This window comes from Leucopleurus acutus (genome assembly GCF_964270905.1).
Source record: "Leucopleurus acutus genome assembly, chromosome: X".
In the NCBI taxonomy this organism is placed as follows: domain Eukaryota; kingdom Metazoa; phylum Chordata; class Mammalia; order Artiodactyla; family Delphinidae; genus Leucopleurus; species Leucopleurus acutus.
The window spans coordinates 99611032-99755210 of NC_139148.1; the positions used below are offsets into that span (position 1 = coordinate 99611032).

The window sequence follows — 144179 nt, forward strand, 5'->3', positions numbered from 1 at the left end:
ACTAAGGTATTTGTCATTTCTTACCTTTATTACCCAAGTTTTCACTAGAGAGATTGATTATGTCAATGCCGTTTTTTAAGATCCAACTGAAAAATAATAACTAATTAGCTCAAATATTTAAAGTAATAAATTACTAATAATTTAATTTTTAAACCTTTTAGTCATAAGAAGCTTTAATTCTTTAAAAGCTTCAATTTGACCCTTGGGGAATGTAAAGAACACATCTGTATCCTAAAGCCAAAACTTAATCATATGGCTTCATGCCGATTGATCAAAAAAGTAGAGTTGTTCCTAAACCAACCCTTACTATACCATTTGGCACAATGGTTTTTACCTTTTATATATACCTTTGAAATACCCAGGCCAACATTTTTAGTAAGTTGCATCCATATTAAGAGGTAACAAGTGCAAATAATCACATATTTAACACATGATACTTGCTTGACTACTACAAAAGTAATTATAATTATACTAAGGTTTTTCTACAGCAAACTGAGTTATTCATCACAGTAATGGTTTTGAAAAATTCCTGCACTACTACCAACGCAAATTTATCCATCTCTAAATTAAACAAGGACTTTATGTAACAGTATACTTATGAAAAGATTTATAGAATGGTTTGTGTTTATTTCAACATCATGTTGAGGATCAATTAAGATTTACAGGTTCCACAAATGGACATATTTTCTAATAAAAACCTATTCCTCAATTGCTGCTCTCTGAATCTGAATGTAACCAAAGGCAGCACACTGATGTAATAACGTTCCTGAAAGTCAAGATATAAATCCAAACTTTGGCAGTTTTATCAAAATGTCCTTGACAATTAATTACTCTGCTAATTTGCAAAAACCCTACTGCTTTGTGTAACATTTTCAATACAGAAATAAAATACTCTTCAAATAATACATTTTAAAAGATGATTAAGTTTTGCAAAATTAAATAGCATAAATTAAGCATATTAACATTGTTTTTCTGACAACATGAAATAACCAATTTACGAAAACTGCAATGGACTAAATAAAAAACACAAATGTCACAATGTGAGGCACATTTATCCTCACATATTACTGAACTTACAAAATCTACTAAAATATTTTAAAATTCCATTGATTCCATTAATACATAAAAAGAAATTGCAAAAATTCTTAAGACTATATAAGAGTCATCAATTACACAGGCACTTCACATGTAAACAATCTACAGTACAACTGAAAATATTTTGGCACCAACCTATAATACTAAAAGAATTTAATATAAAGCCAGAGTTCTATAATTTCTACTCACTTTTTTCTAGAAAACTAAGACCAAAGATTGAAGAAATTATGTATAAACTAGAATTACAAGCATATTAAATAACTCAAATATAGAATTGTTTTAAATTGGTAAAAAATGATTACCTTATCCACATGTTCACCAGTATGCTATGATAAAAAAAATTAAACCTAATGTGATTATTGAATTGAAACCACATTTTAAATTTAGTATTAATCTGATTATTGAAAAATAATCAAGGTTATCAGCTGACTTAGTAAAAAGAGAATTTGAATTTATCAAAAACTCTTAAATTGATCCAGTTTTCCCCCAAAAGAAGTTTGGGCAATGCAAAATTGAATTTTAATGTTTTAACATAATATTTATTAAACCTAAGGCTTGATGTAATAAAATTATTTTTGATTAGACATCCTTATTCATAAATTTGAGATATTTGAAATCACTTCAAATGAAACTAGACACTTATGATTTTTAAATGTTATAATCAAGCCGTAGAAAGCTGAGATGCCTTGGTTGTAGGTAATTCAAGAAGAGCCTGAACTGTGACACCAACTTTCACAAGACCTCTTTCTTCCAAAATATGATGAGGCAAACAGAGTCTTTCCTGAAAAAAAAAAAACAAATGATATCTGAACATTTGCTTTTTAATAGTGTAGCAAAACCTGAAAAAGTCAGAACTGGGTTTTTAAAACATGCTTTTTATGAAACTTCAAGTTAAAAGTACACAATTCTAATTAGATTAAAATCTAATTTTAAAATGTCTGTTTCAATACATTTTTATGGTATGGAATTCTATTTTACAGGTTGTGTTTTGACCTGAAGTTGATCTGATACACACAATAAGCAAATATTTTAAAGTGAGACAGTGGTGCTAAATGTTCCCTAAGCTTTCATGCTACAGCAGAAAGAGCACTACATTTCCAGCCAAGGGATCTAAGGGCCATATGAAGTACTAAAGGTACTAAAATTCCCTGACACTCTGTTTTTTCAACCTGAAAATGGAACTGTGTGAGGAACAAACAGAGCAGTCTATATACGGAACCACTTTGTAAACTGTTCAGTCCTATACAAAACTAGCCACTCTGGTTCTTTCTATCAGTTCTGAGGTTCCATGGTCTGTGATGTATACAGCACTTCAGTACTTTTTTTTGTCTTAAGGTTACTTCCCTCCAGCTTCTAGTGATGTGTTGCTTCTTAGTTCCAATAGTCTAGAATTTAATAAATAACAACTGCCTTCTCTTCTAAGTCATCACGTGTGTCACTTGATATTCACAACTCTATGAGAAAGAGGGTTCAGAGACAACTTTGCATTAGGTTTCATTAGCCTTCACTGATCCTCTTCTAACAATCTTAATGTTTCCAACGGTTCTGTCTTCACCCTCTTCTCTTTTCAAACTATATCCTCTCCTTGGTATTCTCAAAGCCTCATCAAAACTACAAGGGTTTTAACTGAAGGTCTGCATGCATGTGCACAACAAATAAATTTGGTAGCATTTTTGAAGAAACAATGCATTCTACTGCTTCAGGTGGGACACTCGCTCATCTCAGGAAAATAAGAATGGATACATTGGGTGGCAAACAGACCATCTACAGGTCCCATCTGGTCCATAATTTGTTTTAGTTAGCTACCACAGTGTTTTAAAAATCTAGAAACATTACTTTTTTTTTTTGCAGTACATGGGCCTCTCACTGTTGTGGCCTCTCCCGTTGCGGAGCACAGGCTCCAGACGCGCAGGCTCAGCGGCCATGGCTCACGGGCCTAGCCACTCCGCGGCATGTGGGATCTTCCCGGACCAGGGCACGAACCCGTGTCCCCTGCATCGGCAGGCGGACTCTCAACCACTGCGTCACCAGGGAAGCCCACTTTTTTTTTTTTTAATTCAGTGTTTCTAGGAACATTGGAAGCCTTGGCAAGACAGGGCCCTTATTCCCAAATAGTAACAACTATATTTTCCATCCTGATAACTTTCAAATCTTTATTTCCTGCCAAGATCTCTCTATTGAGCTCCAGATACAAATGTCAACTTGATACAGCCAAATGGATATCCAACAGACAAATCAAAATCAATATGTCCACAACAGAACTACTTCTTACTAAATTAACTTCTCCTCTGTATTCTATACCTCAGTGAGTAATACACTATTCAATCTCTCTCAACATAAACCTGGGAATCATAGTAGTCTCTTTCCTCCTTACTCCCGTAAGTCAATCACCAAATACTACTGATAATATCTCATTTATCAAGAGTTCTCATAAACTATCTTCTCACTCCATTTTCACTGCAACATTTGTTGCCCTCCTAATATTTTGCTTATTTATTCAAAAAATCACTAAAATATATATTAGAAAAGAAAAACAGGTGTCACATCAATGACCTCAACTCTCATCTTAGAAACTAGAAAAAGAAAAGCAAAGTAAACCAATGGTAAGCATAAAGAAGGAAATAATGAAGACGAGAGAGGAAAACAATAAAATTAAAAAACAGAAAATAATAGCAAGAAAAAAAATCAATGAAATCAAACATTAGTTCATTGAGAAAAATTTTTTCAAATTCATAAATCCCTAGCTAGATTAATCACAAAAAAGAGAGAAAATACAAGAACTACCAATATCAGGAATAAAAGAAGTGACACCACAAGAGAGTCTACAAATACTAAAATGATAATAAGGGGGACATTATAAACAACATTATAACAATAAGTTTGACAAACTACATGAAATGGACAAATTCTTTGAAAGATACAGTATACCAAAGCTCATACAAGAACAAACAGAAAAATAGAATAGCCCTATATCTAATAAAGAAATTGAATTGTAGTTAAATACTTTCCCACAAAGAAAACCCCTTGCCTAGATGGCTTCAAGGTTCAATAATGAATTTGACTAAATAAAGAAATAATAGCAATTCTACCCAAAATCTTCAAGAAAAGTGAACAGCAGGGAATACTTCCTAACATGTTCCATGAGGTCAGCATTACTGGACACCAAAACCAGGCAAAACCATTAAAAGAAAGAAAACAGAAGACTAATAACCCCACTAACATAGATGCAAAAGGGCTAAACAAAATTTTAGCAAATTGAATCCAACAATATAAAAATAACAACAACAAAATCCATCATGACCAAGTAGGGTTTATCCCAGCAGTCCAGGTTTGAGTTAATATCTGAAAATCAACCAATGTAATTCACAATGCTGTGAAAGAAAAAATATGTTAACTCAGCAGATGTAGAAAAAGCACTTGACACAACAACATCCATTTGTGGTAAGAACTCTCAGAAAACTAGAATCATATTTCTCATAAGGAACCTGTATCTGGAATATATACAGAAGTTAATAATAAAAAGGAGACTAATTCAATTAACAAATGAGCACAGGATTTGAAAAGACATTTCTCCAAAGAATATATACAAATAGTCAATAGGCACACAAAAAGATGCCCAACATCATTAATCATTAAGGAAATGCTAATCAAAACCACAATGGGGCTTCCCTGGTAGTCCAGCGGTTAATACTCCGTGCTCCCAATGCAGCGGGCCCGGGTTCGATCCCCGGTCAGGGAACTAGATCCTGCATGCTGCAACTAAGACCTGGTGCAGCCAAATAAATAAATAAATATTTTAAAAAAAAACCCATAATGAGACCACTTCAGACCCACTAGTATGACTAGAATCAAAAAGGTAGACAAGGGCTTCCCTGGTGGCGCAGTGGTTGCGAGTCCGCCTGCCAATGCAGGGGACACGGGTTCGTGCCCCGGTCCGGGAAAATCCCACATGCCACGGAGCGGCTGGGGCCGTGAGCCATGGCCGCTGAACCTGCGCGTCCAGAGCCTGTGCTCCGCAACGGGAGAGACCACAACAGTGAGAGGCCCGTGTACCGCAAAAAAAAAAAAAAAAGGTAGACAATAATAATTGTTGGTGAGGATTCAGAGAAATTAGAACCCTCATACATTGCTGGTGGTAATGTAAATCAGAAAATAACTTAGAAGTTCCTCAGAAAGGTAAACATAGAGCTACCATATAATCCAGCATAGAGCAACCATATAAACTACCATATAACGTAGTTAACTAAGAGAATTAAAACATTTTCAAACAAAAACGTGTTCATGAATGTGCATAGCAGCATTATTCATAATAAACAATGAGTGGAAACAGCCCTAATATCCATCAACTGATGAATGGTAAACAAACTGTGGTATATACATAGAGCCCTAAAAAATGAGGTAGAGCCATATTTCAGAGATAGAGACTCCAGTTCTAGATCACCAAAATAAAGCAAATATTACAATAAAGTAAGTCACATGAACTTCTGTTTCCTAGTGAATACAAAAGTTATGTTTACATTATACTGCAATCTATTAGTGTGCAATAACACTGTCTTAAAACAAACCTTAATTATAAAATACTTTCTTGCTAAAAAATTCTAATCATCATCTGACAATGCAGGGTTGCCACAAACCTTCAATTCGTAAAAAATGCAGTATCTGTGAAGCACAGTAAAGTGAAGTGCAATAAAACTGGGTATGTCTGTACTGCTTTATGCTACAACATGGATGAACCTTGAGAGTATTATGCTAAATGAAAGAAGCCAGACACAAAAGACCCCATAACATATGATGTCATTAATATGTGATGTCCAGAATAGGAAAATTCATAGAGATAGAACAGGAGAGGGACTGTTAACACGTAAGAGGTTTCTTTCTGGGGTGATAAAAATATTCTACACTTAGGGAATGTGAATTGGCATAGCCACTATGGAGAACAGTATGGAGGTTCCTTAAAAAACTACAAATAGAAATACCATATGACCCAGTAATCCTACTACTAGGCATATACCCTGAGAAAGCCATAATTCAAAAAGAGTCATGTACCAAAATGTTCATTGCAGCTCTGTTTACAATAGCCAGGAGATGGAAGCAACCTAAGTGTCCATCATCGTATGAATGGATAAAGAAGATGTGGCACATATATACAATGGAATATCACTCAGCCATAAAAAGAAACGAAATTGAGTTATTTGTAGTGAGGTGGATGGACCTAGAGTCTGTCATACAGAGTGAAGTAAGTCAGAAAGAGAAAGACAAATACCGTATGCTAACACATATATATGGAATCTAAGAAAAAAAAATGTCATGAAGAACCTAGGGGTAAGGCAGGAATAAAGACACAGACCTACTAGAGAATGGACTTGAGGATATGGGGAGGGGGAAGGGTAAGCTGTGACAAAGTGAGAGAGTGGCATGGACATATATACACTACCAAATGTAAAATAGATAGCTAGTGGGAAGCAGCCGCATGACACAGGGAGATCAGCTCGGTGCTTTGTGACCACCTAGAGGGGTGGGATAGGGAGGGTGGGAGGCAGACGCAAGAGGCAAGATATGTGGGAACATATGTATACGTATAACTGATTCGTTTTGTTATAAAGCAGAAACTAACACACCATTGTAAAGCAATTATACTCCAATAAAGATGTTAAACAAAAAAATGAGCTTGTGAAAAAACTAGAACTCAGGCCCACCAGACCTACTGAATCACAATCTGCACTTTTACAATCTCCCCAGTGTACCTGTGTACCCATGAATAGTTGAAAGGTACATTTCTACCTCCACATGTCTTTTCTGTCTGAGAAATAAACACATTTTATCCAGTTTCATATAAATAAAACACTCAAAAATGCAAAAAACAAAAAAATATGCTACACTTAGACTGCTGCCCAACTCTGTGAATATACTAAAAATCATTGAATTATACACTTTAAATGGGTGAATTTTATGGTATGTTAATTATATCTCAATAATAATGTTTAAAAAAAATGTGTGTAACCAATCCCAGGCCTAAAAAAAGATAACTTCAATCCATACTTTTCAACACATATAAAAATTAACCGGACCTGCCCAGAAGGGGAGAGGTGGCACATCCAGACAGGGGCCTCAGGAGTGTGGAGTTCTGGAGTTTCGTACCATGTTGATGACAGGCTCTTAGTGCCCCAGCCACGCCTCAGGTCTGTGCCTCTGAGGTGGGAGAGCCAAGTTCAGGACACTGGTCTACAAGAGACCTCCCAGCTCCACGTAATATCAAACGGCGAAAATCTCCCAGAGGTCTCCATCTCAACACCAAGACCCAGCTTCACTCAACGACCAGCAAGCTACAGTGCTGGACGCCCTATGCCAAACAACTAGCAAGACAGGAACACAACCCCACTCATTAGCAGAGAGGCTTCCTAAAATCATAATAAGGCCACAGACACCCCAAAACACACCACCAGACATGGACCTGCCCACCAGAAAGACAAGATCCAGCCTCATCCACCAGAACAGAGGCACTAGTCCTGTCCACCAGGAAGCCTACACAACCCACTGAACCAACCTTAGCCACTGGGGACAGACACCAAAAAAAACGGGAACTATGAACCTGCAGCCTGCAAAAAGGAGACCCCAAACACAGTAAGATAAGCAAAACGAGAAGACAGAAAAACACACAGCAGATGAAGGAGCAAGATAAAAACCCACCAGACCAAACAAATGAAGAGGAAATAGGCAGTCTACCTGAAAAAGAATTCAGAATAATGATAGTAGAGATGGTCCAAAATCTTGGAAATAGAATGGAGAAAATACAAGAAACGTTTAACAAGGACCTAGAAGAACTAAAGAGCAAACAAACAGTGATGAAAAACACAATAAATGAAATTAAAAATTCTCTAGAAGGGATCAATAGCAGAATAACTGAGGCAGAAGAACAGATAAGTGACCTGAAAAATAAAATAGTGGAAATAACTACTACAGAGCAAAATAAAGAAAAAAGAATGAAAGGAATTGAGGACAGTCTCAGAGACCTCTGGGACAACACTATAGGCACCAACATTCGAATTACAGGCGTCCCAGAAGAAGAGGAGAAAAACAAAGGGACTGAGAAAATCTTTGAAGAGATTATAGTAGAAAACTTCCTTAATATGGGAAAGGAAATAGTTAATCAAGTCGAGGAAGCACAGAGAGTCCCATTCAGGATAAATCCAAGGAGAAACACACCAAGACACATATTAATCAAACTATCAAAAATTAAATACAAAGAAAAAATATTAAAAGCAGCAACAGAAAAGCAACAAATAACACACAAGGGAATCCCCATAACGTTAACAGCTGATCTTTCAGCAGAAACTCTGCAAGCCAGAAGGGCGTGGCAGGACATATTTGAAGTGATGAAGGAGGAAAATCTAGAACCAAGATTACTCTACACAGCAAGGATCTCATTCAGATTTGATGGAGAAATTAAAACCTTTACAGACAAGCAAAAGCTAAGAGAATTCAGCACCACCAAACCAGCTTTACAACAAATGCTAGAGGAACTTCTCTAGGCAGGAAACACAAGAGAAAGAAAAGACCTACAATAACAAACCCGAAACAATTAAGAAAATGGTAATAGGACATACATATCAATAATTACCTTAAATGTCAATGGACTAAATGCTCCCACCAAAAGACATAGACTGGCTGAATGGATACAAAAACAAGACCCGTATATATGTTGTCTACAAGAGACCCACTTCAGACCTAGGGACACATACAGACGGACAGTGAGGGTATGGAAAAGATATTCCATGCAAATGGAAATCAGAAGAAAGCTGGAGTAGCAATTCTCATATCAGACAAAATAGACTTTAAAACAAAGACTATTACAAGAGACAAAGAAGGACACTACATAATGATCAAGGGATCGATCCAAGAAGAAGATATAACAATTGTAAATATTTATGCACCCAACATAGGAGCACCTCAATACATAAGGCAAATGCTAACAGACATAAAAGGGGAAATCGATAGTAACACAATCATAGTGGGGGACTTTAACACCCCACTTTCACCAATGGACAGATCATCCAAAATGAAAATAAATAAGGAAACACAAGCTTTATTTGGTACATTAAACAAGATGCACTTAATTGATATTTATAGGACATTCCATCCAAAAACAACAAAATACACACTCTTTTCAAGTGCTCACAGAACATTCTCCAGGACAGATCATATCTTGGGTCACATATCAAGCCTTGGTAAATTTAAGAAAATTGAAATCGTGTCAAGTATCTTTTCTGACCACAACGCTATGAGACTAGATATCAATTACAGGAAAAAATCTGTAAAAAATACAAACACTTGGAGGCTAAACAATACACTACTTAATAACCAAGAGATCACTGAAGAAATCAAAGAGGAACTCAAAAAACACCTAGAAACAAATGACAATGGAAACACAACCACACAACACCTATGGGATGCAGCAAAAGCAGTTGTAAGAGGGAAGTTTAGGGTAATACAATCCTACCTTAAGAAACAAGAAATATCTCAAATAAACAACCTAACCTTACACCTAAAGCAATTAGAGAAAGAAGAACAAAAAACCCCAAAGTTAGCAGAAGGAAAGAAATAAAAATCAGATCAGAAATAAATGAAAAAGAAATGAAGGAAACAATACCAAAGATCAATAAAACTAAAAGCTGGTTCTTTGAGAAGACAAACAAAATTGATAAACCATTAGCCAGACTCATCAAGAAAAAAAGGGAGAAGACTCAAATCAATAGAATTAGAAATGAAAAAGGGGACGTAAAAACTGACACTGCAGAAATACAAAGGATCATGAGAGATTACTATAAGCAACTATATGCCAATAAAATGGACAACCTGGAAAAAATGGACAAATTCTTAGAAATGCACAACCTGCCAAGACTGAACCAGGAAGAAATAGAAAATATGAACAGACCAATCACAAGCACTGAAATTGAAACTGTGATTAAAAATCTTCCAACAGGGCTTCCCTGGTGGCGCAGTGGTTGAGAGTCTGCCTGCCAATGCAGGCGACACGGGTTCGTGCCCCGGTCCAGGAAGATCCCACGTGCCATGGAGTGGCTAGGCCCGTGAGCCATGGCCGCTGAGCCTGCGCGTCCGGAGCCTGTGCTCCGCAATGGGAGAGGCCACAACAGTGAGAGGCCCGCGTACCGCAAAAAAAAAAAAAAAAATCTTCCAACAAACAAAAGCCCAGGACCAGATGGCTTCACAGGCGAATTCTATCAAACATTTAGAGAAGAGCTAACACCTATCCTTCTCAAACTCTTCCAAAATATAGCAGAGGGAGGAACACTCCCAAACTCATTCTATGAGGCCACCATCACCCTGATACCAAAACCAGACAAAGATGTCACAAAGGAAGAAAACTACAGGCCAATATCACTGATGAACATAGATGCAAAAATCCTCCACAAAATACTAGCAAACTGAATGCAACAGCACATTAAAAGGATCATACGCCATGATCAAGTGGGGTTTATCCTAGGAATGCGAGGATTCTTCAATATATGCAAATCAATCAATGTGATACACCATATTAACAAATTGAAGGAGAAAAACTATATGATCATCTCAATAGATGGAGAGAAAGCTTTCGACAAAATTCAACACCGATTTATGATAAAAACCCTGCAGAAAGTAGGCATAGAGGGAACTTTCCTCAACATAATAAAGGCCATATATGACAAACCCACAGCCAACATCACCCTCAATGGTGAAAAACTGAAACTATTTCTACAATTACTTTAAAAGCAGCTTAAAATCATTCATTAGATAGCTGTTACAGTTGAAGCTGTGACTCAGTAGAAGGTACCAAGGGAAGGTATTCATTTTCATGTTCAGAAAGCATTACTCATTCCTACTGTGAAGAAGAATCCAGTTTGCATGCAATAAATTAATAATTAAATGATCATTTTGTTAGAAAAATAATTACCTGTGAGACACCCAGCTTTTTACAAGCATCAAGAAAATTTTCTACATTTCTTCGACATTTTGCCATGCTAAGTTTAGGCTGTAAAGTAAGAAAAAAAGGTATATTTTCAGGTATATTTATACGAAATTAATAAAAACTGAAAATTAAATTTATTGAAGTATATTATTTAAAGATTGTTTCAAGAAGCTCTATCTTCCTTTAGAGAACTAACAAATTGCAGACAAAACTTACCACTGCTGGTGATGGCACATGAATACTAGCTACAGAGCGTGGCCTTATGTGATTGGCTAAATGGCAAAGAACAACCCCATCCATCAGTGCAGCTCCAATGTCATCAGGCAAAATTACTTTTAACCTGGATTCGAGATTCTACAAAAGAAACGGGTATAAATCACAGATATCCTATCTAAACATATATGTTATATATTTATACAACTAATCATTATGTAATCTAAAATTTTAAAGAGTACTGAAAATAAAATATACCTTGTTAATTTTCCACATTAAACTCATTTCTATAAAGGAGACCTGAAAGGTCAATATGACTTACATTGCGAAGTTGTCGTATTTGCTCTCGTTCTTCCCGTAGATGTTCCATCTTTCTTCTCATTGTAAAACCTGGATCTGCTGCCCCATATTCCTGACGAGATGAGCGGCTAAAAGCTATAAAACAGAAATTTCCTAGCTTATTACAAAGCTAACAGGAAGGATCAACCATCGGTGGGGAAAGAGACATGATAAAAAGAACCAGAACAAAATGACATAAAACACTATTATTATTAACAAATTCTAAATATTTTTTACAGAATATAACTGAAATCTGCTTATTTGCATAATTGAAAGTAACAGGGAAGACAAGTGTAACAATTTCTACCACCTATACATGTTCTTACTTAAACATATATTATTAGAAACTTATGATCCAGGTTAAGAATTATTACTGAACACAAATCAGCCTTTATTATCTTTAAAGAAAAAGGAAATTATTCTTGAAGGTCAATACAGTTATTCACGAATAAAAACTATAATTCAATACCTTGCCAAGTAACATGGATCCATTTTCTTTTGGGCTTGCCAAATGCGAAAAGATCCCTTTTTAAAACCACAATATAATGGAGTGCTATAATTTCAAACAGTGTTTGGTCTGCTGGCAGAGTGGTCATTCTAATAGCAGTCACAGTAGAGTAGAAATAAGACTGCAGTATATCTAAGGCAAAAAGCTGAGGTTTCAGGAGCTTGAAAGTAAAGAGGAAGAAAGAAATGGGGAATGGGAATTGGAAAGACAAATAAGGTTAAGAGAAAATTACTTTTAGGAGAGGGGAAAGAATCTATGTGTACTTAAAACTATGGAATCAATCCCATTTAAGCTGAGAAACTCGTTTCATATATAGCCAATAAATTTTATTTGCAGAATATATATTTACCTGATCTAGGCTTCAAGCCAAAGGGACCATGTGAAAAAGCATCAGTTCTATCATAATCCTAAAAACAAAAAACAAATAAAACCTCTTTTCTTTCAAAATAATCAAGGTAGTTATTCATATCCATTCCAATTTTGAGAAGTATTTTTTTCCATGATTAGTGTAGTAGAGAAAGGTAAACTGCATTTCAATTCAAATTGATATATTTCACTTTTAAAAGGTCTATAAATATTTGCTAATTGACTTCTCCCTCATAGTATAAGGAAAATGAAAATTATTGAAGCATATAAAATAGATATTTTTTGAATGAAGAACCAGATTAAAGTCTCCCCCAAAATGAAAAAAAGCTTCAATGAAAAGATAAGTGAAATTAGTAAAACTTACTCAGTACCTACTATGGACTTGACCCTTAGTGGATAATCTGAGGCAAATATACACATTCATACTAATAGGGGCTGCAGAGTGATAGATAATAAAGTATTATTTCTTCTATCTGAATGCACATTGTTTCAAAGTGCTTTCACACAGTAGTGTGCTTTGGAAAGAACTGTGGTATATTTTAAAAATCTGAACTTAGAGTCAGAAAGTTTAGGCTAAGCCTTGAGCAAAACATTTAATTTCTCTGTAACTGTTCCTTCATCTTTAAAATGGGATGTTGTAAAGATTAAGTGAGATAACTAAAAGAAAACACTTTGTAAATTATAAGATGGAAAGATAATGTAATTTTAGCAGCATCTTATTTAATCTGTACAACAACTGAAGTAGCCAGAGTTTGGGCTTCAGTCACTTCTCTACCATTTATCGACTGGAGTCTTTAGGAAAAGTTATCAGTCTCTGCAGCTGTAAAATAATGAGGATACTACCCAGCTCATGGGACTGCTCTTAGGTTTAAATGTATAGGCAAGCACTTTGTTAATAGTAAAGCACTATACTAATTGTTTTTATCATTTTCCTTTCACAGATGAAACTAAAACAATCAGAATTCTGTTGACTCTCTTAATTTTCTGATTAACATATGATAAGCAATTCAAGTTGAAAGTCAGTTGAGCTACTAAAATACATGCTCACCACCCTATCCCTCTACAAGCCTCAGTTTGTCTTGATTACTTTGGTTAAAGTGTTATGAATTTCCAGACAAAATTTTCACTTATCCAAATGTAAGGAAAAATGTATTATAAAAGCAATAATTTATTTGAGAAAACTGGCACTGATACTCTCCCCATGAGTACAGATCATAAAATCATAAAGTACCTAGTTAAATAAGGCAGCACTTACATTTGTTATAACTGAAAGTAAAAAAAGGATTTACAAAAGCATGTGACAAAGACTAATTTTAGGATATCCTAATTTAAATTATTTTCTAAAAGAATGCAAACCATTTTCCTGCCATATAAATAATTTAGAAACATATTTATAAAATTAATGTCCACGTCCATTTAACAGTTTTATAATGCAACTCACCCAAAACAATAGACAAAGAATCCTGGCTTTTTAAAAAATTAACATCACCTATATAAGATGAAATACTGGCTAATTAACCAAAGTTATATGGTGAATTTGGATCATCCAAACGTTTAGACAAAGTTCTGAATTCACCAAATGAACACATAATCATCTATTTACTAATGCCAATACACTTTTAGAATACTAAAGTAATCTGAAGTAGAAGAGATACTGTTTAGAATTTTTTAAATTTATCTCTTATTGTGAAGCAATAGGTTTAACTAAATTAGAAGAGTTAATCATTCAAACCACCAAAGTATTTGATTGAGATCTCAGAAACTCTAACTTTCATCTACCCCTTCTCCCCATGCTCCTCCTTAGGTCTAAGATACTAGGAAAGGTGTACCCTCCTGTCGATAGGAACAACCCACTACAGGGATGTTTCTCGTGGAAAAAGGAAGTTTTTCTTGCATTGCTTTCAGACCTAACTGGTTATGAGAAAAACCAAAGGCCATTGCACAATGCTGAAGTACTTTTTTCAAATTTAAAATCTGAAAGCTGTTCTTATCATTGATTTCAAAATATGGATGAATTATAAAACCTAAAAAAATGTATAAAGTGAATTATTTTCTGTGATCTATAGGCATTTTTCAATAACTAATTTAAGTGATATTGATTACGAATATTTGTTCAAAAATATAGTGTTCTTAGAATTTTTTATAGGCTAGGTTTGTATAAATTAATCTACTATGGATTTTTAAATATGGGTGAATAAATTACACTTAAAAAAAGAAAGATGAGGTTAGAGAGAAGAGACAAAGAAACCTATGTAAACACATTTAAAAACAGAACTTGTACCTCAGATGATACTGGAGATTGTGGTGACATATTAGCATTATCACTGTCTTGCTAAAATATAAAAACAAGAAGATGAAAGATGAAATTAAAATATGAATGATGATTTAGACATATAAAAGGAAAACTGAAAATTTTTTGATTAACTACTAAAGGAAGAATCTGGAAAATGCCATCTACCACCTTGCCAAAGTGTGGTCTGTGGACCAGTAGCATCAGCATCCTCTGGGAGCTTGTTAGAAATGCAGAATCTCAGGCCCCACCCAAGACCTACTGAATCAGAATCTGTATTTCAGGTGATTCATAAGCCCTTTAAACTTTTAGAAGTAGTATCTACTTACATCAAATATTTTCTTATAAATATATTTCCTTTAAATATCACAAATGAAAAACCTTTCTATATTTCTTAGAAAATAGCCATGTGTTAAGATTAATTCCTGATGGGAAATGGCAACAATATGTTACAATCTGAGACAGGTACATGGAAGCATGCAAAAATTCCATCACGCCAAATAATAACATTTACCTGGAAAATTATGTGTATCTAACATAGGCTTAGAAATAATGACAAAGAATTAATTGAATTGCATAAAATACTACTAAATGGTCCATGTTTTTTCAATGATTACTACTAAACAAATACAAAATTCTTAACATTTAATCTTGAATATGCATACCACAGACAACATGTATTCATCATCAACAAATGATTACTATCTACTATATGTCAGACACTGGTGCTAGACACTGGGAACACTGAAATTTGGTAAAATGTCATCCACTCAAGGATCTCTCAGTCTAGGGGGAAAACAGATTCATTTACATGGGTAGTACAACCTTCTCAGTATAAGGATAGAGCTATGCATGATATATTATGAGGCACAGATAAGGGGCACTTGGGGAAACAGTGGGGGTGGTGGATAAAATCAAGTTTCCTGAGAAACTAAAAAACTGAGTAGATGTTTAACAATATTCCAAGATGAGAGGACAACAAGGACAAAGGCACAGAAGTAATAACAGCCAGGACATGGAAGCAACCTAAATGTCCATTGACAGATGAATGGATAAAGAAGATGTGGCACATATATACAATGGAATATTATTCAGCCATAAAAAGAAATGAAATTGAGTTATCTGTACTGAGGTGGATGGACCTAGAGTCTGTCATACAGAGTGAAGTAAGTCAGAAAGAGAAAGACAAATACCATATGCTAACACATATATATGGAATATAAGAAAAAAAATGTCATGAGGAACACTCTTGCACTGTTGGTGGGAATGTATATTGATACAGCCACTGTGGAGAACAGTATGGAGGTTCCTTAAAAAACTACACATAGAACTACCATATGACCCAGCAATCCCACTACTGGGCATATACCCTGAGAAAACCATAATTCAAAAATCATATGTACCCCAATGTTCATTGCAGCACTATTTACAATAGCCCAGAGATGGAAACAACCTAAGTGTCCATCATCAGATGAATGGATAAAGAAGATGTGACACACATATACAATGGAATATTACTCAGCCATAAAAAGAAACGAAATTGAGATATTTGTAGTGAGGTGGATGGACCTAGAATCTGTCATACAGAGTGAAGTAAGTCAGAAAGAGAAAAACAAATGCCGTATGTTAACACATATATATGGAATAAAAAAAAATGTTTCTTTAGAACCTAGAGGCAGGACAGGAATAAAGATGCAGACGTAGAGAATGGACTTGAGGACATAGGGAAGGGGAAGGGGAGGCTGGGATGAAGTGAGAGAGTAGCACTGACATATATACACTACCAAATGTAAAATGGATAGTTAGTGAGAAGCTGCTGTATAGCACAGGGAGATCAGCTTGGTGCTTTGTGCCCACCTAGAGGGGTGGGATAGGGAGGGTGGGAGGGAGGCCCAAGAGGGAGGGGATATGGGGATATATGTATATGTATAGCTGATTCACTTTGTTGTACAGCAGAAATTAACACAACATTGTAAAGCAATTATACTCCAATAAAAATGTTTTAAAAAAAGCAATAAATGTAAGGATGAGTGCAGAAAACCTTGTAATTCCACATTTTTGGACAGTATGGTGAAAGGAAGGCAAATTGTGAGTTGAGGCTGATGTGGTAAGCAGGAGCTTAATGAAGAAGGACCTTGAATTTACCTTCTAAGTGATGAGGAGACAGTGAAGGTTTCTAAGCAAGGGAATGGCCTGATCATATTTGTGTTCTTTGAAACAGTCATTTGCAGCAGAGAGGTGAATGGACTGGAGAGAGGGAGAAGATCAAGGATGCTATTGCAGTAATACAGGCAAGAAATGAGGAGGGCCTGTGCCAGAGCAGAAATGCAGGTGGGGAATGTATTCAGAATATTTCTGTATCAAAAAAAAAAGGTTTTGGTAACTGATTAGATATTGAAGCAGGCAGGATCAAAGTGGATATAATATATAAAGGGACAGGGAAAATATCCAAGCTGAACTTCTAGCTCAGGTACAACAAACGTTTTTTTGGTGATTCCATTTCCTAAAATTAAAGGAGTTTTCAGAAACCCTGCCAAGTATCCAACATCAAATGAATTACCAATCCTTCCAAACAAAAATACACAAAGCTTAAGTATTCATGGTGATGAGACTGTATCATTTCAAAAATGCCAGGCTGCTGTACAGCTTAAAATGATGAGGTAGAAAGATTTATAGTAATGCACAAATGGTTGAAATCTGATTTTAAGTGTTGAAATAGTATACAGAGCTGTGAAAAGAGATTAACAAATTCCAAAGGAAAAATCTCAATTGACCACCAGGTTGATTTAAGAAGATAAAATATAGGAAAATGTAAAAATTTTAAATTAATTAGTTTCAAGATGAATGTTAATAAAATTCTAAAGCTGAACTACAAAGGACAGATGGAAATTACAGGATTAAATTAATAATTGTCTAACAATGCTCAGTTTTTATTATTGGAAAAAACTTGTGCATTAAATCAATAACAAACTGAAAGATGAATTATATTTTACTCTGATTGAGCCAACTACATGTGAAAGTAAATATTTTAAACAATTGCTAATATTACCCTGTTTTCTCACCTCATCGTTTTCATTGCCACTTGAACTCTTCCTTGATGATTTATACTGAAAAATATTTAAATCACATTATTTTATTTTTCCTTGAACAAATAAATTCTCTAACTAGTAAATTATATATGAGGTTTATTCACATTTTGGTACTTTTATTAAATTATCTAAATTATATATAAAATGTAAATTATATGTAAAGATAAATAAACTGTTTAATTACATAACCAGTTTAAACAGTCCTACTACTTACTAATAGCTAACACAAAACAGTACTTTCTATGTGCAAGGCATTGTTCTAAGTACATACATCAAGTAACATTTCCTTCCTAAACCAATCCATTTCCCATTCATTCAGGTTTGCTATCTGAGTGCTGTCTTAAATCCTCCTTTTTCTTAATCCACTATTTACAAAACATCAAGAAGTCAATTCTTTCTGTAATCTCTCTCAGACTTACTTCTTCTGAATTCTCTCAAATATTATTCTATTCTAGGCCCCACTATCTCACGCCTAGCCTGTAATCTCACCAGTAAAAATGTCATCCATTTTTAAGAAACCTACTGATGTTAGGTTAAAAAAATACTATATTAAGTGTATATATTGACTATACAATAACAGTAACAGTGATAATAACACTTATACCAGTGCTTACTATACACCGCGCACTGATTGAAGTGTGTTACATGTATGAACCCATTTAATATTCTTAACCCTGAGGTAAATAGTATTGGGTTGGCCAAAAGGTTCATTCAGTTTTTTCTGTAAGATGGCTCTAGCAGCACTTAGTTGTCTTTAACTTCATTCAAAACAGTTTTGTTAGATTGTATGTGACAGCTGTCATATCAGCTTGCATTTTAAAAAAGACTTATCAAAATTGGTAAATTTTTGTATAGCCATTTTAATATTAAAGATGGAACAGGGCTTCCCTGGTGGCACAGTGGTTGGGAGTCCACCTGCCGATGCAGGGGACACGGGTTCGTGCCCTGGTCCGAGAAGATCCCACATGCCGCGGAGCGGCTGGGCCCGTGAGCCATGGCCGCTGAGCCTGTGCGTCCGGATCCTGTGCTCCGCAACGGGAGAGGCTACAACAGTGAGAGGCCCGTATACCGCAAAAAAAAAAAAAAAAAAAAAAAAAAAAGATGGAACAAAAGAGCAACATTTTCAGCATATTATGCTTTGTTATTTCAAGAAAGGTAAAAACGCAACCAAAATGCATAAAAAGGTTTGTGCAGTGTATGGACAAGGTGCTGTGACTGATCGAACGTGTCAAAAGTGGTTTGCGAAGTTTTGTGCTGGAGATTTCTTGCTGGACTATGCTCCACAGTCGGGTAGGCCAATTGGAGTTGATAGCGATCAAATTGAGACATTAACCGAGAACACTCAACGTTATACCACGCAGGAGATAGCTGACATACTCAAAATATCCAAATCAAGTGTTGAAAATCATTTGCACCAACTTGGTTATGTTAATCGCTTTGATGTTTGGGTTCCACGTAAGTTAAGTGAAAAAAACCTTCTTGACCGTATTTCTGCAGGCGATTCTCTACTTAAACGTAACGAAAACGTTTTGTTTTTAAAACAAATTGTGACAGGAGATAAAAAGTGGTTACTGTATAATAATGTGGAATGGAAGAGATCGTGGGGCAAGCAAAATGAAACACCACCAACCATGCCAAAGGCTGGTCTTCAACCAAAGAAGGTGATGTTGTGTATATGGTGGGACTGGAAGGGAGTCCTCTATTATGAGCTCCTTCCGGAAAACCAAACGATTAATTCCAACAAGTACTGCTCCCACTTAGACCAACTGAAAGCAGCACTCAATGAAAAGCGTCCAGAATTAGTCAACAGAAAACGCATAATCTTCCATCAGGATAACGCAAGACCCCATGTTTCTTTGATAACCAGGCGAAAACTGTTACAGCTTGGCTGGGAAGTTCTGATTCATCTGCCATATTCAGACATTGCACCTTTGGGTTTCCATTTATTTAGGTCTTTACAAAATTCTCTTAACGAAAAAAATTTCAAATCCCTGGAAAACTGTAAAAGGCACCTGGAACAGTTCTTTGCTCAAAAAGACAAAAAGTTTTGGGACGATGGAATTATGAAGTTGCCTGAAAAATTGGAAAAAGTAGTGGAACAAAAGAGTGAATATGTTGTTCAATAAAGTTCTTGGTGAAAATGAAAACTGTGTCTTTTTTTTAAAATTAAAAACCAAAGGCACTTTTCGGCCAACCCAGTATTATCTCCATTTTATACTAAGGCACAGAGGTAATATGCTTAATATCACAAATTCTAGAATGTAAAACAGTGCTTGTTTTTAGGAGCAGGAATCAAGGAAATACAGTTATGACAACCACTAAAGTTCTTCTGATTCCTCCTCGCCAGTAATTATCCTGCAAATCAGTGGCAGATTGACCTTTTCAAAATACTACGTGCAACTCATGACTCTTCTGTTGAAAAAACCTAACTTTCAGATTATGTCCAAATTTCTCTGCCTGGCATTCAAGGTTCTAGTTAATAGCCCCCTTTACTTACGCAGCATTATCTTCCATAACTCTTGGAAAAATAGATAACCTACCTGATAGCTCAACCACAAACTGGAGGATGAGCAGCATTAGGGATGACAAATACAAGACCTAAATTCCTCCACTGTCTCTCCTATGACTTATGACAACTATCACTAATCTACCAAAGTGCTCTTTACAGCTGATTCCAGACATAGCCTCAATATACTTTCAATCCAATGTTCCAGATAGCCACTGAATAGAGTTGACATGTGTGAATAAACCTATTTGCCATCCTTAGGCACAATGTCACTGATGACACTTGTTCTTGTTCTACTTCAACAAAAAAGTGACATTTAGACAGTTGGACACCAGGACCCCAAGATGGCATCAGGCATACTAGTGAAGGCGAAGGAACTCATGGATGTCAAAACAGAGGAGCTGCCCAAGCTTGATACTGATGCAGGATTTCACCCCTAAAGGCACTGCTGGAGAGCTTCAAAGAGGTTACTATGAGTATTACAAGTATTTCACTGGACTTTCCATGCTTATGTGCTTTTCAACTACTGCCTTTCTTACAAGGAACTCAAACATGAGCAGTTATGCAAGTACCACTGAAAAGGAGGACGCAGTCTGCATTCCTGACCATGACCTTCTTTGCCCAGCAGCCCTGATCTTTGCTGAGTCCTTTCATATCCTAATTGAGAATTAACATCTGAAAAAAGATGACTGGTAGGGACTTCCCTGGTGGTACAGTGGTTAAGAATTCGCCTGCCAGTGCAGGGGACACGGGTTCGAGCCCTGGTCCGGGAAGATCCCACATGCCACGGAGCAACTAAGCCCGTGTGCCACAACCACTGAGCCTACACTCTAGAGCCCACGAGCCACAACTACTGAGCCCATGTGCCACAACTACTGAAGCCCAGGCACCAATAGCTCATGTTCTGCAATGAGAAGCCACCTCAGTGAGTAGCCCCCACTCGCCACAACTAGAGAAAGCCCGTGCATAGCAACGAAGACCCAACACAGCCAAAAATAAATAAATAAAATAAATAAATTTATTTAAAAAAAAGATGACTGGTAGAAAAACAAAAGAATGACATTTTAGTGAATAATAAGCTAATATTTATTAGTGTATACTCTGTGGCAAGTGCTGTTCTAAGCACTTTATATTATTAAATAATTCAGTAGTTATAATAATCCTATGAAGGAAGATACTATTAGAGTCATCTGAAGATAAAAAAAAATAATAATAAGCTCAGCAAGATTAGATAATTTGCCAAAGTCACTCAGTTAGTAGATATCTAAGTAAGGACTGGAACCAAAGTGGTTTGATTTCTGAGGTCAAAGCTCTTAACTACTATGCTATACTCTCATCCCTAAATCTTAAATGATTAGTAGGGATTTTTCAGGAATAAAAGAATGGGCATGCTCAGAAGAAGGAAAGCACAAAGGAATAAAAAAGCTCAGCCTATGTAAAAAAGAGTAGCTAGTAACGAGTGAATTGTGGCAGGTAATAAAACTTAAAGAAGTCGGTAAGGATGGCCGTGAAGTTTTTTAAAAGTCCAAATTTTATGTAAGTTATAATGGGGAGCCCATAAAGAATTTTAAGCCAGGGATTTCTCTAAGGACTGTGAAACTAGAGAAAGGGGGACCATTAAGAAGTTATTACAAATGCCCAGACAAGAAAGAATGAGGGTTCCAACAAAAGCAAGGGCAGTAGATATGGAGATGAGGTAATGAATTGGAGAAAGATGCATAATTAGCATCCTGATGACCAATAAGGTAAGAAGAAAGAAAGAAAGCAAAATCAAGGAGGACTGAGGTATAGAGCTTAGAGAACTGGGTGGGTAATACTACTACTAACTAAAATAAAGAACAGAGAGGAGGAGCAAGTTCCATGGTGGTGCGGCAGGAGGGGGAGACATATTGATTTGAAATACATGGCATTCAGACAATTAGAAACACAGGTACAGAGAACAGGAAAAAAAAGTTATGAGATGTAACTTTAGACCCAGGAGAATACGAGACATCTGGAATCATAAAAGCTTCAGAGAGAGTAACAAAAGATGAGACCCCTAAAAACAAGCAGAAGAAAAATCAGAAGAAAAGTTAGCCAGGAGCATCAAAAAGAAAAAAGAAGAATCAAGGAAGGAAAATGAGGCAGAAACCAAGCAAGGAGTTTTGAGAAGAAAGATGTGGTCATCACTGTCAAATGCTACACTAGATTTTGCCATTAGTAGGTACATGTTAGGCTCTAGTGAGGGGCTAGTTCCATGGAGAAATGGAGGTAAAAGACAGACTGCAGTGGGTTAAGGAGTGATCAGAAACTGCAGATCTAGAAATGGCAAGTTTGGCCCTAGAAGAAAACAAAGAGATAAGGCAACAGCTGAAAGGGGAATCAGGGATAATGGTAGAGGTCTGAGCACATTTATAAGATGGAAGGTAAAGAGAAAGGACATAGACGAGTGAACGGATAATTGATAAAGGAAAGGAACAGAGGATGATACAGTCGAGAACTTAGATAATGAGACTTGTATTATTATTACTCAACTGCTATTCTAATTTAAAATGTCCATTATACATGAAAACTTAGGAAGATACTTAGTTTTGCATTACTGCACATATTTAAAGGTCCTAAAATCCAAATCAGAATATATACATAGATTTTTAAATATTCTATAAGTCCAACTTCTTAACTAATTCAACTCAGCTGTCAGTTAACATTAGTTGGAATAACTGAAGTTTTATTATATCTAAATTCAAATACTACAATAAAGGCCTGTTCAGAAACACAAAGATCAGTTCATCTCTGAAGCTTATATTAATTTCACAGAAGGAACAGTACTTGTGCACAAACTCTGACTCAGAACAAATCAGGTTATTTCAGAAGCCCAGTTGGCTTCCCTATTCCGGTATAAAATTAACCATGGTCAGAGAAAATATACAAAAATATTTTCCTTGGGGTTAGCCATTAAGTTAAAATATTGTACTATATGAAATCAGATATGTATTTTAAGAGTCATTATAATGTTTTATCACAAAAGTAGTGAGATACATTTGATGACAAATATATATGGCATTTAAATAAATCAAATAAGCCTTAAAACTAATTTGGTATAGTTATTCTGATTTTTTTTAACTTTATTTAGAAATGAATCATCAAATGCATTTAGAAATTTGTGTTGTCATTCTTACAAAAAATTAAAGCTACTAATTTACACTGAACATTGTCGAAAAAAGGTTAGATTTTCATACTTTGTTGTATATCTTATTCAAATGATATTAATAAATTTCTGTAAAAGATTTTTGTAAGGAACGGCACCAAAAACAGAGGAGAGCTTAAACAAGCTTTATTTGGGAACGCTCCCGGGCGAGGTTCACTGGTCCGAGAGAAAGGGGCCAGAGAAGTCGCGCCCAGGTGTGGGCACGAACAAAATTTATAGGGGCGGACGCAGGGGAGGTGCTTGCTGTGTGAAGCAGCCCTTTTGTGGTAATCTCTCGGGTGTTGTGGCAATGTCAGGTATCGGTTGCATCAGCCTCAGAGCCGTTGGTTCCGCCCCTCGGGGAGCGGGAAGACCGGGGCCGAGTGGTGTGGCAATGTCAGGTGTCGGTTGCATCAGCCACTTTGGCGGGGATTCCGTCTGGCTCCCTGGGCCCTTCCCCGGACCTGCTGGCCTTACAATTTTTAATAAAGTAATGTATTTTCTGGAATACTTTCACTCTGAGAAATGCAGTGATTTTACTTCAGCAACAATGACATTAAATTTTGTTTACTAGAATAGTAATCTACACAAGAGCGGCTGGGAGTCTAAAAGAGTTAATATAACTCTCCTACAATGATTTACTTATATAATCTGACCTAAATTATCTTCTTACTCACATACTCTGGCCAATTATGTTGAAACTTTTTAAAATTTAGTTTCAGGGGCTTACCTGAAAAACATACCTCCCAAAATCAGTCCTAGCAACTATGAAACTGGAGAGCTAGATTTCACACACACACACACACACACACACTTTCAATAAATCTTCTAAATAACAGCATCATGAATAATTTACCATGGGACACAAACAAAGAAATCCTGTGGTTCAGTCATTTATATATGTTAGGATAAAGTTGCACAAAAGGTCTGTATGTTTCATAACAAAGCAAAGCTAAAGGAGCCGTCACTGAGTGAGCTTAGTGATAATCTGATATATATCTCTAGAGTAGTATACTTCAACTATAAATCCAAATTAAGTTCAATACTATTATCTTATGAATAAGTCTTTTTATTCTTGAGATAAGTGATTAAGAGAAATTTTCTTTTTGAAAGAAAGACACTTCATAGATAATATTTTAATCATGAAAATACTGGCAAATCTGAATAAACATTTTGACTTCACTTAGAGAGTAGTATCTCAGTTTTATAATTGTTTTTTAACACCTTTGGAAAAAACTGTTGACTTTATTTTTTTACAGTGTCCTAACACTGACATCTTCTGACTATTGAGGAGAACTACATGTCTCCTTAAAATATTTCCCAGTTACTGAAGCTTATCTTTGCACCTACTTTATTAACTATAGTAGAAATTAACATTTGTTGAATGATGATTATGGACTCTTCAAATATTATCTCCTTTGATCTCTTAGCAACTTAAAAAATAGCAATATTGTGGAAGGTATACTTAAGCCATAAAAAATAAAATATTTATCAACAAATGATACTATTAAATCAAATAACTATTTTTTAAAGGTTCACTGAGGCTTCTATTAAGACTTTACTGAGAAGTTTACTTGAGTTACAATAAAATATTTAAAAGACAATAAAACTGTATTTATCTGAAAGTGTGTTCATTTGATATTAGGCTATCCACAGCAGATCAACAGGCAGCATAGCATAGGTTCTCGGTTCAAGTCTTGACTCAGCTGCTTATTAGCTAAGTGGCTTGGAGCATTTTACTTAGCCTCTTTGTGCCTTAATTTCCCCATCTATAAAATAGGAATGACAATAAATGCACTTACTTCTTACTAAGTGCCATGCAAGTATTTTGAAAAACAGTCAGAATTTGTATGCTTTTACTATACTAATAGATCAAATAAATATCAAATCTCTTTTATTAGTTAGAAATACTAAAATTTCTACCACATCATCAGTTATTCATCAAGTTTTATCTGTTAACGAATTTTCTTTAGTGAGTTCGTTCAAGTGCCATAAACTAAAAGAGGGGACTTACAAATTAATAAATGCCAGAATGCAAATATAACTGAAGATTTGTAAAGGGTACTGACCAGGATTCTGCTAAGAATGTCTTTCCTTTTTTCCCTATGTCTTTTATTTCTTCATTATCTCTCATATTGACCAGGTAACATAAGGCTCATTAAAAGGATTCAGTAATTATTTGTTGAAGGAGTAAACTTATCACAGACTAAGACATATAACATTTTTGCTTTGGTCATATGATACTACTTCCAAATGTATGTTACACTCCTGTAATAAGGAAACTGATCAATGTGCATAGAGACCCACTTTTACCAAACTGAGAAAAGCATGAAATATAATCCTATTTATTAGTGATATAAACTTCAAATTACCTATAATTTAACCTAGAACTATGTATTTAGATATGTATTTATTATTAGATAAAAATTAGGTTTTGGGAAATAGAAAAGGTCCACAAAAACAATAAAATTTGCAATGCATAGAGCAGGAGCTTGGTTGCACTGAGTCAGAAATTCCAATAACAAATTCTAACTAGTATTGAAGATTACTCCAGTTCTAATGACTGGCCACTACAAATACAGCAGACCTTAATCACAAATTAGACAATATTATAATATTTACAAAAGTGTACACAATGAAATTTCATTAAAACCCTTCTAACTAGAAATTTGAGATAATTCAGATGGTCTGAGCTTTTAATTTATCTAAGATAAAATGCCATCCTAAGAAATATATTAAGGTAATAAGAAAAGAAAATGGGGGAAAATGCTTTCAGGCATTTTTAGAATCATGTAAATAGCATTTATTTACATAGAAACAGTTAAATGCTAATTGTAAAAATGTGTCAACTCTTTACTGAAACAGATCCAATGAAAGACCTTTTTTAGGCAATTCTTTTAAAATACTATTATATATTGCTACAACTAGCAGTGTAGCAAACATTCATGTTTCTTGTAAAGTATCTGGCAAATCACAATTCACACTGATCTACTCTTAATTATTTTGAATTACTGAAATTTTATGGAAATAACTGGCTCATATATGTATACCACATACATGTAGGAAATCAAGATAAAATAACACATCTACTATACCTAACTAGAGAGTTATATTCTGTCATATTAATGTAAAACAAAATGGATAAAGTCAAAACTAATAATTACAGAGTAAATTTTAAAACTTAATAAAGTACCTTGAAATATTCTTTTCTAATCTGTTTGCTCCGCCTCCTTTCTTCACTCTGCCAGATTATAGGCTGAGATTCTGGCCACTGTTGTTCATCTATTTGATCCTTTTGACTTTCTAAGGACTGTAATAAAATAATTTCTTTTAACTAAATAAATGAGAACAAAATATTAGATATAACAGTAATTTAATTTCTTCTTACCTGCCATGTGAGGGGTGATAATGGTGAATTAACTTCATCTGCTGAGACACTAAAAAATTAAAGATGCCTTAATATGTATATCTTAAGACACAGTCAAAACACAGGATATTTATTATATTAAAATAATTACCAAAAACTAAAAAAAAATAATACTTTCTTTAGATGATCTGTATGAAACTTCAAGTGGCCTAATATACATATAACTGGGGTTCCAGAATAAAATAACTCAGGTGACAGAAAAGATATTTAAAGATAAATAAAGACCACAAATTTTCAAATTTCATGAAAACAATAAACCCACAAACTTGAGAAGCTCAATGAACTCCAAGCAAAAGAAATATGAGGAAAACTATAACAATATACATCATAATCAAATTAAAAGCAAATGATAAAGAGAAAATGTTAAAAGCAGCCAGAGAAAAAAGACACAATAGGTCCAGTGAAACGAATACTGACAACAGAGTTCTCACAGGAAACAACGCAATCCAGAAGACAGTAGAAAAACCTCTTTAAGGTACCAAAAGAAAACAAAAGTATCAACCTAGAATTTTATACTAGCAAAGATATCTTTCAAATATGAAGGTGAAATAAAGACTTTTTAATTTTGGCTGTGCTGCACAGCTTGTGGGATCTGAGTTCTCTGACCAGGGATTGAACCCAGGGCCACAGCAGTGAAAGCGCCAAGTCCTAACCACTGGATCACCAGGGAACCCCAAAGACTTTTTTAAACATTACAGAAACTGAAAGGATTCAACATCAGACCAGCAGTAAAAGTAATGTTAAAATATCTCTTTCAGGTAGAAGGAAAATGATATACATGGAAATACAGAGCTATACAAAGGAACAAAGGGCACTGGAGATGGTAACTAAAGGGGTAAAGATAAAAGACATTATTCGGATTATTTAAATCTCTTTAAAGAAACAATTGACTATTTAGAGCCAGAATAATAACAATGTAATATGTAACACAGAAGTAAAATGTATGGCAACAATACCACAAAGGCCAGGAGGGAAGAAACAGAAGTATACTCTTGTAAGGTTCTTATAGGACATATAAAATGACATAATAGCACTTGAAGGTAGACTGTGATAAGCTAAATATTATACTTTAAACCCTAAAACAATCACTAACATAACAACAAGTTGTAGCTAAATAAGCCCACAAAGGAGATAAATAGGAATTTTAAAATTCAATTCTAAAGACAGGAGAAAAAGAGGAAAGATGGCTACAAAGAATGGATAAGATAAAAATTAAACACACAATAATACAGCAGATTCAAATCCATGAATACCAATAGTTTCAATTAAATATTAACAATCTTAACACCACAATTAAAAGTCAGATTGTCAGATTTGATAGAAAAGGAAGATACTACCATATGCTAACAAGAAACCCACTTTCTCCATAAAGACACAAATAGGTTAAAAATAAAAGGAAGAAGAAAGATATATCATGTTGACACTAATCAAAAGAAAGCTGAGGGGCTTCCCTGGTGGCGCAGTGGTTGAGAGTCCACCTGCCGATGCAGGGGACATGGGTTCGTGCCCCGGTCTGGGAAGATCCCACATGCCGTGGAGCGGCTGGGCCCGTGAGCCATGGTTGCTGAGCCTGCGCGTCCGGAGCCTGTGCTCCACAACAGGAGAGGCCACAGCAGTGAGAGGCCCGCGTACCACAAAAAAAAAAAAAAAAAAAAAAAAAAAGAAAGCTGAGGTGACTATATAATATCAAAAAAGTACACTTCAGAGCAAAGAATATAACCAAGAATATTTAAAAAGTCATTTTATAATGACAAAGGTGTAAATTCACCAAAAGGACATTACAATCCTAAACATTTATGCATCTAATAACAGCTTCAGAATATATGAAGGAAAAATGAAAGAACTTTAAAGAGAAAGACAAATCCACAATTAGTGTTGGAGATTTCAAATAGTCTTCTCTTAATAACTGATAAAACCAACATTGTAGTGCGCCCAGGTGGTGCTGGGGTGGTAAAGACAAGAAATGAACAAATAAAGAAGTATATATTGAGAATGTCAGATGGTAAAAAAGTATATATTTACAATGTCAGACGGAATTAAGTTCTGTGGAGAAAAATAAAGCAGGGTGTGGGAAAAGGGACAAAGGAGTGGAGGAGACATGCTCTTTTATATAAGTTGTTCAGGTAATCCCTTGCTGATGAAGTGAAATCTGAGCAGAAATGTGAAGACAGGGGAATAAGCCATATGGTTATCTGCGAGGAAATCATTCCAGGCAGAGGCAAAAGCTTTGAAGGGGTGGGAAATGCTTGGAGTATTGGGAGTCAGCAAGGAGGCCAGTATAACTAGAGAAGAGCTAAACAGCAGGAAGAGCGTAGGAAGAGGAATACAGTAGGGAGCCAAATGATGTAGAGGTTCACAAGTCCTTAAAGGACTCTAGTTTTTACTCTGAATGAAATGGGAGGTCATTAGAGAATTCTGAAGAATGACATGATCTGATTTACATTTTTAAAATACCAATCTGATATATTTTTTTGAAAACAGACTAAAGGAAAGCAAGGGCAGAAAGGAGACCTGTTACCAGGCTGTTATAACTGAAGTAAGAGATTGCTAGGGCTAGGGTGGTAGGCATGGAGGTGGTAAGACATGATTAGATTCTGGGCATATTTTGAAGGCAGAGTCAACAAGATTTGCTAAAGGATTAGTTATGGGGTGTGAAAGAAAATTACAAGTTAAGGATGACTCTGAGGTTTTTGAGCTGAGCAACTAGAAAGATGGAGTTGACATTTTCTGAAATGGGGAAAAAGGCAGGAAGAGCAAGTTTAGAGGTACAAAGAGAAAGATTAAGAGTTATTTTGGAAAGTTAAGTTTCATATGCCTATTATACATCCAAGTGGAGGTGCTGAGTAGGTAACAGGTAATACAACTCTGCAGTGTGTACGTGTATGTACATACATACACACATGTACATGCAAATGTTCATGCACATATATAGAAAATTGGTTTAAAGGGGAAAAATACCAAAATATTAAGACTTCTCATCTCTGGGGAGTAGGATAAAAGATGATATTTATTTTTTCTTTGTGATAAAATTTTCCTATTGTTTTTAACAATAAAGCTACATTATTCTTATAATCAGGAAAAAAATAAAAGATTTTTCATTTTTTTTAAAGAAGAAATTGGTGATTGTTCTGAAAATGAGAAAAGTGGAAGTAATAATTCTGTAAAAAAAAAAAAAAAAGGCCAGGATTGAATATCACAGTTTTGAAGTTTGGGTAGCTGGGGCTTTCTCAAGAGAATGTTATAAACCTGGTGAGAAAGCTTAAGACAGAAATGAAAGGAACTGAGAAAGAAGGTAATAACAGAAAGTTCAAGGACAACAAAATATGTAAGATAAAGAATCAGTATTCAAAAAGGGAGAGAGTGGGTTAAATCCAGTTAAATGAAATTTGACAGAGATGAATGTTTCTAGACTTGGGTATGAAAAGTTATCTTATGCCTGAACTGAATTCTAAAGGCCTAAGTGAAAAATGGAAGAAGAAAGGGTAATCCCAGCAGAGATACCAGGATATAGAACACAGAGATGTGAAACTATTTTGTAATAAAGAAAGGAGTACTACTATTCCTAGCCAGAAAAGGTGCCAGTGGAACAGTACATTGGATGAGGCTCTCAAGCTAGGCAGAAATTCACTTCAATCTTGTGGGTTAAGCCAAACGTTTTAAGCTTTATCCTAAAAGTTAGAAAGAACTATTAGAAGATAATAAATGGGAGTCACACCTATAAAATGGGGATGACAATAGCAACAATAACTCATAGAGTCATTTTTTTTCATAGAGTTATTATGAGGATTAATTACATCATACATCTAAAGCACTAAAAACGGTATACATATTAACAAGCATTCAACAAATGTTAATTCTCTCTGTGTGTTCTTCTGTACCTACGCCCTAGCCTTGGACTTTTTTACTTCCAGAGGAATGACTCAGGAGTTGAGTCTGATGCAAATTTTCAAACCACCAAAAAGAATAAATAGAAACTTTTGATGTCTTCTAGTTCTCTGGAATTCATATAAGTGGATTAGACTACATATTCATATAGAAGAATTTAATAAAACCCGATTGAAAGGAAATAAAAATGACCCAAAACCGATGGGATACAACAAAAGCAGTTCTAAGAGGGTAGTTTAGAGCAATACAATCCTACCTCAAGAAATGAGAAAAATCTCAAATAAACAACCTAACCTTACACCAAAAGCAACTATAGAAAGAACAAACAAAATCCAAAGTTAGTAGAAGGAGAGAAATCATAAACATCAGAGGAGAAAAAAATGAAACAGAAATGAAGAAAATAATAGCAAAGATCAATAAAACTAAAAGCTGGTTCTTTGAGATGGTTCTTCTTTAAACAAAATTGATAAATCTTTAGCCAGATTCATTAAGAAAAAAAGGGAGAGGACTCAAATCAGTAAAAGTGGAAATGAAAACGGAGAAGTTACAACTGACACCACAGAAATACAAATGATCGTAAGAGAGTACTACAAGCAACTATATGCCAACAAAATGGACAACCTGAAGGAAATGGAAAAATTCTTAGAAAAGTACAACCTTCCAAGACTGAACCAAGAAGAAATAGAAAATAGAAAATATGAACAGACCAATCACAAGTAATGAAATTGAAACTGTGGTTAAAAATCTTCCAACAAACAAAAGTCCAGGACCATGGTTTCACAGGTGAATTCTATCAAACATCTAGAGAACAGTGAACACCTATCCTTCTCAAACTCTTCCAAAAAACTGCAGAGGGTGGAACACTCCCAAACTCATTCTACAAGGCTACCATCACCCTGATACCAAAACCAGACAAATATATCACACAAAAAAGAAAACTACAGGCCAATATCACTGATGAACACAGGCGCAAAAATCCTCCACAAAACACCTGCAAACAGAATCCAACAACACATTAAAAGGATCATACACCATGATCAAGTGGGATTTATTCCAGGGATGGAAGGATTCTTCAATATATGAAAATCAATCAATGTGATACACCATATTAAAAAATTAAAGAATAAAACCATATGATCATCTCAATAGATGCAGAAAAAGCTTTTGACAAAATTCAACACCCATTTAAGATAAAAACTCTCCAGAAAGTGGGCATAGAGGGAACCTACCTCAACATAATAAAGGCCATATATGACAAACCCACAGCAAACATTATTCTCAATGGTGAAAAACTGAAAGCATTTCCTCTAAGATCAGGAACAAGGCAAGGATATCAACTCTTCCCACTATTATTCAACATAGTTTTGGAAGTCCTAGCCACGGCAATCAGAGAAAAAGAAATAAAAGGAATCCAAATTGGAAAAGAAGAAGTAAAACTGTCACTGCAGATGACATAATACCATACATAGAAAATCCTAAAGATGCCACAAGAAAACTAGAGTTAATCAATGAATTTGGTAAAGTTGCAGGATACAAAATTAATAAACAGAAATCTCTTGCATTCCTATACACTAACAACAAAGGACAGAAAGAGAAATTAAGGAAACAATCCCATTTACCACTGCAACAAAAAGAATAAAATACCTAGGAATAAACCTACATAAGGAGACAAAAGATGTATATGCAGAAAACTATAAGACTGAAAGAAATCAAAGATGACACAAACAGGTGGAGAGATATACCATGTTCTTGGATTGGAAGAATCAACATTGTGAAAATGACTATACTGCCCAAATCAATCTACAGATTCAATGTAATCCGTATCAAATTACCAATGGCATTTTTCACAGGACTGGAACAAAAAATTTTACAATTTGTATTGGAGCCACAAAAGACCCCGAACAGCCAAAGCAATATGGAGAAAGAAAAATGGAGCTGCAGGAATCAGGCTCCTGGACTTCAGACTATCCTACAAAGCTACAGTAATTAAGATAGTATGGTACTGGCACAAAAATGGAAATACAGATCAATGGAACAGGATAGAAAGCCCACAGATAAACCCATGCACATAAGGTCACCTTATTTTTGATAAAGGAGGCAAGAATATACAATGGAGAAAAGACAGTCTCTTCAATAAGTGGTGCTGGGAAAACTGGACAGGTACATGTAAAAGAATGAATTTAGAACACTCTCTAACACCATACACAAAAATAAATTCAAAATGGATTAAAGTCCTAAATGTAAGGCCAGACACTATAAAACTCTTAGAGGAAAACCTAGGCAGAACACTCTATGACATAAATCACAGCACAGCAAGATCCTTTTTGACCCACCTCCTAGACAAATGGAAATAAGAACAAAAATAAACAAATGGGACCTAATGAAACTTAAAATCTTTTGCACAGCAAAGGAAACCATAAACAAGACGAAAAGACAACCCTCAGAATGGGAGAAAATATTAGCAAATGAAGCAACTGACAAAGGATTAATCTCCAAAATATACAAGCAGCTCATGCAGCTCAATATCAAAAAAACAAACAACCCAATCCCAAAATGGGCAGAAGACCTAAATAGACATTTCTCCAAGGAAGATATACAGATTGTCAACCAACACATGAAAGGATGCTCAACATCACTAATCATTAGAGAAATGCAAATCAAAACTACAATGAGGTATCACCTCATACCAGTCAGAATGGCCATGATCAAAAAATCTACAGTAAATGCTGGAGAGGGTGTGGAAAAAAGGGAATCCTCTTGCACTGTTGGTGGGAATGTGAATTGTTACAGCCAGCCACTATGGTGAACAGTATGGATGTTCTTTAAAAGACTAAAAACAGAACTACCATATGATCCAGCAATCCCACTCCTGGGCATACCCAGAGAAAACCATAATTCAAAAAGACACATGCACCCCAATGTTCATTGAAACACTATTTACAATAGCCACGTCATGGATGCAACTTAAATGCCCATCGACAGATGAACGAATAATGATGTCGTACATATACACAATGGAATATTACTCAGCCATAAAAAGGAATAAAATTGGGTCATTTGTAGAGACATGGATGGACCTAGAGAGTGTCATACAGAGTGAAGCTAGAAAGAGAAAAGCAAAGACAGTATAGCAACGCATATATGTGGAGTCTAGAAATATGGTATAGATGATCTTATTTGCAAAGCAGAAATAGAGACACAGACGTAGAGAACAAATGTATGGATACCCAGGGGGAAAGGGGTGGGGTGGGAGGAATTGGGAGACTGGGATTGACAAATATACATTATTGATACTATGTATAAAATAGACAACTGATGGGAACATACTGTATAGCACAGGGAACTCTACCTAATGCACTGAGGTAACCTAAATGGAAGGGAAGTCCAAAAGGGAGGGGATATCTGTATGTGTATGGCTGATTCATTTTGTTGTGCCTTGGAGGCTAAAACAACAGTGTAAAGCAACTATACTCCAATAAAAATTAATTAAAAAAAAGAAAAAAGTGAACAATACATAGAGAATAAACGCAATCAATGATGAAGAAACACATTATTCTTGACAGTAACAGTAATACGATATATGTTTGCTAAATGGATAAATGAATCTGTCATCAAGACAAAATGCAGGTATGAGTACAAAAAGATCAAATCAGCATTTTTGGATTTGTTTAAATCAAAAGTCAATTAAACCTGTGCTGTATAACACATTTCTTTAAAAAAAAAGCACATTTCTTCTCTAAATTATCTAGTTATATTAAATTGATATCAATTATTCAATTAAAGCCCACATATAGGAACATTACTGTTAAAGGATCAACTTTCATTATAAAATATTAACTAAAGTACTAAGATATTTTTATACCTCTTTTCACATTCCACAGTTTGTTTTGGCTTGTTTCTTGTGACAGAAGTTGAATGATTAAGAATCCTAGAAGTAAATCAACACATTAATTCCATAGTATATTAAAGAGAATAGTGTATATACATGATATAAAAGATGTCCATAAATAACTGCATCTGGTCCATGAAGATCTTTGCTAGAAAACAATATTTAAATGTTATTTAGATCAGATGCTCATAAGCGCACTGGCTATTATGAAGGAATGAAGTTCACCAACTCTTCCATGCATCTTCTCTTATAAACCCTTTCTCAAGCCTTGGATATCTTCAAGCCATGCTATTTCCCTGTGCATATCTAACTTTTGGCTGAGACAGAAGATAAAGAGATGCAGATTGTTTAGGTACCATCACAACTGATTTAGTTTTCCCAGGATAGCAAATGACAGGATCATGCTGATGTAATATCATTTTGCCTAATGCCCATAAAACTTAATTCAAAATGCAAAGCCAGTGCTAAAGTTCAATTCTTTAAGAAAAACTCCACAAGTTTATTAAACTTTTAATAACCAAATGAAACAGTATTCGAAGAAAACCAAAAAAAAAAAAGAAAAATAAAGAATGATAAACCACTGTATGAGAGAACTATTTGTCCATAATTTTATGTAATTCTAAGTGTTAATCTCAAAGTCAAAAGTAATGAATTATTAACTATCTTTCTTTAATATAAGTAACATATTTAAGAGTTCTTAATATTTATCCATTTACTACAGATATAAATGTTATCTTAATTTTCAATTTTAAGTTTAGTTTTATAAGGAGTAGAATATCTGCCTTTTATTCAAAATAATATCATCAGATGTCAACTATCAAAAGAATACACAGGAGAAAAGAAATTCCAAATTAAAGCTACATATTAACTATTAAAACACATAATGAAATAAATATAAGTGGGTAATTCCAGAAAGATGGTTAACATAAAGAAATCAATTTCCATTACCCCAGTTTCCTCACTAGCTTATATCTAGTAGAGCCTCACCAGGAAGAAGTCCCAGTGAGGGGCAAAGGTCAACTATCACAAGCAAAGCAGTGTAGCTTTGCACCAAACAATTTCGAGATTACTGACACCTTTGTGTGGGCAGGCACTAAAATTGTACTGAATCCCCAAATACAGAAGAATTTAGATAATAAATTATCTAAGACTATGAGGAAAAATTACATCATTAAAGAGTGATTTTTAAAAAAGGAAGTAAATCCTAAGAGTTCTCTTCACAAGGAAAAAATTTTTTTCTATTTCTTTAGTTCTGTATCTATATGAGATGATGGATGTTCACTAAACTGCTTGTGATAATCACTTCATGATGTATGTAAGTCAAATCATCATACCAAACACCTTGGACTTATACAATGCTGTATGTCAACTGTATCTCAATAAAACTGAAAGAGAAAAAAATCTTAATTTAAAAAGGAGATATAGCAGTGTGAAATATCCGGGGGGGCAATGTCAGAATTATTCCCTGGGAAGGAGAGGTCAAACTACAGTGCCCTTCACTGCAGTAAATTCTGAATTCTCCCCATACCATACTCACTAGTGTTGTGATTATTTATGTGTATAAGTCATATTGGAGCAGAAAGAAAATAAGTTGAGATCTACTTACCTATAAAATATATTTTATGTACTTGAAAATTCTCCTATGAAAAATTTTGTGTATAATTGATATTTAATATTTTACTCTGTGATACTCAAAGTTAAAATAAGTGTCTGTTTTATCTAAATACCTCTTCTAGATTATTAAGACACTTCCCCAATCCAGGTACCAGTACTGAGTTTTAAGTAAAAGACTACATAATTCTATATAATTCAGCTGCATCAACCTGGCCCCTTAATACTTAAGGCGTCCACAAACTCTAGATACCTTGATGCACGTCCTGCTGCTCTGGTCCTCTGGAAGAGTTTTTCACTGAATGATGCTCTATAACATAAAGGTCTCCGTCTGTATTCACATTTCACGTACATCAACCAAACCAAAAGATGGAAGAAGTAAGATGTTTTGGGAGAGGATAGGGAAGTCATTAGTAAAGCAAGCAGAAAAGAAAGAATGGATAGATTTTAAGGGTTGAGAGAACTACCTGATTAGTTATAACAAGCTAGAGATTAACATGATGCTCCTCAAATTAGAGTTCACGTGATCAGAAAAAAAAATCACATGAAAAGGTAATGTACATAATTTCTATAATTCTAAACCAAAATAATAAACTGCTCAAAATCTGATTTTGCTTTCCATGATCCTTAATTAATTATACTTCAATATAGCTTTTCATAATTACTTTTTTAAATTTAGCTATATCACATAGCACTCAGAAGCACGTTTGTACAGTAAGTAAAAATTCTCAGGACACACCTAAAAGCAAATAAAATAATTATTAAAAGTAAAGACGTAATAGAAAATACTATAGAATAAGTTAGAAGGAATGAACATGCAATGGGAACCAGTCAACTGAAGCTATTCATTGCTTGCATGTATTATAATCCTTTCTTTAGGATGATAATCAAACAAATTTTAAGAAGCCAGTTAAACATCTACTTAATCAGCCATGTAATAAGAAAATCAGTATAAGAAGAGCAGTAGCCACTTCTCTAATGCTAACATACATAAGTAGAGTTGGTGGAAATTTGAAGAATTGGCTAAGTAATTTACAGAGCAACATTATTTTAAAATAATGATTTTTTAAGACAATAGTTTTTTATTTAGCTTCCCAAATTATAGTGAAGATAAAATTATGATTTGTGGAGATAAAATTATGATTTGTGGAACAGCTATTTTAATATAGACAAAGTCATTGATTCAGGGGGACTTCAATACACTCAAATACCAGTAGAAATAATCCAATAGTTTGACAAAGGGGATAAAGATTAGCTTTTAAAAATTTAACAATAAACTGTCAATACAAAGTAGTTTAATCTATGCATCTCAGACAAAGAAGGGGCAGTCTTCTAAATAACTAGGCTTCAGACTTTGAACATTTATGAGTTATCTACTTGATGGTTTATTTGGTGATCCTTTTCCCCACCCTTTTTGATTATTAATTCTGTGTGATATCTTCTTGTTACTTTCCTAGGACAGTTTCATCCACCGAGTACTAGTATAAACCTTCTTTAAGAATCACAGATATTTTAAAAAACAGTGCAAACTAAACAAGTGGCAAAGCTGCTCTAAGAAAATCATCACTAAACTCAACATAAGCAATTTTTAAATTGCCTCTAATTTTGGAGTACACGCATGGCTTCTTTTAGCTGAGAGTTAACACTGCATTTACCTTTGACTAGTAGCTTGCTAAAGAGCAGTTAAATAGTAAGCATACAGTCAAAGTAGGAGTCTTAAGTGGTACTTCCTGATATACAAAGATAATCTTACCCCAGATAAACTATTTTAAATCAAGACTAACAATGAACAAACAAAAACATTACAATGATTATGTTAAAACTTAAAAAGAAATTTTACAACTCCTGGTTGACTTGCAATTTTAAATAGCATTTCAGATTCTTCATTAATAAAGTTGGAATCTAAAACAATACAGTGTGAAAGGGAAAAACTACAACCAGAGAAGGTGTACAAACTCACATCCTCTAAGGCATATATTCTTATACAAGATTACTTTTGACTTTTTGGACTCACTCAAATTTTAGTATTGTAACAGTAAACAAAAAATTTTAATTATCTACATCTAAGACATATAAGCAATAGCAACATATTTTAGAAGGAAGGATGAGATCATTTAATGGAGAAAACACTAGATTCAGCATAAAAAAATTCTGGGATCTAATTTAAATTGTCTACAGATTACAAATTTTAAAAGTAAAATGTACTCCTTACTTTATGAACAGATATTATAAAATTTTAATGCCTTCAAAAATTAGACATAGTTATAACATTAATGTCACTGCATATTAATATTTAATCCAAAAAGCTCTTATATTTGTATGCACTAACATCTGAAAAGGAGGATGAAGTAGAGAAACAGTTCAGAGAGAGAGGAATTCATTTTGTATAAATCTCAAAAAATAACAGAAATTATGTAGAGAGAACAAATTAACTAAATTAATGGTTCCTATTAGCTTTAAATTTGTTGATCTCATTTTCAAGCAATTATTTAACCAGTAACAGTATTACTGAGTACCTACTATGTACAGTGCTAGGCGCTGTTTTGTTCTGATTACAAAACTATCACAAAAACAAGACCTATGAAACATCATTTGATGTTGTATCTAGGCTAGAAAGAATAATTTGTCAGAGGGATAGATGAAAAACTAATACAACAATAGGAGAAAATTTAAAATATAGAAATGTTATATGTGGCAATGTTAAAATCTAAAATTATGCACTCAAATGCTATTCTTAACACAATGAGAGAAATGGATATTGTTGTGGGTTCTTATAAAATCAGTATTCTCTGTCCATAATGATAAATGCAATTTTTTCACCTGCCAGGTAGAGGAGGTAGAAACTCAACTATTTTTTAAGCTACACAGAGCAGGTGGTGGCTTGCTTCATCAAACCTCTTAAACCAATGGGGAGATCAATACTTTAATTATACTGAAGGGGGAAAACACACACAACCTCATAAGTAGCCAATTTTTAAAAAGCCCAGTTAAAAATGAATCATAGGAAAAGATTAGAAGATAAGATTCACAGAAAAGGGTGACAGAAAGTTATGGCAGAAGAAAAATGTTAATTGAGAGTGAGGATACATTAGATATAGATATAGAAGGGATAAAGATGAGTGATATTTTCTAGTATGGCTTTCAATTCTATAAATGCAGTAGCAGTGCAAAAAAAAGATACTGAGTGATTATTTTTTAAAAATAGTGGCCCCTAAAACCACACATCTGTCATTGAATAAGTTTTAATAGTAATTATTTTTCAAAGCATCTTTGAAATGCCAGTATACTTTTTTAAGCTTCCCAAAACATGGTCATGTGATCCATAAACATTTATTGCTTTGAATAAGTAAAATGCTTAGTAGTTATCCATGTTAAGTGCACCAAAATTATTCTTTTAATTTTCTCAAAACAAAAAAATCTCAGATCTGCTTTATTATTTCAAAACTATAAATTCAGTACTCTCAGTACATGAAGATGGCAATAAAGCTGACCCTCAGCAGCACATAGAACTTTTTCTGTATTAAAAATGGACCTGCACTGATTTTACACTCATTAACACAATGTCCTCCTCATTGCCAATAACACGCATTTGGAGAAAGCCCAGCCAGAGGGAGAAATGCTCCTTGACCAAGAAACAGACTAAAGTGAACCTGTGACTCTCAAATCGTCACACTGATTTAATCAACGATTATATAATTCAGTTCAATTTTAAGGAGTTTACACATATCCCAAGTAACTCAAAATCTGATAAAAAGCACACTATATACTTGTGACACGTACTTGGAAAAAAATACTCATAACATATTTAATGCTACTGTGAGCTAAGGTGAATATCAACAATTATTATTATTTAGCACCAGGAATAAAAAAGAGATATCAAAGCAATAATTAAATATAATGACTAGATGAGTATAAAGTATTCTGTTAATTGTATATGTAACTTTCTATTTCTCTCCTAAGAATTTCCTATTGTCTTTTAGTAGTTAGTCCCTTGAAATATATCTTAAGATGGTCCTATTATTTACTGTTTATTTGATAATCTTTAAATACTCAGATTTAATGATTATAAAAGTTGCCCACTTAAATATCATTATTGAAAAAGATACCTGTTCTTCTGCTCTTGCTGCAATAACTGAGCAGCTATTTTCCTCAAATCCGTTACTTCTTTCAAACCATCATCTTCTTCCTCGGCAAGTAATTGCTCTTTCCCAAGTCTGAAAGGTGACACAAACATGGTTATCCAAAAAGTAAGGCAGATGATATTTTATGCCAGCTTCCAAATGTAGAAACCATTTTTTATTTTTAATAGCATGTGAAAGCTAAAGCCCTATAACGTCCTTGTATTTAAAATGTTAAAATAAGAAATAAAGAATATTTAAGGAATATAAAAACATATCTATCCTCTCAATAGGCAACGTGGCATACTGGTTATATTAATATAATTAATGGCTAAAAGGTAAACTGCACCACCATTTTGTAATTTCTGAAATGTGTAATGGCCATAGTAATTTAACAATGCATATTCTCCATCTTGAGTGTAATAAGGACCACAGAGCTCTATTTGGCCTATCTTTAGAGATAGAAAATGTTATGAAAATCTCTCATTTTATCAAGCCACTCTACTCTTATCAGTTTATTCATTTTGATTTTCAAAATCTCTATGTAAGATGTTTAAGTAGTAGAAATGCAAAATAGATTGACAGACTGGCAATTTGCCAAAAAACACTCATTAAAATATATAGTTTTATCATTCAAACAGAACAAAGAAATTTTAAAATTGTCCTCCAAAGTCTAGTAATTTTACCCCAAAGGTATTTCATTTAAAAAATGGTACCAAGCCTAAGACTCTGTATCTTTACCATATCTTGCATGCCACTGGAGACTCAAGTATAGGCAACTGTCCTCATGAGATAAGGTGAGAAAGTAAGAGATGAATGAAATATAGAGTACAAGACAAAGCACTGTATCTCCCTATGGGGTACCAGAGATGATTAATTAATGACTGTTAAAAAGTTACCAATGAGGTCATTTGGGGGAAGCACAATGCAGAGAAAAGAGAAAAACTTGGGGATCAGAGAGAGAGAGCTAGGTTCACACCCGAGGTTCTAGTGGACACTAGCTAAGTAGTTCTAGACAAGAAACTTCAGTCTCCGAGCTTCACCTTCCTCATCTGTAAAAATGTGGACAATATCGACCCCACAGGATTTAGTGAAGATTAAGAAACATGGCAAAGCACATAGCACAGATCCTGGTATATGGTAGGTATTCAACAAATGCTCCTTCCTTCCTGCAGCTAAAAAGTAACTTGAAGGAGTGACTGAAAAATGTGGTAGGTCATATTCCATCATTTCATAAGATAAATGATACAGAAAAGATCCAAAGTACAATTATTTTAATAAAATAGAGAAGTAAATACCCTTAAAATTACCATAACCAGTCTGATGAAACAGAAAGTGTATTAGACCAAGAGTCAGAACACCTGAGTTCCAGACATTTGAAACTCCAAGCCTCAGTATCCTTATTGGTTAAATTATGCCAATACCATCTGTTTTAAAGAGTTGTTAGATAGCTCAAATGAGGCAATGTATGGGAAGGTACAGTATTCTTCAGTAATAATAATGGGTGATATTATAACACTTATAGGGGAAAACAGAGTATATACTACACTCAACTTATATGTTCAGTATAATTCTCAGTTTAATTGAGGAATGCAGACAGATGAAATATTCACAAATTAACTATCTGAACTTAACAGGTAAATGAACAAAAAAAATATTCGTTCAAGTAGAAATAGCTAAAGAATATTTCAAGTATTAGTAAGTAACATTTCAATTTGAGAATTAGTGTGTGCTTACGTTTTTTCATCTCCCAATTCTTCATTTTTCTGAGATTTTTCAGGGCCTTTTTCTTTTCCCTTATATAAAAGAAAGTTATCATTTTAAAATGTATTGTTCACTTTTGTGAGATTAAAGAGAACATGTTATTAATACTTGTTCAAAGTTTTCTTTACCTTAAGGAAAGTGACAAATGATCCAATAGGTGCATCTCCCTGTTCAGGAACTGCTACATCATCTGTGTTGGGGTCAGTAAAATCATACACCTCCTGGTCTAAGTATAGATTAACATTTATTAGAAAATATGAATAGTAAACAGTATTCTCTGACACTGCAGTGCTTAGAAAAAAGTACATTTTCCCAATAAAAGAGTTGGCCAAAGATACTATAATTTTTTAAAGGCCATTTTAAATAAAATATTCATTTTTAATAAGAGCTATGTACATGATATAAAAATAGCAGACACCATATGAATTACCTTTCTGAGAATCAGGTTTACTTCCTACTGAGTGACTGTCATTTCTTGATGTCTGCTCTCTATTTGATTCTGAGACTTGAGAATGAAGGCTGATTGTGTCGTCATCTGATGGCTGAACAGAATAAGCAAAAAGTAAAAATGAGGCGTTTTAAACATATGATAAGGATTAAGTTGCTTTAATATCACATCTTAAGTATAGAACATCTGATTTAAATCTCCAGTTTTCAAACCAAAAATTAATGAGGTTTACTGTTCTGCTTTTTAAAACGTGCATGTCTTTTTTTCATTTGAAGTCATAAAATGCATGATGATCATATTTTTAAGCAAAAGAAATCAAGTGTGTGCAAGTGTCTATTTCAAAGCTCTAATAAAATTTTAAAATAAAACAGTTCAGCAATAGAGAAGACTCACTTCCGTTGTAGACAATCGTTTCTCTCCGTTATCACTTCCAATTCCAGAGTCAGGGCCATGATTTTTATTTGGATAAAAATCTTCCATACTATGGAAATACAAATTCTAAGGGCAGTTAGGGTTTTCTTCTTAAATAGATAATACATAATTGACCTAAAATTTCCCTAGATAATACAGTCTTACACATTTTTGATATGTAGGATCCTTAAAGACATGAGGAGAAAAATATCAGATCATACAAAACACTTTATTCATGTCCCTCATGTAATATTTTTCTTTCATGTGCTCTGTTGTAAAAACTTAACAATAGCTTATTATTTCTCCTGAGAGATTCAGAAAAGCAGACAGCCCTGCTAGAAAATCATCTTGATAAAGACCTATTTTTATCAGTTTGACAAATTTCACCACAGAATGCTGAAATGTTTTTCAACTTTAATTCATACTTTTTTCTTCATTATCTTTAAAAATATATTTTAGATTTGTAAATAAGGCCCATTTAGTAATTAAGAAAAGAGAAAAAAGGCAAAAGAAAGTCTGTGACTCATTGAATAAGCAATCGTTTTGGTGTGAGGATAGAGCTGTCCTTGCAAATTTCTGAATTACAGTATGCCACCCAGGTTGCAAAATATTTTTCACTTTAATTTGCAAATTTACTATACACTCTACACTGACCACTGATTATGTGCCAAGAATTGGGCTAGGTGCTTTAAAGGTAATACCTTATACATTCCTTGTGAAAACTCTAGCAGGTTAGTGGTGCTTTTTCATTTTATGGAAGAGGAAAGTGAGGCCAGGAGGGGTTGAAAAAATTGCCCAATGACACGCAACTTGCAAATAGCAGTCTAAATTTGTTCCCAAGATTATCTAACACTAAAGTCCCTAATCTTAATCACTATGCTATACTCCCTCCCCAAATACTGATTTATACTTTTCAAAAGTATATCAATAAACTTAGGGAAGCAATTACCAAGTGTCAAGGCACTATGCTGAACACCTGAGATGAGATGAATTTTAAAATGTTTGGCTTCAAAGGGCTCTCAGCCCAGAGGGGAAGGGAGTATGTTTATATGTTTTGAAGAATATGACAAAGGTAAATATAAAGTGCTGTGAGAAAAGAGAGATTAATTAATTCTCCTTGGTAAGGTTAGGAAAGGCCTCATCCAAGAAAGTGGCATTTGAGATGAATCTTGAAGGATGAAAAGAGGCAACAATTGCTAGCATTTGTTGAGTGTCTACATTGTGTTAGATACTATGCCAGGTACACATCATATTTTATTTATAATCCTTACATTATACAATTTACGCATTATTTCTTTTTACAAATGAAGATAATACAGCTTATAAAAGTTAACTTCCCAAGGGGAAAAATTATGACATTTACTGAATATTATTCATTGAACTAGTTGCCAAGCACACATTTAATTCTCACAGCAAGCTTATGAAGTGTGTATTGCTAACATTTTAAATAAACAGGCTCAGAGAGATTAAATAATTTACACAGCCCACAGAGGAATTAAGAGAGAGGTTAAACCATGATTAGAACTGAAATCCATCTGACTCCACTGCACAATAATACATCCATGTACTATACTAAAATACATTGGTGTATTCGCAATAGACGATAATGATAATAATAAGCTATTTGTTGAGGAATTATTATGGATAAGACATTGTGTTAAGTACTCTATATACATTATTTCATTTAATCCTGACAGCATCCATATGGTTATTTCCCTTTTCATATATAATAAAGCTGAGAACCAGAGATATCATGACACAAGGACATACAGTTATTAAGGGTCGGAGAAGAGCTTCACAGGCATATTATGTCTGACTCCAAAAGCTGATGATAAGTATAGCTACTGTAATGCCTATGTAAAATAAAGAGTTTACAAAATAGTCAAGGCACAGAAAGTAGTAAGAACCATATAGCCAAGAACATGAGTGTGAAACTCAAAGTACGAGAACTTTCTAAGTAATTCAGTACCAGCTGTGAGTGAGAGATAAGCACACTCAAAAGCCAACTCATAAATAAACTCTATTGACCTGCACTGTCCAATACAGTAGCCACCAGTCATATATGGCTATTGAGCATCTGAAATGTGACTAGTCCAAATTGAGACATGCTATAAATGTAAAATACATACTAGATTTCAAAGATTCAAAAGGAAGAAAAAGAATGTGAAATAACTTACTAATTTTTTACATTTAATTATAAGTTGAAATGACATGATATATTGGGTTAAGTAACATACATTATTAAAATTAATTTCACCTGCTTATTACTTTTAAGTGGGCTACAAGAAAATTTAAAATTACTTACGTGGCTCACATTGCCTTTCTATTGGACGGCACTGCTAGAGAACATCTCCAAAATATATCTCAATTCTGTCCACTCCTTTTAATCTCTACTGCAATAACCCTATTCAAAACCCCTTGATCTCTTGGCAGTACCACAACAACCTAACTAGTCCCTGTACTTCTACTCTTGTATACTTCCAATGTATTCTCTCTGTAAGAGCCAAAATAGTTTTTTTTTTAACATAATTCAGATCATGTTATTCTCCTGTTTATAACTGTCCAATGACTTCCCACTGTACTTTAAATAAAATTCAAACTCCTTACCACAGCCTCCAAAGCCCCCACATGACTTCAGCCCTGACTACCTCTCCAAAATCAACTTGTACCACAATGCTGGCCTCCTTTCAGCTTTTTAACACAGCAAGTTTCTTCCTAACTTAACGCCTTTGCACATGGCATTATTTCTGCCTGAAATGCTCTTCCCCTCACTCTTGCCACAGCTAGCTGGCTTTTCTCCTTCCACGTCTTGACTTAAAACCTCACCTTCTCAGAGACATTCCCTGACCACACTCCTGAAACCTGTTCCTTTCTTTCAAAGCAGTCACCACAATTTGAAATTATATGTGTGTGTGTGTTCTTGCTTTATTTACTGACTGACATCCTCCACTAGAATGTGAGCTTCATGAGAGCCAAGGCCAATGTGTATATAATTAAATAAAACATACCCTGAACCTGCCGGTAGGCATTCAACTGATATTATTTATTTATTTATTTATTTATTTATTTTTGTGGTACGCGGGTTTCTCACTGTTGTGGCCTCTCCCATTGCAGAGCACAGGCTCCGGACACGCAGGCTCAGCGGCCATGGCTCACGGGCCCAGCCGCTCCACGGCATGTGGGATCTTCCCGGACCGGGGCACGAACCCGTGTCCCCTGCATCGGCAGGCGGACTCTCAACCACTGCACCACCAGGGAAGCCCCAACTGATATTTTTAAAATAAATAAATGACTAATACAATGAATGCTGTTACTAAAGTAATTTTTAAATAAATATAAAGCATACTAATAGAGATTAGTATATGAATTAATTCTAATTTTTATAGAATTGTTTGGTCTACTATCTTTTATAATATTAAACAAAATAATCTTTGGGAACTAAATTTAATGTTCTGATATTTAATTCTACTGAGGCAACAAAAATATTCAAGAAAAAGTCCTATTTGTGAATTCAAGAACTTGCACTGTTAACAACAGTATACTCTCATCCAACTCCAAATTATTTTCCATGCTACTAGACAGAATTATGTTTTCATAAAATTGTTCAGACCAATCTACATCTCGAAAGGATGAATTAAAAACAAAATATCAAATCTAACATTTCAAAATCTCATGAGTAGAAAAACACCAATATCATAGAGAACATCAATGGTAACTCAACTTTGATCCAGACATAAAGAATATGAAGGTGAAAGGTATCCCGAAATGTCTTGCTCTTCCGCTAACCTCAGTTCAAAGTCAAATTCTACTTGTTATTTGAAACGTACAACAGAGTGATCACAGGAGTAAATTAACAGTTGTCAAGTGCTGAGAAATTAGTGTTTCTGTACTATAATGTCAAATCTTTACATTTTACTACTAAAAGCTTTAATAATAAATTTTTGAGAAAATTCCAAATGTATTCTAGTATACCAAAAGTTCATTCTATGATGGTGATATTTCACTTCAGCCAATTATTTAACACTGGGCCAATCAGTCTAAGTATATTCAGTATACTTGAGATTAATAAGTATCTTTTATATAGAAAGACACAATCATCATGAAATGAGACTGTCAGAATATTACATTACCTGTCTGTGAGAGGTTGGGAGGGCATTCTTTTACTCAATGATGGAAGATCCAGAGAATCTGGTTTCTTATCCATTCTGCAACATGCTTGGATATTTAAGTATTTAAATATGTGTACTTTACCTTTTAAACATATCTGTCAGTAAATAATAAAGATTTAATTATATAGGTCCAAATATAAATGTCATCTACCAATTTATTGATAAATTTTAATAATCTCAAATTATTCGGAGACATAACAATCATGAGAGATACTTTGCATATTTAAATAATTTGTACTTCTGACACTAGGTGAAAAAAATCTGACAACACTGATACCAGCTAAAATTCTATTGCGGTCTCTGTTCTTATTAGAAAAAATAAGTTAATTTTTCTGTATTTCACTGGGTTTTTTGTTAAAAGCACAATGTACAAACCACTAAACAATATAAAATTTATAATTCATGAAAGTTGCCTTTATTCGAAAAAAATGAAAAGAAATATATTCATTGTAGTGGTGAGAACAGAAAATAATAATTCATGTAATTCTTTAAAGTAATCTCATCAGAATCACTAAGTCATTTGGGCTAAACACTGGAAGAAAGCTAATCAAAAGAATGTAAATATAGGAAAAATGAATTTGTTGAAAGGTGTGACGGTAGGCCAGTTAGAATAAAATAAAGCTTTAAATGGTCAATTCAACTAAGACAATATCCTGAAAAGTTATTTTCATTGGTGATAAAGAAAAGGAATAATGAAGGGAAAAATACTATGTGAAAGAAAATATTCTATATAAAAAAGATAGACAATGCACAGTAGGGAAACAATAAGTCAGCTTTACAAAGGTTAACTACAGTCACCATAAGTGTTATCGAATAAATATTTCTCAAAAATTAGAATAAAAAATGTTTTGTTTTATGGGCACACATAACCTAGCAACACACAAAACAATGAACAAAGAAAACAGTAAGAAAAGTACATTAAAATGTAATTATCATTCCACGTAGAAAGGATAAACCTAATAGATACCAGATCTGACCTGACCACTGAAAAACTTCATTTAAGAGGAAAATTTAAAACATCTGAGCTATTAGAATATAAATACATTACCAATTAAAATGTATCCTATTATCTGTCCAAACTATTTTTAAAAATTATCTATTTCCAAATTAAATGATGGCAAATTACTTTCTTTTGTAAATTTAATTTATATCATAATAATTCATGTACATAGTTTTAAAAATCAAAGTGAATTACAAAACTGATAACAAAAACTTAATCCCCCATTCCACCCCTTTCAATCTCTAAGACCCAGTCCCCACATTCAACTCTTTCAGTTGGTTTCTGCTTTTTACCTTCATATTTATAAATAACATGGGTCTAATGCTATTTTTTTATTTTTCAATTATATATTTTATTTATTGAGGTCTTACTAAGGAAGATGAGGACTTAGATTCCTTATGTTACCACTACCACTGAGGCATGAGATAGATGGGCTCCTGGCTGAGCAGCTGGAACCTGTCCCCTGTGGACAGATACTCCAAGATAAAGATAATGGCAGGAGCAAGGAGGAGCTGAGTCCTGCTTGGATGAAAGATAAAGAGACCGTGTATTTCTCATTCTTGAGGTCAAGGAGACCTCCCCAACTACACATACGCAGAAAGGTTCCTCAGAGGTTAGAGAAGGGAGGGGGTGCCAGACCATAATATGTTTGGTTAACTTCCCAGAAATCCTTGCACTGGAATCCATCTGGCTGAAAGAGGCATGCGCACACAGGAGAGGACCCTGAGTTAAACCAAATATGGACTCAGAGCCAGGCAAAGCGAGATGATTGGCCAGAGGAAACCCGGAAGAACTGCCCTATATAAGTGATTTGAATCACCTCTCTGGTGCGCTCCTGCTCATTAAGGAGGACGCCCACACCCTTTCTCTCCAGGTGTGTATCTCAGCTTTGCTTCTGTCTTAACAGTTTCTCTGTGTGCTCTCCCACTTGTGCTGTGTCTCTAAACTTTGTACCTGTTTTTACAGTTTTTGCCTCCTTGAAACATTCTTGCTTTCAAACGTGGCAAGAGCCAGGGAAACTTTGTTTCTAGCCTCTAGCCCCTGGTGGTCTAGTGGCTAGGATTCCTGGTTTTCACCCAGTCTACCCAGGTTCAATTCCTGGGCAGGGAATTAAGATCTTGCTTCAAGCCATCACTCACTGCTGTCTCCACAAGATCACCACCACTATCACATATCATCAAACCACCTTCCTCCCATCCCCAATCCCTACCAACTCATATAAACATACTTCCTCCCTCTTCAGAAGCATAACATAGTGGTTAGAGCATGGATTCTGGAGTCAGACTACCTTGGTCTGAAACCAGGCTCCACCATATGCTAGCCGTGTGACCTTGGACAAATCACTAAACATCTATGCCTCTGTTTCCTCCTATATAAAATGAGGTATAATGACAGTACCTGTTTTATAGGGTTGCTATAAGAAATGAATTAATGCATGTAAAGCATTTTCAACAGTGCCTGGAGCATGGTAAGTGCCATATAAATCTCTGCTATTATTATAACTATGTCACAATTTTTCATTAAATCAAAATCCAGTATGTACAATATTATGACCAAGAAAATATTCACAGATGAGCTACATAGGTTAGTTAGATTACACTTCCTTTCTCCTGTAAGTTTTTTTTCCCTAAAATGACTACTTGTCCCATTTTTTTCCTCTGCATAATTTTCTGTATGCCTATTACTAATTCATTCCTGACTCTGACAGAACTGTAAAACATCGCTCCATATTGACAAACACATCAAGTCAGGTATCAATTTCTTTCTTCTTTTTCTATTTTCTTTTTGGAGACAACCCCCCTATTCCAAACTGACTTGTTGCTCTCTAGGTCTATGCATACCTGTTTATCTTGGACATGAATTCTTTCTTAATTTACTCCCTCATTTTGATATAGTATATCCTCTGCTAGCTTCCTAGTAAAGGGTGCAGGAGAGCTAAAATTTCTGAGATCTTTCATGTTTGAAACTTTTTTCTATCTTACATTTAACTGATAGTTTGACTTTATAAAGTTGGAGATATTTCCTCAGTCTTTGAAGGCATCATTCTAACATCTTCTAGCTTCCCATGCTGCTGCTGAGAAGTCATTCTGATTATCACCGCTATGAATGTGACCCATTTTGTTTCAATGGAAGCCTTTCAGTGTTTTTGGTCTTTCATGTTAGAAATTATTTCTGCAATATCTAGTGATCCACTGCTGTCTGTTCATTTTCAAAGTGAAACAATAAGAAGCCAAATGGAAGCTCTATGTATGAGGGAGAAGTTTATCAACGGTGAGCCTCACTGTCTAGATTTCAGACAGTGACTGCACACTTCTTCAGGGGCCTGCCAACGATCAGTATATCTATAGGTCTTTTCTCCTAGTTCAGTCAGTTTACCAAGAGAGAAATCCACCAACTCTGCCTGAGATATATAAGAGAGGCTGCAAGTATTCTGGGAGCCAAGCAAGAGACATCTACTGGAGAGTCCCAGCATTCAATATGTAAGCATTCACTGTTTCCAGTATGGGGTCTCACCCCTACCCATAGCTGTACCTGGAGCCCCTGACTCTGGTTGAGTCTCTCTATAGCTGTGCTGTCCAATACAGTAGTCACTAGCCACATGTGGCTATTTAAATTTAAATTTAATCTAAATAAAACTAAACATGTAATTCTTCAGTCACACTATGTACTTTCAAGTGCTCATTAGCCACTTGTGGCTACCACACTGCAGGTTTAGGACATTTCCATCATCACAGAAAGTTCTAATAGACAGTGCTGCTCTAAAGAGTAAACTCCAGGCTTATATTGAGGCAAGGAACTATACTCATTTGGCTGCTGAGCTGAGGAGGAGAATCTGAGAGAATCCACCTACTCCTCAGAGTAAACCCTAGGCTTCTGCTAAGGCAAGGGAGGGGAAGTCATGTAGCTGTGGAGCTAAGGACAAGAATCAGAGTGTCAACCTAGACCTGTAGTATCAAATATGTTAACCACTAGTCATGTAAACCTATTTAAATTTCAATTAATCAAAATGAAATTAAATTGAAAATTTGGTTCCTTAGTCGCACTAGCCATATTTCAAGTACTCAATAGCAGGTGGCTATGGTATTAGACATCACATGTTATAGAACACTCCAATCATTCAGAAAGTTTACTGGATATCAAAGCCTTAGATATTCTACAGCCCTTCATGTTTTCAGTCTTTCATACCTATATTTGTAGTTACATGATTCCTTCAATAATCACAAAAGAAACAGTCAAGCCATTCCCAGGTTTAACACAGTAAAATCAACTTGCTTCTTGTTGCCTTCTCCCACAGCAGACACAGTTTCAGCTTTCCCCATCCTGCTAGGGCAGCTACTACCAGGACCCCAGCCAGCCTAAAAAGGCACCTCCTTTGCAATGAGTGGAATGCACCTTTGTAGGAAGAAAAAGGCAACCTGTCTTCTGGATGTATACAAACCCAGTGCCAGGGCATGTAGCTTAGAAATAGAGTGCAGGCTGGCATTTCACTACCATGTGCCTCCTCAGCCAGATACTCTTGTGCCGTGTAAGTAGAGATCCTAGTTACCACTATTTCACTTATTTTCCATTTTCCAACATTTGTTGGAAAATCAAATTGTTGCCATCTCTCCCCTGCTGTCCTCTTCTGTCTCATTCTTTGTCCTCGTGGGTTTACAGCTTAGTGGATTCCTAAGCTATCATTTTAGTGGATTCCACGTGGATTTAATTCTCAAACTAAAAGTATGAATTAAAACTTTTCCACTTGTATATTTTTCTTTCTGTTATGATTCCACCTATCAGTGCTAAAAATGTATTCCAATCAATCACACAACAAATCTCAAGTAGATATATACCTGAGTAGGACAGAGGTAGAGACTCCATAGTCTATCCTTTTAAAATAACATAGACAACCAGAATTATCAGTTCACAAGCAGAAAGTTGATATCTGGGTGATCCAAATCCTAATCTCTAGAAAGTACGCTAAACCTCCTGCCAAAGTGAAAAAGTCACTTCTCAGAAAAACTCTTTGAGACAATACCTCAAAAACAAATTGACTCTTAATTCTGATGCTTTTTGATTTACCAGTAACAGATATAATTCTTAATAAAAATAGAAGAAACAAGTATCATTTTTTAAAATTACAAACCTGTGCTGGTGGTACTTGCAATGGATTGTTATCCAAAATTATTACTTGTAAATGATGCAGCTTCCTGTAACAAACTGGAATTTCGGTCACTTTATTACAAGAGAAATCCAGCTTGACTAAGGGAAGATCTCCTAATTCTGTTCAGGAATAAAAAATAATTAAATTAAATTCTACATAGGTACTCTCTTATTCACGTGAGTAAGAACAGTGAGCATCTTACCATCTGGCAATACATGAAGATTATTTCTTCTTATATTTAGCTCTCTAAGTGATTGTAATTTTCCCATTTGTTGGGGAAGAACCTGAATCTCATTGCAGCTAATATCCTAAGGAAAACAAGAAAATAAAATTATAACAAACTAACAGAGAAATAGAGATGTATTTCAACTTTTAAATTAAAGCACATGGCTAATAGCTAGTAAAAGTCACCTCTAATGTCATTTCTCTAAACATTGATTACCAGGCAGATTTCCATTTATATTACATCGAGAAATCAACTCAGCACAGTTAACATACATTTTTCTGTGCAAAAATGTAAGGTTACAACTTAGTACTACATAAGTCAGCCTTTTGAAAATCTCAACTAAAGACCACTCTTACCAACTAAAAACAGAAGGATGATCCAGGTGCTCTTCATTCATAGGTAAAAAGGAAAGACAACTATCAATCATTGTGATAATTTGTCAATTATAGTAGTTGTTTTGAGATACTTGGTTGGGCAGAAGCTGAGAAAGTCAAGGATTTACAGATGTGAGCTGAAGAACCAAAGACCATGGTCAGAATCGATTTAACTAAACCTATTTCTCAAAGGGATACAAAACATGAGGGATTACAAGCTCAAAATTTTGTGGCTCACGTCATAACCAAAAGGCATTCTAGGAGATCTAATCAGAAATGTCTCAAGGTTAGGTTAAAATGCAAACCCCAATTTAAAGGTAAACAATACCACCTTTCCATAATATGAGGATAAAGGCACAGCTTAAATTATTTACCTGTGGTCCCTCTCCCTCCCCTTTCTTACTATCACATCAAAAAAAAAGGGAAGAAAAATCTGCAACAAGATCTCAGGCAGCAGTCATTCCAGACACACTGCAAATGAAATTCATGTTGTACTGCAACTGCCCCCAATTTCTAACTTTCTGGAACTGACATTAGCTTGGAGGGAGAGGAGTGGCACATACATATATTGTTTTATCAAAAGTAAAAAAGGCAGGAGGGTAAATTCAAAAGAAGATAAAGAATATTAAATAATATCTAATCATCTAACCCACAGATGATTTAAAAATGTATCCTACATAATTCTTTCCAACTGTATCTAAGGCATCTTCATTCAACAACAAATATTTATCAAATACAAACTATTTGTTAGGCACTGTTGTAGGTGCTGGGGACACATCAATGAATAAAACAAACAAAACTTCCTGCCTTCGCAGCTCCTTATGGAACTTGCATTCTAACAAGGGGAGTAGATTATACAATATGCTAGAAGGTGATAAGTGCTACGGAAGAAAAAAACAGAGCAGGGTAAAGGAAAATGGCAGTACTAGTAATAGTGGGGAGGGATATTAGCAATTTAGACTGTTTCATAAAGAAGCTGATATTTGAGCAATATTATCAGAGGTGAGAGTATGAGCCATGCCAATACATAAGAAAGGAATATTCCAGACAGAAGGAACAATAAATGTAAAGGCTCTTAGGCAAAGCATGTGTGACATGTACTAAGAACAGCAAGGAATCCCATGTAGCTAGAGGGAAGTGGGCAAGGGGAAGGCTAGGATGGAGGGAGGGGTAAGACTTCGGCTTTTACTCAGAGACATGGGCAGGTACCAGAAACTTTTAAACAGAGGTATGACATGATCTCACTTATGTTTTGACAGGATCACCTTAGCTGTTGTGTTGAAGATAGGCTATTGTCCAAATGATGGATAATAAAATTTTGGGAAAATGCCCATTAAAGCAAATACTATGGCTTCCTCCCGAAGGTGCCTAATACTGAAGATTTCCATACAAAAAAATCCATAAGAATTTGATAGGTAGCTGCCACTTCCCAGAAGAAATAAACCCAGGCACAGGATACTGACCCACTTACCAATGGGTACTCTACAAAATACTCTGCTGGGGATTGAAGGCCTGAGAGTATTTCCCAGATCTAATGACAGAACTTCACTATAGCTGGCTACCACACTCTTATGGAATAGTGTCCTGGGAAAACATTCTAATGACAGGTAATACCCACAAATTCACTGTGTGATTTAAAACTGTCAATTAGCCAGCCTAATGCAACCTACCCACCATTACTAATTTTGAGAGTTTAAAGCACAATAATTTTATAGTGCCTACTAAAATAATGGTTAATATTTTTTCACATTCTATTTAAATAAAAATACTACACTAAATCTAAAAATCCTAAATATTTTTTTTTGAAATTTCATTTATCCAAAAACTATCTCATGTAATACAATTTAGAACATAGGGCCAAAAACTGAATGAAAAAGAAATTACAGAGCCACAGAATCTTAAAGTAGAATATACATATAAAATCTTTAAAAACGTTAACAGTGTGCAGGGCAAAGAAAGTAATGGGTCCCTTGTAATATGAATTTGTTAGACCACAAGTTAGATCACATCTTCTGTTCATTTGTGAGTGTAACATTAAAAGAGATCTTAATAAAAGGGAGCATTATCAGTATAGACATAGCTAAAGATAAAAAGTAATAAAGAATAGAAATATAGAAAATATGAAAAGGAATAAAATAAAGATGTTTAAGCTACAGAAAAACAGGTCTTAGGGTTTGGTAAAATGGAGAGCAGACATACAACAGATTACAAATATCCAAAGGGAAGAAAAGTTGTCATTATCTATATACTTCTTCACATGGTAGTCCCAGGACCAATGGATAAAAGTGATAGGGGCATGTAACTTAATTCAAAATAAGAAAGATAACAAAGTTCTGCAAAAGAGAATTAGGGCTGCCTCAGATACATACACGCGAAGATTTGTCCACCATTGAAAATATACAACTAGATGTGTCAGGGATTCCTGTGTTAGGAAGTGGTTATATCTGATCACTTATAAGATCTCTTACAATATTAAAATTCTGTGGTTCTACAACGTAACAAGACTAAGTTCAAGGAAGTTTCTTTGCATTACAATTGCACATGTAGGTATTCTCTAATGAATAAAAAAAAGACATTCCTGAAATTTCTCTTCCTTACATTCTATTTGCACATTAATTTCCCATTATAAAACTGTATGTAAATTCCTCAAGAAAACTTTTGGCCCTCCACACATTAAAAAGTCATATTTATGAACACTTTTTAAAAGAATCTATGTATTGGGAAAGCATTACTCAAGATAAAACAGAAAATAAAAATAAACAGCATGGTATATTTTATGAGGTAGAAGTAACAGAAAAATGTGAAAACAGCTCAGTGCTTTGAAGATTTGATTATGTTTCTCTCAGAGTTCAATGTCCTTTAATACCTATAATGGTACGTTCAAAGTAATTACTTTAAATTATTCCTATATTTCTATAATCAATTATATCAATTTCTATAATCAATTATATAAATGTCCTCTTTCCATTTATCTTGGTTCCATTTATCTTGGTGTCATAAAATCACACAAGGATATAGGAGAGGAAGGTCATTTTATTAATTCTACTGTTTGTAGGCACTGTACTCTCCTCTCTCTGACGCTTTCATAGAAGCCCTGTAAAACCTTAAAAAAAAAAACCACCTTATCTCTTCCTGGTCTAAGACCTTTACTGTCCACAAGATGGATAGACAAATGCTTATTTGTTTGAAAGCATTTAAGACTTGTAATCAAGCCTTCTAACCTCCCTAGGACTGAGGAACAACCAGGCTTTTATTGTAGCTGTGAGCTAAAATCAGACATAAGCAATGGTATCTCAAAATTTCACTAAAGTGAACTTAGGCATATATCAAGTTATTTTTTTTGATTACAGTGAAATTCCATAAAGGAATTAATCTTCAGAAATATAAAGGTATGTATTATGCATATTATATACAATCGATGCAACTATTTTACTCACCAATTCCATTAAATCTTTTAACTTCCCGATTTCTTCTGGAATGGATACCAGTTTATTATTACTGAGGACCAAAACTTTAAGGGGAAGATCAAATAGGTATTTTGGCAATGTTGATAAAAGATTTCGACTGAAAAGAATAAGAAAGTCTCATTATGAGAAATATGTCTGAAACTTGACATGTTATGTTGAAAAAGAACAGATCACCTCAAAAGTAAATTTTCACTAAATAGTAACTATCATTTAATGAGTGCTTACTTTGTAACAGGCTAAAATCTTTACATGCACTATCTCACTTAATCCTCATAGTAACCCCACAAGACTATTATCTCCATTATACAAGTAAAAATGAAGGTTAAAATTGCTTAAGTGACTTGCCCAGGCACAACAGACTGCAAAGCCTGTGCTGTTACCTATGATATTGTCCTACACACCACCAGCCCTCAAAACCTAGAATTATTCTTCTGAGCTAGAAATTGCTAGAACCTTGCTCTCTGGCATAATTTCACTATATTCAATACCTCTACACCCCTAGGGAAAGGCTCCAAGGATAAATTTGCATGTGCTGTGTTCAAATTTATGAAAGAATGAATAGAATTATATCTTTAAAAACATGTAGTAACCCTAACCCATTCGCTTTTGTTATGGGTTTATGGTAGAACAGTCTACTAGCACCTTTATCTCAGCTCAAAGTTGATACAACATTCCTGTCTCTGTGCATACATTTAAATATAAGGACAACTAACATTTATTGAGTGCTTACTATGCGGCAGGCCATGTTCAGAGCACCTCACATGAATTAACTTGACTAACCCTCAAAACAACCTACTTTAGGAAGATAGACACTTTCATGATGCCCATTTTACAGATGAAGAAAAAGTCTAAAAGAGATTAAGTAAACTGCTCAAAGTCACAGAGCTGGTAAGTGGAAGAGTCAGGATTCAAATCCAGGCAATTTGGCTCTGGGTCCCTTACCCTCAAACTAATTTTGGTCAAATTTACATGCCAATGCAGACTGACCCAAACAATCCCTGCTGTAGACTGTTTGTGTCCTCCCCATTCAAAACTATAATGTTGAAACCTAATCCCCAATGTGATGGTATTTGGAGGTGGGGCCTTAGGGAGGTGGATCAGTGGCCTTAAAAAGAGATCCCAGAGAGCTCCCTTGCTCTTTACGCCATGTGAGGACTCAGCTAGAAGCCAGCCATCTATATGAACCAGGAAGCAAGTCTTCTCCAGACACGAATCTGCTGGCACTTTGAACTTGAACTTCCCAGCCCCCAGAACTGTGAAAAATAAATTTCTGTTGTTTATAAGCCACCCAGTCTATGGTATTGTTACAGCACCACGAGAACAGACTAAGACAATCCTACTACCAAAATATATAAAGTGCATCATTATATTTACATACTACCAAGCATTCATTAGCAATTTGCTATTATTTTTCCTGCTTTTCAAAGTGATATTTATAGACTTGTACCTAGCATTTTGTGTAACATGCAGGCAACAAAAGCCCAATGTTACCCCACTGGGGGGACTTCAAGAACTTTCACCTCATTTTATGCTCGCAGAGGATGTCCAGAAACACTAGACTAGCTTCAATCACATGGCACAGACTTTAATAAAAAAGGATAATGCCCCAAGACCAGCAATCCTAGCGAACTGGTGGAATGTCAAATATGCCAGGTGCTTGTCACAACCCTTGCACTTTAAGGATCAAGTAGGATGCTTGGGAAAGTGGTCTGTCTAGAGCACACAGGGATCTTCCTGAGGATTCCACTGAAAAGGAGAGTAGAATCCAGGAAGAAAGAAAGAGCTAAAAAATTATCTTACAAGTTTCTCAAGATCTTCTCACCAAAATAAAAACTAAACAGGAAAAAGAATGGCACATACAAACTCATTCTAATCTCCCTCACACCAAGAAAGTTTAAAAATTGGCTTCTTTTCTTCCCTTAAGAAGCAGGTTTATCGAGTTAGCAGTCAGCTTTCCATTTCTTTATACACAGCTAATAAGTCATCAATCTTCACTTTTTTGCCACACGTTTTAGAGATAGTCAAAGGAAGTCAGTCACTAGAACAAATGTTATTTTAATACAGTGTATTCAAAAATTTCTCCGACTGTAAACAAAAACCAGGAGTCAACTTTCAGAGATCAAAACAGGAAAGAATCACAGAAAGTTTTAGCAGAACTATTCTAAGATCTACCATACATGTTAATATAGAAATGTAATTCAATTTTGACAAATCACTTTTTCCATAAAAGAACAAAATAAAAAAAAGACAAAAAACTTAAAAATACCTCACTTTCCTCAAACCTTTCCCAAGCGAGGCCAAGGAGATTATGTACCCAATTAGAGAAAGGAACAACCCAAATGACCAACCTCTATGAAAGGAAATTCCTCTCACACATTTTAAGGTGTAAAATGGTTTCAGTTAAAGTATTATATTCAGTTATAGTATGTACTGACAGGTTACACCACTGGGGGAGACATAAATAATATATCACAGAGAGAAAGAAATGCTATTATTTATGTATATTAATTATATTTACTATTTCCCTATATGAGAATTTAGACAAGTAACTTTGTTAAGGAAGTGGGAAGAAATTATTCCTTATAACTAGAAACATAAAAGAAAAATAAGAAAAAGATTCTAAAGTTAAGTCACAATATACCAGTTTCCATGCAACGTCACTCATTTGATAGGGCAATTTTTTCTTATACTTATTCAATGTTCACTCTATTATAAATATAGGGTAATAGCTAAGAATGAGAGTTCTATAGCCATACTGCTGCTTTGATTTGAATCTTGGCTCTACCACTTGCGATATATATAATTTTGGGCAAATAGTTAACCTCTCTCTGTGCTTCAGTTTCCTCATCTGCAGTGCAGGGATAATTAACCACGTACCTCAAAATGCTGTTGTGAAGATGTGATGAGGTAATATGGGTAAAGTATTTGTAACACTGCTTGGCACACAGTAAGCACTTATTATTAACATCAATTACCTGCTTCCTAACCTTCCAATACTCCCATGCCAATCTATCCATCCTTGAAGTAGCAACAGGAAGTCACGAGAGTGAAAAATATAAATCAAGAACTGTTTCTTTATAATGTTCCACTTTAACTGAGGATGCATATAAATAAATCTGTGTTGTGGTGCTATGATTTCAGTAAAATATTTCTGATCTAAAGCCTTGGTACTCAAAGTGATCTAAGGACCAGCAGGCATGGGCATTACCAGGGAGCTGTTAGAAATGCTGGCCCCACTGCAGACCTATGGAATGAGAATCTGCATCTGATTCCTGTGCACAGTAAAGTTTGAGAAGCACTGCTGTCAAGAACAAGACCAAAAGCCTATAATGTGGGTATATAAAAAATATAAATAAGATACTCCTGAGATATAGGCTACATAGCCAAACCAAATACATTCCTTTTCAACTAAAAAGAATCAGAACTGTAATAAAAAACAAAATCTACCCCCCCAAAATTGTTTCCTTACCTAATATTAAGGTATGTTAACATCTGTAGGTTTTTAATGGCTTCAGGAATGGTTTTGATGCAATTATGATATAAATTTAACGTTTCAAGAGGTGCAAATAACCAGACATCAGAAGGAATTTCTGTAAAACGATTTCTTGAAAGATCTGAAAAATAAAAGTAATGTTTGAGTGTCAAACATACACCTGTATTTATGGAATTAACAGAACTATTTTCACACTTGCTGAATCACTTACAATCCAAGCAACTATTTCAAATATTGACCTCATGGAAAGTCTGTTCATTAACAAACCGTACTTTATATACTTCACTATCTTTAAACATTTTCTTTTAAAGTATCAGTGAGGAATTCTCTCTGATATTTAAAAACACGAAAAAAACCTCCCCTGATCCCACATCAGCCTCCATCCACCTCTGCCTCCTTTATAGCCAAATTTACATAAATCTACAACATAACTGTCTAACTTACCATGGACTTCTCAACCCACTGTAATTTGCTTTCTATTCATTTTCATGCCCACCAAGGTCACCAACAGCCTCCATTATCAACCACCAGTCAGCCATCTGGAAATATTTCTCTTCCCTTGGCTTGGAAGACTACATTTCTGGATCATTTCCTATTATCTCCCTGGCTACTTCTTAGTCTCTTGCTAGATTCTTCTCTACCCATACTGTGAATATTAGTGTTCCTAAGGGCTGTGACATAAGGTACTCTTTCCTTAAGATATATACTCTATTAGGTGATTTTATCCAAAACCGGGGTTAGTATTCACATATTGACAAATTTCAAATTAAATATATGTTTGAACACCTATGTTCTAATCTTTAGGACTTCCTCTGGATATCTCTCAGGCACCTCAAACTCTCCAAGTGTAAAATCGGAACTGAAGATCTTCTTCCACATATTTCTTTCTCTCATCTTAGATAATGTCACCAATATCCTGCTCACGAGCTGCTCAAACCACAAACTTGTTCGCCCTTGATTCCTTCCTCTCCTAAATTATTCCAGGTACACACAAATATACTTCTATGCATTTAAGTTTTCATAAAAATAAAATCATGGAATTATTATAACTATTATACCTCTATTGACAGTTTATTTGTTAAATGAAAATTTGAAAAATATTTAGGATATCATGTGGCAGGTTGAAAAAAAATACCCTAAAAGCGTTTCTCAACCAAAGTACGATTGACCTTTTGGGCTGTATAACTATTTGTTGTATGAGGCTATCCTGGGCATGGTAGGATATTTAGCAGCATCCCTGACAACTACCTACTAGATGCTAGTAACACCCTCTAGTCATGAAAGCCAAAAAATGTCCCCTGGAGTACAAACCCTCCTACCCTTGTTGAGGACCACTGCCTGAACAACTATCAAATTAGCTATCTTACAGCAGGAATATACTTTGCTTACACAACTTCATTATACTTATTTGGTTAAAAACATAAGACTATCATTCACCTCTGTCAAGAAGAACATCTATAGTGTATTTTAGCCCACTGTATCTCACTTAGCATATGGTATGCCCTCATAAGAACAGCTTCCTACCAACACTCAACTTCCTCACTCTGAGGGATAAGACCTACATATTTAGCAGTATAATAAATTCCCTATTCAGAATATTAATATACATGTATTAATATGTTTTTATGTATGTGTGTATACACACACTCACCTAATGCAAAATTTCATAATTGGCGAAAGAAAACTTTAGTTATGATTATATAATATAAAGATTAATTTGGATTCTTCTTCCTCCCACCATAAGATTCTAAATAACTAAATAAAAGGATAGACAGAATTATTAGAAACCAAATTCTGAACTTTCATTTTCCTGGCTCACCTCCTCTGAGCACCCAAGCATCGTGCAGTTCTATTTAGGGGGAAAAATTAAGTCTTTTTTTTTTTTTTTTAGTTTAGAATGTTTCTTTTACAGTTGACTTTTACCTCTTATTCTTGTAACTTCAGAATCCTGGGAGTTGGGCTTCCCTGGTGGTGCAGTGGTTAAGAATCCGCCTGCCAATGCAGGGGGCACAGGTTCAAGCCCTGGTCCGGGAAGATCCCACATGCTGTGGAGCAACTAAGCCCGTGTGCCACAACTATTGAGTCTGCGCTCTAGAGCCCACAAGCCACGACTACTGAGCCCACGCACCACAACTACTGAAGTCCGCGCACCTAGAGCCCATGCTCCACAATAAGAGAAGCCAACGCAATAAGCCCGTGCTCTGCAACAAAGAGTAGCACCCACTCACTGCAATGAGAGAAAGCCCATGTGCAGCAATGAAGACCAAACACAGCCCAAAAAAAAAAAAAAAAAAATCCTGGGAGTTGGGAGTTGAAAATTACTGATTACAGTTAATTTGAAATACTAAAAACAAAATTATGCCCAGTTTGTTATTCTGTATATCTAGTAAGTACTCATAAATAATACACTGGCCCTAGAAACAGATGATGGTAGCTTGCATTGAGACTCCAAGAACAGGGATTTTAAAAAGTAGATAGAATTTGAAATATATTTGATATTAGTACTTCCAAGAATTGGGCAAGTGATTGTTTATGTGGGATAAATAAGAGGTAGTAATTGAGGATGGCACCTAGAATTCTGGCCTAGGCAACTAAATGATGCTACTTAATAGATGAGTGAGAAGTGGAACAGGATTTTTGTTCTTGTTTTTGCTGTTAGGGTTTTGTTTTGTTTTTTGAAACAGAGGTTAGAATCAAGGGTTCAATTTTATATTTGTACAAACTGAGATAACTGAAAGATATCCCACAGGGGACTGTGAAACGGACAGTTAATCAGATCATTCTGGATCTCAGACATGAGGTCTGGGATGGATATATTAAACTGAAAGTTGTGGGAATATGGTTAGTACTCTAAAATCATAGAAATGGAAGACATCACCTAAAATCAGAGTATTGAGTCAGAAAGAAAGTTCAAGACTGGGCCATCCAGAAGACCAAGACTTATAAGTTGAGCAGTAAAAACACAACAAGCAGAGAAGACTGAAAATAATAGTCAAGAGAAAACACAAAAATCACAATAAAGAGAGTGTTCAAAGAAGTAACCAGAGAAAAAGACAAAATATCAGTATTAATAATTTAAATAATATCAGGATATTATTTTAAAAATTTATATATTATTGTATGATGCTTCATGTTCTTTCCCCTCCAAAAGCAAGATTATTTAGTTAAATTACAACATAGTTACAATCCTGAAGCCTGTGGAACAAAAACCACATTCACAGAAAGACAGACAAGATGAAAAGGCAGAGGGCTATGTACCAGATGAAGGAACAAGATAAAACCCCAGAAAAACAACTAAATGAAGTGGAGATAGGCAACCTTCCAGAAAAAGAATTCAGAATAATGATAGTGAAGATGACCCAGGACCTCGGAAAAAGAATGAAGGCAAAGATCGAGAAGATGCAAGAAATGTTTAACAAAGACCTACAAGAATTAAAGAACAAACAAACACAGATGAACAACAAAATAACTGAAATGAAAACTACACTAGAAGGAATCAATAGCAGAATAACTGAGGCAGAAGAACGGATAAGTGACCTAGAAGACACAATGGTAGAATTCACTGCTGTGGAACAGAATAAAGAAAAAACAATGAAAAGAACTGAAGACAGCCTAAGGGACCTCTGGGACAACATTAAACGCAGCAACATTTGCACTACAGGGGTCCCAGAAGGAGAAGAGAGAGAGAAAGGACCCAAGAAAATATCTGAAGAGATTATACTCGACAACTTCCCTAACATGGGAAAGGAAATAGCCACCTAATTCCAGGAAGTGCAGAGAGACCCGTACAGGATAAACCCAAGGGGAAACACACTGAGACACATAGTAATCAAATTGGCAAAAATTAAAGACAAAGAAAAATTATTGAAAGCAGCAAGGGAAAAACGACAAATAACATACAAGGGAACTCCCATAAGGTTAACAGCTGATTTCTCAGCAGAAACTCTACAAGCCGGAAGGGAGTGGCATGATATACTTAAAGTGATGAAAGGGAAGAACCTACAACCAAGATTACTCTACCTAGCAAGGATCTCATTCACATTCGATAGAGAAATCAAAAGCTTTCCAGATAAGCAAAAGCTAAGAGAATTCAACACCACCAAACCAGCTCTACAACAAATGCTAAAGGAACTTCTCTAAGTGGGAAACACAAGAGAAGAAAGGGACCTACAAAAACAAACCCAAAACAATTAAGAAAATGGTAATAGGAACATACATGTCAATAATTACCTTAAACGTGAATGGATTAAATGCTCCAACCAAAAGACACAGGCTTGCTGAATGGATACAAAACAAGACCCATATATATGCTGTCTACAAGAGACCCACTTCAGACATAAGGACACATACAGAGTGAAAGTGAGGGGAATGGAAAAAGATATTCCATGCAAATGGAAATCAAAAGAAAGCTGGAGTAGCAATACTCATATCAGATAAAATAGACTTACAAATAAAGAATGTTACAAGAGACAAGGAAGGACACTATATAACAACCAAAGGATCAATCCAAGAAGAAGATAGAACAATTATAAATATATATGCACCCAATAAAGGAGCATCTCAGGGCTTCCCTGGTGGCGCAGTGGTTGAGAGTCTGCCTGGCGATGCAGGGGACATGGGTTTGTGCCCCAGTCCATGAAGATCCCACATGCCACGGAGCAGCTGGGCCCGTGAGCCATGGCCGCTGAACCTGCGCATCCAGAGTCTGCGCGTCCGGGGCCTGTGCTCCACAACGGTAGAGGCCACAACAGTGAGAGGTCCGTGTACCACAAAAAAAAAAAAAAAAAAAAAAAGGAGCATCTCAATACGTAAGGCAACTGCTAACAGCTATAAAAGAGGAAATCGACAGTAACACAACAATAGTGGGGGACTTTAACACCTCACTTACAACAAAGGACAGATCATCCAAACAGAAAATTAATAAGGAAACACAAGCTTTAAATGACACAATAGACCAGATAGATTTAATTAATATTTATAGGACATTCCATCCAAAAACAGCAGATTACACTTTCTTCTGAAGTGCACACAGAACATTCTCCAGGATAGATCACATCTTGGGTCACAAATCAAGCCTCAGTAAATTTAAGAAAATTGAAATCATATCAAGCATCTTTTCTGACCACAATGTTATGAGATTAGACATCAATTACATGGGAAAAAAATGTAAAAAACACAAACACATGGAAGCTAAACAATACGTTACTAAATAACCAAGAGACCACTGAAGAAATCAAAGAGGAAGTCAAAGAATATCTAGAGACAAATGACAATGAAAACACGACAGTCCAAATCCTATGGGATGCAGCAAAAGCAGTTCTAAGAGGGAAGTTTATAGCAATACAATCCTACCTCAAGAAACAAGAAAAATCTCAAATAAACAATCTAACGTTACACCTAAAGGAACTAGAGAAAGAAAAACAAAAAAACCCAAGGTTAGTAGGAGGAAAGAAATCATGAAGATCAGAGCAGAAATAAATGAGATAGAAACAAAGAAAACAATAGCAAAGATCAATAAAACTAAAAGCTGGTCCATTGAGAAGATTAAAAAAATTGATAAGCCATTAGCCAGACTCATCAAGAAAAAGAAGGAGACGATGCAAATCAATAAAATTAGAGCTGAAAAAGGAGAAGTTACAACAGATAATGCAGAAATACAAAGCATCCTAAGAGACTACTACAAGCAACTCTATGCCAATAAAATGGACAACCTGGAAGAAATGGACAAATTCTTAGAAAGGTAGAGCCTTCCATGACTGAACCAGGAAGAAATAGAAAATATGAATGGACCAATCACAAGTAATGAAATTGAAACTGTGGTTACAAATCTTCCAACAAACAAAAGTCCAGGACCAGATGGCATCACAGGTGAATTCTATCAAACATTTAGAGGAGAGTTAACACCCGTCCTTCTCAAACTCTTCCAAAACACTGCAGAGGAAGGAACACTCCCAAACTCATTTTACGAAGCCACCATCAACCTGATACCAAAACCAGACAAAGATACTACAAAAAAAGAAAATTACAGACCAATATCACTCATGAATATAGATGCAAAAATACCCAACAAAATACTAGCAAACAGAATCCAACAACACACTGAAAGGACCATACACCATGATCAAATGGGATTTATCCCAGGGATGCAAGGATTCTTCAATATACGCAAATCAATCAATGTGACACACCATATTAACAAATTGAAGAAGCAAAACCATATGATCATCTCAATAGATGCAGAAAAAGCTTTTCACAAAATTCAACACCCATTTATGATAAAAACTCTTCAGAAACTAGGCATAGAGGGAAGCTACCTCAACATAATAAAGGCCATATACGACAAACCCACAGCAAACATTATTCTCAATGGTGAAAAACTGAAAGCATTTCCTCTAAGATCAGGAACAAGGCAAGGATGTCCGCTCTCACCACTATTATTCAACATAGTTTTGGAAGTCCTAGCCAAGGCAATCAGAGAAGAAAATGAAATAAAAGGAATACAAATTGGAAAAGAAGAAGTAAAACTGTCACTGTTTGCAGATGACATGATACTATACATAGGGAATCCTAACGATGTCCCCAGAACACTACTAGAGCTAATCAATGAATTTGGTAAAGTTGCAGGATATAAAATTAATGCACAGAAATCTCTTGCATTCCTATACACTAATGATGAAAAATCTGAAACAGAAATTAAGGAAACACTCCCATTTACCACTGCAACAAAAAGAATAAAATACCTAGGAATAAACCTACCTAGGGAGACAAAAGATCTGTATGCAGAAAACTATAAGACACTGATGAAAGAAATTAAAGATGATACAAACAAATGGAGAGATATACCATGTTCTTGGATTGGAAGAATCAATATTGTGAAAATGACTATACTACCCAAAGCAATCTACAGATTCAATGCAATCCCTATCAAATTACCAATAACATTTTTTACAGAACTAGAACAAAAAATCTTAAAATCTGTATGGAGACACAAAAGATCCCGAATAGCCAAAGCAGTCTTGAGGGAAAGAAACGGAGCTGGAGGAATCAGACTCCCTGACTTCAGACTACATTACAAAGCTATATTAATCAAGATAATATGGTACTGACACAAAAACAGAAACATAGATCAATGGAACAGGATAGAAAGCCCAGAGATAAACCCACGTACCTATGGTCAACTAATCTATGACAAAGGAGGCAAGGATATACAAAGGAGAAAAGACAGTCTCTTCAATAAGTGGTGCTGGGAAAACTGGACAGCTACATGTAAAAGCATGAAATTAGAACACTCCCTAGCACCATACACAAAAATAAACTCAAAATTGATTAGAGACCTAAATGTAAGACCGGACACTATAAAACTCTTAGAGGAAAACATAGGAAGAACACTTTTTGACATAAATCACAGCAAGATCTTTTTTGATCCACCTCCTAGAGTAATGGAAATAAAAACAAAAATAAACAAATGGGACCTAATGAAACTTCAAAGCTTTTGCAGAGCAAAGGAAACTACAAACCAGACGAAAAGACAACCCTCCGAATGGGAGAAAATATTTGCAAACGAATCAACGGACAAAGGATTAATCTCCAAAGTATATAAACAGCTCATGCAGCTCAGTATTAAAAAAACAAACAACCCAATCCAAAAATGGGCAGAAGACCTAAATAGACATTTCTCCAAAGAAGACACACAGATGGCCAAGAAGCACATGAAAAGCTGCTCAACATAACTAATCACTAGAGAAATGCAAATCAAAACTACAATGAGATATCACCTCACACCAGTTAGAATGGGTATCCTCAGAAAATCTACAAACAACAAATGCTGGAGAGGGTGTGGAGAAAAGGGAACCCTCTTGCACTGTTGGTGGGAATGTAAATTGATACAGCCACTATGGAGAACAGTATGGAGGTTCCTTAAAAAGCTAAAAATAGAATTATCATATGACCCAGCAATCCCACTACTGGGCATATACCCAGGGAAAACCATAATTCAAAAAGACACATGCACCCCAATATTCATTGAAGCACTATTTACAATAGCCACGACATGGAAGCAATCTAAATGCCCATTGACAGACGAATGGATGAAGAAGATGTGGTACATATATACAATGGAATATTACTCAGCCATAAAAAGGAACGGAATTGGGTCATTTGTAGAGATGTGGATGAATCTGGAGACTGTCATACAGAGCAAAGTAAGTCAGAAAGAGAAAAACAAGTATCGTATATTAATGCATATATGTGGAACCTAGAAAATGGTACAGATGAACCGGTTTGCAAGTCAGAAATAGAGACAGATGTAGAGAACAAACGTATGGACACCAAGGGAGGAAAGTGGCGGGGGGTGGGGTGGGGTGGGGTGATGAATTGGGAGATTGGGATTGACATGTATACAGTGATGTGTATAAAATAGATAACTAATAAGAACCTACTGTATAAAAAAATAAAAAATAATAATAATATTATGAGTTCCCTTAGGGAATTTAATTAAATTCATAAACTATTTTCTGAATGAGGTAGGATATTTATTTAGTAAATACCACTTAAAATTACAATTATTATTCTAATTTAATTGAGTAAAGCATAATGAAGTTAAAATTAAAACTGAAGCCATTACAAAGCCTCTAATTAAGGAAATCTTGTTCTAGGCTTTTTCAGATTTTAAATATGTATAAACATCTTTTCTAAGAATTGGGTAAACAGAAAAAGAGTGGCAAAAGACAAATACAACCATAGAGGCAAAGATAGGCAATAACACAAAACTGTATTTTAATTTCTTGATCTCATACTAACAGCATCTCATATTTTCCTTCAAAAAAGTGAAAATTAACGTTTACATAGATATAATGGATAAAATTTAACTCTGATTTAAATTTTTATCTTGTGATGTACAATTAAACCATAAGGAAGTTTTTATAACATTAAAAATCATTTAATGAACACGTGCACTGGGGCAACTAGAATAACATGACTAAAAAAGAACATATTCATACTCAAGAAGTACATGCAAAATTGGTATTTTATTTAATATGGTTCCATCTAAAGATGGAAAACAAACTGTTAATTTACTCCTTATGGGGAGATTCATTTCACAACAGCTTTAAAGTCTGCCTTCTTAGGGGACAAGTAGGACTTGGGAAAAGACAATTATAAAGATGTTTCACCTTTCCCACACACACAAAAAAGGAAATTAAAATTTGCTCCTTATCTTCCTGCAGTAAGCTGAATGGTGTCCCTCAAAGATATCAGGTCCTAATTCCTGGAACCTGTGAATGTTGGCTTATAGGGTAAAAATTTTTGCAGATATAATTAAGTATCCTGCAATGGAGATTATCCTGCATCACCCAGCTGGGCCCTAAATGCCATCACATGTATCTTTATAGGAGGAAGACAGAGGGAAATGAGACAGACACATTGAGCAAAAGGCCATGTGAAGATGGAGGCAGGCATTGGAGTGATGTGGCTTAGGAATGCCAGCAGTCACCAGAAGCTGGAAGAGGCAAGGAATGGATTCTCTGCTAGAGCCTCCAGAGGATTTACGGTCCTGCTGAAACCTTGATTTTAGCTTCAAAAGACTTATTTTGGACTTCTGGTCTCAAGAACTATAAGAGAATAAATTTCTGTTGTTTCAAACCACCAAGTTTGTAGTCACTAGTTACAGCAGCCACAGAAAATAAACAGATTTCTCAAAAATCAGAATTAATGAAAGAATGCCTGCAAAAAAATTTTTAATTAAATAGTTGTACATTTTTTTTCTTAAACAGTAAGGTGATATCTCAGTATCCTTGAGGATAAGTGCCTTTATAACCACTGAACTAGTTTTCTTTTGTCTTGGTTTTTATTATAAAATCATATCAAGCAGTATTGGCAATAACTCAACAGTAGACAGACTGCTGTGTACTGTTTCCTGCCTCCTTCAAATTGCTCCTTGTAAAACTGCTGGGAGCCTGTTAGACGTTAATAGATCATTTTAAATAATCTGATCTAAATTATGTTCTGTATCACTCTTGAGCTTCAGAGGTCAAAGAAGCTAGAGAAGGGAAGAGAGGAGTCAGATGGAATGGAAATCTGTTTGCTGCCTCCCAGGCTGCAGCCACAAGAGCCACAGACGGGTCCATCTGTCACCCAGTGCATTTCTTGGCCCACCAGCTAGCATTTCTGCCAAAATATAGAAAATGACTTTCAGAAAGTATACTATTATACTGTACTAATTACAGTTTTATTTTACTCAGTGTTCAAAAGGCTGTATGACTTTTGTCACACATCGTTAAAACGAACTAAGATACATGAGTCTTCTCTGGGTGATAATAATATAGATTGCTATAGTCCCTCTTATTTTAAAAAAATGCCAGATTACGTTTGAAAATCTGTCACATTTTCACCTATGGAAAAACTTCTAACAATGATGTGTGTTTTAGAAAACACTCATCAGTAACAGAGATAGAGAATTTTCTGCTTAAAGAAACATGACAGTTAAGGAGAGAAATAATTTGAAGTCAGAACTTTAAATTCACATCAACAATAACCTAAGTGGAACTGAAGCAACTGTCTCATGTGTGCGCGTGTGTGCGCGCGCACGCACCCTCCACATATGCTAGGTCAGAAGGCTATGGGCTTTGCATAATCATTTCTAATCCTCATAACAACCTTATGAGGTAGCCACTATTCCTCATTATACATATGAATCAAAGACATATTGAATGGCATGACTATAATGTTAAAAAACTAGTAATAACTGACAGCAGAGGGGTTCCAAACTCAGATATGACTTCTAAGTCCATGTTCTATGTGTGCTTTTCCACTCCTCCAACACACTATTGTGACTTCCTGTCCCAGATTTCAAATATTCTGTTCCACTGGAACCACAAAGCAGGGTCAGAGACATTCTAAATCTCCTAACTACATTCATATCCTAGATTTCTTCTTGCAATAAGAAGCAGAACATACATCTTACTTCAAGTCCCAATTTTTAGTTAAGAAAATAATGAACACCATTATAAAGCTCTCAGCTGTTCCCAATTTACCATTTCAGGACTGTTTAGTCTGAGCCAAAACATAGCTTTCTTGGCTCCTTAAAGAATGGACCCTTGGGCTTCCCTGGTGGCGCAGTGGTTGAGAGTCCGCCTGCCGATGCAGGGGACGCGGGTTCGTGCCCCGCTCTGGGAGGATCCCGCGTGCCGCGGAGCGGCTGGGCCCGTGAGCCATGGCAGCGGAGCCTGCGCTCCACAGCGGGAGAGGCCACAACAGTGAGAGGCCCGCGTACAGCTAAAAAAAAAAAAAAAAAAAAGAATGGACCCTTATTAATTTTTCAATATTTTAACCAACTCAATAAACAAAGATTAAAAAGAAAATGAAAAAGTAAAGGAGTTTCTTCAAAAGATTCGTAACATTTTATAGGCTGAGTACCTGTCAAGAACTCTAAAGGATCTGAGACTTTAGCCTACTTGTCAGCCAACAAGCTAGCCTACCACAGTTGAATGGAGGCTGGCAGAAGGCATGAGACTCCTGCGTGTCAGAGGACTTTATTACTCACAGCACGGCAAGTGGCATGAGCAGCAAGTCTGTATCAGTTCCTCTTGCCCCCCAAATCTCACAGGGGCAACATATATGGGTATAGATGGATACCTGCACATACAATACATCACATTAAAGGAGAGGAAGTCTAAGCTGAGGGAACCCAAATCTTTTATAATAGACAGTACACATGCCTGTACTTTGTTCGAAGGGAGACATTATTTTACTGGATAATAAGCATGATTGTCCTTTCTTCAAAAAGATAGTCCTGAACAAAGGGCAGTTAGTGCCTCACTCCCAAGATATGCCGAAACATGAGACCCACGGAAAATTATCTCCCAAGGTGTACATTCCTTATTGACCAAGGATCAGAAGTTGCAGCCTCACCACAGAAAACACACAAGGTAAAATAATTAAATATCATAAGCATCAAATTCTCTGTGGTTCTGCCCTTAGAGTCTGGGACAGAGGCAGGCAAATCCTGATTCTCACCTTCCAAGTCTCATTCTTATTTCCCAGGCAGCATTCTGACTTGACTCATAGGCTGTGCCACTCATTCAAAATTCCATTAAGCACCATGAATTAGGTACTACGTGTTAGGGTAGCTAAAAGCCAGTCAGACACCAAGTCTAAGCAATCCCAATTATTGTTCCACCCTAGCACCAAATATTATCGGCTCAGATAATAACACTTCAGTGAAAGGAACTATGAAAAAAAAAATCACCCCCACTTAGTTCAACTAAAAGTGTGATTTTTTACAAAGCTGTTGTGATGGGACCAATACTTCATAATCCTTGGGGTGTATCTCACAGTTTACAGAAGTCCTACAGACTGAAAAATGAGGTATAACTGTTATTTAGTAGATGAGCACTAGACTGTATCTGAATTACATTCTAATTCTACTGATGATTACCTATAAAAGATCGCCAAAATCACTTAATTACTACTACTCATTATCTCAGAGCTACTGAAAATGAGTAAACATTCTGTAACAACCTAAAATCCTTAGAGGAAGTAAGTAAAAGAAACGACAGGAAAATTATCAATTTGTACCTAATGATATATAATGTTCATAAAGATCTAAAATAAAATGATGGAAATTGACAATTATATTCAGTTCTTATTACACGGAAAATATATGCTAGAATTATGTCTTTAGGAGAGTGCATAAAATCAACTAACTAAAATACTTATTTCCTAACATGAAAATGAAAAAAATTTTCTGTGCTCTTCAGTAACTGATATTACTCAAATGTGAGCAGTTACAGCACGTAAAATCTGATTAATACGCTCTCAAATACTAATGCTTCCTTACCTACTTTTCCATCTAAAAGAAGTGTTAGGACTAGAAACAAAAGCAACAAGAAAACAGGAGGCACCACAGCTGTCTGTCAATGCAAGAATGGAGAGTGTCTTTGAAGTATTAGACTCTGATGTTGGAACCTGATGGGAAATGACAACCCCATGGCTCTGGCATCTGCTTTCAACAGATGCCCTCAGCAAAGACAGGTGATTTCTTGATTCAGTATTCCCTAGAAGGGTATTGTGCTGTCATTCAGGAAAAGATAATGAAAAGTCAGTCTATAACATTAAAGCCTTGTTGAATAAGATGTACAGCTCAAGAATTTCTAAGCTACTCCATGATGTTAAAATATTAACCATAAGTACAGTGGAGAGGAAAAAAAAGTATGAAGTAGATATTAGAAAAAGTGAAGAAAAAATGCTTTAAAGCCAACAGTTATGAGAAACAATAACAAGCAGACCTTAGTGACCTGCAGCAACCAATAATGGAAGGCTCCTTTTGAGCACAGGCACTTTGAGAAGCAAGGGGGCAAACAAAAACAGATGCTGCAAGGAGAAACCACAGCTGCTAACCAGAGGGTAGATTATATGCATGCTCAGTGAGAAAAGGACTGTGAGTCATACAACTATTAAGCCACGTGGAAGGACAAGACTTTATTTTTTTTAAGGGGGGAGGGGCAGCTCTATGCACAGTTGTCTGTAGGAAATTCTACAAAGTGTTTCAATTTCACCAAGAAATAATGCAGTATAATGACATTCAAACATCAAAGTGATATTTGAGAATGACACTATACTTCAACCCCTATAAAATTTATTAGACTATAAATTTGGCATTTTGAATTCATGTAGTATTATTTATTAAGTGGTTCTTGAAAAACTTTTATTTTCAAAAGACAAATGTTAGAGCCTCATCACATAACTTTCACTAAAATAAATTCCAGATGGAAGAAAAAGATAAACATGAAAAATGAATCATAAAAAACTAGCAAAACATTCTAGTGAATAGTCACTCAATTCTAGAATGAGGGATGGACTTTCAAAGCATCAAATACAGAAATAATTCACAAATGAAAAGATTTCTAGATTTAGCTACATAAAAAGGAAAACTGCAGTCTATCAAAAAGCAAAATGATAACAACAACTCATAGATAAAGCCTGGCCCAAGGACATAAACAGATTCAAAAATGAAAATTATCAATGACCAAGATGTATATGAAAATATATTCAACCTCACTGTTAATCAAAAGAAATGTAAAGAATAAGACACTATAATTCACCCATCAAATTTAAAAGTTTTCAAAGATATTACCCAATGTTGGCAAGGCTAGTTTGAATTGGGCACTTCCCCATATACCGCTGATGGAAATTCAAAATGAGGTAACCTGTCTAGAAGGAAATTTGCCAATATGAATCAAGAGCCTTAAAAATGTTCATACCCATTGATCCAAGAATTCAATCTCTAGCAATTTTTAAAACCAAATAAAGATGCATAAAAAACGATGTACATTTCAGTTATTTAATAGAGTAGGAAATTAGAAACAACTTCAATGTCCAACAATAGGTAAAGGCTAAATAAAATACAGTATACCCTCAAAGTGAAATATCCCGCAACGTTTAAAAATAATATTATAGACTTGATTCCTTAATATGGAAATAAGAATGCTCAGAGGGTAAAAACTAGAACACTCAAAATATTAAACTATATACACAGTATGAGCCAATTGTTTCCTTTTAAAATGTACATTTTATACACTCAGTATATACACATACAAAGACCGACAGGTATGTATGTACAAGGTGATGAGTGTGGGGGTATGAAGGAAATACACCAAAATGTTAATGCTTACTCAAGGTTGGAAGAATAAGGAGCGTTTTGTATTTTCTTCTTTATGCTTTTAATATTCTAAATTTTCTACAATAAGCAAGCATGCTTCTGTTATAAGGAAACACTATTAATATTATACTACTTTAAAAGTATTATATTTCAGAATGTAAACTGAATTCTAACCATATATATTTCATTCATAAGAATGATGTATCCAGACAGCTATAGGCTAATTATAAGTTGGTATTATATACAATTATTTTGTTTTTATGGGGCACAACTTGGCCCGCTACCAAACATCATCACTGTGCTGTCATGTTTTATTGCTAATCCAATATTATATGTCATAATTTTTAAAATGCAAATTACTATGAAAGTATGCACGTTTTAATGTCGAAAATCATGCTTTCATGTAAATTATTTTCATAAAGGAAACCCCCAAAACTATACAATTTGAATTGTTATAATTAGTCTGATAATGAAGTAAGCGATAACAAAACATGTCACCTTGACCATCTCTAAGATATCTGAACTGATGCATGATTAATCTAACGTTGATGTACTTTCTGCCTAGGTCAATGTCAACTAGTCACTGAAAATCAAATGGATCTGTTTATACAGTAGGCCCTCCTTATCTACAGATGGGGAACCCACAGATATGGAGGGCCAATTGTACTAGGCCATTTTACATAAGGGACTTGAGCATCTGTGGAGTTTGGTATTCGCTGGGGTCCTAGAACCAATCCCCCATGGATACTGAGGGACAAGCACACAGTATACTTTTTATTTGCATTAATTATGATACCTTAGTACATTTCTACTGCATGAGAAAGGAAAGTCTAATGTAACATAAGAACAGTCTATGTCAAACTGACTTCCCAATATAACTCTAGTAGGCTTTGGATTCCAAAACAAAAGCAGTCCTGGAGAAGGGTAAAAAAAAACAACAAAACAAAACAAAACAAAAAAACCCAAGTGCAAGCTACTATGCTAAACAAAACTAACTGCTTCATCTTTGATGTATCCAGATTAAGACAAATTTTACAGCTGGTGTACTGTGCCCCTTAAAAAAATACTGTATTGGGCTTCCCTGGTGGCGCAGTGGTTGAGAGTCCTCCTGCCGATGCAGGGGACACGGGTTTGTGCCCTGGTCCGGGAGGATCCCACATGCCGCGGAGCAGCTGGGCCCGTGAGCCATGGCCGCTGAGCCTGCGTGTCCAGAGCCTGTGCTCCACAACGGTAGAGGCCACAGCAGTGAGAGGCCCGCGTACCGGAAAAAAAAAAACAACACTGTATTTACGGAGCAAGGATCATCCTTACTTGAGCTATTTAACAAGGCACTAAATATTGGATGCTGAAATTAAAAGCAAGTTACAGTAAACTAATTACAAAGAAATGACAAATTCCACAAACCAGGCCAAAGAAAACCCCATTAGTATATCTTAAATGTTCAAGTGGCTCCTACACAGCAGCACACTGGCAGCTACCAATAAGACCAAATGGATTCAGACAGTTTATTACTAACACAGACAGAGAAAGCATGATCTGTATGGTGTCACTTCCCCATGTCCCTAGTCCCACAGGACAAAACCAAACTGGAGGGAAGGACCAAATAACAGACAACATGCACAGAGGGTTGCTCTGTCATGGAGAAGCCAACTCTAGACTGCAGCTTTGCAATTTTATACTCACGACTGTATCTGAAAGAATGTCCCATGTCTCACCAGAATGAGGGAAAGAGATAATAAACTGCCTTGAGGCAGCCTCCCACAAGATAGGGAGGTGGACACAAAATGACCTTATGTCATCTATCTTGCCATGTACCAGGGAGGATCAGAGAGTCTTTCTCCAAGATTTGAGTCAGACTGTGGTTCAGCCTTGCCTATGTGGAAATGTGCAAGATCACCAAGATACCATGGCAAAGCCATTCCTCTAGTTTATAGTCATACAAATAGAATAAGAAGTCAGTACATAAAATTATCATGCTCGTCCCATAATTTTAAGTTTAGAAATTTGACAAGCATTTACTATCAACTGTTGCAGAGAGACACTGCAGTCAACCAAACACTATAGGGTATTTTTGTACAGAAAGTGTTATCTGCCCTTAAAGAGTTTAAACTCCTCTTGAGGGAAGCAATGTAAAGCTAAGAGCACAACTGCACCTGGCTACGTACTGATATTAAATAGTAACTTAAACAACTAACAATAGAGGAATGATTAAATCAAATATGGTGCATACATACAATAGACTATTAGGCAGTCGTTAAAAATCATGTTATAAAGCATTTTTCTTCAGTGGAACAGTGGCATAAACAAAACTCTCAGAAAGAACAATTTGGAAGAAAAGTATACAACAGACTATAATGGAAAGATTTTAAGGCAACAACATTACATAAATTAATGTTGAGAAAACATTCAGTCATGAGTTGATGAGGTTTTTTACAAGAGAAGAAGTGAAAATATATACAGCAATTATTTCTGAGAGCTTATGGCAAATGGAGGACAGTAGACCAATGTAAGAAGAGAAAACTAGACCAAGACACATGAAAATAATTTTAAACAATTTAGAGCTATACTACTGGAAAATCTGCTAAACCCAAGCCAAAATAGGCATTCATCTCACAATTTTTCCTGGACTTCATCTACAAATATGATTTTCAAGATGGGATTAGTTAAAACAACAGATTAATGCTCAAAACATTTTATAATAATTTTAATGCCAAACGTTATTTAATGTCATAAACATTACTTACAAATCAATTTTATTAGTTAACCTAAATATTTAAAAGCAGTCAACTATTCTAAAATAAAAACATATTCAGTGATACAATATAACAATATATAAAAACTATAGCTAATTTGCAACTGTTAAAGTTTAATAATCATATCTCTGCTTATGAAGCAATTAATAAGCTGTTATTTCTTTTTGCTTTCTGATAGCTTTTCTTTTTTTAAATAATATAACAAAACAATAAAAACAAAAATCAGAGAGACAGTAAGAAGTCCAATCTGACTGAAGAACAGGTACATACATGAGAAGTATTTGGAAAACATAGTGGAAAAAGAAAGAGACAAACTGTGGAGGGACCTGAAAAGGCACCCAGGGTAAGAAGCAGGCTAAATTGAACAAATGTGCTAAACATCTACTGTGTACCACACACTATACTAAATGTTGGAATGGCAACAAAGCAACTATACTCAAAAACCTCCAAAATCAATAAAAAGAGAAATGTAAACAAATACCATATTTCTTTGATCTTACAATGCACATTTTCGTCTAATGTTAACATTTCTAAAATCCATGTATGTGCTTATTGTGGTAGTGTTTCTCTTTTTCTGGAAAAGTTATTAAATTGATAATGAATGTTACAATAGGGGAAATATATTAATTGCAATAAAGGATCACAGCAGCTACATTAGAGGGATAGAGTAATCCCTATATGTAAAGGATGCAGGAAAGGGAAAAGGTAATAAAGAAAGGCCTGATCTTGGATACAAAAGATCAACAGGAGTTCACAAGGCAGAAAAGAGGGAGAAGAAGGACATCAACAGTAAGGGCAAAAATAACATGAAAACATGGAATAGCATGATACTTTCAAGGAACAGCATGGAATCTGGCAGGCTGGAATGTAGAGTTTTGGGACACTATGAGACTAAACTGAAAAGCAGGTAGGCCAGGAATGCAAGAAGGATATAACAGCTAAAAGCCTATCAATGTAATATACCATATTAATGCAATAAAAGACAAAAAACTAGATATAAAAAGGAATTTCTTCAACCTGAAAAAGGGCATCTATGAAAAACACCAGAGCTAATATCATATTTAATGGTGAAAGACTGAATGCATTCCTCCTAAATTCAGGAATAAGACAAGAATGTCCACTCTCACCATATCCACTCAACACTGTACTAGAAGTTCTAGCCAGGATGATTAGGCAAGAAACTGAAATAAAAGGCATCCAGATTCGAAAGGAAGTATAACTATCTCTATTTGCAGATGACATGATCGTACATACAGAAAATGCTAATGAATCCATTAAAAGACTATTAGAATGAAGAAACAAGTTCAGCAAGGTTGCAAGATAAAAGACCACTATGTAAAAGTCAATTATAGGGACTTCCCTGGTGGTCCAGTGGTAAAGAATCCGCCTTCCAATGCAGGGGACACAGGTTCAGTCCCTGGTCGGGGAACTAAGATCCCACATGCTGTGGGGCAACTAAGCCTGTGTGCCACAACAACTGAGCTTGTGTGCCTCAACTAGAGAGCCTGCATGCCGCAAAGTACAGAGCCCATGCATTCTGGAGCCCACGACACAACTAGAGAAGAGGAAACCCACACGCCACAACTAGAGAGAAGCCTGTGTGCTGCAACAAAGAGCCCGTGCACCGCAACGAGCACTGCAATGAAAGATCCCACGTGCCACAATGAAGATCCCACATGCCACAACGAACACCTGACACAGCCAACTAAATAAATAGATAAATAAATAAATACTAAAAATAATAATAATAAAGTCTACTAAAAAAAAAGTCAATTATATCTGGGTCCAGTGGTTAGGACTCCGTACTTTCACTGCCTAGGGCCCAGGTTCAATCCCTGGTCAGGGAACTAAGATTCCACAAGCCACGTGGTGCAGCCACAAAAAAAAAAAACAAAAAAAAACGTATTTCAATAAACTAGCAATGAATATCCCAAAAATGAAATTAAGAAAAAATTCTATTTTTTCTATATGATAGTATGTCAGAAAATAAAGACTGAGGAAAACAACAAAATATTATTGAAAGAAACTAAAGATACAAATAAATCAAAAGACATCCCATATTCATGGACTGGAAAACTTAATATTGTTAAGATGGTAAAATTTCCCCAAATTGACCTACAGATTCAACACAACCCCTATCAAAATCCCAAACTGCATTTTCTGAAGAAATTGACAAGCTGATCCTAAAATTCATATTGGTCTCGAAACAGCCAAAGCAATCTTGAAAAAGAACAATGTTGGAAGAAGACTCACACCTCCTGATTACAAAACTTAATACAGAGCTACAGAAATCAAGATAGAGTGGTACCAGGATAAGAACAGATATACAGGGCTTCCCTGGTGGCGCAGTGGTTGAGAGTCTGCCTGCCGATGCAGGGGACATGGCTTTGTGCCCCGGTCCGGGAAGATCCCACATGCCGCAGAGCAGCTAGGCCCGTGAGCCATGGCCGCTGAGCCTGCGTGTCTGGAGCCTGTGCTCCACAACAGGAAGGAAAGGCCACAACAGTGAGAGGCCCGCGTACCGCAAAAAAAAAAAAAAAAAAAAAAAGAACAGATATACAAATCAATGGAATAGAATTGAGAGTCCAGAAATAAATGTTCACATTTATGGTCAGTTGATTTTCAACAAGGGTAACAAGAAAACTGGATGAGGAAAGAAAGGTATTTTCCGGAAATGGTGCTGGGACAACTAGATATACATATGCAAAAGAACAAAGTTGGACCCTGATCTCACACCATACATAAAGAACTCAAGATGGACAGATAGCCAAGAGGCACATGAAAAGATGTTCAACATCACTAATTATTAGAGAAATGCAAATCAAAACTATAATGAGGTATCACCTCACACCAGTCAGAATGGCCATCATCAAAAAATCTAGAAACAACAAATGCTGGAGAGGGTGTGGAGAAAAGGGAACCCTCTTGCACTGTTGGTGGGAATGTAAATTGGCAAAGCCATTATGGATAACAGTATGGAGGTTCCTTAAAAAACTAAAAATAGAACTAACATACGACCCAGCAATCCCACTCCTGTGCATATATCCAGAGAAAACCATAATTCGAAAGGATACATGCATCCCAATGTTCATTGCAGCACTACTTGCAATAGCCAGGACATGGAAGCAACCTAAATGTCCATCAATGGAGGAATGGATAAAGAAGATGTGGTATATATATACCATGGAATATTATTCAGCCATAAAAAAGAATGAAATAATGCCATCTGTAGCAACATAGAGGGACCTAGAGATTGTTATACTGAGTTAGACAGAGAAAGACAGAGAAAGTCAGACAGAGAAAGACAAATATCATATGATATCGCTTATATGTGGAATCTAAAAAAATGATACAAATGAAACTATTTACAAAACAGAAAGAGTCACAGATGTAGAAAACCAACTTATGGTTACCAAGGGGAAAGGGGGGAGATAAAATGGGGGATTGGGATTGACATATACACACTACTACATATAAAAGATAACTAATAAGAACCTACTGTATAGCACAGGGAACTCTATTAGGTGCTCTGTAATGACCTATATGGGAATGGAGTCTAGAAGAGAGTGGATATATGTATATGCACGGCTGATTCAGTTTGCTATACAGCAGAAACTAACACAACGTTGTAAATCAACTATACTCCAATAAAAAAAATTAATTTAAAAAAAAAGTACCGGGCTTCCCTGGTGGTGCAGTGGTTGAGAGTTGGCCTGCCGATGCAGGGGACGTGGGTTCGTGCCCCGGTCCAGGAAGATCCCACATGACGCGGAGCGGTTGGGCCCGTGAGCCATGGCCACTGAGCCTGCACGTCCGGAGCCTGTGCTCCGCAACGGGAGAGGCCACAACAGTGAGAGGCCCGCGTACCGAAAAACAAAAAAGTACCAACACACCTGAGGGGTAAAATACAGTATTTACTGGTAAGAAAAAAGTTATAATTGAAAAACAAACAAACAAACAAAAGAACTCAAGATGGATAATATGTCTAATGTAAGTGCTAAAATTATAAAACCAAAAGAAAACAAAAGAGTAAATCTTCATAACCCTGGGTTAGGCAATGTCTCCTTAGATATGACACAGAAAGCACAAGCAACATAAGAAAAAAAAAGATAAAATGGGCTTCATCAAAATTTTCAAATTTTGTGTTTCAAAGCAGACGACCCACAGACTAGGAAAGAAACATTTGCAAGCTATATACTTGGGTAAGGGTTTTATGTATAGAAGAAAAAGAAAAAAAAATTCTTATAACTCAGTAATAAGGAAAAGACAACCCAATTAGAAAGTGGACAGAATCTAAACAGACATTCCCTTAGGAAGATATACAAATGGACAATAAACACATGAAAGGAGGTCAACATCATTAGTCATTCGCAAAATGCAAATCAAAACCATAACGAGATTATACTTCACACTTACTAGGATGACTGTAAACAAAAATACAGATAGCAACAAGTGTTGTTGAAGATATGAAGAAACTGGAATCCTCATACACTGCTACTGGAAATGTAATATGGTGCAGCCACTTTGGAAAACAATTTAGCATTTCCTCAAAATGTCAAACATAGAATTAACATATGATCCAAGACGCAAGAGGGAAGAGATATGGGAACATATGTATAGTATAACTGATTCACTTTGTTATAAAGCAGAAACTAACACACCATTGTAAAGCAATTATACCCCAATAAAGATGTTAAAAAAAAAACCATATGATCCAGCAATTCTACTCCTACATGTATAAGAGAAATGAAAACATACATCTACCCAACTTTTACATAATATTCATAGCAATATTATTTATAATAGCCAAAGAATGGAAACAACCCAACTGTCCATCATCTGATGAATGGACAAACAAAATGTACAATAGAATATTATTCAGATATAAAACGGAATGAAGTACTGATATATGCTACAACATAAATGAACTTTAAAACATGATAAACGAAAGAAGACTATCACAAAGGGCCACATACTGTAAGAATCTATTTATATAAAATGTTCAGAATCAACAAATCTATAAATACAAAAAGTATGTTAGAGGTTGCCTAGGTCTAGATTGGTGGCGGGGTGGGGGGATATGCTAATGGGTATGGGGTTTCTTTTTGAAGTGATAAAAATATCCCAAAATTAGACTGCAGTGATGAGTGTACAACTAACAACCAATAAACTATATACTTTAAATGAGTGAATTTTTGGCATGTGAATTATATCTCAGTAAAATGTTAAAAAGAAAAGAAGTAGGCAGGGATATATCTGGAAAAAGATGGTCCATGTACTAAAACACAAAATAGGACCTCTACCTCACACTATACATAAAAATCAACTCCACATTGATGAGGAACTGAAACACCCAAAACAAACCTTTAAAACCTTTAGTAAAAAACATACATGAATATATTTTACACATTCTTAAACAAGACACAAAAAATAGTGACTATAAAAGACTGATAAATTTGACTGTATTAAAATGTAGAACATTTGTTCAGCAAATGACTCCTTAAAAAGCAAAAAAGACAAGTTACAAACTAGGAGAAAATACAATATACAAAACTGACAAATGATTAGTATAGTATTAGTATTTGGGGCAAAATAAATTATTTCACAGTACAGGAAACATATATGGCCAAGTAGGTAAGACATTTGAAGATACGTTAATGAAACTGGTGATCAGGGAAATATAAACCAAGAAAGGTATCACCTCGAACGAGTCAGAATGGCCACCATCAAAAAGTCTACAAGCAATAAATGCTGGAGAGGGTGTGGAGAAAATGGAGCCCTCTTGCACTGTTGGTGGGAATGTAAATTGATACAGCCACTATGGAGAACAGTATGGAGGTTCCTTAAGAAACTAAAAACAGAACTACCATATGACCCAGCAATCCCGCTACTGGGCATATACCCTAAGAAAACCATAATTCAAAAAGAGTCATGTACCACAATGTTCACTGCAGCTCTGTTTACAGTAGCCAGGACATGGAAGCAACCTAAGTGTCCATCAACAGATGAATGGATAAAGATGTATATACAATGGAATATTACTCAGTCTTAAAAAAGAATGAAATAATGCCATTTGCAGCCACATGGATGGATCTAGATTATCATACTAAATGAAGTAAATTAGACAGAGAAAGACAAATGTTATATGATATCACTTATATGTGGAATCTTTAAAAAACGACACAAATGACCTTATTTACAAAACAGAAACAGACTCACAGATATAGAAGACAAACTTATGGTTACCAAAGGAGAAAGGAGGGGGGAGGGATAAATTAGGAGTTTGGGATTAACAGATACTATATATAAAATAGATAAACAACAAGGACTTACTGTATAGCACTGGGAACTATATTCAATATCTTGTAATAACCTATAATGGAAAAGAATCTGAAAAAAATATATATATACACACACATACGCACATATATATAAATAACTGAGTCACTTTGCTGTACACCTGAAACTAACACAGCATTGTAAATCAACTACACTTCAATTAAAAAAAATAGTTTCATACTACAAAAAAAAAGACGTCATTGAACTACCATTTTAAACTCGTTTGGGGGAATTCCCTAGCAGTCCAGTGGTTAGGATTCCGTGCTTCCACTGCAGGGGGTGCGGGTTCAATTCCTGGTTGGTCAACTAAGATCTCGCATGCCTCAATGCAGCCAAAAAAATTAAAAATAATAAACTCGTTTGGCCAAAATGTTTAAATCTGACAATACTATGTGTTGGAGGAGATACGAATTCATAGGATCTCTTACAGAGGTTGATGGAAAGGTAAACTGTAAACCAGTTGGCATTATCTCCTTAATTTGAACATTAACATACCATACAATCCAGCTATTCCACTCCCAAGAATAAACACAAGAGAAATTCTTGCACATGCACAACAGAAGACATGTATAATAACGCTTATAGCAGCACTGCTCACTAGAGCAAAAATATGTTAACAACCCAAATGGCCAGGAGTGAGACAGTGGATAAACTATACTATAGTCACACAATGAAAGATAATGGAGCCACCAAAAAGAATGAACTACAGGGACTTCCCTAGAGGCGCAGTGGTTAAGAATCCGCCTGCCAATGCAGGGGACACAGGTTCAAGCCCTGGTCCGGGAAGATGCCACATGCCGTGGAGCAACTTAAGCCCGTGCGCCACAACTACTGAAGCCTGCACACCTAGAGACCGTGCTCCACAAGAGAAGCCACCGCAATGAGAAGCCCGCACACCGCAATGAAGAGTAGCCCCCACTTGCCACAACCAGAGAAAAGCCTGTGTGTGGCAACGAAGACCCAACGCAGCCATAAATAAAATAAATAAATATATAATTTTTAAAAAAACAGAATGAACTACAGCTTCATACAACAATTTGGATGAATCTGAGCAACTTAATATTAAGTAATATAACATAAAAATTACCAGTTATATAAAGCAGAGTTGTGTATTAGCTTTTTCACATTTTTGTAAAGTTCAAAACAAGGAATAAGCAACGTATTATTAAGGAGCTGGCTTACTGGATAGAAGGTGTTTTAGTAGCAACAAGTGACAATCAGATTTGCATATTAGAGTGCTCCAGCTACAGTGTGAAAGACTAATTGGACTTGAAGCAAACTGAACATGAGGCAGAGAGATCATTTGGGAAAACTGTTGATAGGTCCAGTTAAAGGTGAGGAGAGGAGGACCTGAACAACAACAATGGCAGTGAGAACAGACAGGAAGGAAACAGATCTGAAAGCTATTCAAACAGTTATGATCAAGAGGCCTTAGGTCCTAACCAGATATAGAGGGTGAGGGACAGTGAAGAGTCAAGAATAATTCCCAACTTTCTGGTCTGGGAGATCAGGGGGCCTAGGGTCAATAACAAAAGTTGATCTTTTTTTGACATTTTGAGTTTGAAGAGACTCTAAGAAGTCAATATTCATATAGTATCCTCTTTTTATGATTAAGTATAAAATCTGATCCTTCCCCCTTCAAAGCCCATCCTCCGTCTCCATTATAAAGCCCCCTCTGATGTTCTACCAACACAATCATGTCACCGCTCCCTCTTCAAACTTGCACATCACTCTGTTTTCACTTAAGACATTTATCTTACTCTAGCCCAGTACTGCTCAATCTCAATCACCACTGACATTTTGGACCAGGTAACTCTTTGTTGTGTGGGCAGTCTTGTTCATTGTAGGAAGCTTAGCAGCAACCCTGGCTTCTACCCACTAGATATCAGTAGTATCCCCAAGTTGTGACAGTCAAAAATGTCCCTGGACATTACCAAATATCTCCTGGGGGCAAGTTCCCCCACTCCTTGAAACCTTGATCTAGCCTATATAATAGATACCTGAGTACTTATTTTATACCACTAGGAAATCATAAGTTCCTTAAAGGCAGCAACTTTATCACCCTGTCCATTTACATAAAATAGATATGACAAATCCATTCTTACATACTAATCAAGGTAAATTAAGGAGATAGCTATGTTCAATTTACTATTTTTAATGTATAAATATCTTTAAAAGTAATTGATTTCTCATTGACACAGACATCCCCAACCAATTAGCTCAAAGTATTAAGGATTTATATATTGTAATTACTTTTTTAAGAGGGGAAAATTTCTATGCTGCACATTCTAGAGTCTCTCAGGGACATAATAATGTAGAGAAGTCATTTTTGAATGAAATCCAGATACACAAATGCTCTAGAATTGGTTAGTCTCAACAGAGTTCAAATAAAATTTTATGGCACAGTTATTTTATTTCTGTTTCTTGTCACCTTGAATCCCTAATATTATACATAAAATTCCACGGAAAGGAACTTAAACAATTAATTTAAAAGTGACAACAATCTCTGTCACAAATTATAAGAGTACACAGATTAACAACGTCCACAAATAGGGAAGAACTTACTTTCTTATTTGGAAAAAAAACTTTAAAAAAATTTTGCGGTCAAAAAATATATGAGACAATATCCATTGTTTAATTATCCATTACAGTCCATTGACTAGTATTCTGTAAGTGGAATGCTATCAATTTATAATTTATTTGAAACAGGAGAAATGTAAAGATTAAAAGTTAGACCTTTAGCAGACTGAATACACTAGTTTAAAATGAGACTAAACACAAATTTAAATTATTGTTATAAAACTCACTTGTACAGTTTTCTTTTATTACATTAAATGGTTCCCTGGAGTATATAAGGTATTTTTTCCTATAAAAGGGAAGCAGAGAAAACTTTCTGAAACTTTTCAGAAAACTGATTATAAGAGTGTTACAATGCTTCAAGAACTACCTAAATACACACAAAGTGTAGAGAAAAGAAAAAGGTTTCCCCTTCTACATCATGATGATGAACAGCCTCTGTACGATGGGGGTGGGCATCATACAGTTTAAGTAACCCTTAGAGTGTACTGCTGGGATAGACTAGGAGAGTGATACGCCCTTTTGCAAAGTTTCACTGTATGCCTTGGAACTTAAATATCACCTCCCAGGAAATCAATATGCTCTAAGTATTCAATTACTTTTATTTGTGAAGTGTCCTTAACATCATCTCTCATGCTGTCAATGAGGTTCTGGATCTTGTACATCTTTATGCTTTTGATGATAAATAAATGCTTCAGAGTTTATGTTACAAATAATCTAAATCAAAATATTAAATTTTAAACTTAATCAAGTGTCACTATAACCCCAATTCAAAAATATCCCAATCAACCATTTCTGTTCTTTTACCTGTCATGCAGTATATATAATTTTTTTCAGAAAACATCGTAAGCTCATATTGTTCAAAAGCAACTAATTTAGCTGCTTAACACAGTCCTAATTCTAAACTATGGCTTACTCTCCATAATGACTCCTTAAAGCATTTTGCTCTATTGAGTACTTATTCCTATGCTTGTAACTTTGTTCTCCCAGATGACACTGCCTCACTTAAGATTAAAATTTAAGACAATAATGTCCCCAGACATATACCTTCCCCTTCACCTTAGCAAAAGTCAGGTAACTCCTCCCTTCCATTGCTAACAACTTTCCAGGAACTCCATGAAGATCCCCCCTCCCCCACTCGCATTTTAACACTGAACTCTCTACTAGTTCCCTCCTTTCAGCCTCCAAGTATGTTTGAGAAAATATAGAGTGAACCTGCAGTTAACATCTGCCCTTAACATGCAATGTCATTCTCAACTCCGTATCAGTGCAATTTCTCCCCTGACAGTCTGCAACTGTCCCTCCTGCTTAATCATAACTTGATCCCATACTGATCATTTACCTCAAGATTCAGCTATATCTAACTCTATAGGAAACTTTCTTAAACTAACTTAACCCCCAATAAAATTAAGCCTTATGCCCCAGTTCCATATCACTTAATTGTACAGTTTATTAAAACATACAACTTTGAACATTATATATTATAACTCTTTTCTAATTGTTACATATATTACTGTACACATTCACCTAGTTTGTAAACCCTTCGAGGATCATGTTTCCAAAGTTAGAGTTCAATAAAAGCTTGCTTAATGAATTTATTCTAAAACCAACAGAGGGGCATGAAGACAAGCTATGCAAATACCATGCACAAAACAAAACACACTGCACCACAAACAAAAACTATATAATCTATGAAACTAAATAAGCATTCATCTTTCAGATTAAATAACCTATTTATTAGCATAGTGTTTATTTTAATAGTAGCTTTGTTATAAGAAGAGAAAGTGTTGCAATGGAAATAACACTGGAATAGTGCTAGAGTTGGAAAACCTAGCCTCTGACCCACACTCTGCCATACGCTAGCCATTTAACTTCCGGCAAATCACTTAACCTCTCTCAACAACAAAGAGTAATTACTATGCACTCTACAAAGCTCAAAGGGTTATTATTAGGATACAATAGGGTAATATATATTAAAGTGCTCAGAATTTATAAAGAGCTGTATAAATGGTATTATTTTAATGATAAACGTACCCTCCAATTTAAGATAACATTTTATTTTAAAGTGTGAACTTGCAAAAGAAAGAAATTAACTATTTATGCTATAGAAGAATTCATCACTGAATAAAATAAATCACTGCAAGGTTCAGCAATTCAAATTCAATCTGAAGCAATTAAAATATGAGTCAACCGTCAAAAGTGTCCTTCACATTCAATTTTTCAGTAAGATATTTATTACATAAAGCAAGGCAGATATTTGAATCAGGCCACAAAATCACAAGGTTATTCCACTGAATGCACTAAGATGGCCTTCACCTATGTTACAAAATCAGATGCTGCACAGATTAACTGGCTCCATTTTACAAGCCGATACAATGCACCATGCCCCACAGTTGAAGAGGTGAACCAGCACATGTAGGAAATACTAGAGTTGACTCCAGGTTTACAGGAAAACACGTGATTAACCAGGACACAGCACAATCTGATGTATGTAAAGAATTCCTAAATCTGTTTCACAGACCTATTGTTTATGGACATAAAGAAGTATGAAGAAGCAGAGGGAGCAGCTGCAAGTAGACTGAGACTTATTTGTAGCACTGGTGACAAAGTCAAATATGAAAAGTTTCAGGATTTGTTTGGGTAGCCGTTAAAATCACTTCCAAGCTCTCTTACAGTCAACAAATTATCACAGTATCCAGACAGACTTTTTAAAGTTCTAGGCAATTTCCCTTTGTCTTGCCAAATCTACCCACAGACCAGCAAAGATAAGACATTACAACCAGAGTTAGCTACTTTCCTGAAATGGGTAACCAACTTTCTGATCCCTATTTTTATGTTTTTATATGGGTGAGGATTTTAATCAAGAAGTATCTGGAGGGACTTCCCTGGCCGTCCAGTGGTTAAGACTCCACGGGAACTAAGATCCCACATGCCGCGTGGCCAAAAAAAAAAAAAAAGTATCTGCAAGGCATATCAATTCAAAAAAGGTCACAAGCACAAACCACCAAATGGAGATTCAAGTAAATTGGCAAACTCTCCCTTTTAAATGTTAATTGCCTGGAAAGGCTGCCATAATTATTTAGCGTTGAGCTCCATCCCAGCAAAGGAAGAGGAGTGAGGCTGAAGACGGAAAAAGAAATAAGGAGGGCGGCAGGAGAGAGGGGACAGGTGAAGAAGAACAGACACCAGAAATGCAAAGAGAAATAAAAAGGTACCAAAGATAAACTTTGCCATCAGCAACCTATTATCCACTTTCCCTCACAGGAAGACTATTAATAGACAAAACAAGATTTTGCTGCTACATATTCTAGGGGCATTCTTTTCTTAACGCAAATTTATCCAACAGTAGGGAACTGGAGAAATTATAGTTTCCTGGTAAGTTTCTAGTCACTACAGACATAATATGATGAAAAAAATGGGTCTGCTTTACTCAAGTCTATCAAAAAGAATACTGAACTAGAACTTGAACACTTGGTTCCTAGCTTTGGTTTTGACCCTCTTGACAAGTAGCTTTAGGTTAGTCACCAAACTTTTATCAATGTTCTCATTCACTCAAACAATAAATATATCTTGAGTGCCTAAAAACTGAGCTATTTTAGAGTTTCCCAACCCTGACTGCACATTAGAATCACCTGGGAATTCTTAAAAAACAAAACAAACCAACAAACAAAAAAACCCTCTCTTTGCCCCTGAGACTGAGTAAATTGGTCTAGGGTGGGGCCCAGGCATAGGTTTAAAAAATAAAACACACTCCCTTGTGATTTTAACATGCAGGCAAGGTGGTAAACCACAGGTCTATTTCATCTTATGTATATGTAAGGAACAGCAAAATAATGTGAAAAGCCCTCTCCCTTCCTTTGAAATTTATCAATTTCCCCTTCTAATCCAATTTTGTTTCAACCTAGGTTCTCACCACCTCACACCTAGATTAACAAATAGCTTTCTACCTATTTTCCCTTCTTTCAATCTCTTCCCAACCCAATAAACCACTGCTGTCTAATCAATTTGGTACTGAAACAGTATCCCACTGAGAGTCATTTTAAGTATAACAATATCAACAAACAGAACTGTTTTCATCAAGCAGAGAATATACTGTATATACATATTTGTATGTCTGTATGTATATGTATGTACGGCATGTATGTATAATCTCAAACGTGCTCTGTTTGTCTTCAGTTCCATTTATATATAATGGATACTAGTCTCTTTACATATAAGATTATTGTCCCTAACTAGTTCATGGCTGAATTTGGTCAAAAATGAATGGCAAATGAGTCACCCACAGATTTCTCATTTAAATTTTGAAGTGTTCCCACAAGGAACATATATTCAATTTTTAAAAAAGTAAAATGCGGTGGAATTATCTCAAAAAGTCCTCTGTTACTGTAGGCACTGATAAAGTTTATGATGAATGAATTTTACCAAGAACAAATATGGTTCTGGTTTGTGTTAAAACTTGCCTCAGAAAACAAACTGAAGCCTTAAAAGCCAGTGGTTATAACCACATAAGATGATATTCATATTTATGAAAAATATTATTAAGTACAATATAAGCAATATATAATGAGAAAACTGAACAAGTATATGACTCTTTCCCTGCCTTTAAGGAGCTCTCCATCTTCTCAGGGAAAGCAAAACATAAAAAGAAAATAAAGCCAGCACTAGCAGGTAAGTGGTAAAGACTATAAGTACCACAGGAATTCAAAGAAACAGGAGACTACTGTGGACTAAGGGAGTTGGAGACAGCATCTTGGAAAAGCTGGAGCTTGAACAAAATTAAATAGGTGGAGAAAAGAAGGAAATCTCGTGCATGTGGATGACCTTCTACAAAGATAAGGCAAAAATTCATAAACTATATTTGAGGGACAGAGAGCTGACCTAGTTGGAACAGAGGGTTCTATGTAGGAGCATTTGAAGAGTTACGGTTGCAATAATAAATTGGAGCCAGGCAGTGAAAGCCCTGAATGCCAAGAGAGGATGCTTCAACTTTGTCCTATAGATAAAGAAATCTTTTATAGGTAACAAGTAAAACAACATATCTCTATAATGATGCAGTCTGAAACCATTTTTCTTCATGCCTTTGAAGAACATACCAAGTAGTATAATATCTTGCCAATGTATCATGAATATATGAACATATTGTTTGTTCAGAGTGAAGGAGTAAATACTCAAACATGCTTTCCAAAATACAAAATCACTGATCAATTACACATTTCTAGTTCTTAGGATAATTCCTAAGAGAATAATTGGGTAGAAGACTTCAATTTTAGGTTTTCCTCCTCTCCCCATCCTCACGCAAACACACACCTTGATTTAATATCTAGAAACGTAATACAATGAAACAGTGTTATTCTGAAAATAAGAGGTCTTTTATTGTTTCTCATTATGAGTGAATTTACTTACTATATTGCTTCAAAATCACTAAATCTATTAAAATCAATCTGTCCATGATTTCTTTCAGCAAAGCAAATAAAAACAGACACATAAATAACAAATTTAAAGATTACAAAAGGTAAAAAATCCTTCATCAAACCAAAACACACCTAAAATAATCGGCATTGGCTTATAAGGCAGAGGGGAAAGAGAGTGTGTTCATAACAAAAAATGCCATCCACAACAAAGAGTACCAGAGAGTATATGAAGAACATTACAATAGCCAATTTCTTGTCCAAAATGATAAACCATTAACCCACAACTCCAAGAAGAATGGAGTTAATTTTGTTTCTCAAAAACGCCCTTAAAATTTCTGGTTATATCTGCAATAAAAATTAAGACTCCAACATAACTCAGAACAAGGACTCTTTCCCCTAGTAAACCAGACACATAAGTGATTGATGATTTAATTTTCCACTGCAGCAAATACTAATTTAACCACCACTATCTCAACACCAGGAAAATGACAAATCTCAGTCTTTAAAGGCATATGTGACAAGAAGGCAAGAATATTCTAGGATGATTAAAACACACACAAAATAAAAACACAGAAAAACCGTGGCAATACTGCTGCTGTACTAGGAAAAGGGATATACCATTCTTGCAGGCACGTATGGCTTTAAAGAATATGTATAGATTATGATGTTATGTATTGCCTTTTTTTCCTCCGGGAAAGATGGGAACATCCACGAGAGTTAGCAGTGCATTCAGGAAGGTGTCAATACCTCCCTTACTGGGTAAACTCGCTTTAACAATAATGCTCTTTCACCCCTCACATCCCACCCGATTTCCATACACCCTTCAGTCAGCATTCCCGCCCCCGCCCCCACCTTTCCCTGCTCTTCCCCTCACATTCAGAACTGGCTGCTCTGACTTTGTCAGTCTCGCCGCCCCCGCGCACCCGCCCAGACCAGCAGAGTCCAACAACGCAGCCACGCAGCCACCCACTCCCCCCACCTCCTCCTTCTCAGCCCAGCTTCCCCTCCCCCTCCCCGTCCTGTCACCTGCTTGGGTGGTGTCCGTCAGGTCGTAGCCGCTGCCCGGGAAGTCTCGGAGTTTCCTACCACTGAGGCTCAGGATGCCGGAGTTGCCCGCCTCCTCCAGGGCCCGGTCCAGGCTCCTCACGGTGTGTTGAGGCTGTAGGCTCCCCGGGTTCCACTGCGGCCCGTTGGGGAACGGCTGACCGAAAAGAGTCGGTACCGGGATGGGCACCACCAGGGTCCCGCCGCCGCCGCCGCCGCCGCCTCCCCCTCCGGCTCCGCCACCTCCCCCTCCGGCCGCGCCACAGCCACCGCTACTTCCACCTCCACCACAACCGCCGCCCCCACTGTTACCACCACCTCCCTGACTCGCCGCCATGTTCCTGGGAGAGAGAATAGCCCCCGACAATACTCTCAGCTTGTGCCGCGAGTGTAGGGGGTTCTTAGGACGCATGCGCAGGCTGGGGGCGGGGTGGGGGGGCGAGGTAGAGGGTGGGAAGGAACTAGGGGGCGGGCTGGGAGGAGGTGTTGGGGATGAAGAGGCGCTGTTCAAACGCGCAGAATGCTTGCTTTAAGAAACGTGTGATCAGAGGAAGGATGCTGAATCCCGGTTCCGCTGCTTTGGGTACCAAAATCTTGCGAAGCGACACCAGCTTGACTGTAAGTCATTTGGCGATATGCCCCCAAATCTCCGTGTTGCTTCACCTTTTGCGTCTGCAAAACAAAGGTAAATATATTAGAGATGAAAGGGATTCATTTCAGAATATTTTGAAACAGCGTTTAGAAGGACTATCAGGGACCTGACTGAAATGCTTACAGCAAATGCCTCAGGAATCCTTTAGCAGTGTTAACACGGAGAGAAACTTTGGGGAGGAAAATGGGTGCAGAATTGAGTTTTAAGCCTATATGAATTTTGCCATAATTCAGAATTCCAAAATAGGAAAAGACTTTTAAAGTGTTTTCAAGGAAGCCTCTCGCTTCAGTGCGTGTGGGTCTCAGCCAAACTGCTGCCTTCCAAAACTTGGAAAAGTTCTCGGCATTCTGTCCTCTAAGTCTTTGAAGTTGTGCCAAGATCTCCAAAATATCTCGAGTTTCTTCTCATCATGTCAGCATGGCTGATGTAAAACTCTTTGATCATCAAACAACCTTAAAGTTTATTTTTGAAATACAGATTTTGGTTTTAGGTAGAATTCTGAAGATTTAACACTGTGGATATGAAGCTAATCAATCTTGCATTTTAGGAGTTCATTCTTAGAACATGAACGCAACCACACAGGCCACTGCCATCCCTCCACTCTCACTCAGAGTTATTCAAATGTTTTTCACTAATAGAAAAGTTACACAAGAAAACTATCAGAATGCTTGGTCATATTCAGCTATCATTAATTTGAATATCCTGCGCATCTCTTTTACATCCATTTCAGTTTAAGCAATCTGTCAACAGTCTCATTTTCTTGGAGAAAGCTCCACAAAAATTTCTGCTTTGGAAAAAAAGTACGGGAAAGAATTACAACTTGTCTAAAATGCTTTGTAGCCGTATAGGTTAACTAAGATAATTATGTTGCAAGAAATTACATTTGCCAGATGCATGACCCACAGAAGGAACAGAACTGAGAATCAGACCTCCACAATGAATTAGCAAGTGAAATCAAATTATTTAAACCCACTGGTGTCAGAAGAGAAAGTTGTACCTTATATCTCATCTTTCTTACATCGCAAATCAAATCAGGTATTAATTGAGAACTTCCAGAAGTTCTCAATTCAAGAGGGGTGGAAAGGGAAACTAAATTTATTAGGTAGAGAAAAGATTAGGAAAAGAATGTTTAATAACTAGCCAGTAAAAAATTTAGTAATTATTTAAAACAACATATTGGACTCCAGGAAAAGTATGTCCTCTGGATCAGGACACCTGTCAAGTGAAAAAGGCCATGTACAACCAAATTTAAGAAGGAAAGTAATCTTTCAAAGAATTTAAAAGATAATCTAAGTAGGAAAAATAGGAAACCTACAAAATAGGCTAGATATACATGAAAATCTGACAAAATAACACATTCTAGAGCTCTTTGACAAGAACACCAAGGCCATAAGGAGTGTTAAAAGATAAACTGAGGCATATTAAAATTTTAAGAGTTTGAGCATTTATCTATTGGAATTGGGCAGTACCAAACAGGAAGTGGTTAAGAGTACTCACCAACAGGAGCCAAGGGAAAGACTTATATAAAGAAAGTGAGGAAGCAAAAAAAAGAAATTATTTGATTGGCTGTAGCTTAAAGCCTAGTTGGCTGTTTGTGATTGGTTGTCCTTAGAATTTTGATTTCCTAACCTTGAGGCTTTTATAGGCTTAGATTTTGGTTTGCTTATGTAGGCCACCATGGCATTAGAGCCATCTCAGTCTAATGGTCTTCTTGTTTAATTAATTTAGCAGGAGGTAAAAGGTTTAGAAGAAAGAGCATGAAATTTAGAAATTTGTTCCAACCCTTTAACTGCCAGTGTAATACTCAGAAAAGTGACCTAAAATCTCTGTACTTCAGTTTCCTCATAGGGAACACTGGAAAATAACAATCATACTTATAATAATAATAATAATAATATATAAATAGTGCTTACTATTTACCAGGAACTGTTCTAATTGCTTTATATAAAGTCATTCAATCTTCATAACAATCCTGTAAAATAGGTACTATTATTCTTCCATTTTATGGATGAAGAAAAATAGCATATACCTCACATAGGATTGTTGTAAGAATAAATAAGATCACATACGTAAAGTGACACTGCAATACCTGGCATTCATTCATTTAGTAAACATTTATTGAGTGATTACTCTGTGCAAGGAACTATTCTCTGTGCAAGTAACAGTATAGAATTAGGTGCTCGATAAATGTTAATTTCTCTACTACACCCGTGAATCCCTCATGAAAGAAAATAAAATAATAAAAAATATACAAAATGGAGAAAGCCAAGGAAGAAATCAGTTAATTCCTTGATAATTGTGGGCAAAACGATATTTGACATATTGCATAAATTTTTTGTTTCAGTCTATACGAGAGGATATTTTTACAGTGATTACCACTTTGATGTTATTCTCGATGTGACCACATTGGTAATTGGTTAAATTACAGACAATACTCAGAATTATCCAAGCCAAACTTAAAAATTGAATGTTGACAAATCACCAGGACTAGATGACATGTATCAAAGATTATAGAAGGAAAACAAGGGGTTTTGAACAAAATATTCAGCCTCTATTAAATAAAGCATTGGCCAACTACAAACGTGATTTGTATTCAAGAGAACTCTAGAGGGGACTCCTGAAATTCCAGGTTAGTTTATAGTCAGCGCTATCCCAAGCACATTGGTAGTTACTCAACATTTTTTTTTTTTTTTTTGCGGTACGCGGGCCTCTCACTGTTGTGGCTTCTCCCGTTGCGGAGCACAGGCTCTGGACACACAGGCTCAGCGGCCATGGCTCACGGGCCTAGCCGCCCCGCGGCATGTGGGATCTTCCCGGACCGGGGCACGAACCCGTGTCCCCTGCATCGGCAGGTGGACTCTCAACCACTGCGCCACCAGGGAAGCCCCTACTCAACATTTTTAAATAATATAGAGAAGTAAAGTCACAGTCCAAAGCTCCAAATTCTTCTATTAGAGATCAAGATCATTGGGATAGACTACAGGATGTTCTTGCCAGCCTATAAATAAATCAAAAGTGAGATATGTTTTATCTCAGAATCTAGAACAAGGCAACGAACTTGGGGATTAACTAGATCAAACTATAATATGAATTTTTTTTAAATCCTGAGCAGGATCCAGGAAAAAAGCCATGGGAGTCTCTGCAGTTCGTTTCCTGAAAACATCAGTATTTCACATCAGTTAAATACTAACCTCGGGGGTGTGGAGGGGGGGGACAATGAAATGTTGAGTATCATCAAGACATATACCAGAAACCCTGAAAAATATTAATTTACATCTTACTGAACTATTCCACAGCTGCTGCTGGAATGTGATGTGAAGTTCTGCTCACTCCACTCTCAGCACAAGTCCTGAATTAGAGAAAGCCCTAAGAAGTACACCTAAAATGATTAGAGAAATGATGGAAGGAGAAATTTACTTGGCCTTCATCTCTCTGGTAACTTGATCTTCAGTCCCTTCCAAAATCCCTGTTCTGGCATGGAACCTTCAGAGTAGTATATATTAACTTATTTTAGCATAATTTATAGCACACTATATATGACATCCCTGATCCTCCTTCCCCTGTCTTTTTTTTTCTTTTTTCTTTTTTTAGGCCACACCCAGTGATCAAACCCAGGCCCCGGCAGTAGAAGCATGGAGTCCTAACTATTGGACCACCAGGGAATTCCCCCTTTGCATTGCTTTAACCAATCCTAACAAACTCATTAATCCCAAAGTTAATATTTATTAACTCAAGAGGGATTTGGACAAATGTATGAATGATAACTATTACTTAAAAGAAGCTATTACATGCCTAATCTTCAATGTTGATGACAATAAGCACTATTATATTCTCTCTTGGTTAGAATCCCTGCTATGATACTTACAAGATGCAAGATAGGTCGTTAAAGCTCTCAAACTCTCAGATTTCTCATCTATAAACAAGGGATCATAACATTATTAGCTATCTCATAAGATTGTAGTGAGGATTACATGAGATATTTACATAAAACACATAGTATATTATAACAGTTTGTTTTTTCTAGGTTCACTTTACCGATAGAACACTGAGCTGAGTGAACCATGAATTATCAGCATAACAGTTCTTAAATTCCTCTGTACTATTGTGCTACCAGCACTAATAGACATTTTCCTCTGTGCTGCTCTTGAAGTTACATCCTTATTGACTCACCGCATGTTTCTGCCTCTCCTAACTCTTGTGTTTTCACTATATGATCCAGTAACTTGATTCCAATTCTTGCTTACTGTCTCTAATGCAATCCCAGCTTTTGACCTCTGTGTTTCTAGTATGTTTACCTGATATCATGAAATCCATGTAGATATCTGTTCCAAATCCTTCTTAAAAAATATATCTTAGATGTTTTGCTTTGTGTAAGCAACACAGGTCTGTTAAAAGTCCTGAAGAGTTTTTATTACAGTAGTATGTAAAAGATACAGATTGCTGAATTTTGCTTAGTTTACCTTGGCCAAAGGAAAGTAAATAAAACATGACATAAAATTATTAAACCTGTTACGTCCAGTTAGAAAATATAAGGTTGAGGAAGAGTTTTTAGTCTTCTTTAGTATTACATTGGAAAGTCTCCTCTTTATAGGTAAACATGGAAACATGCCATATGCCTTTCGGGCAAGCTTGTCTTACAATAATTATTTTCCTCTTCTTGCAGTATGTGAGAGAAAATGATCAAATAGGGCCTTTTCAAGCAAAATCCAAATTCCTAAAAGGAAAACCTAGGCAACTATCGTGTTACCTCTAAGCAGGCTATACCTGTGAGAGAAAAAAAGAAATCCAATGTTAATGGCATTTCAGTAAAGCCTGTTAAAGGAATTACAGTATCAAGATAGATTAAAACCCCAGGAGAAAAGATAAATCCCAAAACGGTTTAGATTCTGTATTTCCTTAAACGGAATGAAATAGAAACATTTGGACCAAAATCTGTGTCTAAAACGGAGGTTGGAATGAAATGATAAAGAATCAAGTTGGGCATCTACCAAAGTCTATATTTGTTTTCCTTAATTTTTGCTTAAATTTTGCTTCAAATCTTCATCACTATATATGGCAAAGTGTGGTTGTTACAGGTTTATGGGTTTTTGTTTCTCTCAATCAAATAAACGTATGATGTAAATCTCTGTGGGACTGTGATTGAAATGACTCTGAGCCTGGTGGCAGTGTACCCAGGTTATAAGGTTTTTTTTTGATTGATGATGAAATTTCTTTTAAAGACTGAATCTGTAAACCTGAAGCTCTCAAGTGATAACTGGATCACATGTGACCCTAAAATCCAATGCTTCTCTCTGTGTGGCAACAAGACTATTTCTTCTTAACCATGGTCATGAACATGACCCCAGTTAGCCTATTTGTGAGTTGTCAGAAGGAAGGGTCAAAGCTCTGTTCCCTAAACAAGAGAATGTGATCAAATATTGCAGGATATTTTAGATGTGTTTTGCTTTGGTGAGGCAGTCAGAAATTTCAACATCCACTTACATTATAAGTTTAGGTTGGCAATGCTGACCCTCAAGAAGATATTTACATCTGCTTAAGTACTTTGTCTACAATTATGGTATGATTCCACAAAGTAGGAGAAAATATATTGGTTGAGATGACCTCATGTTTCACACTTCCAGGCATTAACAGGCATATTAATGTAGGAAACTAACATACTTTGCCACTCTTTTGTGGTTTTAAAAGTCTCTTTATTAAAACAGCTAACCAGGGCTTCCCTGGTGGCGCAGTGGTTGAAGGCCCGCCTGCCGATGCAGGGCACACGGGTTCGTGCCCCGGTCCGGGAAGATCCCACATGCCGCAGAGCGGCTGGGCCTGTGAGCCATGGCCGCTGAGCCTGTGCGTCCAGAGCCTGTGCTCCGCAACAGGAGAGGCCACAACAGTGAGAGGCCTGCGTACCGCAAAAAAAAAAAAAAAAAAACAGCTAACCATAGTCATTAAATAATGGAGTAGATAATTCTAAGGTACTAATTAGTAAACAATTAGGTTATCCTTGATAACTTCATCCAGTTCTTCCATTTTGTATTTCTTAAACACTCCTTAATAAAATCATCTTAAATACATACCTCTACTTAGAATAAATCCTTTTTTTCCAGGACACATACATAAAGCTCCAGAGAACTTTAAAATTTCCTTAGCTGGCTATGACTTCTCCTACTGGTCATAGGCAGTAGACTTTTGATAAGTTGCCAAAACCAAAGATATAAACACACCGTACTGTTCGACTACTAGCATCGTCTCCACTGCCATAACCTTAACTCAAGTCACTATTTTCTCAGGACTACTACAGTAGCCTCCTAACTGGATTTTCTGCTTCCACCCCTCTACCACTTAATAATTATGTGGCCTTGGGCAAGTACCTTAGCTTCTTTGTGCCTCCATTTTCTCATCTGAAAAATAGGGATAATACTACCTACCTTATAGGGATATTGTGAGGATTAGAATTACTTAATACATGTCTAGTACATAGTAAGAACTTAAAGAACTTTAGCTGGTATCATTGTCATTATCGTTATCATTAACATACTCCACTGGCTAATAATATCTAGCAGTGAAAGGTAAATTATCTCTCTTAATTGCACGAGAGTCCTGTGCAGCGGACATTATTATTATCCCCATTTTATATGTGAGGAAACTATGGTCCAGAGAAATTAAGTAACTTGTTCAAGGTCTCAGTTGAGAAGTGGCACAGTAAAAATTTGAATAGAAGTATGCCTGAGTGCTAAACCAAGGCTCTTAATCACTGTAACTTCTGGCAGCAATCTATCTGACTTAGTATCTTTTCTCAGTCCAAAAATTCTTAGCTGCTAACTCCCTCTAAACTATCTCCATAAAACAGTGATTACCAGTTGCTAAGTGCTGCCTGTTTATCTTACATAAAATCATTAAATTTATTCATTAACACCTTTCATCAACTTTCAAATCAACCTACTTTTTTTTTAAATTGGAGTATAGTTGATTTACAATGTTTCAGGTGTACAGCAAAGTGATTGAGTTTTATACATATACATACATATGTATATATATATATTCTTTTTCAGACTCTTTTCCATTATACAAGATATTGAATATAGTTCCCTGTGCTATACAGTAGGTCCTTACTGTTTAACTATTTTGTATATACTAGTGTGTATCTGTTAATCCCAAACTCCTAATTTATCCATCCCCCTTCCCTTTCCCCTTTGGTAACCATAAAGTTGTTTTCTATGCCTGTGAGTCTATTTCTGTTTTGTAAATAACTTCATTTGTATCATTTTTTTAGATTCCGCATACAAGTGATATCATATCATTTGTCTTTCTCTGACTTACTTCACTTAGTATGATAATTTCTAAGTTCACCCATGTTGCTGTAAATGTCATTATTTCATTCTTTTTTATGGCGGAGTAATATTCCATCATATATATATATACCACATCTTCTTTATTCATCTGTCGATGGACATTTACATTTCTTCCATGTTTTGGCTATTGTAAATAGTGCTTCTATGAACATTGGGGTGTATATATCTTTTCCAATTATAGTTTTGTCCAGATATATGCCCAGGAGTGGGATTGCTGGATCATATGAACTCTATTTTTGGTTTCTTAAGGAACATCCATACTGTTTTCTATAGTGACTGCACCAATTTACATTCCTACCAACAGCGTAGGAGGGTTCCCTTTTCTCCACACCCTCTCCAGCATTTATTATTTGTAGACTTTTTGATGATGGCCTATTTTCTTATATGGACTTATATTTACTGGCTTCTTTTTCAAAACACCGTAAACCCAAATTATTACAATGGCATTTTTAAAGGTTTTTTTCTCATTATGAAAATTTACCCATAGTCCCAATTCACAAAGACAGCCAAAGGGATGTATTTAGTGATAAGATTTTTACATATTTGTTTCCAGGCTTTCCTACTAGCACAAATTTTTATTTTATTCATTATTTATTTCATTTATAAATATTTATAACATTTATTTATTTTATAAAATCATATAAGCATTTTTATCATTACATACTCTTTACAGATATTATAACTGTATACTATATATTATATAGTACTCTATATTATAAAACCACATACTACTTGATATGTACATCTGTTATGGGATAATTAGATTCTTACCAATATTCCTTTATTATACATAAGTTTTCTATTAATATTATTATTAATAAAACATTTTTCTTATTTATTATTTCCTTATATTAAATTCCAAGAAATTCATGTATTCAATCATAGGGTAGAAATATCTTAATTCTCTTAATAAACATTGCCAATTGCTTCCCAAAAGGTTTGTACTAATTTACATTGTCAGTAATAATATAAGTAAGAATTTTTTTTTTGGCTGCACCACAAAGCTTGTGGAATCTTAGTTCCCAGACCAGCGATTGAACCCGCACCCTCAACAGTGAAAGCACAGAGTCCTAATCACGGGATCACCAGGGAATTACTTAAGTAAGAATATTTTTGCCAGTATTAAGGACGTTCAGTTTTTAAATATCATTACTATATTATATATGACACAAAAGAGAATGTTGGTTCTTCTACTTTAGGCCAACGTGGCCTGAAGGAACCAGACTTACCCTCCCACCTGAAACAACCAAAAATTTGGACAATGTATATAGAATTATGGCTTTCAAAACACTGAATATCAGTCAACAAAAACAGTAATAACTGGGGTATGAGACACAAAAGAAGTAAGACCTGCAAATGCCCAATCTTAGTGCTTTGAGAGAGTTTCCAGAAACTTCTTCAGCTGGAAAAAGTATCTATGAAACACCTACAGCTAACAATAATCCTGATGGTGGAGGACTGAATGCTTTCTCTCTAAGATCAGGAACAAGACAAGGGTGTCCACTCTCACTAATTCATTGAACATTTTACTAAAGTTTCCAGACAAAATGAGAAGGCAAGAGAGAAAGAAAGAAAGAAAGAGAGAGAAAGGAGAGAAAAGAGGGAAGGGGGAGGTAGGAGGGTGGGAGGGAAGTGGGGAAGGAAGGAAGGAAGGGAAGCAGGCAGGCAGGCAAGGATCCAGATTGGAAAGGAGTCTTTATTCACAGATATGATCATCTGTGTAGAAAATAAATGGAATCTATAATAACGCTACAAGAACAAATAAGTGAGTTTGGCAAAGTTGCAGGATAGAAAATCTGATAAAGATGTGAAGACCTGTACACTGAAAACTACAGACCATTGCTAAAAGAAATTAAATAAGACATAAATAAATGGAGAGATATATCATCTTCATGGGCTGGAAGACAATATCGTTATGATGACAGTTTTCCCCAAAGCCTCAGCAGGTCTTTTTTGGAGAAATTGACAAGCTAGTTTTTTTTTTTGCATGTGAAAATGCAAAACATCTAGAATAGTGGAAAAAGTTGGAAAAAGAAAACAAAGTTGGAAGACTAAGACTATGAAAACTCAAGACTTACTACAAAGCTACACTAATCAAGACAGTGTGGTACTGGTGTGAAGATAGAGAAATAGATCAATAGCACAGAATAGAAAATCCAGAAATAAACTCCTACTTATGGACAAATGACTTTTGACAAATGTGTAAAGACAAGTCAGTGGAAAAAAGACAATTTCAACAAATACTGCTAGCACAATTGAATATCCATATGCAAAAATACAAAGTTGGGGGCTTCCCTGGTGGCGCAGTGGTTGAGAGTCCGCCTGCCGATGCAGGGGACATGGGTTCGTGCCCCGGTCTGGGAAGATCCCACATGCCGCAGAGCGGCTAGGCCCGTGAGCCATGGCCGCTGAGCCTGCGCGTCTGGAGTCTGTGCTCCGCAACGGGAGAGGCCACAGCAGTGAGAGGCCCGCGCACCACAAAAAAAAAAAAAAAAAAATACAAAGTTGGATCCATACCTCACATCACATATAAAAATTTACCAGTAGTATGTCATAGACTTATGCAAAACCTAAAACTTAAAACATAGGAGGAAATATTTCTGGCTTTGATTTAGACAAAGATTTCTCAAATATGACACCAATAGCACAATCCATAAAAGAAAAAAATGATAAATTGGACTTCATCAAAATTATAAACCTCTGCTATTTGAAAGACACTGTTAATGGAATGAAAAGACAAACCACAGAATGAGAGAAAATATTTTCAAACCATATGTAAGATAAAGACTTGCATTTACACCATGTATATAACTCTCCAGGGTAATAAGAGTCATAAGTAATAAAAAGAAAGCAAACATCCAAAAAAAATGAGCAAAAGATTTGAACACTTCACCAAAGAAAATATCTGGATGGCCAACAAGCACATGAAAAGATGTTCAACATCATTAGTCATTACTGAATGAAAAATAAAACTATGAGACACTACTACACATCTATTAGAATTGTTAATATTAAAAAAAAAATTAACCATACCAAGTGTTGACAAGGATGTGGAAAAACTGGAACCCTCATACTCTGCTGTTGGAAATGTAAAAATGGTAAAACCACTTTGGAAACAGTATGGCAATTTCTTAAAGTGTTCAACATACACCTACCATATGATTCAGCTATTCCACTCCTAGGTATTTACTCAAGAGAAAAGAAAGCTCATATACGTACAAAGACTTACACATGAATGTTAATAGAATATTTATTTGGAGTAGCCAAAAACTGAAAACAACCCAAATGTACATCAATAAGAGAATGGACAAACAAATTGGATTATGTCCATACAATGGAATACCTTTTAGTTATAAACAGAATGAACTATTGATACAACATAACAATGTGGATGAATCTCAGAATAAATATGCTGAATGAAAAAAGCCAGAAAAAAAAGAGTACATAATGTATGATTCCATTTACATAAAACTCAAAAAGTGCAAACTAATCTATATGGACAGAAACCAGATTAGTGGTTTCCTGGGGGCATGTAGAGGTTGGGAGCATGGGAAGAGAAATCACAAAGGGGCACAAGAAAACTCTTGGGGATGATAGGTGTATTCACTATCTTAATCGTGGTGATGGTTGCATGGGTATATATATATGCCAAAATTTATCAAATTGACACTTTCCATATGTGCAGTTTTTTGTATGTCAATTAAACCTCTATAAAAATGTTAAAATTGACAAATTATTCATTGTAAAATGAACATGGAAAAGATTTTTTAAGATTAAAATTTCAGTAAAATAAAAATTAATGCAAAAAATATTTAAAGGCTTTGATAGCAGTTAATATAAATTGATCAAAGAAGTAAATTGGATGAGCTGAGTTTACTCCTAATATGCTTTCTTGACAAAAATAGTGGAATGTAATTCTGAATCAAATATTTGTACAGAGCTTCCCTGGTGGCGCAGTGGTTGAGAATCTGCCTGCTAATGCAGGGGACACGGGTTTGGGCCCTAGTCTGGGAGGATCCCACATGCCGCGGAGCAACTAGGCCCGTGAGCCACAGCTGCTGAGCCTGCGCATCTGGAGCCTGTGCTCCGCAACAAGAGAGGCTGTGATAGTGAGAGGCCCGCGCATCGCGATGAAGAGTGGACCCCGCTTGCCACAACTGGGGAGAGCCCTCGCACAGAAGCGAAGACCCAACACAGCAAAAATAAATTAATTAATTAATAAAAGGCTGCATTATAGTCCATCTTATGGAAGAACTAGTTTATAAAAATATATATATATATATATTTGTACATAATTAGGAAATCAACATGTCCTTAGAGTCCAAATATCTACTGTATCAAAATGGCCCAAAATGTTAGAATAAAAATGGCCTAGCCCCAATGATAATTGAGGTAATTGTGAATTATATCCCCTCGATGAGTTTGCAATGTAGTTATAGAAGAAAGACTTGCATATAATAAATAGTTAAATAAAAATTAAATTAGAGAATATGTGATCCCATTTATACTTGTACGGGGAAATCAGAGAATAGAGTTAAGGAAATCTTTATGGAGGGGTTGGAACTTGATCTGAGCCTTGAAGAATGATGACCTAGACAGAGCAGAGGGATAAGACATCTCAGGAAGGGACAAACACAGAAATGAGCACATGGTGTTTTAGGAACAGTATTCAGCGTGGCCTGACCAGAGCAAAGGGGGCATGTTGGGGAGAATAGAAAATAAGCTTGCATAGGTAAGATGGAACTGGGTTATGGTTGGTTTTGAAGTCAGAAAGAAGTGATTAGATTGGATTCATTAGATAAATTTCTCAGAGAGGATCTGGCATCATCATATATTCCATGAGTTTAAGCAGAGGGCAACTGGAGTGGGGGAGATTAACTGTTACGTTAGACTAAAGTAGAGGTATTAGAAATGTTTAGGAGACAAATTTAAGAGAGATTTTATAGGAGGACTCAACAGGACTTGGAGACATATTAGACCTTTATTCCCTCACATCACTAGTTCTATTCCTTGACATTTGATTGATATCTAGAGTTAATTTAACGTTTACATCTCCTTTCACAACTATATTCAAGAATAATTACATAGTCACATTTATGTAATCTAAGCCTGGGATCTTTTCTCTTCTTATTCAAGCATAATATATCATCTAATTCTTCCGGACTAATTTATTCAGTATTAATAATTCTGAGTTCACTTTCATTAATGTATAATTGTGTTCTATCATAACCTTATTTCATAATCTGATACACAGTTTATTCTGATTTTCTTTGTACACAAGATTCATTTTTAAATGGATATATCAATCCTTATCTTTATAAAGTTTGTTTAGTATTTTAAACTTAATTCTCTGTGATTCAGCATTATGCACTAATAATTTACTATTTATTCTAGTTATTTCTTCTTACTGTTCTTGTACACTTCTGAACTGAATATTATCATCAGTTGCATTCCATATGGTCTTCTGGACTCTTCCTTTGCAAAATAAACATTTCTGGCACAGAAAGCTTCTTTTTTTGTGAGATTGCTTAGAGGGTATTTGTGCTTTGGGAGAGAGGAAAAAGAGACAGCTGGCAGAGCCTCTCTCCCTCATTCTGACCCTAACTTTCTTTACTCCCACTGCACAATTTAGCCTAGAGCAGGATAAACCACATGAGTTATTAACCCCCAACAGGCTAAGCATCCAATCTCCAGCAAATGGTTACCTTGAAAGTTGAGCAGAAAAGAGTATTTTTTGAAAATAACACTTTCAGAAGAAATTTTCAACAAATATCTGATCTGAAATAAACTTTAATGATGCTGCATCACACCATCCCATTACCCTCTTTCTACTACCACCACATCAACCACTTTGACCTCAAGGTCAAACTCAGTCTTGGATCAAAACAAAACAAGAACAACAGCAAAACTCTTCTTCGACAGTCTCAAACTCAAGCCCATCTCTTTCCTGCAATCCCCGATGCATCCCCTTTGTTCAGACCCTAGTCATCTCTCTCTTGGACTGTTACAACAGCTACCTAACTAGCCTCCCTGCTTCTGGTCTTGCCTCTGGTCCTTTCTATTCTCCACACTGCTGCCAGAGTGACTTATCAAAAATAGTCACTTATGGGCTTCCCTGGTGGCGCAGTGGTTAAGAATCCACCTGCCAATGCAGGGGACACGGGTTCAAGCCCTGGTTCAGGAAGATCCCACATGCTGCGGAGCAACTAAGCCCATGCGCCACAACTACTGAGCCTGTGCTCTAGAGCCCGTGAGCCACAACTACTGAGCCCACGTGCCACAACTACTGAAGCCCACGCACCTAGAGCCCGAGCTCTGCAACAGAAGAAGCCACCACAATGAGTAGCCCCTGATTGCCGCAACTAGAGAAAGGCCACGCGCAGCAACGAAGACCCAACGCAGCCAAAAATAAATAAATAAAATAAATTTATTAAAAAAAAAAGGTCACTTACCAGTTTCCCTACTGCCTACAGAAGAAAGTCCAGCTCCCTTAGTATGGCATATAGGGCCTTTCATGATTTGGTTCCTGCCTATTTCTCCAGTCTCATCTCTCACCACTCACTTGCTTTCTACTTTATGCTCTAGTCTAGCCATTCTAAATCATTTACATTTCCTGCCATACACCATGCTGTTCCTCTTGACATAAATGACCTCCCCAAACTCTTTCCTCTGAGTAACTCTTCTCATCCTTCAGGATTCAGTTTAGGCATCACTTTTCCAAAAAACTTTTCTTCAACTTCTCATCTGTTGCCTTCCCTCCAGTTCACTGTGTTCTCAAAGCACTCTGTGCTTCTCTCTATCATATTAGTTATTACACATTATCACCTTTTTGTCTTGTTTCCTTTCACTCAGATGTGAACTCCTAAAAGGCAGGGACTGTGTCAAATTCATATGTGTGTTCTGGCACATAGTAGATACTCAAAAATATTTATTCCAGAATAGAGAAATGCAAAGATGACTACCATATAAGTCTTAGGATAAACACCTTATATTTGGCTCCTGGGTACCACTTAAAAGAGTGTGATCCCAACACCTTTTGAGGCACACACATATGTGTATGAGAATTGAAATCATTTAATCTTAACATCTGTAATAGAATGATCCTTTTTTTCTCAGAATCATGTTCTAAACTCGCCTCTTTCCACATCATAGTTGGGATCGGCTCTCTATCCTTGCATTTAACACAAAGTTGCCATGTTTCAACGATTTGTTATTTTCAGTCCTGGGTACATTCTCAGACTCCAGCCTTGTGAGCAACTAAATTCCACTGCTTACTGCCCTAAGGCTGATTCCAAGAAAGGTTTTCTGGCTCATAAATTTTTCCTGCTGTTTGGAGTAGAGGGCACAGAGCCTGGGTGTCATAACAGAAAGTGCTAATCTGTACACCGGGTGTATTGAAGCATGTAAATCCAATTCATAACATTATATGACACTTTTATGAGGTTAAAAGCATCTTGCCAGACCTATTCAAATTGTATGCATGTGGGAGACTTGTGCTCATAGCTATTTTTAGAGTTTTAGATAATCTTCAACAAATATGCCAAGGTACCCTCAGTAGTCTTTTAGAGATCAAAAATGTTTCCAAAGAAGTGTGCCAAGGTCCAACTCCTTCTGATTACAGAATGCTGATTCTTATTGTAGGCTAAGCAGGTCTACCAGCTTTCTAATAAGGAGCAAAACAGACTGCTTATCTGCTGACTTCAGAGAGAGTATCAGTAGGTGACAGTGAGCAACAGCTCTTATACATGACTGGCAGTAGGAAATCTCATGTGCTGTCGGAGAGGGAAACTGGAGTTTTTGAGGAGTCAGTGTGCCACCTTTGGTGGAAATACTATATATTGCTACCCCTCTTAAAGATATGCCTTCGTCTACTGTCATCTTATCCCATTCCCTCTTTCTTTCTTTTCTGTGACTTTGGGTCATCCTTTCCTTGTAATTCATTCCTGCCCTAGCAGGTTTTAGTTAACAACAGAGTCACAGTCAATAATATGACACATCTACTGAAAATTGGTGACACAATTGTGTACTATTTCAATAGAAGTACATGAATCAGGTTAAAGGAGATATTATCTTCACTTTACTTCCTGTTAATCAAAATACAACTGAATATTTGGTTCCAGCATGAGAGCTACACTTGAAGAGAATAAACAGAAATGTCGAGTGAGTTTGAAAATCAAGTGTTACAAACACCATATTCATTGGGAAAAGTTTTAAATATATTTTCCTGGACATTGTTTCTTGATGAGTAGTCTGTAGACTATCTGCATCAAAATTATATGGGATGCTTGTTAAATTTTCAGATTCCTAAGATCTATCCCAGACCTATTGAATCAGAGTCCCTGGGGATAGGACTAGGTGATATAGATTTTTAACATGCTCCCTAGACAATTATTTTGCGTATTAAAGCTTGAGAACTAGTGATTTACAAAGTACATAATAATGGCTTTCAACTATTTGTAAGGGTTCTTCTAGGAAAAGGAAAAGATTAAATTTGAGTTTCTCAAGAAAGTAAAAGATTAGTTTTGTGATGTTCAAGAAGGAAGAACTTAAACTATGGATGAAAGCTATAGTAGGAAAGTCCAAATATAAGGAAGTTATTTTTAAAGCAATTAGATATAGCCATCAATAGAAGTAGTAACTGTCTTGCAAAATAGTGAATTTTTACCCCTGGAAGTGTTCATATATAGAGGATAGAGAGTTCTCTTTAAGGGATGATGTAGTAGGAATTCTCACATTGAGTAGGAAGTTGAGCAAAGTGACTTCTTGAGTCTCTTCTAGCTCATACGTTTGATGAATTTATACAAAACACTTCAAATCATTAAAATTATGTCATGGTCTCCAAAGTTGATATTCCTGGTCTCTTTGATATTTCCTTCATTTAGCATTCATTTATAAGCAACTACTATGTGCTGAACACTGTGCTAGGTTGTAGAGATACAATGGTCAACAGGCAGCAGTGTCCCTGTCTTCATGGAATTTATAGTGTCATGAGTAAATGGTAAAAGTACAGTTACGTTAGGGGAACCACTGACTGAAACCGCCCACCCTGGCGAGGTACCACAGTAACCATTTGCATAAGTTATCTTGCGACAGGAGGTCCTGGTAAGAAACGTGGAACTAACAAGCCACCACCAACCAGAAGAATTTGGGAAAGGTAAAAAGGACAAAGGAGACACCAGTCCATATGTCCTACTGACCTCCCAGAATCCTTCTCGCTGGAACCCATCTTGGCTGAGTGATGTGCATGCCACCAGGAAGGACCCTGAGTCAGAGTGATTGGCCAGAGAGAACCTGGAAACTAACCCCACTACCATAAAACCTGAGACTGCGAGCCACGTGGCAGAGCAGTTCTCCTGGGTTCCCTGACCGTCCTGCTCTCCACCCAGGTGCCCCTTCCCAATAAAGTCTCTTGCTTTGTCAGCACGTGTGTCTCCTCGGACAATTCATCTCCGAGTGTTAGACAAGAGCCCACTCTGGGGCTGTGAAAGGGGTCCCCCTTCTTGCAACAAATGGCAACTCTGGTGGGGCCTCTTCTTCACTATGACTGACATTCTCACCACTCGGAGTACTCGGGGACAAGCTCTCCCACCTACAGACCAGACCCAGTGGCCACAACTGGGACCCTTTTATCCCTGGTCTCCTCCTGACGTGGACGACTGGCCAGGGTTCCCCAACCGGGTAGGGAACTTTATTGACCTCTTTCACCTTCCCTCTCTCTTTCCTCTTTTCAGCCCCTCTTATCCTAATCTTTTTTCTTCTGTCCTGGTCCTGGATGCAGGAGTCTGGTTGAAGGGCCTCAGCCTGATCTGAGGGTCGGAGCCTGATCACCTCCAGTGGGCAGAGAACTTGAATTCTGGTTCTGGTCTGTTATCTGGTCTCTGGTTTCTGGTAGGGCCGAGTTCCTGTCCTCCCTTCCTGGAAGCCCAGGGAAAAGTCCCATAACACCTGGGCATCTGCAGGTGGCAGGAGACGTCCATAAGGCCACCCCTTTTGTCCCCCCTCCTTCCCCTCTTCCTTCAACCTGGCCTCCTTTCCTCCCTTTGAAATCTTTGAAGACCCAAGATATTTCCAGTTACTCTGTTAGTACTCAGATCTGAAGTTCTGTGTCTCTGTAGAAGGCTTTCTGAGAGACTGCAATCTTGTATTTAAGGGAGTGTCTGATTAGGACAGCCAGGCCTGTGTTTTATACTTTGTGTTCTGTGTTGTGATTTGTGATGGCCATTCTGCCTTGTGAAATGGGAAAATCTGGTTCCGTTAAGCTATGAGATCTCTGGTTGCGTTTGTCCATATGTCTGTGTGCATTATATATATGTCCTTACATTTGGATGGTATTATCAAAATTTGTCGATGAGCTCTACTTAATTGGCTTAGAGGAAGTTAAGTGCTTATATAAATTCTGAAAAATACAGAATATAACTGGCCAGAATTAATTTCAGGTTCATGTGAACTGGGAAATATTCAGTATTAAATTAATATCTGGTATTAAATTTAATTTAAGTTTGTTAATCTAATTAATATAGACATGTCTTTAGAGTCATCAACATTAAGTGTAATAGCTATATTGTGCCTAGGTTTAATATAAGCTAAATAAAACCTTGTTATATCTGTTACAAATTTGTCAGCAAGGAAAGTAACGCGAAGTGAAGAAACTTTTAAGGAAAGAAATGTAAATGAGATAACAGCTTTTGTTGAACTTTTCAAAATAATTATATCTTAGGAATGTCTACCTAAAAATAATCTCTCCAGATATTTGACAACTTGAAAATTAAAATTGTGCTAAAATAAGTTAAGTGGTAGAAGGCTTGTGGAAAGTAGACCCCGAGAAAAGAGTTTCGTGCATGGTCAGGACTAAGTTTAAAATAAGTTTAATTGAGTAAATGAATTTTAAAAGTAAGCTGGTACAAAACTTGAATTTGGCTTTTCTCTCTGTTAAGAGTACAAGTTTTCTTAAAATGTTGAACTGCCTTTGATAAGAGATTTTAAGTTTCTTTACATTTTAAGTGATCTGTTCTGCATTTGTCTTTGAAATCTTTTATTGTTACTTTGGGTAAGTGAATAGCTATTGTTTCACAGTGACCTATGATCCTATCTGACTGAGTGTTCTAAACCCTTTTTGAAATGTTATCAGTCATAATTCTAGTTATTATCTTCAAGTGTTGTATGTCACAGCAGTAACCAAGTTTCTTTGTCAATTGCATTGTAATCAATTTTAAACATGCCTTCTTAAGTCTTTTGTAAGATTTAAAGAAAGGACTTTTGAATACAGGTTTCTGACTTTCAGACCATAGTGCTGAACTAGGTAAGAAATTGAAGAATTCTAATGGGGAAACTGATGGCTTCATAAAGCTGTTAACAAAAAGTATTAGTTACATAGGACTGAGTGAACTGGTGAATATGGTTATAATTTTTATGGTTTCTATCTAAAATATTACTGGTTTAAATCTGTGTTTTCCAGGTGCAAGGAAAACCTTCCCCTCAAACTAATTATGACTTACAGTAATTTGATAAATTATACCGTTGTAAGCGGAATTGAAACATTTATCTTTTCTCTCTATCTGCTCCCTCCAGAGATTGGAAACCCTTAGGTTCCCAGCAGATTTATCAGGTAAATTAGGAGGGCTACCTCACTAACAGGTACAGAAATCGCAAGGTATTTTCAGGACCTTGAAAAAGGAGGAATTCACCTAAATTTGTAAGGTGAATCTGTGAGAAGCCTGTGGCATGGCTTTTCTGGCCCAGGGAGGCCTTTTATCAATTAATCAGACTTAATTTGTGGACAAATTAATCTTGATTTGACTATATTTGATAAAAATGAGGGTAATTTTAGAGAGAAAGAGATGTTTCAATGGACGTCAAAATCTAATTCTGTTTACTGAGGTCTGTATTCATTAAGACTCACTTCTCAGATAGTTCCTTGCTGTTACGTTATATTGTTGTAAAGTTTAATTGAATTATTAAAAGGACACTCTAAGTTTGTTGCTGAAGCTTATCTCAGTAATATATCTTTGGATGAAGATCAGATGCCCCACGACTTGCAACCAGGGGATTATGCATACTGGAAAAGACATAATTTAAAGGACTATCTCCAACCTGGAGGGAAGAACCCTTATTAGGTACTCTTAAGTAGTTTATGCACACTGAAACTGAAGGGAATTGACTCTTGGATTAATTTCCACTCACAAAGAGCCCCTGCACTGAACTGGCCTATAGAGAGGACGGCTGACTTCAAAATCACCTTAAAACAATGCTCAAACAGGGGAGAAACTACACTCACACTAGGACAAGAAGAAGACAACATAAGAAATAGACAACTTGTCCAATATCCTTGTCCTGACTCGTATGATCACTTATAATGTTTCCTTGACTTCTTGGACCTTTGCCTATGAATCAAATGTTTTTCTATCATAGGCATGATTCTATGCTAGTGTTAAAAATCAATCCACTTGTTGGGTTTGCGGCCAATTACCAGTACTTCTTGGTTACCTTGGGGAATTTCTCCACGCCAAGGCTCTAATTGGTTGGCCCTGAGAAATTTACTTTGAAAGAAAAATTATAGTCATGTTTAGGTCACTATTGATATTACTAGATGGAATCTCCTCACCTGGCCAATTAATAATGCCTGCTCTGACCCTGGCCATAAATATGAGTTTTCTTCTATTACTCAGGCTCAATCAGAGCAACAAGCAAAATTTCAGCCAAGGAATAAAATCTCCCACAATTATGGGATGGATTTATGTAGATAACAACAGGCTATGGTAATTTAAGTTTAAAGGCTCCTCTATGTTGGGAAAAATTAAATCATACTAAAGATAATCAGTCTAGTAACACTAGGAAACCAGGTTGGGTGTCTTATGGACAGTGCCAATATATAATTTCCCTTAAAGATAAGGATTGGTACAGAATAGATGGAGTGAGACGACCTGGGATATACAGGGCTGCACCTAATGGAAGTTTTTTTGTTTTCAAATGTTATGCTTCTAAGCTTTGGTTTTCTTTCTTCCTTTTTTTAAAAAATATTTATTTATTTAATTTATTTATTTTTGCTGTGTTGGGTCTTCATTGCTGTGCATGGGCTTTCTCTAGTTGTGGCGAGTGGAGGCTACTCTTTGATGTGGTGTGCAGGCTTCTCATTGTGCTGGCTTCTGTTGTTGTGGAGCACGGGCTGTAGGCACATGGGCTTCAGTAGTTGTGGCACATGAGCTCAGTAGTTGTGGTTCACAGGCTCCAGAGCGCAGGCTCAGTAGTTGTGGCGCATGTGCTTAGTTGCTCCGCAGCATGTGGGATCTTCCTGGACTAGGACTCAAACCCATGTCTCCTGCATTGGCAGGCAGATTCTTAACCACTGCACCACCGGGGAAGTCCCCTACTGGAAGTTCTTGACTTAAATTCTTACTCATGACCTTACTAATACTGCTAGCTATATTACATTTTTATATTGCCTGTTTTACAAAATTGATGTTTCTTGCATTACCAAATGTGTGACTGAACCTCTGATAAAGTGATGATATATAGTTCCATATGAGATCAATGATTGTAATAGTGTAACTCTAGATTTGGGAAGAAGCAACAAGAGGGACAATTTTCCTGGACCATAAGAGACTAGTAAGACAGGTGGTCCAGAGACTTTTGGCTACTGTTAATAAGGCCTAGTCCAGTAATAGCACATTGAGTGACCTATCAGCAGAATCCTTTCCAGACCTGGGAATGAACATTCCTAGCACCATGGGATGAAATGGTCATGAATAGCCTCCCAAACCATGGTTGAATTTAAGATGCTGAAGGGGCCCTGACAACTGAAAATTGGCACTTGCCATCTGCTTCTGCAAAGATTAAGTCAATGGCCATTGTGGCCACTGAACTTCAACACCCCCTGAAAGGAGTTCAGGGTGGAGATCAGGAATGAGGTACTCTGTGCTCTGAGTAAAAACTGGCAGAACAGGCCTTTAGATAGTTAAATATTTTCAGAAGATTTTATGTGCCCAAATTCTTGCATCTTCTTATATCCAGAAAAGCACTAAAATCATTATTGGTGATACCTGCTTTGGCCATTAAGGAGAGCAATGCAATTGAAAGTCAAAATGGAGTAGCTATGGTTCAGACATCCAAGGAAATAACTAGGTGACACTATGGGTGAGATTTTGGACAAGTCTTTGTATTGCTAACAACCTGAGTTTTCTGAGCTCTGTCAGACTTGGATGCCACCAGCCATTCTCAAAACAATGCCTGCCGGCAGCTGGTAACTGCAACCTTACTTTTTAAATGTCTCCTCTTGTAACTATTACATTTTTAGACGATGAAATTGGTTTAGATCATACATTAACAAAAAGAAGAGACATGTATGATAACCAATAACACCTGTTATCTATGTGTTAATACCACATTAAAAGTTAAAACCTACTTAGATAAAACTAGACAACTGAGTAAAAGTCTCCCCACAGTGCCAGGTCCAGACTGGGTTTCAGGCTTATTCTCCTGAATAAGTTTTGCCTTATTTTATTTATAGGTTTATTTTGCCTCTTAAAATTCCGGTTGTCACTCCTCCAACTACTTCTAATTGGATCTGTTACACCAAAATAGCAGACCAAGGGATTGAGATTTTAATCATACAAGTCTCAGATCCAGGACTTGGAACTCGGAAATATTTCCAATTCAGTGTCAATTTTCCAATTTGAGGCAGGACCATGCCCCATTTTAACAGGAAGTGGCCAGAGCCATCATTGCCCAGTTCCCTGAATTGAAACTGAACAGGACTCTGTGGGGCTCTGGAGTTCAAATACTTTCTGTGTCCCCTGTTTCTTGTTTGTAGCATATAGACTTCATTCCGCCTCCTTGACCTTCCTTGAGTTCCAAAGGTCAGATTCAAATAGTTGCTAATCAGCGAAGGGAGGGGATACAGAAACGGGGGAGGAGCAGTCAAGTGGGGGTACAGCCTTGAGGCAGGGTGCTGGTTCCTCCTCAAGGAGTATGCATAACAGTATCTTTGAGTTCTTTTGCAGGAACTAAGGCCCCCACCCAGGTGGAGGATTGTAACTTCAGGTTGAGGGCAAGATTCCTGGAGCACCACCCTATTACCTCACTACCAACCAATCAGAAAAAAGTCACACACCCTGCAGCCCTTACCCCAAATTTTGCCTTCCTTTTCTGGGCCCAGTGATGACCATCCTGTTAGCCTCCTGTTTGGCCTTTGTCTGTTTCAACTGCTTACCAGGTTCATCTCTGACAGAGTCCAACATTTTCAGGCTAAATTGTTGTTACTATGAGGGTGCAAGTCAGTTTCGGGAACAGAATACCTCAGTTTAGATCAGGTGGAAAGAGACTTCTACTCTACTAGGCAGGACTACGCCCACTCTCAGCAGGAAGTAGTTACAGAAGAAAGAGACCTCCACCCCAATTCCCAAGAAGTATCTTGAGTATGAAGTCTCTCAGGGGGGATTTGTTAGAGGAACCACTGACTGAAACCACCTACCCTGGCCAGGCACCACAGTAACCATTTGCATGAGTTACCTTGCAACAGGAGGTCCTGGTAAGGAATGTGGAACTAACAACCACCAACAACTGGAAGAATTCGGGAAAGGTAAAAAGGACAGAGAAGGCACGAGTCCATATGTCCTACCAACATCCTAGAATCCTTCTTGCTGGAAACCATCTTTGCTGAGTGATGCACATACCACCAGGAAGGACCCTGAGTCAGAGTGATTGGCCAGAGACAACCCAGAAACTAATCCCATCACCATAAAACCCAAGACTGTGAGCCATGTGGCAGAGCAATCCTCCTGGGTTCCCTTACCCTCCTGCTCTCCACCTGGGTGCCCCTTCTGAATAAAGTCTCTTGCATTGTCAGCTCATGTGTCTCCTCAGGCAATTCATTTCCGAGTGTTAGACAAAAGCCCACTCTTGGGCCCTGGAAGGGGTCCCCCTTCCTGCAACAGTTATAGAGTGGTAAGTGCTGTGGTGGAGGAATATAAGGTGCTAAGGGGACATAGAGAAAGGGTACCTAATTGGACTTGGGAGTCAGGGAAAGCTTTCTGGAAGAGATACTATCTAAGCTGAGAACTCAATGATTAGCAGGAGTTAGCAAGGCAAGGGAGGGAAGAGCTTGTGCAAATTGCAGGGGGCAAGAGACAGCACGCCCATTCAAGGAAATGAAGGTAGTTCAGAATGGCTAGAGCAGGAGATACAAAATGGACTGAAATGGTATACAGTGTCCAACCTCTCTGAGCCACATAGATTATTATTAAAAGTTTGGCTTTTACCCCAAAGGCAACGTGGAACTATTGAAGGGTTCTAATACAGAAAATAATATGATCAAATATTCAGTATACAAAAAAACATTCCTTAGTACACAGAACAGTCTTTTGCTCTGACTTTCAACAGCAATGTTCTGGAAACTTACCTGCTTATCCAGTGTCCAACTGGCTTTGATCTCTGGCACAAAGTTTCCTGTTACTACCACCTGGTTTCTGATTACTACCTCATAGCCACCATAATATAAACTATTGATAGAAGGTAAATACAATATGTGGATGTGGATCCACACAGACTGATCTTATGCTAGTTATACAGCCTAAGACTCAGTAAGTGGTTCATCACCACTAGATCATAAGCTCCATGAGGACAAAAGTCTTGTTCACTAGAACCTGGCACATCTTTATTACTCAGTTAATATTTGTTGACTGAACAATAAATCCACAAAATGGGGACTCTGGCACATACCTATCCCACTGTTAGTGCTAAAAGAGATAACTATATAATGAGTATAATACCTGGGACATAGTGAGGGTCCACAAATAGTGGCTGTCATTATTATCATGAGGCTTTGTTGCTCTTGGCTCTAAAGCATCACCTTATCTCCCTACTCTAATGTAATTTACAGTTGTGGCTCGATACCACTGACCCTGGCTTTTCTCCTCCTTTGCATGAGATCGCCAGTTGCCTCAACACTTGGTAATGATTTCAACATTCTCTCTATTTCTGTAACTGTGATTCTGATTTCACACAAACCAAAAAGATTAATTAAAAGGCCATTTAAAAAATTCTAATGTTGTATTGAGATTAATGCTGAAAATATATAATTCAGAGTATTAGGAAATATGTTGTTTACAACCTTCATAATAATAATCTTTGAAATTAGAGTTGTATGATATAATTAAAACTAAAAGGAAGATGAGTCAATCAAAAACAAGGAAGCATAGTACAGAATTTCGTAAAAGAAAACCCTGTCAACTCATATCAAAACTGATGAAGTACAAGTTTACTTTCAACTGCTTTTATATATTAGACATCCTCAAATCCTTAGAGGGCAAAAGCAGGCAATTTGGAAACAGTGATGATGTGAAACGAACTAGGGAAAGATAAATTTGGTGAATTGCTTTGTAAGCCCCGAGGCAGGGAATGAGTCTGTTCACCAGCTGTCTGCCTATCTTCCTAACGTATCTGTTGGTACAGTAATGCCAAAGAAATGAAAACAAGCAATAGTCTTGCCAATATAGGTGAAATTCTGAACAAGTGGCCTAAATAAAGATAATTGATATGGTAAGGCAAAGAATAATGCTACATAACACTTTGCTGAATTAGGTATGTTTAAGGTCATAATCTCTAAAAGAGACATAGAGTGGTTCATAGAGATGGGATTTAAATTTGTGTAGGCCTAATAGTAATAAAAATTTTAGTTTGTCTAAAGATAAAAATAATTAAATGACTAGACTGAGGAAAAGACATAAATTTTTGTCAGTGCCTTGATTAACTCAACATCATAGATCAGCTTTAGAACACTACTATAGAAGCAAAATTGTAATACATGAATATAAATTTATTAAAATATTTGAGAAATATTTGATAATATATGAAAATATCTCACTATTGTATAACAAGTAGAGAGCCAACCCTATTTTGGCCTCATTTATTACATTACATTTAATTAAAAGAGATTTTTAGAAAGCAAAATACATGTTATAGTAAAAATAATAACAATGATATTCCCTCAATATATCAAACTTCTTCAGGGAAGAATAGGCTTCATAAGTCTATCAACTGGATTACATAATGAATCCCTATCAAAGAAGATCCTGTGAAGAACATGAATAGATTTTAAATTCATGATTTTGGAGTATATATAGCAACAACCACAAAATTACAACAAGAAGAATGCATGCAGGATTACACTTACCAAATGAAAGGGTATAGGCAGAAATAAGTCTTTCTCTCCAAGATTCAATAGATCTCCCTGTGGAGGAGACACACTAAACAAATCTCTCCTTTCCTTATCTGCCAGTTCAATGCTGAAAACAGGTCTTACTGTCTCAGCTAACTAACATTTAGGAAATTATCATACGTCTTTACTGTAATGCCTCTCACAAAGATAAAATACGAACTGAGGCAGAATGCAGAAGAGAATGAAACAAATATGTGTAGCTGAAATGCTGTTAGAAAATCTCTGATAAATTAAGGCTAAGTCCGATTTATTTGTGACAGAACCAGTTCTGGAAGGCTGCAGATACCTGAAATATATTAAAAGAACCGTTTTTCTATCTATCTGATTTGGCAGTGGAGTGCCTCTTAGTGTCCATGGTAACTCCCATAGAGTGGTTTGGAAATTCATCATTAAAAGGCTTGCACATTAAAATATAATGGATCAGCCATAGTACTCAGGTAATGTTCAGTTTCTGAACTTCAAAACAAGTTTAAATCATTCTACACCTTTAGGAACATATTATCAGAGGAATCTATATACAAAAACTACCCAATTTTTAAAATCCACAACAATAGTATAATTTTTCAAGTACTACAAAGTATAGCTGGTGGTTATAGTGCAGAAAAGATAAAAATATGAGAGCATTTGGAAATCTAAAATAGTCTCACAAAATATAAGTGGTATATATAAGCTGTAATCTTAGAAATGTTAATAAAGAAATATGGGAAAGTACTTCTATTGATGTCCTCAAATGGCCATTTTGTTTTGTGTTCTTTATTTTAGAGGAATCTAAAGTGGTTGTATTTTTAACTTCAAAACTTCTAACATTTTGGTTATCCTTTCAGCACTAAAAATCTAACTAAATTGAGACAAGACAGGATTTAATGTAGCGAATTGAAACTAAAGAAATCTGTCTTGGTTCCCACGTATAATCTTTCTTCGGCAGGTTTCATATTACAATTTGAGAAATTGCTTAAATGCATGGAAATACTTCATTGGCCTGCTCAAAAGCAACTGACCTTTACTCAGCCTGTTAATCAGTAAGTGAAGTCAGTGAGACGTGACTAATCCCAGAGGAACAGCTTTTGAATATACCTTAGTGTGGGTAAGACCTGGCAGTAACTCAGGATGTATATAGCTAAAATTAAGAATGTGAAAGTCTTAATCCTTTAGTGGTTTGAAATGCATTATATACATTAAAAATAAATAAATGTCTCCATGGGAACTGTACTCAGTCAAAAGAACTATAGGCTCCAAATACAATATACCCCCAACATTTTTAGATGAGGTCAGGAATGTTGTGGTCTGATGAGAAAATTAAAATAATTGAAACCAAATGGATAAGATTAATCACCTGGGAAAATAGTCTCAGGAAAATGCCCATGTAAGAAATGACTTCTGAGCATGTTGACATTGGACTAGAAGTTCCCTAAGTCAGAAGCAACCCCTTCAAAAGAAGGTGTCGGGACTTCCCTGGTGGCTCAGTGGTTAAGAATCACCTGCCAAGGCAGGGGACATGGGTTCGAGCCCTGGTCTGGGAAGATCCCACATGCTACTGAGCCTGTGCTCTAGAGCCCGCGAGCCACAACTACTGAGCCCACGTGCCACAACTGCTGAGGCCCGCGTGCCTAGAGTCCCTGCTCTGCAACAAGAGAAGCCACTGCAATGAGAGGCCTGCACACTGCAATGAAGACCCAACGCAGCCAAAAATTTAAAAAAATAAATAAATAAAACAAGGTGTCAATTTAAAATATAACAATGAACTATAATCAAGGCCATTTAAACTTTTCTTTCATGAGGAAATTTGAAATGGAAGAAAAGTCTTGGTGACTGATAAGGAGATATATTAAAGTAAGGTACTTGGAGTATAGCAATTTGTCCATTTCCCCAGTGCCATGCAATTGAGAGGACTGAAGGAGGATTCCATTCTTCTTGACAGCTCCATCCCTATAGAAGCAATGGATGCGTCTAATTATTATAATTGGATTACACTAGCCCATTAAGATAATTCAGTCCTTCATGCTTCCTTTATAAGAAAGGAGACTTTTTCTAATATGTATAAATTTATTTACTTACTTATTTGGCTGCTGCACACCGTGTTTCTCTAGTTGCGGCGAGCAGGGGCTACTCTTCGTTGTGGTGCGCGGGCTTCTCTTGTTGTGGAGCACCAGTTCTAGGCACGTGGGCTTCAGTAGTTGCGGCACACGGGCTTAGTTGCTCCTTGGCATGTGAGATCTTCCCGGATCAGGGCTCGAACCCGTGTCCCCTGCATTGGCAGGCGGATTCTTAACTACTGTGCCACCAGGGAAGTCCCCCAAAGGAGACTTTTGTCTAGCATATTTTTCATTGTGAACATTGCCTCTCAAGTCCCTGATAAGAAGACTCTATATGCACTAAGACTCTCCACCCCTCTACTATGTATAGACATCCTGTAAGATATAGCCTTAGCAGCCAGCTAGCCTCTTTCTGTGCCATCTTATATAAAACATAGATATATTTGAATTGTTGCTCTGTCATTGAGAATAGACTTCTATAACTCCGCTCGAGAAAGATAGTCCTTAGTTTCAAAAGGTATTAAAGAAATTAAAAGTATCTTACAGGGCTTCCCTCGTGGCGCAGTGGTTGAGAGTCCGCCTGCCGATTCAGGGGATATGGGTTCGTGCCCCGGTCTGGGAAGATCCCACATGCCGTGGAGCGGCTGGGCCCGTGAGCCATGGCCGCTGAGCCTGCGTGTCCGGAGCCTGTGCTCCACAGCGGGAGAGGCCACAGCAGTGAGAGGCCCACACACCGCAAAAAAAAAAAAATAGAACCACCATATGATCCAGCAACACCCCCCTCTTCTGGGTATATATCCAAAGGAAATGAAATCACTATCTCCAAAAGATATCTACACACCCATGTTCACTGAAGTATTATTCACAATAGCCAAGATATGGAAACAACCTAAGTGTCTGTCAACAGATGAATGGATAAAAAAAATATGATATATATATATACAATGGAATATTATTCATAAAAAAGAAGGAAATTCTGCCACTTATGACAACATGGATGGACCTGGAGGACATTATGCTAAGTGAATAAGCCAGACACAGAAAGACAAATACTGTATGATGACACTTATATGTATAATCTAAAAAAGTTGAACTCATAGAACAAGAGAGTAGAACAGTGGTTGCCAAAGGCTAGGGAGTGCGGGATATGGGTAGATGTTGGTCAAAGGGTACAAACTTCCAGTTATAAGATGAATAATTTCTGGAGATTTAATGTACAGTATGATGATTATAGTTAATAGTACTATACTGTATTACCAGAAATTTGCTAAGACAGTAGATCTTAAGTAAGGTGATGGATGTGTTAATTAATGTCATTTTGGTAATTGTTTCACAATGTATATGTATATTAAATCATCATGTTGTACATCTTTTAAAAACCCGCATTGTACAACATAAATATATACAATTTTTATTTGTCAATCATACTTCAATAAAGCTAGAAAAATTAAATAAATAAATGGATCTTACATTTTATGTATGAAAAATCAATAATGTATATAAACAATGACACCAAAAACAGAAATTAGGGAATCCATAAATTATTTTAAAAGTCTTTTTCTTATAGATTCATTATGCGTTTATTGTAAACAATAAATTGCTCTGATAGATTTCAAATGTGAATCAGTTATATATGCAACTTTTTAGAAATGTTTCTAACACTTAAAGTGAGGAATAACTTAAGAACTATGTAGAATATTTGACAATTTTGATATTTCCATTTCTCTCACACTCCACCTCCAATTTTGCTCCTTCAGTATATACTCCAAATCCAACCACTTTACACCTTTACACTATACTGTTCCAAGCAACCATCATCTATCACCAGCATACCGGGTCTCCCTATTTCCTGCTTCCACTCTCGCCCTCTACTGTCTTTTCTCAAAACAGCAACCAGAGTGATTCATATTTAAAACATAAGCCAGGGTCTTACCCAGTGGTCCAATGGTTAAGAATCTGCCTTCCAATGCAGGGGACGCGGGTTAAATCCCTGGTCCAGGAAGTAAGATCCCACATGTTGCAGGGCAACTAAGCCTGCGCACCACAACTACTGAGATCACTCACCTCAACAAGAGAGCCTGCAAGCCACAAACTACAGAGCCCGGTGCCCTGGAGCCCACGCGCCACAACTAGAGAGAGAAGACCTGCACACCACAACTAGAAAGAAGCCCGAGTGCTGCAACGAAAAGCCCACACACTGCAATGAATAAAAGATCCCTCATGCCTCAATGAAAGATCCTGCGTGCCGCAACTAAGACCCGACGCAGCCAAAAAAATAAAAAATAAGTCAAATCACCACTTCACTCCTCTGTTCATAACCCTGCAAGTGGCTTCCCATCTTAGTCACATAAAAAGCCAAAAATTTAATGATAGCTCCTTCCTAGCCATGCACAATTTTCCCACCTCCCCGCCCCCAACCTTTAATACTCTGGCCTCCTGTTCACTAAGGCACCAGCCACTCTCCCAACCTCAAAGCCTTTGTATTTGGTTTTCTCTCCCTATGACACTTTTCCACCAGCTTTCTCCATAGCTGATGCCCTCATCCCCTTCATGCCTTTGCTCAAATGTCACTTCTCATAAAGGCATTTCCTGACCATCCTATTTAATATTACAACCTCCATAAACACAACTTCTTATCCCCCTTCATATTTTTTTTCTCCATAGCACTTATCACTTATACTATTTATTTTACTTACTTATTTTGTTTATGGTCCATCTTCCCTCACTAGAATGTAAGCTCCATGAGGGCAGGGATTTTTGTGTTCTTTATTCACTGCTGTATTCACACAACCTAGAACAGTATCTGGCTCAGTATGTGTTTATTGAATAAGTTAATGATTGAATGAAGCACATGAGATGATGCTTCTGACTAGGAGCACTCCTTTCCACGTATGTTAATATGGAAATATTCTCTGGGTTGTTCTTTCCCTCTACCACTAGGCATTATTCTTAAGCATACTCCTGAAAAGTGTCTAAAAGTTTCCAATAACACCAGACACAGCAGCTTGATTGCTTTTAGGCATTGACCATGGGAGCATCTAACAACTGTGAACTATAATGAACTCAGTTCACATACTTGCTTCTGATGGCAACCCAAAGTACTGACTTCTGTCTTTACAGAACTACTTGGTCCTATATTTTGCCTTCCTATATTAATAATAACAAATTAAATAAATGTGCAATTGTAGTGTCAACTACAAATTGGCCCTCGCCATTGGCACTTGCCATCTACCTCTACAAGGATTAAATCAGGTGCTGCAGCAGATGCTGATTTTCAACACCCCCTGAAAGGAGTTCAGGGGGGAGAGCAGAAATGAGGCACTCTGTGCTCTGGGAAAAACTGGCAGAACAGGTTTTCAGATAGTTAGATATTTTTAGGAGCCAATTTGATGAGCCCAATTCTTGTATCTTCTCATATCCAGAAAAACACTAAAATCGTTCATGGTGATGACTGCTCTTGGTGACTAGCAGAAAGCTTCTGAAAAAAATATGCACTCGATTGCAGGTACTCCCCCCTCACCAAAATCACATATATACTGACCTTCCCCACTGCCTCTTTGGAACAGTTTCTCAGAGCTATCTGGGATGCCATCTCCCAGGCTGCAGTCCTCATTTTGCCCCAAATAAACCTTAACTTGTGACTCTCATGTTGTGCATTTTTTTTTATGTTGACAGTTATTATGGTGACCACGAAGGGACCCAGAGTGGACATCTCTCCTTCACCTGAACTCTACGAGGAACTGGAGCCTTGGTACCAGCAGAGGCTACTTGTGCCCATCTGCCTCCTTGGAGAGTCCAGACAAATCTCAGATCTCCCATATTGGTTGATGACCCTGAGTTTTATTTGGTGGTGTAGCAGGTACCTGCCTCCTCCCAGCTGAAAGATATTGGGGGGCCCCTGGTTGAAAGATACCAGGGAAATACCCAGTGGAGAAATACTGGGTGGGGCTTGGTTGAAAGATACCAGGGAATATGCACCCAGGTGAAAGATAATGGGGCAGGGTTGAAAGATATCAGGGTTTGCTCAGTTGTAGGAGACTTGAGTGGTGTGTGCTGAGTGGTTAGGTAAGAGGCTGATCTGATGCTTTTCCTCAATTCAGCTGCCTTAATAGAATTTGTCGGGATAGAAATTAAGATATTACATGAGAGCTTTGCTCCAAAGAAAAGGGACAAGACTCCTCCTGGCCGTTTACAGCTTTCTCAGGTGACTGAGAAATTTACAGGAATGGTGGAGACAGAGTCCTCATACCGTGCAGTGGTCCCATAGGGAAACCCATTCATTAATTAAACACTTGTTCGTCCAGAGGTTGCAGATAAGAATTAGCCACTCAGCGATCCGAGCACCCGCGGTGGTCTTAGACCGCCAAAGGGAGAAACTGAGACAAGTAAGAGGGCTGAAACGACTCTGGGGTGATGCCTAGAGGAGTTAAGCTCACAAGCAGCACCCTGGCCCACCACACAACTTTATTAGTAAATTTTATCCCTGACAAATTCAACTTTAAGCTAGGAAATAGAGCCTCTCAAACACAGAAACAAGGGGTGTCAGAAAGCCAGCCTCTGACTAACACTCCAGCCAGGTTTATGTATGTACAAAAACTCATACTTGCAAGTACCTACTTAATTGGGGAACTTATACTAAAGGAGATCTCAACCTAAAAAAACCAAATTGGGGTTCTTTTGATATTCCAAAATTAATATTTTTGCACACACAGGAAAAAAATAAAGCCGGATGTAAGATCAAAGAGACTGAATGGAATGCTTACTTTGACTGGTATCTAGAAGCTTCTAAAAGAGGAAATGATAGAGTAACTTCTTTGCAGGAAACCAGTAATTAATTACTTGAAACTATATCAGACCAACTTTTCAAAACCATTAAAAAGAAAGAAAAGGAGGTATCTACGAAAATTATGAACCTTCAATTGCACCAATTAAGTACACAATGCCAGTCGAAGTTTAACCGACCCCCATTTAATTCCCAACCAGTAGAGAAAGCTAGCTTGAAGGAAAAAAAAAATTCTCTTCAGAATTCTGACCCTAAGGGAATAAGTCCTACTAGGAGAACCTGATTTCCTCTCCCTGTGCCTTGAGACCAGAGGTCTCAGGAACACTTGTCTTATCTAGACCATCTCTAATTCCTGAAATTGAGAAAAAAAAAAACTGGAAGAAGCCTTTTAAAATTGTTTCTTATTCCAACTGTTATTTATAAACCAGTGAGTTTTATATTATGATACCTGATTCATGACTAAGTATAGAAAATGCAGCTGGATCTCTTGTGTCTGTCTGGATATATGTATGTCTCAGTATGTGTCTTTGTCTTTGGATAATATTGCTGTGGTTAATTTGTAAATGAGCTCTATTTAATTGGCTTAAAGAAAAGTAAGCACTTACAAATCAAACAATTCTAAACACAAGAGAAATTAAGCTAAATAAATTTCAGGTTCACATGAACTGGGAAATATTCGGTATTAAATTAATATTTGGTATTAATGTTTAAGTTTGTTGATCTAATTAATATAGACATGTTTCTAGAGTCATCAGCATTAAATATAATACTTTTATTATGCCTAGGTGTAATATAAACTAAATAAAATATTGTTATATCTGTTACAAATTTGTCAGCAAGGAAAGTAACTTGACGTGAAGAAACTTGTTAAGGAAAGAAAACGTAAATGAGATAAGAGCTTTCAGATAAACTCTATTAAGAATAATTTTGCTTCAGGAATGTCTATCTACAATAGTGTCTCCAGATTCTGGTAACTTGCAGTTCTAGAGTTGTGCTAAATTAAGTGATGGAAGCTTATTGAATAGCTAGGTCATTCCCAAGTAAAATAAGATACTGAAACATTAATTACTGAACATTGGCTTACTTTTACAGAGAAACAAAAGGTGTTTAGGACTATTAATGAATATGTTTGGTGCCACTTTCTCTAAAGAAAGCAAGTGTTTTTAGAAAATATCACTGGTATTTATGTTCACCAATCTACAGAAAGCTAACATAAAAGACAGTTCATAGTTGCTTAAGGAAAGTAAGATGTGTGTTTTCAGTAAAGAAGGCATGAAGAATGGAATTACATTTTATTAAGGGAAAAGGAAGTAGGTCTGACTTACAGGTGGCTGTTTCTGAATGGGAAAATAAAATGCTGGATATAGAAAGTGACAAAGGTTTTGTGGAAAGAGGACCCTGAGAAAAGAGTTTTGTGCCTGGTCAGGATTGACTAAGTTTAAAATAAATTTAATTGAGTAAATTAATTTTAAAAGTAAGATGGTGCAAAACTTGAATGTGGCTTCTCTCTCTCTTAAGAGGACAAGATTTCTTAAAATGTTGAACTGCCTTTGATAACAGATTTCAAGTTTTTTTACCTTTTAAGTGATCTGTTCTGTATTTGCCTTTGAAATCTTTTATTGTTACTTTGGCTAAGTGAATAACTATTGTTTCACAGTGACCTGTGATCCTACCTGACTGAGTGTTCTAAATCCTTTTTGATATTTTTTGACAAAACTTCCTAAATCAAATTCTAATGAAGTCTTTTTGACCTCTAGCTAACTTTAGGATGCTTCAAAGTGCCCCTGAAACATCCCAAAGAGAGATTATAAAATAGGTTCATTTGGTACATTGTTACATGGGAAGTATTGTCAAATGAGTAATAAATCTTCTTAGGTTTTAGTGTAAGGTAAATGTTATTATTATAGATATTCTAGAAATTATATGCAGTTCCTAAAATTCTGACATGTCCTGGTAAAATGTTATCAGTCATAATTCTAGTTATTATCTTAAAGTGTTGTACATCACAGCATTAACCAAGTTGCTTTGTCAGTTGCATTGCATTGTAAGCAGATTTTAAACATGCCTTAAGTCTTTTGTCATTATAGACACGGTTTCACTCTGATGCCTTGGCAAAAATGCTTCCTCTTCAAGAAGATTTATAGAAAGGGCTTTTGAATAAATACAAGTTTCTGACTTTCAGACCATAATGCTGAACTGGGTAGGAAACTAAAGAATTCTAATGAAAAACCTGATGGCTTCATAAAGCTGTTAACAAAAAGTATTAGTTACATAGGACTGGGTGAACTGGTGAATACGGTTATAAATTTTATGGTTTCTATCTGAAAAATTACTGGTTTAAATCTGTGTTTTCCAGGTGTAAGGTAAACCTTCCCCTCAAACTAATTATGACTTACAGTAATTGGTAAATTATACTTTTGTAAGCAGAATTGAAACATTTATCTTTTTTATCTGTTCCCTCCAGACACTGGAAACTCTTAGGTTCCCATCAGCTTTATCAGATAAATTAGGAAGGTTACCTCACTAGTAGGTATAGAAATCTCAAGGTATTTTGGGGACCTTGAAAAGGGAAGAATTCACCTAGATTTGTTAGGTGAAATCTGTGATAAGCCCTTGGTGTGACTTTCCTAGCCCTGAGAGGTCTTTTAAAAGTCCAGTCTGAGACTCCTTATAACAGTTTCAGCAAGCAAAAAGCCTATATGATCAATTATAGTTATATAAATCATCAGGCCAAGTTTATTAGACCAGATTTATTTTGCAAACAAATTAGTCTTAATTTGGTTATATTTGGTAGAAATGAGGGTAATTTTAGAGAGAAAAAGATGTTTCAATAAATGTTAAATCCCAGTTTTGTTAATGGAGGTCTGTATTTACTAACTTCCCAGATAGTTCCTTGCTGTTATGTTATATTGATGTAAAGTTAAATTGAATTATTAAAAGGACACTCTAAGTTTGTTTCTGAAGCTTATCTCAGTAATCTACCTTTGGACGAAAATCAGAATCCCCATGACTTGCAACCAGGGGATTATGCAAACTGGAAGAGACATAATCTAAAGGACTATCTCCAACCTAGATGAAAGGACACTTATCAGAGGGGAAATTACACTCACACTAGGACAAGAAGAAGATGACATCAGAAGTAGACAGGTTGCCCAAGATCCTAGACCTGACTTGTAGGATCATTTACAATATTTTCTTGACTTCTTAGAGCTTTGTATATGAATCAAATGTTTTCCTATCATGGGCACGATCCTATGCTAATTTTAAAAATCAATCCGCACTACTAGGTATATACCCTGAGAAAACCATAATTCAAAAAGAGTCATGTACCACAATGTTCATTACAGCTCTATTTATAATAGCCAGGACATGGAAGCAACCTAAGTGTCCATTGACAGAGGAATGGATAAAGAAGTTGTGGCACATATATACAATGGAGTGTTACTCAGTCATAAAAAGAAACGAAACTGAGTTATTTGTAGTGAGGTGGATGGACCTAGAGTTTGTCATACAGAGTGAAGTGGGTCAGAAAGAGAGGGACAAATACCGTATGCTAACATATATATATGGAATCTAAAAAAAAAAAATGGTTCTGAAGAACCTAGAGGCAGGACAGGAATAAAGACGCAGACGTAGAGAATGGACTTGAGGATTTGGGGAGGGGGAAGGGTAAACTGGGACGAAGTGAGAGAGTGGCATGGACATATATACACTACCAAATGTAAAATAGATAGCTAGTAGGAAGCAGCCACATAGCTCAGGGAGATCAGCTTGGTGCTTTTTGACCACCTAGAGGGGTGGGATAGGGAGTGTGGGAGGGAGACGCAAGAGGGAGGAGATATGGGGATATATGTATATGTATAGCTGATTCACTTTGTTATAAACCAGAAATTAACACACCATTGTAAAGCAATTATACTCCAATAAAGATGTTAAAAAAAATCAATCCAACTGTTGGGTTTGCAGCCAATTACCTGTGTCTAGTACTTTTGGGTTATCTTGGTGGATTTCTCCCCTCCAGGGCTCTAATTGGATGACCCTTAGGAAATTTATTCTAGAGGAAAGAAATTATAGTCCTGTTCAGCGGATTCCCTCACCTAGCCAATTAATAATACTTGCTCTGACCCTGGCCATAAAAAATGAATTTTCCTCTAAAGTTACTCAAGCTCAATCAGAGCAACAAGCAATATTTCAGCCAAGGAATAAAACCTCCCAAAATTATGGGATGGATTTATGTGTTAACAACAGGCTGCGGTCATTTAAGTTTTAACGCCCCCCTTTATCTTGGGAACAATCAAATTATACTAAGGATAACCAGCCTAGCAACACTAGGAAATTGGGCTGGGAGCATTATGGACCGTGTCAAAATATAATTTTCCTGAAAGATAAGGACTGGTACAGAACAGACTAAGTCAGACGACCTGAGAATATACTGGGCTGCACCTAATGGAAGTTCTTGGCTTAATTCTTACTTATGACTTTAATAATACTGCTAGCTATGTTATTTGTATTTTGCCTGTTTTACAAGATTGTTGTTTCTGGCATTACCAAATGTGTGACTGAGCCTCCAACAAAAATACATAGTTTTATATGAGATCAATGATTGTAATAGTGTAACTCTGGGTATGGAAAGATACAACAAGAGGGAATTTTTCTTGGACTATAACAGATTAGTAAAGCAGGTGGTCCAGAGCTACCTTTAGCAATTGTTTATAAGACCTAGTCCAGTAATAGCACACTGAGTGGCCTATCTTCGCCAGACCTAGGAATGAGCCTTCCTAGCACCGTGGGATGAAATGGTCATGAAATACCTCCCAAAGCATCGTCAAATTTATGACCATGAGGGAGCCCTGTCAACTACAATTTGGCACTCGCCATTGGCACTCGCCATCTACCTCTACAAGGATTAAATCAGGTGCTGCAGCAGATGCTGATTTTCAACAACCCCTGAAAGGAGTTCAGGGGGAGAGCAGAAATGAGGCACTCTGCGCTCTGGGAAAAATTGGCAGAACAGGTTTTCAGATAGTTAGATGCTTTTAGGAGCCGATTTTATGAGCCCAATTCTTGTATCTCCTCATATCCAGAAAAACACTAAAATCATTCATGGTGATGACTGCTCTTGGTGACTAGCAGAAATCTTCTGCAAAAAAATATCTGTTCAATTGCATGTACTCCCCCTTCACCAAAATCACATATATACTGACCTTCCCCACTGCTTCTTTGGATCAGTTTCTCAGAGCTATCTGGGATGCTGTGTCCTGGGCTGAAGTCCTCACTTTGCCCCAAATAAAACTTAACTCACAGCTCTCACACTGTGCATTTTTTTAAGTCACCAGTAGCTTTACAAGTGTGCCATAGAGAGGAATCTGTGCCAATGATTCCTTCTTATTCCTAAGTGTACACACGCAGAGAACCTGCTCTCTGTTACTTCCTGATAAGGAGAAATGGAGCGGTCTGAGAGCTGAATTTCTGTTCATGGGGTGCAGTTCTATCACTAATTTTTTTCTTTTATCACTGAAAAACCTGGTATACATATAGTGATTGTATACGTGTATACAGGCTTTTCATTTGAACATTTTGTAACATATTTTACATTGAGTATTCATTTCAGAGACTAGTCAAATTCTACATGTAGAGTTAAATAGACTCCGAATTCTCCCACAGGAACTAAGGTAGTGAAGTGTAGCAGAACATGCCACCCCAAAATATGCCTCTTTGGCATATAAATTATTTTGAGCTAATTATTTTGACAAACAGCAGACACAGGAGATGCTCTGAAAACAGAGAAGCTGCTCTTTTGTAAGGGAAATTTACATTTATAGAGTAAATCTCCACTTGTAAGTGTCTCCCTTTCTGTACCAAGAAAGGAAGAAAGACTAAATCACAACAGGATCTTATCAATGGAAAAGGTGCCTACTTAAATCTGCATAACAAACCTTACCCTTGTTTACCGTGCTTTTCCTGGTCACCTCCCATAACTGGTTCACCCCACACCCAACATCTTTCTTTTGTCTTTAACTGAAGATGGTATTTATTGAAGGTGATGACTTGGCCGTCTTGGGGAGTTACTCAGTTTTCCCGGGTGTCTCCCATGTGTACATGAAATATACATGTTAATAAAGTTCTGTTTGTTCTTCTTTTGTTGATCTGTCTTTTATTACGTGGGGGAAGGTCTCATCCAAGAACTCGGAAGGGTAGAGGGAAAATTATTTTTTCCTCCCCTACAGTAGCTGTAAGCAATCCACCAGTTTTTAAGGGAAAGGGAAGCCTGTAGGAAATCTTTGCAGGTGAGAGGAGTTAGTAGTAGTTTGCTGTGTCCTAGTGACAGTATCCCCATTTACTAGTTAGGTAGTACTATCACCAAAGTATGTGCACAAATAGCATTACACATGCTACTGCAGAATTATGAGTCATGAAAGTAAAGCAATAGCAACATCTGGAAAGCAAGCATTGGCACTTATCGAAACCAAAGAATAAGCCCAAGGGCCCTTATAGCTAAATTCAAAAGCTAAATGTGAATGTGCTAATTTGATATCCTTTGAAGGTGTTGCAGTTCCTTTATTTCTTACTTGTTTCTGTGTTCTGAAAAATGAAAAACGGAAGATGCTACATCTATTTTAAAACATCAGTTTGGTATATAAGGCAGCAATTATGGCAAACCCTTTTTGAATTAAAAATCAGAACAAATGGTCAATGCTACTCAACAAAAGTACTTGATCATGAATATATTTTCAGTGAAATGTTTAATGAAAAAAGGAGATAATTGATAATTGTGATTATTATTATGTGGTATTTTGTATGATAGTAGACAAACCAAAAACTGTTCCCTCCTATTCATCTGCAGAAGGTTCTTAACAAAGAGCTCATATGTGCCTAAGGATATTTCAGAGTTGCTGAATATGCCTAAATATACAACTAATAATTCTTCACTGAGCTTGTGAAAATAGATAATTTATCTGAATATCTGAATGCAGAAGAGTAACAGACAGGATACAGTCCAGAAAATGAAACAGTCACATTAATGAGGGGTGTAGATATCTCACTGAATGCATTCTTTTACCCCCAAAACATAAGCTATTTGATATCACAGTTGAAAATATGGCAGAACTGAAAAATAGTTTTCCTATTTAAAAAATATGTTTCTTTGAATTTTATAGGAATGAAACTTTTAAAATGCCATGTCTGAAAGATAGCTTCAGGGATAGATAGTAAATTATGAAAACTGAACCAAATGCTCAGGGAATAAGGATGTCTTCACCAAATTGATTTTCTTATGAAATGTAGCTAAATTCATTTTTGTTCAAATTTTTGTTGAATAAGAATATTCTAAAGAATATTAATGAAACCAAATTCAATTGTATTAGATTAATGAATACCAAAACAAGCTATTTTTTTATGCTTGAACATGTGGTACATTTTCAGATTGTCATTTTGAAAAATAATCACTCTCCAGTAGTCTAGATAGAGAAGGTGAATTTGTGTGTTTACTTGTGTTTTCCTATTTTCAAAAAATAGGAAAATAAAAAAACCCTCAGACAGGAGAGTTATTGTGATGTTTCATTTTTTTATGAAAATGCAAAATAACCTACTTAATCAATTGGAAATTGTAGTTAGGTAGATAATGGGAATGTAAGATTTCCCATATATAAAGAAAGCAGGTTGATAGAAAGAAATTTGAATATTTGATACTTAGATATTTTTATCCTTTCTCTCACTTTCCAAATTAAGCTTTGTGTGTTTTCTGCATGCAGCTATGACAGAAGCTATGTGCCCTGGCCCCAGCTCTGGGTGTTGGTGCAGGTCAGGCCACATGCCGAGTGCTAAACAATTCACCAGCTGTGTATCAGAGTGTGAGCACAGGGGGATCTGCCACAAACTATTCCTATTCATCACATGGAAAAGATGAGAGACCCCCCCAAAAAAAAAGAAAGAAAGAAAGAAAAGAAATGCATATTTGTCTGAGCTCTACTCTTTAGGAAGGATCTCAATTACATCTTTTCTTTGTCTGAGCTTAAATAATGGAAGTCATGAACCTGCAATCTTAATGAGAAAAAAAGGCTAGGGGTGAGGGAGGAGATACCATGTCCAATGTAGTGGAAAGAGAACAGAAGTGAAGACAATAGCTTTAAACAGATGAGAACATGTGAAGCATGTTGCTCATGAAAAACCTTACCACTACTTTGTGAAGATTTGTGAGTTAATCTAGCAAATATAATTATGAAACGGATATTTTTTTGGTTTTGTTTTTAATTTTATTTATTTATTTATTTATGGCTGGGTTGGGTCTTCATTGCTGCACGTGGGCTTCCTCTAGTTGCAGCCAGCGGGGGCTACTCTTCATTGTGATGCGTGGGCTTCTCATTGCGGTGGCTTCTCTGGTTGCAGAGCATGGGCTCTAGGCCCGCAGACTTCAGTAGTTGTGGCTCATGGGCTCTAGAGTGCAGGCTCAGTAGTTGTGGCACACAGGCTTAGCTGCTCCACGGCATCTGGGATCTTCCCGAACCAGGGCTCAAACCCATGTCCCCTGAATTGGCAGGCGGATTCTTAACCACTGCACCACCAGGGAAGCCCTGAAATGGATATTTTTAATGCCACAGAATAAAATACAAGAGATAAGAAAAGGAACAAGCTTAACTGATTATTTACCCAATTTCATTTTTTAGATGCATTTATTTTCACCTCCCATTTATTTGAGGGTAGGTATTTCAAAATGTTAGCAAAATTATCAAACTAAATTTAAACAACTTGGCTAACTTTTCTAAGTTTTAAGATGCTCTAGGTATGTTTTGAAAATTGAAAAAGAAAAATAAAATATCCCACCACCTTCCTCTTGTAACAGGGAAGAAAACCTGACTCCATGTTGGATCTGTTTCTTTTACTTTGACCTTTGCTTTCCATTACTTTTGTTCTGTCTATAGCTATAGACATACATAAGGACCTGCCTCGGGTAACCCTGCCCCTCTGCCTGAATGTTAAACTTAAGTGCCTTTGTTCAGCTTACAGGGAAACACCACAACCTTGCCCACCTTTGAATGGCTGCAGAAAAGAAGAAATTAACACATCCCCTCCCCAAAGCTGGCCAAAACCAGGAGATATTTTGCAAGACTTATAGCCTTTTTACTTTACTTCCTCACCTCCTCCCCCTCTCTGTTCTATAAAAGCAACTAGCATCCAGACCCCGATAAGATGATATTTTAGGACCCTAGTCCGCCATCTTCTCAGACGCCCAGGTTTCCGAATAAAGTCATTATTCCTTGCCTCAACACCTTGTCTCCAATTTATTGGCCTGTTGTGCCACGAGCAGAGAGAGCTTGGACTCAGTAACACTCTCAAAAGTTTACCTTGATAGGCAGTATAATGTGATTCAGGAAACTAGTTCTCTAGTCTTATTCTGCTAGTTCCTTCCTAGCTGTGTGTTGTGAGACAAAGAGCTAACCTCTCTGGAGCTAGATTTCTTTGTCTTTAAAATGACAGGGTTGGACTGGACCATCTGCAGGGCTCTTTTTCCTTTTTTTTTGTTTTTTTTGTTGCTGTTGTTGGCCACACCATGCAGCTTGTGGGATCTTAGTTCCCTAACCAGGGATTGAACCCAGGCCTTCAGCAGTGAAAGTGCCAAGTCCTAACCACTAGACTGCCAGGGAATTCCCTCTTTTTCCATTTTAAAACTCTGTACCTTTTAAAAATTATTATTCCTATTTTTAAGCTGCACCTACTTGGTACAGAACAAAAGAGAGACTGGAAGAAAATGAGTTAGACAACCAAAATCAATTTAGGCAAGGAAAAAAAATTGTAGGCTTGAATTATCCAAATACACATAAATGCCCATAAGAGATATATAATTTCTTGAACTTCTGTTTACTTCATAGCATATAATTATATTATTTTGTAATGCAATTAATAATATTCAAAATGCCTCCATTTTGAAGAAGATTAATTTTAAATCTTTTACTAAATGGTCACTTCTTTTACAAGTACAAAACATTGCTAAAAACAGTTAAATGGCCAATATGATATTTATCAGTAGCACCATTTGAGGCAGAATTGCTTTCCCATGTTCCTAGCAAAAGGGCATTTTCAAAGTCACACATGAGATGAAACTTCCATACTCTTCACTTGTGATATTTAGTTATCACCATGGGATATATTTTTCTGGTATTTTGGTATAAAAAGCATTATGACATCTAAAGAAAAGTTGATGCTTTTTGTGACTTGAATTTCAGGGTTTAAAAAAATGCTTCTTTGCCATCATGAAAATGGGTAATGCCAAGAAACAGGTCTTAAATGTGTTACACCTCAATGTTAGAACTAATTTACAAAGAGGCCATTTTGTAAGTTTGTATTTGTAAATGAATATTTGTAACCAGTGGGATTCAGGACACACTACCCTAAATATGGCACCTTGGCATATTGAATTTTTTTTTATTGGAGTATAATTGCTTTACAATCTTGTGTTAGTGTCTGCTGTACAAAGAAGTGAATCAGCTACATGTATACATACATCCCCTCCTTCTTGGACCTCGCTCCCCACCCCATCCCACCCATCTAGGTCATCACAGAGGACTGAGCTGAGTTCCCTATGCTATACAGCAGGTTCCCACTAGCTATCTGTTTTAAAAATGGTAGTGTATTTATGTCAAACCTAATCTCCCAATTCGTCCCACCCTCCCCTTCCCCCCCTGTGTCAGCACATCCATTCTCTATGTTTGCATCTCTATTCCTGCCCTGCAAATAGGACCATTTTTCTAGATTCCACATACATGTGTTAATATGCAATATTTGTTTTTCTCTCTCTGACTTACTTCACTCTGTATGACAGACTCTAGGTCCATCCACATCTCTACAAATGACCCAATTTCGTTCCTTTTTATGGCTAATATTCCATTATATATATATGTACCACATTTTCTTTATCCATTCATCAGTCGATGGACATTTAGGTTGTTTCCATATCCTGGTTATTGTAAATAGTGCTGCAATGAACATTGGGGTACATATGATTTTTGAATTATGGTTTTCTCAGGGTATATGCCCAGTAGTGGGATTGCTGGGTCATACGGTAGTTCTATTTTTAGTTTTTTAAGGAGCTACATGCAGTTCTCCATAGCGGCTGTATCAAATTACATTCCCAGAACCAGTGCAAGAGGGTTCCCTTTTCTCCACACCCTCTCCAGCATTTATTGTTTCTAGGTTTTTCGCATATTGAATATTTTAAACTGAAGGAGTTTGAGAAAACAGCAGAAACACGAAGATCACTCTGAACTCCACCCCCACCCCTCCCTGCCACAGCTCCTCCCCTGAAACAGGTCATAAAACCTTCATATGAGGCTGTGTCCTCCCTATACCCAGAGGAAAGGACCCATACTGTTATAGGAAGTGGGACCCCTTCAAGGGCCCAAGAGTGGGCTCTTGTCTAACACTCAGAAATGAATTGTCTGAGGAGACACACGTGCTGACAAAGCAAGAGACTTTATTGGGAAGGGGCAAGAGAGGAGCACGGTAAGGGAACACAGGAGAACTCCCCTGCCACGTGGCTCGCCGTCTCAGGCCTTATGGTAATTGGGTTCGTTTCCAGGTTGTCTCTGGCCAATCACTCTGATTCAGGGTCCTTCCTGGTGGCACGCACACTGCTCAGCCAAGATGGATTCCGGCAAGAAGGATTCTGGGAGGTTGGTAGGACATATGGACTGGAGTCTCCTCTCTCCTCTTGACCTTTCCTGAATTCTTCCAGTTGGTAGTAGCTTGTTAGTTCCGCATTCCTTACCAGGACCTCCTGTTGTAAGATAACTCATGCAAGTGGTTACTATGGTGCCTGGCCAGGGCGGGCAGTTTCAGTCAGTGGTTCCCCTAACAATCCTTTTCTCCAAAGACAAAGGGATGCCAACAAGAATCTTAACAAACAGATATTGCTAAATTTCCCTCATTTTACTACAATTATCTACTGTTAAATTGATTAAAAAGAGAGGCCATTATATTGAGGTGGCTCTAATGCCATGGCATCCTACATAAGCAAACCAAAATCTAAGCCTGTAAATGCCTCAAGGTTACAAAATCAAAATGCTAAGAACAACCAGTCACAAATAGCCAACCAGGTTTTAAGCTATAGCAAATGAAATCATTTCCTTTTTTTGATTCTCTCTATAAATCTTTTCCCTATCTCCTGTTGGTGGAGTTCCCCTAACCACTTCAGGTTCAGCGTTGCCAGATTTGAATGGATAAATGCTCAGAAAACTCTTAAAATGTTTAATATACCTCAGTTTATCTTTTAACACCTCATACTCCCTAACCTATCATATTCCTCCATGACTGTCCACTCTTCATTAAACCTAGCATAAACTACTGAGATCTAACTGTGTATTTAGGTCTTTATTTCCTTATGAAAGCTCCCGTGTCATGTAAAACTTATATTAAATAAATTGGTATGCTTTACTTCTGTTTATTTGTCTTTGTCAGTTTAATTTTCAGACCCAGCCAGGGATCCTAAGAAGGCCACAGAAAACTTCTTTCTGCCCTACATAACTTTATTTTCTTCAATATATAATTTCTATATATTTATTTGTGACAAGAGTCTTTCTTTTTCTAACCCTATTTTGAACATTCAAGCATAGGAAATATTCATGTGGAAAATTAGGTATATTTTGTAAAAATCCTCAAGAATAAATAAAATTGTTAAGTACTAATTAATAGGAAAATAATATTTATTGTATTTCTTTATATGCTAGGTACTCTACCATATATTTTACATATATTTTCTAATGTGAAAGATGGTTTACTTGCAAAGGGGTTATATCATGTACAATAAAAATTTTAAATCTTAAACAAAATAAATTTTAAAACTAGGTATGCAAAAAACATTCCATCTGCAAATTAACTACAGAAATCTGCATTACTGCATACTAGTAGAAAAAACTTTGTGGTTTTACTGCATACCAGGAGAAAAACAATGGCATCAAAGACCTTAATTAATGTATTATCAAAGACATTAATTTAAAATAATTATATTGAGTTGGAAAATGGTGAGTTAAAAAATAAAGGAGCTTATTTACAAATGGCCAAAAGGCACAGGAGATGCTCAGCATCACTCATCATGAGGGGAATGCAAATCAAAACTACAGTGAGGGGCTTCCCTGGTGGCGCAGTGGTTGACAGTCCGCCTGCCGATGCAGGGGACACGGGTTCGTGCCCCGGTCCGGGAAGATCCCACATGCCGCAGAGCGGCTGGGCCCGTGAGCCATGGCCACTGAGCCTGCGCGTCCAGAGCCTGTACTCCGCAACGGGAGAGGCCACAACAGTGAGAGGCCCGCGTACCGCAAAAAAAACAAAAACAAAAACAAAAAACTACAGTGAGATATCACCTCACACTCAGTAGGATGCTGCTATCAAAAACGAGCAAAAAATAACAAGTGTTGGTGAGGTTGTGGAGAAATTGGAACCCTTATGCACTGTTGGCAGGATTGTAAAATGGTGCATCTGCTATAGAAAACTATACAGAGTTTCCCAAAAAAATTAAAAATAAAACTACCATTTGATCCAGCAATCCTACTTTTAGGTATATATCTAAAAGAATTAAAAGCAGAGTTTCAAAGAAATATTTGCACACCCATCCATCGCAGCACTTTTCATAAGAGCTAAGAGGTGGAAGCAACCCAAATGTCCATCAACAGATAAATGGATAAACAAAAATACATCCATGGTATATACATAAAATGGCTTATCATTCTGTCTTAAAAAGGAAGGAAATCCTGTCACATGCTGCAACGTGGATGACCCTTGAGGACATTATCTAAGGGAAATAAACCAGTCACACAAAGACAAGTACTGTATGATTCCACTTATGTGAGGTACCTAGAGCAGTCAAATTCATAGAGACAGAAAGTAGAAAGGTGATAACCAGGAACTGGGGAGAAAGGGAAAAGGGGAGTTGTTTGATGGGCATAGTGTTTCGGATTTGCAGGATGAAAAAAATAACAATATGAATACATTTAACACTATTGAGCTATGTACTGAAAAATGCTTAAGATGGTAAATTTTATGTTAAATATTTTTACTATAATAATAATAATTAATTAAACAGCTTACATTTCTAAATCAATGTTTTTATAATCTGTTTTATTAAACAGAATGAAATACAGAATAATCTCTAAAATCTTATTTTTGCTCTTCCATGTAAAGTATATGCCAGTAAATCAACTGTACTTCAATTAAGAAAAAAAAAGGAGGGGCTTCCCTGGTGGCGCAGTGGTTGGGAGTCTGCCTGCTGATGCAGGGGACACGGGTTCGTGCCCTGGTCCGGGAAGATCCCACATGCCGTGGAGTGGCTGGGCCCGTGAGCTATGGCCGCTGAGCCTGTGCTCCGCAACGGGAGAGGCCACAGCAGTGAGAGGCCCGCGTGCCGCAAAAAAAAAAAAAAAAAAAAAAAGGATATGCCATTATGTCAATCTTTAAACAATTATCCTAGCTAAGATAAAAAAGCATTGCATATTTAAATTGATGAATATATATCCTCCTAAAAACATGGAAACAAACTAATGTCCTTTTAGGAAGCAAACTAGTTGAAAGTGATAAAGTTCTGGTGATCTGATAGGAAGATAGTTGTGATTTTCAATTTGGATATTGTATAAAGTCTATGTAATAAAGGTGAAGATTAATTCAAATCCAAATAGTTTCTAATGTGTATCAGAAAGATCACGGACTACCCATCATAATCTTCTCACCACTTCTCAGATAAGTAGTGTTCATGTAACATACTGTATTAGTCTCCATCATTCTGTAGACAATTAAATGAACATAAAAGGACTCCCAGTAACGTGATAGATCAAATGTTAATAACCATAACCTTTAGAGAACTCCTAAAGTCAAAAAATATAAATATCCCAGTCGAAAAACAGGTATGGTACATAAACATACTTTGCAAAAGGATAAGTAGCAAATAGACATGAAATAAAAATCAGCCTCAAGAGCAATAAAAAAAGTATTTTTATGCAAATATGGTCTTAGCTTTGTCATGTTGACAGAAATTTGTTGTAAAATTCATACTTTATTTTAAAGATTTTTTTTGATGTGGATCATTTTTAAAGTCTTTATTGAATTTGTTACAATGTTGCTTCTGTTTTATGTCTTGGTTTTTTGGCTTCAAGGCATGTGGGATCCCAGCACCCCGATCAAAGATCAAACCTGCACCCCCTGCATTGGAAGGCAAAGTCTTAACCACTGGACCACCAGGGAAGTCCTGTAAAATTCATACTTTTAAGTATATTTTGGTGAAAATATTCTGAAGGACATTAACAATATTGGATATCCTTCAACCTAGCTGTCCTAGTTGGGGAGATTTATTTTAATGAAATAAATAGAGAAATGCACAAAAATTTTGTATGCCTCTGTTTATCAAAGCATTATGCCTTGTGCAGCATAACATTGGAATGAAGCTAAGTGACCAACCAAAGGGGAATGGTTAAATAAATTCTGATACACATATGCAATGAAATACTATACAGCTTTAAAAGAATATTTAATGGCTTAAGAAATTATCAAGGAGTTTAGATTTAGAAATGAGATAAACTGTATTATATTTTATGCTACTTTACTACCTATTTTATTTTTTAATAATTTTTTATTTATTTATTTATTTATGGCTGCATTGGGTCTTTGTTGCTGCACGCAGGCTTCTCATTGCAGTGGCTTCTCTTGTTGCAGAGCACGGACTCTAGGCACGCAGGCTTCAGTAGTTGTGGTATGTGGGCTCAGTAGTTGTGGCTTGTGGCCTCTAGAGCACAGGTTCAGTAGTTGTGGCGCATGAGCTTAGTTACTCGTGGCATGTGGGATCTTCCCGGACCAGGGCTCGAACCCATGTCCCCTGCATTGGCAGGCAGATTCCCAATGACTGTGCCACCAGGGAAGTCCCTAAAATACTACCTATTTTAAAACAAAAATATATGCATCGAAAAACACAAGAATATTAAATGTCAACAAGTGTCTAAAAAAGTAGATACCACTAGGTGGTAGAAGGGATGGTTTTTAAAATTATGTGTAATACACTTTTCTCATATAAATATATATTACTTATTACTTTTATCATTTTTTTTTACTTTTATCATTTTTTAAATGTACGTGATGGGGGGAACAAATTAGGAATTTGGGAGTAACACATACACACTTCTATATATAAAGTAGATAAAAAACAAGGACCAGCTGTGTAGCACAGGGAACTGTACTGAATATTTTGTAATAACCTATTGGGAAAATAATCTGAAAAAGAAATATATATATATGTATATATATATATACATATATATATACACATCTGAATCACTTTGCTGTACAACTAACGCAACATGGTAATTCAACTATACGTCAATAAAAAATAAATTTAAAAAAACTTAAAAATAAAATGTATGTGATAATGTTCCTTTACAAAATCAGAAAAACTGAGTTATTTTTAGATGCACATTTGCCCTATGAAGTCTTCCCTACCAAAGCCTTTCTACACCTTAAAAAAAGAATATGTTGAGACATAATTCACATACCATAAAATTCACCCACTTAAAGTATATGTTATATTGATTATTGAAAGTGTGGTATTGAATTTTCCAACTATCATTGTCAAATTGTCTATTTCTCACTTCAGTTCTGTCCATTTTTGTTTCATGTATTTGGGGGCTCTGTTGCTAGGTGCATATGTGTTTGTAACTGTTTCTCTACACCTTCATACCCTAAGAGAGAGTTGTTATTCCATCCTCTGTGATTCTGCAGCACATTGTTCATTGGTAAGTTATATCACTTTTCACAATTCACTGTCATTTTTATGATTTTTTTTTTTTTGCGGTACGCGGACCTCTCACTGCTGTGGCCTCTCCCGTTGCGGAGCACAGGCTCCAGACACCCAGGCTCAGCGGCCATGGCTCACGGGCCCAGCCGCTCCACGGCATGTGGGATCCTCCCGGACGGGGACATGAACCCGTGTCCCCTGCATTGGCAGGCAGACTCTCAACCACTGCGCCACCAAGGAAGCCCCATTTTTATGATTTTTATACTTGTCTCTCTCCCTACTGTGTCTCCACTACCTGCATGGTAGAATTTAGTAAAGTACAAGAGAGATAATAAGTAGTCAATAAATGTTAAATGAATAAATGAATGAACTAATCCCCTTGTTTTGTATTTAGCCTCAAAGATATTCTTGCTGTGCTTCGCATTTTGAGTTAAAGGTAGTGATACTCAACATTCTCAAATGCAACTCCAAAAAGTGCAACTGACACTTGAAAATGTCAAATTGAATTTGGCTAAAATTCCCCCCTCAAATTTCTTTATACATTTCAGTATATGTTATATGCAATTCAATTGTGTGGGAAAAAGTATCTGTAAATGTTGAGTTCTATTCTTTTGTAACTTCTACTTGTATATATTTACATAAATTATTTCATTTCTCTTGTTTTTCAGAGTTTAAATTCCCCCACCACTAATGCCCCCAGTAAAATGTCAGAAGTTAGAAACTGGAACAGAAAAAAAACCTATAAAGGTAATAAATGTTTGCCCCATTTATTTCTATTCTATTTGCTATCTATCGTTAGCCAGTCTTGTAACCTAGAATTGCAACATAGCAGGAAATAACAAATGATTTACTTTCTAGGAAAACACTCATTGTGCAATTTTGAAAACTGTGAACATGAACTTTGATAAAAGTTCAAAGAGTTTACTATAAAAATTGTATTATTTTCTTTAAAAGTTAAGTAATTGGGCTTCCCTGGTGGCGCAGTGGTTGAGAGTCTTCCTGCCGATGCAGGGGACACGGGTTTGTGCCCTGATCCGGGAAGATCCCACATGCCCCGGAGCGACTGAGCCCGTGAGCCATGGCGGCTGAGCCTGGGCGTCCGGAGCCTGTGCTCTGCAGCGGGAGAGGCCACAACAGTGAGAGGCCCGCGTACCGCCAAAAAAAAAAAAGTTAAGTAATCCTCTCCTTCTACGATTATATACTCATATACCTAAATATTTGAAAACCTGCTAGGCTACCTAATACGTATCAAAAAAGAGTAGTTATGAGAAAACGTATTTTTAAAAATCTAACTGTATAATTAGTAATTGTTAGAAATATTAGCCTTTAAATGAAAGTCTCCTCAGAAACCTTCTGTTTGAAATCTATCTATGATGCCGAGCAAGGTCCTGAAGGGCTCCTGGGCACAGAGGCATTTTTGTCCCCCATTTCTTGTAGGCAAGGCTCCAAGCTCCATGACCTTCCCTGAGTTCCAAAGGGCAGATTTGAACAGTTGCTAATCAAGGGAGGAGCAGCCACGAAACCACCTGAGGCAAGATTAAAGGGACCAGAGAAGCTCATCAAGATTAAGAGACTACCTGAGACCCTGCACACACCCTAATCTTGTCAGCTACCCTACCGTTTTGAAACTCTTGCAGAAGAAAGAAGAATGCAAGA

At 36.4% G+C, this 144179-nt stretch overlaps 1 protein-coding gene across 6 annotated transcripts; it reads right to left on the minus strand.

Moving 5' to 3' along the window:
• Positions 1-1756: 1756 nt before the first annotated feature.
• LRCH2 (leucine rich repeats and calponin homology domain containing 2) lies at positions 1757-93094 on the minus strand (the record flags this gene model as incomplete). Of its 6 annotated transcripts, XM_082864837.1 has the most annotated exons (22): positions 1757-1876; positions 11045-11122; positions 11276-11413; positions 11595-11707; positions 12469-12526; positions 14767-14817; positions 17838-17882; positions 26730-26846; positions 26925-26973; positions 34711-34776; positions 36602-36679; positions 40455-40562; positions 42204-42262; positions 42359-42456; positions 42661-42772; positions 43072-43159; positions 47220-47353; positions 52385-52521; positions 52605-52710; positions 56440-56566; positions 59939-60083; positions 92725-93094. In XM_082864837.1, 22 exons carry the CDS (start codon positions 93077-93079, stop codon positions 1757-1759), a joined length of 2382 nt encoding a protein of 793 aa, XP_082720963.1. The 6 variants fall into 6 exon arrangements, with proteins under 6 accessions (XP_082720963.1, XP_082720965.1, XP_082720964.1 ...); XM_082864839.1 differs by lacking the exon at positions 36602-36679 and having other exon boundaries at positions 92725-93079; XM_082864838.1 differs by lacking the exon at positions 14767-14817 and having other exon boundaries at positions 92725-93079.
• Between the last annotated feature and the right edge of the window lie 51085 nt (positions 93095-144179).